Raw genomic sequence first — 144,179 nt, 5'->3', positions numbered from 1 at the left:
GATAGGGGAAGACAGGTAAAGGAAGCCTCTATAGGCTTCCGAGCAAGGAAGGAGTAAAACAAGAAACCTGAAGGGAAGTGAAGATTTTAAACAGTCACTGGGGAAAATCAATCCAAGGGAGAATAGGTGAGGAAGGGAACTTAAGGCAGTGGCCTTGAAAATGAAGAGCACACAAATTCTGAGAATTCTGAGAATGCAGACTGAGTTACCTCCAGGGCATGGATTGTGAAAGAGAGAAGACTGGGAAGTCTGACCTAAGCAACTGCGTGGCTGGAGGGAAACGGACCCTGACAGGAAGTGCAGGAACAGACTTAGGAAGTCCAGTTACATCTGGCGATGCAACTCCAAATCTCCCTTTCCAATCCAGACACCTCTCCTGAACATCAAACCCAAATTTGCGACTGCCTACTGAAGCATTAAGGGATAAATAAATAAAGTTAGGTATAAATAACTGGTTACTGGATCTCTCCTTCTGAATCTCCTAAACACACTCAAAACCCAGAACAAATCAGCCAACAGCTTAAAGAAAGACAATAAAGTCAACAGACTTTAGTGTGAGACTTCTGAGCTCTTTTCAAGGGCCCTAACCTTTTAGACAAATGGGATAGTTTTGGGTTTTTTTTTTTACTATCTAATGTCAGTTTCAAAAACTTACAGTTTGAACAAAATTGGAGGATTCACATTTCCTTGATTTCAAAACTTATTACAAAGCTACAATGTGGTACTGGCATAAAGACATACAGACCAATGAACAAAATAAAAGTCCAGAAATAAATCCTTGCCTGTATGGTCATATGATTTTTGACAAGTGTGCCAAGACCATTCAATGGAGAAAGAAAGAACAATCTTGTCGGCAAAGGGTGCTGAGAAAACTGGATATCCGTATGCAAAAAGAATGACATTGGTCCCCTACTTTATACCATACATAAAAACTAACTCAAAACGAACAAAGACCCAAACATAAGAAAACTATAAAACTCTTGGGAAAAAAACACAGCAGAAAATCCTAAAAACATGAAATTGTGAAGTGACTTCTTGAATAATGCCAAAAGCAAAGGCAATAGCAACAAAAAAATAAATAAAGCAGACAACCAAAATTAAAAACTTAGATGGATGAAAGGGCACTGTCAACATAGTAAAAAGGCAATTCACATTACAGGAGAAAATATGTGCAAATCATAGATTTTAATAAGGGATTAATATCCTGTATATATAGACAACTTCTGACACTCAACAACAAAACCTGATTTAAAAAAACAGGGCAAGGACTTAAATAGATTACTTCTCCAAAGATAACAAATGTCCAATCAGCACAAGAAGATGTGCATCATCACTAATCATTATAGAAATGCAAATCAAAACCACAACAAGATACCACTTAACACCTGTTACAGTGGCAATCATCCAAAGAAAGAAAGAAAGAAACAAGTATTGGTCAGGACACAGAAACTGCAATCCTTGTGCACTGCCAAGAATGTAAAATGGTCCAGCCACTGTGGAAGACAATGTGGTAGCTCCTCAAAACATTAAACACAGAATTACCATGTTTCCAAGTATGTATCCAAAATAACTAAAGCAGGGACTCAAACAGATATTTGTACAACAATGTTCAAAGCAGACTTACTCACAATGATTAAAAAGCAGAAACCAAAATGTTCATCAATGGATGAGTGGATAAACAAAACGCAATATACTCATATAATGGAATATTATTCAGCCTTAACCAGGAATGATATTCCGGAAACATGCTACAACATGAATTAACTTTGAAAACATGCTAAGTAAAACAGACACGAAAGGACAAATGCGGGGCACCTGGGTGGCTCAGTTGGTTAGGTGTCTGACTTCAGCTCAGGTCATGATCTCGCAGTTTGTGGGTTCTAGCCCCGTATCAGGCTCTGTGCTGACAGCTTAGAGCCTGGAGCCTGCTTCAGATTCTGTGTCTCCCTCTCTCTCTGCCCCTCTCCAGCTCATGCTCCATCTCTGTCTCTCTCTCAAAAATAAGTAAACATTGCACAGCAAAGGAAACAACCCACAAAACTAATAGGCAACCAACGGAATGGGAGAAGATAGTTGTAAATGACATTACCAGATAAAGGGTTAATATCCAGAATCTATAAGGAACTCACCAAACTCCACACCTGAAAAACAAACAACCCAGTGAAGAAATGGGCAGAAGATATGGACACTTCTCCAAAGAGGACATCCAGATGGCCAACAGACACATGAAACGATGCTCAGCATCCCTCCTCATCAGGGAAATACAAATCAAAACCACACTGAGATACCACCTCACGCCAGTCAGAGTGGCTAAAATGAGCAAATCAGAGAACTCTAGATGCTGGCGAGGATGTGGAGAAACGGGCACCCTCCTACACTGTTGGTGGGAATGTAAACTGGTACAGCCCCTCTGGAAAACAGTGTGGAGGTTCCTCAGGAAACTAACAATAGAACTCCCTTATGACCCAGCAATAGCACTGCTAGGAATTTACCCAAGGGATACAGAAATGCTGAGGCATAGGAGCACATGTACCCCAATGTTCATAGCAGCACTCTCCACAATAGCTAAAACATGGAAAGAGCCTAAGTGTCCATCAACAGATGAATGGATCAAGAAGATGTGGTTTATCTATACCATGGAATACTACATGGCAATGAGAAAGAATGAAATCTGGCCATGTGTAGCAACATGGATGGACCTTGAGGGTGTTATGCTGAGCGAAATAAGTCAGGCAGAGAAGGACAAATACCATATGTTTGCACGTATAGGAGGATTAAGAGGAACTTAACTGAGGAACAAGGGGGAGAAGAAGGGGGGAAATGGTGGGGGAAAGGGAGAGAGGCAAACCATGAGAGACTCTTGAATGCTGACAAAAACTGAGGACTGATGGATGTGGGGGGTAGGGGGGATGGGCATGGAGGAGGACACTTGTGGGGATGAGCACTGGGTGTTATGTGGAAACTAATTTGACAATAAACTATTTGTAAAATAAATAAATAAATAAATAAATAAGCAGAAAAAAATAAGTAAACATTAAAAAAAATTTTAAAAAGGACAAATGCATGATTCCACTTGTATAAGGTACGGAGGATAGTCAAATGCACAGATACAGAAAGCAGAATATAGATCTTCCTCAACCTACAATGGAGGTACATCCCAATAAACCCCACTGTAAATGGGAAAATATAATTTAAGGTAAAAATGCATTTAATGCACCTAACTCACTGAACATCAAAGCTTAGCCCAACCTACCTTAAACATGCTCAGAACACTTACATAAGCCTCTAAGCAACATCTTAACACAAATCCCATTTTATAATAAAGTACTCAGTATCTCATGTAATCTACTGAAAACACTACTGAAAGAGAAAAACAGAACGGTTGTATGGGTTGAGAACAGTTCTAAGTGGTATCAGTTGTTCACCTTTGTGATCACATGGGCTGGCAGCTGGTGCTCCCTACACCCTTGCTCAGTGTATGGGGAGAGCATCATAGGGCACATTGTTAGCCTAGGAAACAATCCAAAGCCAAGTCAAAGTACCATTTCTACTGACTATATATCCCTTTCACACCACCATAAAGTCAAAAAATTGTAAGTTAGACCACTGTAAGTTGGGGATCATCTGCAGTGGTTCCCAGAGGCTAGGGGAAGGAGGAAAGGAAGAGTTAGTGTTTAAGGGTATACTTTATTTGGAATGATGAAAAAGTTCTACAGAGACTTAGTGATGACAGCTGCAACATTCACAACAATCTGAATGTCCTTCATGTCGCTGATTTATACACTTTAAAATGGCTGAAATGGTAAATTTTACGTTACAAATATTTTACAATAAAGAAATTAAAAATAAGAAACCTACAGCTTTCCTTTTACTCTTTCAGGCCTACCAGTCTCAATTAAGACTATGGGGACTATGGAATGGAACCATCTTAATGTTTCTATCCCAGCAGTCAGGACCCTGCCCAGATCATAAAAGAGCCTCAATTATTTGAGAACGAGAGATGATGGATGGACAGATTAAGTTCAAATTTATAAGCAATAATTTTTAAACACAGCAAATATTTTAAGAAAATCACTACAACGTGCATTGAAACAATTTTCTAATTTAAAATTTTATAGCTGCATGGGGCACGCCTGGCTGAGATGCCATCTTAAAAGATTATTCATGACAATCAAATAACAGTTAATCCCAAAAACCAATTTCCAGCCAGCTTCAAATGACTTTGTGGGTAGGATCCCCTGGGAGATTCTGGTAAGCCCCAGCTCCCATCCTCTCCTAGAATAGAAAGCCCACCCCTCTGTAAGGGCGGCAATGCCCAGCTCAACGCCCCTGCTCCTGACACTCCTGGCCCACCTCAACCTAATCTGCTACTTCCTCTGAATGAAAAATGTAAAATGTACGGTATCCACTATCCAAGTGGCACTTAGAATAGTGCTACTTTACACTGTTATTTTAATGCTCACATGTCCTGTCTCTCCACCACTAGACTATAAACTTGTGAGGACTAGGGCTTTGTTACTTTTATTCCTAGACTCATTTAACAAAAAGACTTCCACAAAGTACAATTTTGCAATTTAGTGCAATTTCGGAAATTGGTGTTCCCACCTTTCTCCACTCTCAAATCCCACAAGGGCTTTGGCCTTGGTAGCCAAAGAACCTATAGTGAGGAAAAAGTAAACAGTACATTAAAAGGAAGAAAATATGAAAAAAATTTTCAACGAAATAAAAGACTGGGGGCGCCTGGGTGGCTCAGTCAGTTGAGCATCTGACTTCAGCTCAGGTCATGATCTCACTGTTCCCAAGTTCGAGCCCCAGTCGGGCTCTGCTGCTGCCAGCTCAGAGCCTGGAGCCGGTTTCAGATTCTGTGTCTCCCTCTCTCTCTGCCCCTCCCCCACTCATGCTCTGTCAGTCTCTGCCTCTCTCTTTCTCGCTCAAAACTAAACATTAAGAAAATTTTTTGAAAGAAAAGAGAGAACTGTGTGCCAATCCCTTCTCCAGAGGACCTAGCCCTACAAGAAGATCCTAGCCTTGAATTCAGGTAGCAAAGACCCCTTCCCTCCTAAAGGGGGGAGGGCATTAAAAACAGGGGGTAGGACTATGGACAGTGGGTAGAAATGGTGACCACCGGGATTGGAAGAGGAATGTTCTACTAAGCCCAGAAGATAAAGTAGAAGAGGGCCAAGAAACCAAAATAGTGAAAATAGGGGCATCTGGGTGGCTCAGTGGGTGACGTGTCTGACTTTGCCTCAGGTCATGATCTCATGGTTCGTGGGTTCAAACCCCGCATTGGGTTTCTGTGCTGACAGCTCAGAGCCTGGAGCCTGTTTCAGATTCTGTGTCTCCCTCTCTCTCTGCCCTTCCCCCACTTGTGCTCTGTCTCAAAAATAAATAAAAGCAAAAAATTTTAAAAAGATAGTGAAAATATTAAATACTTATCAATACTACTATTAACTATAAGTCACTTCTCGAGGCTGCATTACTTATTTGTTCAGTACTTTGCAGTCTTCAAAGAACCTACATATATGCCAATTCACTGGATCCGTACAATCTAGAGATTATGGGACAGCCCACAAATGTAGGCCCATTTTGCCCAGGGAAAAACTGAGGTTCTAAGAATTCAAATCATTTATCCTAGTTTTTCTCACTAGTCAAAGGCAAGGCAGGGAGGCAAGAATATGGCACAGTCCTCTGACTGCTGATCCAAGGCATCCCCAGTATGTCCATACTACACTTAACACACTACACTTAACACTTACTACCACTAAAGTCAGCAGTCTCTTTTACTGAATTCATTTACACGTGTCTTCTACATAGACTGGATGCTTCTTGAGGGTAAGAAATTTTTCTGTGAAACCCAACCATCAAGGAAAGAGATGGACATACAGAACATGTTCAATAATTAGATTGAACTGAACGTATGGACACTAAACCAACTTCCATTGTAGATAATATAGATGCAAAAATTAAATATGACGAGCTCAATTCAGTGCATGAATTGAAAGTTCAATTTTTTTTAAGTTCAATTCTAAATGTTATTTTCAGCTTACTTCATTAACATAGCATAAAACTTTAACAGTAGTGTTTAAGAAACCAAAATTGAAAATAAAACCAGAGTAAAAATAACCATCAGCAACTTATATGCAGTCCTTTAATTTCCAGCCCTTCCCAGAGGATACTGGGAGATGAAACACAAAACTTTACCTACACATCAACCAACAAGAATAACTTTTATCTTAAAATTTCACTCACAATCTCCTACAATTTAGTATGTTAAAGCTGTTCCTCCCATGACTGAACTAGAAGCCAAATTCTATTATAATAAAAACTCCAGGAGCACCTGGGTAGCTCAGTAGGTTGGATGTTTGACTTCAGCTCAGGTCATGATCTCGCAGTTTGCAAGTTCGAGCCCCACATTGGGCTCTGTGCGGACAGCTCAGAGCAGGGAGCCTGCTTTGGATTCTGTCTCCCTCTCTCTCTCTGCCTCTCCCCACCTTATGCTGTCTCCTTCTCTCTCTCTCTCTCAAAAATAAACATTAAAAATAAAAAATTTTTTAAATTCCAGAGAAAAAGGTTTCTAAACCTCAGTTAAGAGCACAAATTTAGTACTTTCATATTGATTCATTTCAGTGTTTCTCAACTTTTTTTCATTATTGTTCCCTAAAGGGGCTTTTTCAGACTTTTTCCCCCCTAACTACACCCTCTCCCCATTAAATTTAATAAAATGGGGGTGCCTGGGTCATTCTGTCAGTTAGGCATCTGACTCTTGATTTCCACTCAGGTCATGACCTCACAGTTCATGAGATGGAGCCCCAAGTCAGGCTCTGCACGGACAGCATGGGGCCTCCTTGTGATTCTCTTTCTTTCCTCTCTCTCTCTCTCTCACTCTCTCCCCACTATGCCCCTCTCCTGCTTGCGAGCCTCTAATACTAAAAAGAAAAAAAATTCTAGTAAGATGGATACACGATCTGTTTATAGGACAGATGTATATTTATGCTCGTACATAAAAGACTTTTCACCACCAACCCCAGAAACAGTTTTCACTTCCTCAGAGATGACATTACCCTCATCAAAAAAACATGATTTACTTAATAAATACTTAAGTGGTAGAATATGCCAGCAAGATATTCACTATCAAAAAATTCTAGAGGAGAGCCTGAGTGGCTCCATCCTTAAGCGTCTTGACTCGTGATTTCAGCTCAGGTCATGACCTCCTAGTAGCTTCATCCAGGTGCCTGAAAGCAGACTATTTTCTATATATTCCTGCAATACCTAAAACCTCAATATTTACTAGATTGCATTATAATACTGTACATGCTACTGAAATAGGCAGCAGACTTTCAAGCTTGGATTAGAGAAACCTAAAGCCACAGATAGCAATTCCAAAATGAAACCAGACAGCCCACTTTGGCACCGGTCACTATACTTCTTAAATGGAAGAAACACAGGACAAGCACAATCTTTGTGTTGCTTTAAAAGGAGACTCACATGAAAACAGAATGACCTAAACAAAGATTACACCATTTACTCTGATTAATAGAAGAAAAATTATGCGGATAGAAAGTAGGGAAAGTCTGCTTGGAGTGTTCGGCCAAAAATGTGACATGACATAACAGGAAAAGCATGACTTAGGTTTTTAAGACATACACATAAGCTAACACTAACAGTTTACTTCTTTAAATATCAAATATGTCAAACTTTGATCAAAATGATTTCAGACTATAATTCTAAAACATAATCTCAAATGATCCACACAGGGACATTCAAATGGTTAAAATTGAGACATTCAAATTATCAGTATGGTTTGTAAACATCAGTGAGTATGTTGGCCACACTGTGAAAGAACCCAAAGCACTGAAAATGATTTCAGTATAAACTCTTGTTTAAAAGGTACAAATGGTTTGATGGACTCCAAAAACTAATTTTTGAGGTCGTGTGTGTCTTTCACTGTGTACCTACTCTTAAATACACCTGAAAAAATAAAGATTCACTCTTTTAAAAAAATGAAGAGTATAATTTGTATTAGTAAAGGAGTCACAAAATTCCAAAGCTCGAAGCCTTTATTATACACTAAGTTACTAAAATCTTAGTACATGCCAGCGAGGTACCGCTTGCCCCTTAAAAATGACTTTCATGAAAGGATCTTTAAGACTATTACAAATTGGGGCGCCTGGGTGACTCAGTCGGTTGAGCGTCCGACTTTGGCTCAGGTCATGATCTCGCAGTCTGTGGGTTCGAGCCGCTCTGTGCTGGCAGCTCAGAGCCTGGAGCCTGCTTGGGAGTCTGTGTCTCCCTCTCTCCCCGACCTTCCCCTGCTCACGCTGTCTCTGTCTCTCAAAAATAAATTTAAAAAACTTTAAAAAAAATTACAAAATTGAAAGCACCTGGCTGGCTCAATTGGTAAAGCAAATGACTCTTGATCTTGAGGTTGTGTGTTCTACACTGGGGGTAGAGCTTACTTTAGAAAAACAAAAACAAAAAGCAGGGGTGCCTGAGTGGCCCAGTGGTTAAGTGTCAGACTCCTGATGTGGGCTCAGGTCATGATCTCACAGTTCATGGGATTGAGCCCCATGCTGAGCCCTGTGCTGAGCATGAAGCCGGCTTGGGATTCTCTCTCCCTCTCAAAATAAAAAACTTAAAAAAGAAAAAAACACTAAGGGAAATGTGCCTTAAAAACCAGGGTAGAAAAGAAAGCACCAATAGGTTAGGGAGAAAGAGCTCAAAGAGCCATGTCAGAAAACATTGTGATCCACACCCTGGCACTAATCTTGACAGGTCTCCAAAATACCACTGCCTGTTCCACTCTCAAGAGCCAAAGCCCTGCAAGCAAACACCTGATTGGACAAGGTGGTGTGACTGCATCACAAAAGGGGAGGGGTAAATGCTTCAACAGGGCCTCCAGGGATTACATACAATGGGGGTGAACCCCTATAAAAGAAGTAAAGGAGGGGTAGGGGGATAGATAGATAGGAGACAACATGGTGGAGAACAATAAATGTCCAAAACAGTCCAATCAAGAACCACTGGGAAATAATTCTCTCTCCATTTTAAAGAACGTTGAGGCCCAAGGGGCTTAAATAATCTATGTAAAACAAAAGATATGTCTCAGACAAGGACTACAATACCTCTTTCCACTTCTATTCCACAGGCACACTCTAAATTATACCTGGCCACTTCAAACAGTTAAATCTTAAAGCACTAAGATCTGCCACACACAAAAATATTTAAAAGTATCTGACAAGTGGTGCCTGCGTGGCTCAGTCGGGTTAAGCGTCTGACTTCAGCTCAGGTCATGATCTCACGGTTCGTGAGTTTGAGCCCCACATGGGGTTTGTGTGGACAGACAGGTCAGAGCCTGGAGCTGCTTCAAATTCTGTCTCCCTCTCTCTCTGCCCCTCCCTGGTTCATGCTCTGTCTCTCTCTCTCACAAATAAATATTTTTTTAAAAATTTTTTAAAGTATCTGACAATAGGAGTTCCTGGCTGGCTCAGCCGGTTAAGTGTCCAACTCCTGATTTCAGCTCAGGTCATGATCTCATAGCTCCTGAGATCAAGCCCTAAGGGTTCCCTCCACCGACAGCATGGAGCCTGCTTGGGATTCTCTTTCCCTCTCTCTGCTCATGCTCTCTCTCAAAGTAAATCAACTTAAAAAAAGTATGTGACAACAAAACAAACAACAAAAACAAAAACACTCATAAACACACAGAACAAAACGGTGGTTGCTGGAGGCAGACAGTAGAGGGATAGGTGAAATAGGGGAAAGGGACTCAGAATTACAAGCTTCCAGTTATAAAATAAATCAAGGGGATAGAAAACACAGGATATAGGGATTAGTCAATAATATGATAATAATTGTTGACAGACGGTGACTACACTTATCAAGGTGAATTTTTTGAAATGTTTAGAATTGTCAAATCACTGTTATACACCTGAAACTAATACAACTATACTTCAATTAAAATTTTTTAAAAAATATAAGTAAATACAATAATGATGTTCTGAGAGAATAAAGAAATACATAAAACGCAAAAAAAAAAAAAAAAAGACACCAGGTATTTGAGGTAATTGAGGCATCTGAAAACTCTCATTTTTGGAGGCATCAGTGGAAAAATCAAATAGTCAGGGAAAGGAAAATATCTGGCTCATTTGCTGCCCTTCCCCCTCAAACACAAGAGGGGACTATAGAAAATCTCGCTAATTTAGAAGCTGAATTCAAATTCAAGCCTTGCTGCCATCCTGACTGTGGTCTCTGAAGATTTACTTCAATACCTAAGTCACTGGTGCTCCATCCAGATGGGCACCGGAACCCCCAAAGGGCCCAAGCAGCTTAGTAACAGCCACAAAGAAAATCACTGGTAAAAAGTGTAAAATGTGTACCTAAACTTAAAAAAAGAAAAAATCCCTCATGATGACTTTAGAGTCACTCCTAATAGGTAAACCGAGGCCAGACCATCTGTTCTTGGCAAGCTGAGCCTTCTGTTCAGTTAAGGGAGGACAGGAGGAACGCTAGATTCGGAGGGAAGTCGATATAATTGTCTAGATACTGTAGATCAGAAATGTGGTAAGAGTTGATAATTCAATGAAAATGAACACATGACAACCTCACACAATACAGATAAATGTCTCAATGCAAAACAAAAGCTGCAAACGGAAGTACAAATGGACAAAGTTATTCTATGCTGAATTCTAAAGTCAAGCTAGTGGCTACTCTTAAAGACTAGGCAGTTACTGGAAAGGCGTCAAGGGGGGCTTCTGGAGGGTGGTTGTGCTGTTTCCTGATCTAGGTGCTGGTGTAACAGCTGTGTTCAGTTTGTGAAAATTCACCACACTTCACTACACTTTCCTGAATACTTCTTATTGAACAAAAATATTTTTCAAAAGCCATAATGTCTGCTTTTAAAAGTCAAAGTAAAACTGATTTCACCAAATTACAATTTCTTTACACGTTTTCTCAATTATTTGGAATTCAAATACAATAGTTCACACACATGCATAGGTAACGTATCTATCGTTAAGGACCGTAAAATGTAGGTTCACATCTTAAAAGTACCCGAACATAACAAAGGTGGATGCTAAGCTAAAGCAGTAAATTTATTAAGCTATATATTATGCCTAAAGCTTGAAACTTGTTAATATCAAACTTAAATAAATTAAAATCTAGTACTAACGAGCATAAATGCCTAGGCTCTAAGTAAGAGTAATTCTTGCCCTCGCTAAAAGAGTGATACAAGTTGAAAACCTGAAGGGAAATTCCCAAAACTTATGAATGGAGGAGGTGACAGGTCCATTATTAGTACTGTAAAGATATAAGGAGAGAAGTTATATAGATTAACATCTAAAACCTAAATCTAAAGCAGTGCCAAATCCCAACCCCACTCACCTCTACGTCAACTCCCTGGGCTTGCCTACAAAAGGCGGAATAAAAAGTTTCTCTAGGTGACTTGAAATCAGCAAGAAATGCTCAGAATCAGTTGCGTCTAGACCTCAGCATGACATGGCAAGGTACAGGGACTCTTGATATAAGCACAACATATGGTTTCAATTACCTGCCACCAAAGAAATTTAAATTGTCTACATTTTTTCTATTAAGCTTCAACAAATTCTTTAGATCACCTTCATGACAACCAAGCACAGTCAATATGCTTTAGCTTAAACTTGTTCAGTAACACATACTTTGGGGGAAAAAGGTACTTTTTTCACCATAATTTCTCACTTGGGAGTGACTCAAATCCAAAAGCTGGTTTTGGTTTTTGCTGGGGTTTTGGTTTTTGTTGAGGTTTTGGTTTTTGTTGTTTTTTTTTTAAGTTTTAGTTTCAGGCACAGGACATAGCCACACAGAAAACTATTAAAAACTATATAAACCAAAATGGTCACTCAGGAATACGGATGACTTGTTTCCCTCACACTTTTTTGTGTGTTTTCTAAAATGTTACTTTAGTTCCAGCAGAAAAAGACTTAAGGAAAACTGTTTATTACCAAAATTCTAAACTGTGTCCAGCCTAAAAAGGCAAGTTGAATCCTTTCTAAAATCACATTTCTAGAATACTGTACATCTACAGACCATCCCCAACTTAACAATTTTTCAACTTCATAACTGCACAAAAATATTTCAAATTTTGATCTTTACCGGGGTCAGTGATATACACACACATACGATTTGCTAGACACAGCCACATGACCACAAAGGTACAGAATTGATGCACTTAAAACAACTGTTTTCACTTCCAGTACAGCATTCAAGAAATTATACGAGATATTCAACACTTCATTATAAAAACTTTTTGTGATAGGGAAGTCTGCTCAACTATAGGCTAATGTAAGTGTTCTGACCATGTTTAAGGTTGGCAAGGCTAAGCAATGAGGTTTGGTAGGTCAGCGGTCTTAAATGCATTTTCAACATTCAATTCACGATGGGGCTATAACAACATAAATTGAGGGAGACCTGTAGCTTGTTCTTCCAAAGAACAAAAAAGAATTTCACCTACAGTATGCTTCCATCATAACTCAGTAACTAATAAACATACTGAGTCCCTTTCATGCCCAGAGGACCCTTTTTTCAAGTGATCATTATTAAAACCTAAAAACGGGAAATCGAGATATAGGAAATACTCTAGACATCTCTATAAAAGTAAACTTTAATTCATTAAAAACCTAAATATTAGGAGGCCACAGTCCATATAAAACTCTGGTATGTAAAATAAAATACAGAATATAAAAGATCTGTTAAGTTCTGGTGAAAGAAGACCAAATTGTTTTATAAGAGTTCTTTTGCCCACCTTTGTGAATAAGAAACACTTTATTAAAAATCAAAACAAAACTCGGATATTTCTGTATCTGACTCTCAAAATGTGCTGTTTGTAGCTTCCATGCCGTAAAAAAAAAAAAAAAAAAAAAAAGCTTCTGGAACCACCACACCAGACGTGACTTCTGGAACATCCATTCACCTGGCTGACCGGCTGCAGGTGGCTAAGATTAGTTTTTTTAAATAAATGGGCATGCGATGAAGCAAATACAGGAAAATGTTAATGATAGAACCTAGGAGGGGAGTATATAGGTGTCCACTTTAGCATTTTTCGCCCACTTCTCTTTGTGCAAAAATTCTCGGAAGATAATGGGGTGAAAATCATCTTTCACAATCACAACACACACAGACCCGCAGCAACTTTAACCCCACCTATCGCTGTGAATCACAAGCCTGGCCTTTCAAGCACACCACGAAAAAGCCCTAAGACGGCCAGGCTTTCTGGAGACGAGTCCACTGGTAAAATATAAAAAGGATACTAAAAGTCTTCTCTTACCCAAAGCAAGGTTACCTAGGAAGTCATTTTCCAGAAGGTGTCATGAGAATTTTGTTGGACTTTTAACTTTATCGGATGTAAAACAACTTTTGCCTCCATTACCATTTCACCGAAATTTTTCAAAATTCCAAACAGTACACCTTAAGTTTTGTTTTGCTTTTTAATCTCCCAACAAGCCGATCCGTGGAGCCCTCCCAGGTCCTAAAAACCTGCAAAACCCCTGAGAGTTCGGGGCGCTGGTGGTTCCGGGTGTTTCACTCTAACGTGCAGTCTCCGGGTGGGATCGTACCCTGGGGTCTACACGGGTTAAAAAGGCGGAAAAAGGGAGCAAGAAATACAGACCGCCAGGGAGTCAAGCCACAGGCGTGACTGTGTCAGGAGCAAGGGAAAATCCAAGCACTGTGCGGGGAGGGTCTGGAAGCACCGGGCCAGCGGGGCGCTCCGCTCGGGAACTCGCGGGGCAAGACGCGCGGAGCCGGAGGCCGGGCTCCCCCTGCGCCCGGGCCCCGCGCCGGCCTTCGGCCGCCCCCGCCCTGCCCGCCGCGCCCGCACCTCTCGGTCCTTGAGGCCCAGCAGGAGCACCTCCTCCATTAGGGTCAGCCGCGTTTCCTTGGAGTCGCCCTTGTCGTCGTCGTCCTGCTCGTCGCGGCGGCTCTGCGCGTCGTCCTCGCCGCCGCCGCCGCCGCCGCCGCCGCCCGCCGCCCGCTCCTTGTCGGCGGCGCTGCGGGAGGCCTCGGTGCGCCGCTGCACCAGGCCGGAGCTGCGCTGGGTCAGCGAGGTCATGGCTCCCGCCGAGACGCCGTGCTGGGCCGACAGGGACGCGGGACCTACCGGGTCTCCCTCCTCCTTCCCCCGCGGCCCCGGACCCGGGCTTCCGTGTTAAATCCCGGCGCTGGGGCGACGTCCGGCGGCAGCTGGGCCGGGGGCAGTCATGGGGAGACGGGGCGGGCCGAAGCGGGCAGGCCGGGCGTCGGCGGGGCGGGAGGGGGGGCTCTTCCTTCCTGCGTCCGCAGGGCCCGAGGAAGCCCGAGCTTCTAGGTGGAGGCGGAGGTGGCGGCGGCGGCGGCGGCTGCGCCTTCCCAATATGGCGGCGCTGACTGACGTCACCGGAGGATGTGGCACAGCCGGCGCGGGGCGGGCCCGGAGGGCGCCGGAAGCGTCGGGCGGGGACCCCGCGGCGGGGTCGAGGGCGGGGATCCGCCCACGATGACCCCTTGCTGGTCCCTGGGTCACCGCTGGCCCTCGCCCTCTGCTAGGCGTCCCTTGGCCGCCGGGCCCGCGATCCCCCTCCGGAGACCCGTGACGTGTCCCCCCCGCCCCCGTCCGCCTCCCCCTTGGCCCCTGGGGAAACCGGGCCTGGCACTGAGACTGGCGAGGTCCCCCACGAATCGGCGGAGTCGTGGCCTAGCGGGGCCGGACCCGGCTCAGCCTCAAGCTGTGCCCTTCCCACGGCAGACGCCACAGTCCTCAGAGTTTGGCCTCGGCCGGGGAGAGCGCGGAGGGGGGGGCGGGGAAGGGTCCCGGCTTGGAGTCCGGGGTCCCCAAGAGACACAGGAAGGACTTGCTCGCTGCTGATAGCGCGAAGGGAGAGCTTTTTTTCTCTCCCCACACACCCTGAGCCTTCCGAAGGAGTAACTGCATTTAAATGGCTTGAAAGTAGACTTTTAGTATTAAAGAGAAGTTAGAACAAACTGAATAGTTGTGTTTGTGGAACTTCTTCCTCGCCTCCCTACTTGTAAAGTGATCAGGACGCAGGGAGTACAGTTAGTAGTGCTGTACACGTCAGTGCACTTGACCTTAACGATCTTTTTACAGAGACAATAAACCTGTTGGGTTTCGTGCCACGTCTTTGTGCAAATTAAATCTCCCCCAATTTAATTACTAGGTGAAATCTTCTTGGGGTTCTTGACAGTTTGTGCAAGTTATGTTATAGCATGGGCGTCAAACCTGAGGGGGAGTTTGGAGGGCCAGAAGAATGGAGCTTATAAATAAAACATCCAGAAATGGCAAAGTATGTCATCCAGTATTATTTAAAATCAACAGTGACCACAGGGGCGCCTGGGTGGCTTAGTCGGTTAAGCGTCCGACTTTCGCTTAGGTCATGATCTCGCGGTTCGTGGGTTCGGGCCCCTCGTTGGGCTCTGTGCTGACTGCCAGCTCAGAGCCTGGAGCCTGTTTCAGCCTGTGACTCCCTCTCTCTCTGACCTTCCCCTGCTCACGCTGTCTCTCTCTCTCTCTCTCTCTCCTAGAAATAAATAAAACATTAAAAAAAAATTTTTAATAAAAAATAAAATCAACAGTGACCACAGACTGAGGCTACAGAATGATTTAGATGGGAGAAATCGAGTTCTCTCGCCTCTACAAACCCGTTCTCCAAAACTCCCGCTGGCTGCACACCGTCACCACCCCAAACCCGGGAAAGTGAGAATGCGAAATCTGGGGTGAGCAGAGAGTAAGGTGAACACAAAGTAGACTCTCCCTTTTACCTATCTTTCTGGGCAAAGGTCATTTTCACCTCAACCAATTTCTCTGATTCACATCCTGTTCAACTTTTTTTTCCTTTTATTTCCATAGCACTTCTTTCCCAAGTAGCTTAAAATGTTTCTTTTTAAAAGGAATTTGTTTAGTAGAGTCAAATGCATAGTTCAAGGAGTATAAAAATGAATATAGTAAAAATCTTCCTTCTAGCCCTGCCCCTATTCACCCAGCTGTTCCCCCCTTCTTCTCTCCTGGTGGTTCCAGAATACCTCAATCAAATTCTCTGTTACTCCTTTCGAAAGATGAAGCCTGAGGGGGCGCCTGGGTGGCTTAGTAGGTTAAGCGTCCGACTTTCGCTTAGGTCATGATCTCGCGGTTCGTGGGTTCGAGCCCCGCGTCGGGCTCCGTGCTGACTGCCAGCTCAGAGCCTGGAGCCTGTTTCAGTCTGTGACTCCCTCTCTCTCTGACCCTCCCCTGCTCACGCTGTCTCTCTCTCCTAGAAAAAATAAAAATATTAAAAAAAAAAAAAAAAAGATGAAGCCTGAGGCTCCTGGGCGGCTCAATCAGTCAAGCTCCTGACTTCAGCTTAGGTCATGATCTCAGTCTAGGAGTTTGAGCCCCTACTCTGCTTCTGGGCTGACAGCTCAGAGCAGGGAGCCTGCTAGGAATTGTGTCTCCCTCTCTCTCTCTCTCTGCCCCTCCCCCATTCACATTCTGTTTCTGTCTCTCAAAAATGAATAAATGTTAGAAAAAAAAAAAAGATCAAGCCTAATTCCCCTCTGTTGAGTGCAGACTAGACTCAGTGACTCTCTTCAAATGAGTAGAATGCATGGAGGTGTCTGCAGTTTCTTCTCTCGTGCTCTCTCGCTCTTTCCCAGTCTGTCTCTCAGATAATTCACCCTGAAGGAGGCCAGCTGCTGTATGGCAGACATTCAAGTAGTTTTGTTTTGTTTTAAATAGAGACTTTCCTTTTTTTTTTTCTTATAATGGATGGTGGTTCTAAACTGGTTTTTTTTTTTTTTTAAGTTTATTTATTTATTTTGAGAGAAAGAGGGAGAGAGAGAATTCCAAGCAGGCTTCACACTGTCAACGCAGAGCCCAGTATGGGGCTCAGACTCACAAACTATGAGATCATGACCCGAGCCAAAACCAAGAGTCAGGTGCTTAATGGACTGAGCCACCCAAGCGCACCTGCACCCAAGCAGTTTTATGGAAAGGTCCCGCTGGGAAGGCACTTAGACCTCCTGCTCAGAGCCACGGCAGTGACCCATCTGTGAAGGATCCCCCAGCCCCACTCAAGCCCTTAGCTCACATCTTGACTGCAATCTCATGAAAGATTCTGAGCCAATCACTACCACCCAGCTTAGCCATTCCTCAACTTCTAAACTACATAAACTGCAAGATAATAAATATCGGTTGTCTTAAGCTGCTAAATTTGGGTCATCTGTTACATAGTAATAGGTATTAAAATACTTGGGTGCTTATACAAACAAATAGGTAAAATTAATAGTATTTTTATGAAAATCAGGAGCACCTGGTTGACTCAGTTAGTAGAGCATGAGACTTTTTTTTTTTTTGAGGCGGGGAGGGGCAGAGGGTGAGAGAGAGAATCTTAAGCAGGCTCCACACCCAGCATGAAGCCATGGGGCTCCACTTCTTAACCATGAGTGAGATCATGAACTAGCTGAAATCAACAGTCAGATGCTTAACCGACAGAGCCACCCAGGCACCCCAAAGTAGAGCATGTGGCTCTTGAACTTAGGGTTGTGAGTTCAAGCCTCACCCTGGGTATAGAGATTGTATTGTTATGAAAATATGCTAGGAAACCTCACTAAAGTAGAGGTCAGAAGGCTGGAAAGGGGAGGCTAGAAGGGGGAGCCAGCCCACTCAACCTCAATGACAGGAAGAAATGTCAATTTCAGACCCCCAGCAGAAGAATCCTCAACAGGAAATTATCAGTTACAGGCCCCAACAGGGAAAGGATGTATATTGCATCTCCTACTAGAAATCAGCTACCTCTGTGCTAACTAACCTGGATGTAAATTTAAAAAATAAAAATAGGGATGCCTGGGTGGCCCGATTGGTTAAGCGTCTGACTTCGGCTCAGGTCATGATCTTACAACTCATGAGTTCAAGCCCCACATCAGGCTCTATGCTGAGAGCTCAGAGCCAGGAGCCTGCTTTGGATCTGTGTCTCCCTCTATCTCTGCCCCTCCCCCACTCACACTCTGTCTCTATCTCTCTTCTTCAAGAATAAATAAACATTAAAAAAAATTTTAGGTAAAAATAAGAAAAAGAAAAAAGAAATCAGCTACCTCTGCTTTAATTCAGCCAATGAGAAATCATCACCACGCTGACTCTTGCTTTTCTCCAATGGACTTTCACTACTTTCACTTCAAACAACCTCTCCCAACTTCCTTCTTCTCCATCAAATAACATTTTTCTCTTTTGTTTATCGGACTTGCCTGCAGTTTTGCCATAGCTTACTTACCATGTTCTGAATTGCAGGTCTCTTGTGTTCTCAAATAAACACATTTTTGCTGGTAAAATGACTGACTTTTACTAACACTTTCTTGGATATCCTTCCAGAGATTTTCTTATGTATATTCAAACAAGTATGAAAATATGTTTTCCTTCCTTTCTTATGCAAATCATAGCACATAATACACATTGTTTTGTATCTTGATTTTTTTTTCACTTAATGTTGGAAAACATTCTATATCAATACTGAAGAGTTTCTTCATACTTTGTTTCAGCTACATCATTTTCTATTGTAATACATCTTATTTTTAAGTTAATCCCCTATAGATGGACATTTAGATTGTTTCCCATTCTTTGCTATTACAAACAATGCTATAATAAATATAATGAACTGCCATGTATATTTTGTCCACAAAAATGCATGTTCATGGTCTGTCTATCCATGCACACTCTTCAAATTACAGAGACTTTCCACAGCTTCATTGTTTGTTTTTTCAGTTTTTCTAGCATTTTCCCTTTGTTTATTTTCCACAAACTAGACTTCAAAATCACCTTACCTGGAAAGAGAGAAGGATAGAAGGAAAAGACATGATATTTTGGGAACCAAAATACATATTACAAGTAACAATGACCATTTATTTATTGACCACTGAGAATGTGGCAGGTGTGTTCTCCAGGAACCCCCACCCAAATGCTGCAGACTAGGTGTGGGCTGTTCTGCATAAACTCCAATCTCCTCATGCAGCAAAGCCTGTCCGCATACCTCATGCCCATGCAGAAGAAGCTGGAAGTGTGCGGGAGTTGGCACTTCAAGCTGGTAGATAAAAGTTTCCCTTTCTCTCTTCAAACAGATCTGTGAGATCCTTTATACAATTTCTCAGTGGCACTTTAGCTGCAGCAAACTCAACAACACACTCCTGATGCGGCTCTCTCCTCTTTACCCCTCTCCCCACCTCTTCTTTGCTTCTGTTCTTGGAAGCTACACTCCCTAACAAAATAGTGGCACAAAAGCATTTGTCTCAGGCTCTGCTTTCTCAGAAGCCCAGATTAAGACAGGGGCACTGGCTGGCTCGGTCAGCTGAGTGTCCGACTTTGGCTCAGGTCATGATCTTGCGATTCAGGAGGGTTCGGGGGTTTGAACCCGGCATCTGACTCAGTGCTGTCAGTGCAGAATCTGCTTCTGAACCTCTGTCCCCTTCTCTCTCTGTCCCTCCCCCACTTGTGCTATCTCTCTCAAAAATAAAGAAAAAACATTAAAACTTTTTAAAAAGAAGACATTTGTAAAGAAACTGTGGTTCAGAGAAATTAAGTAATCTGTAACATTACACATCCGGTAAATTGCAAGCAAGTGTTAATGAAAAACACATTTTCATTAGAACCCCAGTCCTTAATCCAATCATTAAACAAATATTTGCATTTATACATATTTGCTGTATGCCAGGCACTGTGCTAAGCAATGAGGATATTACAATAAGCCAAAAGAGACACAGTCATAGCTTTCATGATTCTCTTTAGTGGAGGGCACAGATATTAAGCAAATCATCACACATTAACATATAAATTGAGAAATGCTTTGAACATATTTGAATACAGGGGGAATACAGTATTATGAGAGCATGTATTCTCAAATATGTGAGAAGTTTATATTTTATCTGGAACTCAGGAAAGTAACTCTGAGGAAGTAGTAAGCCAAAGAATGAACCAGAAATTAACTAAACCAAACCTCTCATGCCTGAAAGGAAAAAAAATAGCATGTGCAAATGCCCCGTGGCAGGCAGAGATCATGGGATAATGGAGAATGAAACAGAAGACCATTTTGGCTAGGCTAAGGGGGAGAGTGTTGTCAAAAGCAATAGTGACAGACAAGGATGAAACCATGCAGTGCTATAGGGCCATTTAAAGTTTTCGATCTTTTTCCAACCAAACACAATGAGAAGCCATCAAAGGTGCTTTTAAATGCCTCCCTTGTGGGCAGAAGGATGGAATGGGTGAGTGTGTAAAATTATCAGGTTTGCATTTTGAAAAGCTCCCCCAACACATGAATGAGACGGTCACATTGGATGCAGAAGCCAGTTAGTGCTTTAGTAATCCCATAGGGCCTGATAGTAGCTTAACTCTAACTATGGAAGAAGGGATGTTAAGAAGTGGAAGTTTCCAAAAGATACTCTGAAAGTAAAAGTAATAGAACTCAGTGGAAGATGGACTGTGGAGTGGGTGGGCCACAAGGAAGACAGGTTTTCAAGGGTGACTCCCTCAGCTCTGACTTGTGTACGATCACACAAGAAATCCACGCACTGAGAGGGGGACTCCAGGGCCCTGACCAGGTTTGCATTTGAGTTCACTTCAGTTCAGTTTTTGAGACGCCTCTGAAGCCTCCTAGAAGAGATGTTGTGTAGGTGGTTGGATGTATAGGTGCTTTTTGTTTTAATCTGAATAAAATTTCAAAACACCTAGCAAATGAAACTATAAAAGCACAAAAAGAAAACTATGAGTGAACTCTTTTATAGTCTTGGGGAGGAGACATGTTTCTTACCATGACTCAAAATTTGAAAGAAAAAAATTCTTTTTCTGAATTATAGATTGACAAGAAGTTGTAAAATTAGTACAGAAAGGACTTGTGTAGTCTTAACCCAATATTCCCCAGCAGTAACATCTTATACATCTACAGTACAATATCAAAGCCAGGGAAGGAATACTGGTATAACCCACAGACATTATGTAGGTTTCACAGGTTTTATATGTACTTATTTGCGTGTATGTGTGTGTGTATGTGTGTGTGTAGTTCTATGCAATTTTACCACATGTGCAGATTTGTGTTACCACCACCAATCAAGGTACAAAATTGTTCCCTCAGCACAGAGATCCTTCACAAAGACCCTTTATAGCCCCACCCCTCCCCCACTCCATCTCTAAGCCCTGGCAACCAACAATCTGTTCTTCCTATATAATTCTATCATTTCAGAATGTCGTATAAACTGAATCATACACTAAGTAGCCTATTGAGCTTGCCCATTGTCACTCAGCATAATTCCCTTGAAATCTACTTGTATGTATCAATAGTTTGTTCCTTTCATACTGCTGAGGAATATTGTGCGGAATGGACGTTACACAGTTGGTTTACCCATTCATCCGCGAAAAGCCTCTGGGTTCTTTCCAAGTTGTATCTATTACAAATAACGCTGCTCTGAACATTTGTGTACATGCTTTCTGTGGCCATGGTTTTCATTTCTCTGGGATAAATACCCAGGAGTGCAACTGGGGTCACATGGTGAGTATGTGTTTAGCTTTTTAAGAAACTGCCAAAATGTTTTCCAGAATGACTATTTCATTTTTCACTCCTACCTCAGCTGTTCCCTGAAGCACAGCAATATTATTGACATAACTTGCAAAACTTTTAGAGACATTCAACAGTATTATTATTTTTTAATTTGGTACGATGATTGCAAAGATTTACTGAGCATTTGTTATATTCCAGAGATGGCTCTAAGTGCCTTACACATTAATTTTAAACTAAATTGTATCTGTAGGTCATGATTTTTCACTCCCCTATATTTACACATCCACAGCCTTGCTCTCTCCTTAAAGCCTGTGGAGGATAATTCACCCCTTGCCTGTAGGCTCGCCCGGAGTCTCCACCTCTGGGTTGGCCATGTGACTGTCTTTGGCAAATAGGACGTCAGCCGATTGGATGCTGAGGCAGGAAATAGGCTTATGCAGTTGTACTTTCCTTTTGTGCTCTTGGCTACTGCCATGAGAAGAGGTTCTTTGATGGCCATGAAAACACTTCCTCTGGGTAGTCTGCTGGTCCCAGAAGAGTGAGAATGAAGCAGACAAAAGCGAATACTCAGCTTGGAGCCAAGCCTAACCCAACCCAGCTGAGATCTGCAGAGCCATTCTGGCCACCCTGCGATGGCTGAAATAAATGCTTACTGTCCTATGACACTAAGATTTTGTGTTATCGAATAGCCTACTTAGTTCTCATGACATCCTGATTATGTGCTATAATTAGCCCCATTTTTCAGAAAAGGAAATTGAGACACGAGATTAAATCTCTTGCTTAAAGTTCCACAGCCTGATTCCTAAATCCATGTTCTTAATCAGGATATCACAGTGAATATCCTGATTCCTAATGAATTTAGGGCAAAAACAACCATGTGGAGTGTTTTTTGTCATAAAAGGCATAAAACTCCAGTGAGACGAATGTAAAGTTTCAAATTTTAAAAAACATTTTTTAAGGGGTGCCTGGGTGGCTCAGTCAGTTGAGTTGTGACTTCAGTTCAGGTCACATCTCCTAGTTAATGAGTTCAAGCCCAGAATTGGGCTAGCTGCTGACAGCAGAGAGCCTGCTTCAGACCCTCTGTCCCCTTCTCTCTCTGCCCCGCCCCTCCTCACACTCTCTCAAAAATAAATAAACATAAAAAAAGATTTTTAAAAATTTTTAAAAGGAAAGCCAGAATCCAATGTTTTATTTTATTTATTTTAAGAGAGAGAGAGACAGAGACAGAGACAGAATTCCAAGCAGTCTCCATGCTGTTGGTGCAGAGCCCAATGCCATGAAATTATGACCTGAGCTGAAACTGAGTAGGTGGCTTAACCCACTGAGACATTTGGGCACCCCTCAAAGATTTAGAATTTTAGGGCGCCTGGGTGGCTTAGTCGGTTGAGCGTCCGACTTTCGCTTGGGTCATGATCTCACGGTTCGTGGGTTCGAGCCCCGCGTCGGGCTCTGTGCTGACTGCCAGCTCAGAGCCTGGAGCCTGTTTCAGAGTCTNCCGCGTCGGGCTCTGTGCTGACTGCCAGCTCAGAGCCTGGAGCCTGTTTCAGAGTCTGTGTCTCCCTCTCTCTCTGACCCTCCCCTGCTCACGCTTTCTTTCTCTCTCCTAGAAATAAATAAAAACATTTAAAAAAATTAAAAAAAAAAGATTTAGAATTTTATTTTGGAACCAGTAATAAATTCACATACTTCAAAAATAAAAATAGAGCACCTGGGTGGCTTAGTTAAGCACTGACTTTAGCTCAGGTCAGTGGTTTGTGAGTTCGAGCCCCACGTCGGGCTTTGTGCTGACAGCTCAGAGCCTGGAGCCTGCTTCGGATTCTGTATCTCCCTTTCTCTCTGCTCCTCCCCCACTCACGCTCTGTGTGTGTCTCTCTATCTCAAAAATAAATAAACATTTTAAAAAATGTTTTAATCAAAATGATAAAAGGAATATACGTAGAGAAGTCACAATTCTACCTATGTCCCCATCTGTCACAGACATAATTCTAACATCGCTCTTGTGATTCCTGCCATCCCGGTATCTACTCTGTTGTGTGATCCCCTCTCCTTGAGCGTGGGCAGAAGCTGGGACTTGCTCCTAACTACTAGAATATGGCAAAATGGGGAGACAATGTTGCAGATGTAGTTAAGGTCTGTAATTAATTCACTCTGAGTTAATCAAAAGAGAGCGAGCCCCGGGTGTGCCTGGCATGGTCACGTGGTCCCTTGAAAGCAGATCCAACACTTCCCTAACGAGAGAGACTAAGACACTTTTCTCTTAGATTCTCTATAGGGGTGGCTTCCCTTTCTTCTTTTTCAATTGAAGTATAATTAACATAGAGTGCTGTATTTGTTTCAGGTATAAAATATGATTCAATATTTCTATACATTTCTCAGTGTTCTTGATGGGTCTCAAGAAGAGCCATTTTTTTTCTCTTGATGAAAAAAATCGCTAGGTTATAAAATGCCTATGAAGAAATGTAGCTTCTAAGAGCTGATGGTCTCAGTCTTAGAAACGCAGCAACTGAGTTATGCCAACAACATGGATGAGCTTGGAAGACCCACACTCCAGAGGAGAATGTAGCCCAGCTGATCCTTTGATTACAAACTCATGAGACCCTGAGCAAAGGATCCAGTTGAGCCACATCAAATTCCTGACCAATGGAAACTGTGAGATTATAAGCACATGTTGTTTTAAGCCACTAATCTAGTAGTAATTTGTTATGCCACAGATGCAGAAACAGATAGGTTGAAAATAAAGGATAGGGGCTCCTGGATAGCTCAGTTGCAATAGTGTGCAACCATTGATCCTGGGGTCATGAATTCAAGCCCCACAGTGTGCATAGAACCTACTTTAAGAAAAAAGATAATAGGGGTACCTGGGTGGCTCAGTTGATTGAGCATCTGACTTTGGCTCAGATCATAACCTCACAATTTGTGAGTTCAAGCCCCACATCCACCTCACCGCTGTCACCCGTCAGCGCATAGCCTGCTTTAGATCCTGTCTCCCTCGCTCTCTGCCTCTCCCCAGCTTGCACTCTCTCAAAAATAAATAAAACATTTTTAAAAAGATGACCAAATATATCAAGAACCATCACACAAACAGAACCATAAAAAACCTAGCGTGGCTATAATAATATCAGACAAAATAGACTTTAAAATAAAAACAATGTTACTAGAAATACACTCTCAGATTTATGGTCAATTGATTTTCAACAAGGGCGCCAAAACAATTCATGGGGAAAGAATAGTCTTTTCAACAAATAGTACAAGGACAATGGTGTATTCACATTAAAAACAAGAAAAATGAAGAGGTGCCTGGCTGGCTCAGTTAGTGAAGCATGGGACTCTTCATCTCCGAGCTGTGAGTTCAAGCCCCATGTTGGGTGTAGAGATAACTTAAAATTAATTTTTTTAAAAAACTTCAGGGGCGCCTGGGTGGTTCAGTTGGTTAAGTGTCCGACTTCAGCTCAGGTCATGATCACACAGTTTGTGAGTTCGAGCCCCACATTGGGCTCTGTGCTGATGGCTAGCTCATATAACTAATGAAGGACTTCAATCCAAAATATATAAATAACTCAGACAACTCAATAATAGAACATAAATAACTCAATTTAAAAATAGGCAAAATATGTGACTAAATATTTTTCCAAAGATAAAGAAATGGCTAATAAGCACATGAAAAGATGTTCCACATCAAGGAAAAACAAGTCAAAACCACAAAGATATACCACTTCACACCCGCTAGAATGGCCATAATAAAAAAGACAGATATTGGGGCGCCTGGGTGGCTTAGCTGGTTAAGCGTCCGAATTTCGCTTGGGTCATGGTCTCGCGGTTCGTGGGTTCAAGCCCCGCGTCGGGCTCTGTGCTGACTGCCAGCTCAGAGCCTGGAGCCTGTTTCAGAGTCTGTGACTCCCTCTCTCTCTGACCCTCCCCTGCTCACGCTGTCTCTCTCTCTCTCTCCTAGAAATAAATAAAAACATTAAAAAAAAATTTTTAAAAAAGACAGATATTAACAAGTGTTATTGACAACAGGGAATAATTAGAGCCCTCATACAGTACTTGTGGGAATGTAAAATAGTGCACTACCTCAGGAAAAAAGTATGGCAGTTTCTCATAAGCTTTAAAAATACTGTTACCAAATGACCCAGATAAATAAAAATATGTTTACACAAACACTTATATGTGTAAATTCATAGCAGCATTATCCATAATAATGAAAAAGTAGAAACAACTCAAATATCCATCAACTGGTGAATGGATGAATAAAATGTGGTATATTCATACTATGAAATATTAATAGGTAATAAAAAAGGAAGAAGTACCCTAAAAACATTATGCTAAATAGAAGGAGCCTGTCACAAAAGACCACATATTGCACAATTCTATTTATAGGAAATGCTCAGAATAAGCAAATCCATAGCAACAGGAAGTAGATTAGTGATTGTCTAGAACTGGGGAGGTTAGGGGTGAGGTAGGGAATGGGGAATGACTACTAATGGATCCAGAGTTTCTTTTTGGGGTGCTGCGAATGTTCTAAAATCGGTTGTGGTAGTGATTGCACAATTTTGACTATACTAAAAACCATTGTGTTATATATCTTAAAGGGTGAATTGTATGGTATGTAAGTTATATTTCAATAAACCTGTTATTAATGGGAATTAGAGGCCTTTGAATTAGGTTTGGCTGGGAATATGTCCCAAGATACTTTATTACTGAGAAAAAAAAGTTTGGATTTTTTTTAATGCACTTTTTGTAATATGTGCTTTTAACTTCTGGGTTAAAATGTTTTTGTTTTTTCTAATTAATGTTTTAAAGTTTGTTTATTTATTTATTGAGAGAGAGGGGGAAGGAGAGAATGAATGGGGGAGGGGTAGAGAGAGAGAGGGAGACAGAGAATCCCAAGCAGAATCCACACTGTCAGCTCAGAGCCTGATGCATGGCTCGAATTCATGACCTGAATGAAACCGAAAGTCAGACGTTTAACCAACTAAGCCACCCAGGCACCCCTAGGTTAAAATGTTTTGAACAAAGTTTGCTCCTAGGGAAGTGATGAAAAACGAACATACTTTCAGGATAATAAAACATACTCATGTTTTTTAAACCAATAAATTTGAAGTAGGATTTAAATTTTTTCTTTTAATTTGAGAGAGAGAGAGAGCATGAGCCGGGGATAGGGGTAGAAGGGGGGGGGGAGACAGAAAGAGGGAGAGAGAGAGAGAGAGAGAGAGAAAGAGAGGGAGAGATAGAGAATCTTAAGCAGACTCCATGCTCAGCTTGGAGACTGACTCACAGGGCTCAATCCCATAACCCTGGAGCCAAAATCAAGAGTAGAACACTCAACCGACTGAGCCACTCAGGAGCCCCAGGATTTAAAATTTTAAACAAATGTAGAAAAAAATGTTTAATTACCTTCATTGAAGATTTTGTAAGAAAACAAATACTACAAACATCAAAGGAATACACAGACTAGATAAACTATAAAAATAATTTTCATTCTTTGTTTGCAATCTGTCACAAATTCTAGAATTACGTAGTTTAAGGAGCTCTCAAGATATCAAACAGTTCACAATTCTGAAACTTTTCCAGCAGACGACTCATTTTTCCTAGAAATGTAAAAAGGCAAGATTTCATGCTTTTCCCAGATAAAGTTTGGTATCTTTCCACTACGGTCTTCAGGAAATTTTTGAAACTTCTAAGTTAAATCCTTGATTATTAGTCTATATGAGGTAGGATATGGAAAGCAGTTGGTCTGGGGATAGGCACCTCCTGACTTACAAGGGGCTCTCCTGCGCCTGGAATTTTTAGGTCAAAGCTGTCCTCTTAGAATTTACTTCAGGTTTAAGTAAAATCCTCTGTCTTTTTGTTGCACTTAACACTCCTCTTTTTTTTTTTTTTAGCTTAGTGCAAACTGGCTAGTTTACTCACTGTTACCTAGAACAGACATTTTTTCCAAAGAAGACATGCAGATGGCCAACAGACACATGAAAAGATGCTCAATCATCATCAGGGAAATACAAATCAAAACCACAGTCAGATACCAGCTCACACTTGACAGAATGGCTATTAACAATACAGGACACAAAAGGTATCGGTGAGGATGTGGAGGAAGGAGAATTCTCTTACCCTCTTGGTAGGAATGCAAACTGGGGCAGCCACTCTGGAAAAGAGTATAGGTATTCCTCAAAAAGCTAAAAATAGAACTACCCTCTTTCTGTTCCTCCCCTGCTCACACTCTGTCTCACTCTCTCAAAAATAAAGATTAAAAAAAAAACAGAAATGCCCTATGACCTGGCAATTGCACCTCTAGGTATTTACCCAAAGGATACAAAAATATAGATTCGAAGAGACACATACATCCCGATATTCTTAGCAGTATTTTCAACAATAGCAACACTATGGAAAGAGCCCAAATGTCCATCAGCTGATGAATAGATAAAGAAGATATAGTATATATACGCTACGGAATATTACTCAGCCATCAGAAAGAGTGAAATCTTGTGATTTGCATGATGTGGATGTTGCTAGGGTGTATCATACTAAGAAAATAAGTCAGAGGAAAACAAATACCATATGATTTCACTCATATGTGGAATTTAAGTAACAAAACACATGAACATAAAAGAAGGAGGGAAAAAAGAGAGAGGGAAGCAAACCATAAGAGACTCTTAACTATAGACAACAAACTGGGAGTTGCTGGAGGGGAGGGGAGGGGGGAGTTAAGGGGTGCTGGGGATCAAGAAGGTCACTTGAGGAGTTGAGCCTGGGTGTCGTATGTCTGTGATGAATCACTAAATTCTACACCTGAAACCAATTTTACCATATCTGTTAACTAACTCAAATTTAAATAAAAATTTGAAATCAAAAAAGAATAAAAAATAGAATCTCTACCCAGAAAAAAAATGAGGAATTATCATAAAACATAATTTCAAGTAAAAAAGAAAAGAAGGAAACAGTCCTAGGTTTTAGCCCATACTCAAGAGGAGGGGATTACATAAATGTGTGAACACCGTAAGACAGGGATCGTTAGGTCTGCCCGCCACAGCAGTATTGAATCCTTTCTGCAGGGGGTGGAGAGGATACGAATGAACAAATTCATGAACAAAACTCAACCTGTCTTTCAATATTCTGTATTATCTTATTTCTTTATGCATAACTCCCCAGGAAAACGTGTATAGATTATTTATTGCTGTGTAATAAAACATAGCCTCAAAATAGTGGCTTAAAACAGCAAGTATTTGTTCGTTTTTTCTGTGGCTTGGCTATTGGAACTGGGCTTAGCTGGGCTGTTCTGATGGTCCCCCATGTGGTTACCCCCATGGCCGTAGTCAAACTGCAGCTTGACTTGAACTAGTTAGTTGATTTAACCTGGCCCCCCACACATGTGTAAGAATTGGTGCTGACTATAGGCCAGTACACACATCTCCCATTGGCTGGCCCAGTCCTTTCACATGGCATCTGGTTCCAAAAGTAAGAGAAGCTGCAAGCCTCCGAAGTTGTATACTATTGTTTCTGCCACATTTTATTGGCCAAAGTTCCCAAGGCTAGCCAGACGCAATGGGCAGGGAAGTATACCCCGCCTTTTATCCAGTCCAGAACTGTGCAAAGTTCAAACCCGAGAACCCTTTAAAATATACCTAATAACTGTTCCAAAATATCCATCTTTATATATGAGTATTTCTTAGCTGGTTAAAGTTTTAATGACATTTAATGTTTATTATTGTTAAAGCACAGTAGTTCATTGATCTTTGCTTATATACTAGAAGCTATCATCTCCAGATACCTTCACATGTTAGTCTTAAATATTGCTAAGTTTATTATTTTTATTATTGTTTATTCATTTTGAGAGAGAGCACATATGAGCAGGGGGAGGGGAGAGAGGGAGAGAGAGAATCCTAAGCAGACTCTGTGCTGTCAGCACAGAACCCAGCGTGAGGCTTGATCTCATGAACCATGAAATGATGACTTGAGCTGAAATCAAGAGTGGGATGCTTGGGGTGCCTGGGTGGCTCAGTCTGACTTTGGCTCAGGTCATGATGTCACAGTTAGTGAGTTTGAGCCCTGCATCGAGCTATGTGCTGACAACTCAGAGCCTGAAACCTCCTTTGGATTCTGTCTCCGTCTCTCTCTGCTCCTCTCCTGCTTGTGTTCTGTCTCTCTTTCTCTCTCAAATATAAATAAACATAAAAGAAAAAAAAAGAGTGGGACACTTATCTGACTGAGTCACCCAGGCACCCCTAGGTTTATTCTTAATAAGTGTTTGTCTTAAATATTGCTAGCTGCTTTCCTTTTTCTTTTGATATTTAACTATTTATATATAAAGAAAACTATTTATTTGATAAAGATTTCAAAGCACTTAGTAAATGAACCATAAAAGTACCAGAGAACACTATGAATGGATTCTTTTATATCCTTGGAGAGGAAAAGCCTTTCTTATCATCACCCAAAATCCAGAACCATGAAAGAAAACATTGATAAACTTGATTCTACAAAAATCAAAAACTTCCACATGGAAAAAAACACTACAAAGTCAAGACACATGGCAAATAAGAAAAAAATGGTCACAGAACATTAACAGACAATTCACAGAGAAATAAATACAGTTGGCTTTTAAATGCAGGAAAAAGGTGCTTGACTTCATTAATAATAAAAGAGAAACGTAGTAAAACTATGCTAATAATCCCATTTCATCAACTAGATAGAAAGTTTGGTGGCACAGCCTGTAGGCAAATCTAAGGGGAAAGCAGAGCTATGATACATTGCTGGTGGGAGTGCAAAATACGGGGCAATGTGGTGGTTTCTATCAAGATTGTGAATGCATTTTCTTTTTGATCGAGCAGCCTTACTTCACCTCTCAGATTTGTGTGCTAGTTATAAAATGATACATATACGTGGTTGTTCATTGTAACATTGTAGAAGTGAAATATTGGAAATAACCCAAAGGTTCATCAATACTGGCTAGAGTAGAACACCCATCCGCGCAATGGAAGACTATGTTCTTTGAACATGGATGGAGATGCTCTCTGTTTGCTAATATGGAAAGATCTCTGACATATGTTGTATAAAGAAAAATACAAAGAGCAGAACAGTTTCTACAATATGCTGCCTTTTGTGTAGGAAAGGAAAGAAGAAAAGAATATATATTCATATTTTCATATATATGCATTTTTAAAGCCCTGGAAAGATACAGAAGAAGCTAACAAAAGACATTCTATGATCCAGGAGAAAGAATAGGGACACAGGAGTGAACATGCAGTTGGTGTATTTTTTTTTTCAAATCTACACATATAGGTATTTTTATGTATATTCAATTATAGGCTTATTTTTTCAAAACATCAGCTCTACTGAAACATAATTCATATACCATAAGGTTCAACCATCACCACAATCAACTCTAGAACATTTTCATCACCCTCCCCCGCTAAAAAAATGCCTGCCCACTAGCAGTCATTCCCTTTTGCTCACCAACCTCACTCCTAGACCCTTGTGACCTGTAATCTATTTTTTGTCTCTATAGATTAGCCTATTTGCCTGTTCTTTGGGAGTGGTGATTCTTCTTTTTCCTTCCTCATGCACAAATTTAGTACATTTGTTCACTTCCAGCCACCCCAATGCCAGTCCAAACATCGCCCTCACCACTGGCCACCATACTTCATTTACTTTACTTCTATAGATGTTCCACGTCAGTCACAAACGACGTGCTGCCAACTGCCCCAGGCCACTGTCTCTAGCTGATGTGGAATTTCCTACATGGCCTCTTGCTCTGTCCCCTCTTGAAGTGGGGAGCTCTCCCCCCACCCCCGCTGCTTCTGGAAGAGCAGAGGAGCTTTGCCGAGGTGCATCCACATGAGAACAGGCTGCAGTCTTCTCCCTTCTCCTATTTGTCTTTAAAAGATAAAATTGTTATATTATTTTGCATGTATATACCCCTTTCTAGAAGCTCGCAATACTCTACAGTCCTGGGTGTCAGTTTGTACAATGCCCTTGTAAGGTTTACCCCAACATCTGCCATATTTGGTCCAACTCTCCTGCCTTCTCACCACCAAAACCCCTTCCCATCAATTCACTAACAAAATTCAGAACAAGGGTGCCTGGGTGACTCATTTGGCTAAGTGTCCAACTCTTCATTTCAGCTCAGATCATGATCTCATGGTTTGTGGGGTCAAGCTCTCTGTCCAGCTCAGCGCTGACAGCACAGAGACTGCTTGGGATTCTCTCTCTCCCTCTCAATCTCCCTCTCCCTCTGCCCCTCTTCCCTGCTCACATGCACACACATTCATGTGCTCTCTCTTTTATACACACACACAATATTCTTTTAAATCTTAAAAAAAGGAGGATGCAAGAAAATTATATTAATAGGTGACTTCACAATGTTCATAATAATCTTAATAATGACTATATCTACTTTAATTCAAAATCCTGGTAAACTTCTACCTTGCACTTAATTAATAAAAGAGTGGGATGTAATTAAGTCTCTACTTCCTTATGAAAGATAAACTTAGATAAGTCAAAAGATACATAAGTAATAAATAACCCTAAATTTGACATTGAATTGGGTTGAATTTTTTTGTTTTATTTATTTAAGTAATCTCTACTCCCAACATGGGGCTCAAACTCACCACTCTGAGATCAAGAGTTGCATGCTCTACCAACTGAATCCTCCAGGTGCCTGATGAATTTTATTTGAAGAGTTGCATCATTGGCTAGGTTTTTTACATATTGTTTTCCTTTTTGCACATGCATTTGAAGTTTAGTTTTTGTGGATTTTAGAAAATTCAGAATCAACCAAAAAAACAAGATCTGATTGAGGGAAATCTGGGAAGATCAGTTTCTCAGTCTACAAATTTGCCTCATTGCTTTTGTATTCTACTTCAGAGCCAGTAATCGACTCTGTCTATGCTCTCTCTCAAAACCAAGGTGTGGCCAATAGATGGCCTACATCTCCCCCTAATCAAGAGATAGGTTCTATACCTCCTCCTCTTGAATCTGAGTAGGCCTTGAGATGGCCTCAACCAATAGAGTATGGTAGAAGTTACTTTATGTAACTTCTAAGGGTACATCATTAAAATACCATTTGCATCTGCTTTGCTCTCTTGGGAAGAATGTTCTTGGAATCCAGCTGCCATACTGCGAGGAAGCCCCAGCATCCTGTGCAGAGACCCACCTATAAAGGAACTGAGGCTTCCGGCCCACAGCACTGGCTGAGCGCCCTGTTAGGGCAGCACCAACATGTCAGCCATGTGAGTGAGATATCTGGAAATCGAATTCTTCATCATCTAGTTGCGTTATCCCAGCTAATGACATGGGGAGCAGAGACAAGCTATTTCGGAAGAAATAGATAAACTGAAACACAGGCTAAGAAGGTTCCTTGTCTCAGACTAGAACAGAGTCAAGCATATCTTGAGACCCAAAGGTCTCCCCTCTTCTTGAGGTAAAATCATCAAGCCAGTAATCAAGAGAATTGTTCCTTGCCAATACAACTCTGAACCTTTCATCAGCTTCCTTCATCCGAACACATAATGTAGTGAATGCTGTAGGAAAGATCCTACACTCAGTTAACAGGCTGGAGACTTTATTTATTTATTTATTTTTTTAATGTTTTATTTATATCTGAGAGAGAGAGAGAGACACACAGCATGAACAGGAGAGGGTCAGAGAGAGAGAGGGAGACACAGAATCTGAAGCAGGCTCCAGGCTCTGAGCTGTCAGCACAGAGCCCGACGCGGGGCTCGAGCCCACGAACCGTGAGATCATGACCTGAGCCGAAGTCGGACGCTTAACCGACTGAGCCACCCAGGCGCCCCCAGGCTGGAGACTTTAAGTAGGCTTCACACTCAATCAGGGGCTTGAACTCACAACCCTGAGATCAAAAGTCACATGCTTTACCGATGGAGCCAGCCAGCACACCCAGGCAGGAAATTTTAAATAAGAGGAGTTAAGCCACCAGTGGACACAAGGGCTGAGAGTGCCTGACTAAGAAAAATAAAAAGGTTAATGCAGCAGTCAAGAAGGGAAGAAAGTAGATAATGCCCTTGAGAGACAGGGAGAGACCCTCGAATTGTGAGGGTAGATAAAAAAAAAAAAAAGTCAAGCCAGCTGGGGCGCCTGGGTGGCTCAGTCAGTTAAGTGTTGGACTCTTGGCTTCATCTCAGGTCATGATCTCACAGTTTTGTGAGTTTGAGCCCCACGTCAGGCTCTGTGCTGGTGGTGCGAAGCCTGCTTGGGATTCTCTCTCTCCCTCTTTCTCTGCCCCTCCCCTACTCTCACTGTCTCTGTCTCTCTCAAAATAAATAAACATACTTAAAAAAATTCTTTTAAAGACTTTAAAAAAAAAACCCTCAAGCCAGTTAAATGATCTGAGCATGAATTTGAGGAATTGTCACAGAAATCATCTCTCTTGTTTTTTAGCTCTTGAAGGGAGTTGTGGGAGGAGGTCAGGTGTCAAAGTGTTATGCACACCAGGGGTTCAACATACCATTATGAATTTAGTACTTCTTGTTTTCAGGAAAGATTGAATACATCAAAAGATCTTTTGAAAATTCCACAAGTAACATGAAAACATTCCTTGTGGGGGGGGGGGCACCTGTGTGGCTCAATTGGTTAAGCGTGCAACTTTGGCTCAGGTCATGATCTCACGGTTCGTGGGTTTGAGCCCCACATCAGACTCTGTGCTGACAGCTAGCTCAGAGCCTGGAGCCTGTTTCAGATTCTGTGTCTCCCTCTCTCTCTGACCCTCCCCTGCTCACGCTGTCTCTCTCTCTCTCTCTTTCAGAAATAAATAAAACATTTAAAAAAGTAAAAAACAAAAAGTAAAGTTTTTTTTTTTTTTAACATTTATTCATTTTTGAGACAGAGAGAGACAGAGCACGAGTGGAGGAGGTGCAGAGAGAGAGGGAGACACAGGATCCGAAGCAGGCTCCAGGCTCTGAGCTGACAGCACAGAGCCCAATGAGGGGTTTGAACCCACAGACTTCAAGACCATGACCTTAGACGAAGTTGGACGCTTAACCAACTGAGCCACTCAGGTGCCCAAAAACATTCTTATGATAGAAGATTCAAACAAGAGGAGAGCCCAGGTGGCTCAGCTGGTTAAGTGTCTGACTCTTGATTTTGGCTCAGGTCATGATCTCACAATTTGTGATCTCACAGTTTGTAAGGTCATGATCCCACAGCCCATGCAGACCTGCATGTACTGACAGAGTGGAGCCTGCTTGGGATTCTCTCTCTCCCTTTCTCTCTGCACTTCCCCTGCACTCTCTCTTAAAATAAACAAAAAAACTTAAAAAATAAAGATTCAAACAAGAATGATTTCTAGAGAGCAAAAATATAAAAGCCATCTTTCATCCTCATCCTCATTTTTATATCTCTCCTCTAAATTAGCCAGGACTGTGCTTTGGTGGCCAGCCTTCCTGTCCCCATTCTATGCATTTACATGTAGCACATGTACATACATTATACAGATTTTTAATATAAAAGGGTCACGCTATACATGTTGATTTGCAAGTTGCTTTTTCTTCTTAATACGTCTTGGGAGGTACCTGGGTGTCTCAGTCATTTCGGTGTCTGACTTTTTATTTCGGCTCAGGTCATTATCCCAGGGTTATGGGATCAAGCCCCACCTCAGGGTCCACACTGAGTGTGGAGCCTGCTTGAGATTCTCTCCCTCTCTCTCTCTCTCTCTCTCCCTCTCTCTCTACCCCTCTCCCCTGCTCGTGCTCTCTCTTTCTCTCTCTCTCTCTCTCTCTCTCTCTAAATAATAATAAGTCTTGAGAATCTCCCCATATCAGTGCATTTACCTCTGTCTCATGCTTTTTAATGGTCGCAGTGTTTCACAGTATGGGCAAACAATTCACTAGATCAGTTCTGTGATGATATTTAACTTCTTTCTAAATGTTCACTGTTTCAACAGTGCAATAAACTTACCCTTTGTACAAACCTCTGTGTGCACTTTCTTTAAGATAAATTCCATGTCTTAAGCCTATGTCCTGATTTCCTCTGATATAAAACTTACATACTCCCTAATGTCCCTTTTTCCTGTGCCTTTAAGAACTAGTTCTTTAGTGGGGTGCCTAGGTGGCTTAGTTAAGTGTCCGACTTTGGCTGAAGTCATGATCTCACAGTTCATGAGCTCGAGCCCCACATCAGGCTCTGTGCTAACAGCTTGGAGCCTGGAGCCTGCTTTAAATTCTGTGTCTCCTTATGTCTCTGCCTCTCCTCTGCTCTCTCTCTCTCTCTTACTTTCTCTCTCAAAAATAAATAAACATTAAAAAAATAAAAATTAAAAAGGGAAAGAGAAAGAACCGGCTCTTTAATGACTTCTCCCAAGGAACTCTAGAATGGCTACTCACTGAGGAAACAGAAGACTTCAGTAGCAGGAAAATTAAGCTACAGAAGCTGAGGTTAACTGAGACCTAAAATTTAACATGAGTAATGGGAAAGCACTTTCAACTTTCCCAAAGAGTTTAACAAAGATGGTCTTGAAATATGTTTACTTTTCTTGTTACCCCTACTATTTTTAGTTCTTTGGGCAAAATTAATACTTGATTATAAATACATGCTTTTAAAATAAAAGAAAGGAAGCCTTATAACATAAACCTAGGAAGTTTCAACTAAAATTAACCATCTTCTCCCACTGTAGATGCCCACCTTGGGGTGAATGACATAAATGCTTTGAAGCATCATGAACTTCTTTATTCCATTAGCCTCTTTGAACAGATACATATGCCTCATGTACTAACTACTAACTTGTACCTCATGACCTTCACACCTTACTGTTGGGTGGCTGGGTGGCTCAGTCATTAAGCATTTGACTTTGGCTCAGGTCAGTAAGTTCGAGTCCCACATCGGGTGAACAAGAGCCCTGCTTTGAGTGAGCAACAGACCTGTTTCGGGTGAGCCCCACTTCCCTCTCCCTCTGTCTTTCCCTCTTTCTCTGCCTCTTGTGGTATTTTCTCTCTCTCTCTCTCTCTCTCTCTCAGTCCCTTGTTCACTTGCACCTTCTCTCCCTAAAAAAAAAAAAACAAACCAAAAAACTTTAATGTCTTTTCCAAACCTCATCTAGCCAAGCCTAAATCATAGCAGTATCCGACCTTGTGGTCTGTCTTGCAAGTCTTCCTTTTACTTATTTGTCTCAATGAAGGTTGGGGAGTGGGATGGAAAATGAATAGGTTAGGTTTGCCTTTTACAAAGGCCAGACCAGTGCGAGGCTTCAAATGCAAAGCTAAATAGAATAAATCCTTGTTGGATGGGCCGTACATGGTTGAATTATGTTCCACCTGTCATTTGAGTAAAGCCATAGCATTTCTTACACCTGTGTCAAAGATTACCCGCCGACAGTGTGTGCAGTGGTCCCGCGGACCTGTCTCTTGCTCCAACAGTGTTTGGACAGAACAGATCCAGGATACCCCCTTCTTCCAGCCTCCAACCGCCCTCCAATCTCTTTTCCAGTTGCAACCTTCGGAACCATCTTCTTGGCCATTCACTGCCTTCAGACCAGCCAAGCCTGTACTTTGAGCTTAGCTCCTAATTGTCTGTCAACCCTGAGCTTCCAGATTTATCAGAATTATTCCACCCAGATGCGGTCTGCCATCAACCACCTGGTCAACATGCATCTGGGGGCCTCCTACACTTACCTCTCTTCGGGCTTCTGTTTCCACTGCGAGGATGTGGCCACGGAGGGAGCAGGAGAGCTCTTACACAAGTTGGCTTAGAAGCATGACGGTGCTGAGTACGTCTTGGAAGATGCACAACAGTACAGCAGGCACATTCTCCTCAAGGACTTGTAGATGCTGTCCCAAGATAAGTGGGGTAAAGCCACCATGTTCTAGAGAAGAACCTGAAGCGGGTCTTTTTGGACTGAGTTCTGCCCGAGCAGCCCCTCATCCCTGTGACTTCCTGGAGAACCACTTCTTAGATGAGGAAGTGAAGTCATCAGGAACATGGTAGCAGTCTGACTCACTTCCGCAGGCTGGCCGGCCCCCAGACTGGGCGGGGAGAGTGGATCCCCCAGCACAACTAGGAGCCTCCTGAGCCAGGGAGCTCTTGAGAAGTCCCTCCAGCAACACCCTGGTGGTGGGGCTTCTGCCTGAGCTTCTCCCAGAAGCCACGAAACCCTGGAGCCCTCTCCCACACTGTGGGCCAAATGGAAACGATCAAGTTTTCTTCAGGGAAAACAGAAGCAAAACCGGAAAAATCACCTACCATTCTAAAATGGGATTCCATCTATAACCATAACTCCCGAGGGCTGTGATGGTCCTGTTCCACTTACAACGGGCAGCTCTGCCTTGTTCCTCATGAGAAAGTCCCCTCTTCAATGGTGGTCTATTTGCGTGTGCATTGACAGACAGCTTTCAAACTGTCTAGCTTCAAAAACAGGAGTTTTGTTAGTTTGTCCACAAGAAGAAAATAAGCCTCTACAGGCTATTGAAGTTTAAACTAAAATTCAAATCTCCAACTAGGAGTCTGATTTGGAATTAAGATTGAGAAAGAAGAAATTAACGATATCGGTTTGTTGGCTGATGAGATCCAGCGACTGAAACAAAGGAGATGAAGTACCAGTGTGTGGACTGGCCTCTGCGCTTAGTGTTTCATCAGGAGAAAAAGAATTAGGACTGATAAGGTGGTGTGCTGTAAACACGTAGGTTACCTCCTCTTCCATTTCGTTGGTGTTTTGTTGTTTTACAGGGGAGACTTTTTTTTTTTTAAGAAAGTTTAAGAAGCCACTAAGATACTTGTAGGTTTTATCTTCAGTGATGCTCCTTATCTTTCTTTCAGGTGATATTCAGCCCTACAACGACCATAAATGCAGCAAATCTCCCATGTAATTCTTGTTTTAAATGTTTATTTATTTATTTTGAGAGAGCATGAGTGAGTGGGGGAGGGGCAGAGAGAGGGAGAGAGAGAATCCCAAGCAGACACCATGTTGTCACTGCAGAGCCCGATGTGGGGCTCAATCCCGCAAGCTGTGAGATCATGACCTGAAATGAAATCAGGACTTGGATGCTTCACTGACTCAGGTGACCCTAATTCTTTAAAAAATGTACCAACAAAGGAATCATTGTAAAGCCACCTGTGTATCTCCAAACTTCCTTGTGGCCCCATGGATCCCTTAGCCTTCATGTAGCCAGCTTCTCTTGGGAAGGTTCTAATGGTGCCCCTTCTGTCTTCCATCATTTACAATCCTGGGAGTTCCATTTTACTATGACCACGTTCATGTCCATGTCCATGTCCCATGTCTGACAGCAAACTGACCTCTCAGGACTCTCAATATTCAGCTATCTAGCCTGAGCCACCATTTTCCATTTCTGAGACCCATCACCATGGTCTACTCACCTTCCTGTCCTCCATTAAGCCATAACGGAGGGACATGCTTATACATTCCAAAATTAGTTCTTTTCTTATTCCCCTCCCCCAGATAAATTACTTCCATGTATCTCAGTATCTCAGTTAAGTGTGTGTGTGCGTGTGTGTGTGTTTGAGATAAAATAATTAAAACCAAGCCCATGGCTAGGACTAGGTGCATTATTAAACATTTTATTTTGAATAGTCTCAAACATAAAGAAAAGTTGCCAAAATTACAGAGAACTCCCACACCACCTTAATCCAGGATAATCATTTTGTTTCTACATTTTATCACATTTATTTTCCTTCTCTCCCTCTGTAATTATTTATTTTCTCTGAACCATTTAAGGTTGTATAGCTTATGCCTTTGTTACGCTCCTAACACTTCATTTTTAGTTTCTAAGAACAAGTATATTTTCCTACATAGCCACAGAACAGTTCAAATCAAGAAGTCTCACCTTGATACATACTTTTTTTTTCTTATTCTGCAATCCATATTCCTATTTTGTCAGTTATACCAATAAATTGTAAATAGCATCTCTCTCCTTTAGTAGAAGCCTTTACCAAAGATCGCACATACCTTAAGTTGTCATGTTTCTTTAGTATTCTTTAATCTGGAATGGTTCCTGAGTATTTCTTTGTCTTTCATGACATTGATGCATTTAAAGAATATAAGCCAGTTGTTCTGTAGAATGTTCTTCAGTCAGATTTGCTTGGTGTTTCCTCATGACTTGATTCAGGTCACAGGTCCCTGCAAGAATAGACAAAAGTGATGTTTTGGTTTTCTCTGGGTACCATATCTGGAAGCACACCATGTCAGTCTGCCCCCTGTTGGTTAATTTTGATCAACTGATCCAAATGTTGTCCAGTTTCCTCCACTGTACAGTTACTATTTTTCCCTTGCAATTAACAAGCAATTTATGGAGAGACGCTTTATTTTTTATCTATTTATTTTTTTACAAATAGTTTATTGTCAGGTGGGTTTCCATATAACACCCAGTGCTCATCCCCACACGTGCCCTCCTCCATGCCCATCACCCCCCTCCTCCCCATGAGTCGTCAGTTTGTTCTCAACATTCAAGAGTGGAGAGACGCTTTAGAATTGAGTAAATATCCTGTTCCTTATCAAACTCCCTGCTCCCTAGGTTTGGCAGTCATTGCTATTTCTTGCCCAAACCATTCTTTACTATGATGGTTGGTAAATGGTAACCTTTCAACTCTACTCTTCCTACACACTTCCTTTTCCTTTTTTTTTAAAAAAAATATTTATTTATTTTTGAGAGAGGGAGAGACAGAATGTGAGTGGGGAAGGGGCAGAGAGAGACAGAGACACAGAATCCGAAGCAGGCTCCAGGTTTCTGGCTGTTAGCACAGAGGCTGATGTGGGGCTCAAACTCACAGACCTTGAGATCATGACCTGAGCCAAAGTGGCTTAACCAACTGAGCCACCCAGGCGCCCCTCCCTTTACACTTTCAATCTGTATTTCACTGTAAGGAAGAGCCCTCTCTTGCTCAGTCCCACTTATTTAGTTATCTATCATCAGCATGAATTGATGGATTCCTATTTTATTTAGTGATTTTATTTAATTTTATTTAATAATCGTTTACTCTCCTGCTTTATCTTTAGCTAAAAAATTATCCCAGACGGGGCCACTAGCTCTCCTTGAAACTAGCTCTTGTGTCTTTTTAACTTATTCCCGTCTCTCTTTTGTGTTTGTTTTTTTCATTTCCATGTTTTCTGGTACATCACAATGTTCCTGTGTTCCTGGCATCCTGTGCTTCCCCTGCCTGATCCCTGGTCTCAGCCGTTTCTCCAAGGAGCCTGATTCTTTTTAAAGATGAAATTAGGGGCACCTGACTGGCTCAGTTGCTAGAGCATGCAACTCTTGATCTTGGGGTTGTGAGTTCAAGCCCCATACTGGGCATAGAGTTTACTTTAAAAAATAAAAGATGAAATCGTATTTATAAAGATCTGGGCACTAGGTATATCTTTTGTATTTTAAATAAAAAACTTGACTGTAAATGACATTGCTTATAATTGAATTGTGGGTATTCAGTTATTTGTGATTACATTTTTTATTTCTATCCATTACAAAATAATATAGAAATACTTTTTGCCGTATCTTCCAAAAATAAAAGAGTATATGCTCACAGTGAGAAATTTAGAAAATGTCCAAAAGTTAAGAACATATTAAATATCTCCTGTCAGGACACAACTAGAAAAGTATTAAAGTTTTGTTTAGAGATTTTTAAGAAATCACCTATTATTTTATTTCTTAGGATTAATGACCATCAGGACATTAATGATAATTATCACTAGTAACTATATTTCACAGTATAGCTACACCAAAAATGTTTCATCAAAATACTATTACTGGATAATTCCAATGTGTGTGCGTGTGTGTGCGTGCACCCGTGCACGCACGTGCTCGTGCATGAGTGTGTATTTCTTCATAATAAATCCCTAGAATTAAAATTGCTGGATTAAAAATGCATACATATTTATAAGCAAAGAAAATGTACCCAACATTTTAGTCATCAGGAAAATGTAAAATAAAACCATAGTGAGATACTTACAACTACTAAAATGTGTCAAAAAAATTTTTAACTTAGAACACTGATTGTGAGCAGGGGAGGGTCAGAGAGAGAGGGAGACACAGACTCTGAAATAGGCTCCAGGCTCTGAGCTGGCAGTCAGCACAGAGCCCGACGCAGGGCTCGAACCCACGAACCGCGAGATCATGACCTAAGCGAAAGTCGACGCTTAACCGACTAAGCCACCCAGGCGCCCCAATAATTAATTTTTATAAGCACAGGAGGACTTGATTTTGCCCTTCAAGGAGCAGCTACATTTATGGCTAATACTTTTTGTTTTATCCATGAATGCAATGCTAGTTCAAGAGAGATTGTCACAGGACATGAGATCAGTTATTGGGTGGAAATGTTTGATTAGAAATGTTGATGATATTTCAGGGAAATCTCCATAGGCATTCTGTCTAATGCCTATATTCTGTCTTGGTCTGAAAACTTAATCTTAGTTAATTTGGGCTGAACTGTCAATTCAGAATGTTCTCAGTTGATTTGGGGGTTTTCCACTTCTTCCTAGGGTTGTATCCAGGCTCTAGGGAAAGAGAATTTTAAAGTATATCAAGAGGTGGCCATGGGACAGGAGGTGGCTCTATCCTGGACTTTGCAGCTATGTGCTCTCCTTTCCACTTATGAGACCCCTCCTCAGATCCCATGACCCTCTTTCTTAGCTTGATGGTATGTGTCCTAGTCCATCCTGGCTACTCTAACAAATTTATAAACAACAGAAATTCATTTTGCAGAGTTCTGGGGGTGGGAAGTCCAAGATTAAGTCACCAGCAGATTCGATATCCAATGAGAGTCTGCTTCCTGGTCCTGGTTTCACACAGTGGTCTTGCAGGGTCCTCACATGCTGGGCAGGGCAAGGGACTTACCTGTGGTCCCTTTTATAAAGGCCCTAATCTCATTCATGAGGGCTCTGCCCTTATGATCCAATCACCTCCCAAAGACACCCACCTCTTCCTACCATCACATGGGGATTTGAATTTCACACATGAATTTGGGCAAACATTCAGTCCATAGCAGCATGAAAAGTATGTTGCTCTTGTCCCCTGCCACTCTGGGCCACCTCAGGCTTCTCTTCCCACATGGCCCACCCAGCCCTCTATTCTATCACCCCCTTGATGGTGCCTGGAGAGGTCTTTGAAACGCACTCCTTCCCAGAGCTACAAACGGGAGCGAGACACAAGTCCCCTCTACTCTGATTCCCCAAGTCAATGCTGTGGACTGTGGGGTCCTAACATTCCTCTGCACGCATCCAGGGAACTCACGCGGGGCGGGGAGGGGGGGGGGCAGGGGGCCACACGCCACTCCTTGCTCTCCACACACTCTCTTTCCAACCGAAGGATCTTTAGTGGAAAGAGGCTGGGGAGGAGGGCCTGGCAAAGGTGGCGAGAAGCAGCCCCGGGGGCGGCCCGAGAAGCAGGCCAAGGGGACTGATGAGGAAGCTGAGGCGCTCCAACGGAACAAGAAGAGGAGCAGAAGAAACTCGAGGAGCTCAAAGCGAAGGCTGCCGGGAAGGGCCCCTGGTCACAGGTGGAATTAAGAAATCTGGCAAAAAGTAAGTTGTTCTTAATAGCTAAAACATGGAAAGAGCCTAAGTGTCCATCAACGGACGAATGGATCAAGAAGATGTGGTTTATCTATACCATGGAATACTCCATGGCAATGAGAAACAATGAAATCTGGCCATGTGTAGCAACACGGATGGACCTTGAGGGTGTTATGCTGAGCGAAATAAGTCAGGCAGAGAAGGACAAATACCATATGTTTGCACGTATAGGAGGATTAGGAGGAACTTGACGGAGGACCAAGGGGGAGAAGAAGGGCGGAAATGGTGGGGGGAAGGGAGAGAGGCAACCATGAGAGACTCTTGAATGCTGACAAAAACTGAGGACTGATGGATGTGGGGGGGAGGTGGGATGGGCATGGAGGAGGTCACTTGTGGGGATGAGCACTGGGTGTTATGTGGAAACTAATTTGACAATAAACTATTTGTAAAAAAAAAACAAAAAAAAAATAAGTTGTTCTTTATGCCTGAGGCAATGGTGATCCCTAATCCCATTCCTGTTTAAACATCTGGGTTCCCTGTCACGGCATCTGTTGCCACCCATAGCTAGAATGAGGTGTTGTCTTAGATCTTGTATATTTGAGAATAACCCTTTGTAAAAAAAGTAATCATAAAAAAAGAGAAATTGGAGAGGGTGTGTGTGTGTGTGTGTGTGTGTGTGTGTGTGTGCGCGCGCGCGCGCCTTTATGATGGTGTAGGAATAAAAAGCATTGCACAGGAGAAAAACGCATCCCTTCGCTGTTTGAAATACTAGCCACTACCTTTTCTCCAACAGTTTGAATCAGACAAAGGACGGCTGACATCCTGTATCAACTGCGGGGTCCTGGTCTGCCAGCATTTGGAGGGTGCGCACTTGCTACATGAACTTTCATGTCACTGTACAGTGTTCCTAGGGTATACACCGCAAACTGGTTCACTCAACACCTCTTCCTAGCGTGCAAATGCCTATACAGCACTAACTGGACTACACACTCTTTTCATTGCTTTGTATTTATTAATGTGTGCCAGCCTCAAAAAAATCCCTGAGAAGCTGATACCACTAGTATCCCCATTCTCCAAATGGAGAAACTGAGGTAAAGAGACACTAAGTAACTTCCCAAAGTCACAGAGCTAGTAACTGGTGGAGCTGAAGTGGGATCAGTGCTATTGATCATGATACTATGCTATCAGGGATCAAAGACCATGGTGTTGGGGCACCTGGGTGGCTCACGCAGTTAAGCATCTGACTGCAGCTCAGATCATGATCTCATGGTTTGTGAGTTCAAGCTCTGCACTGACCTATGCACTGAAGCCTACTTTGGATTCTCTCTCTCTGGCCCTCCCCCTAAAACTCTCTCTCTCTCTCTCTCTCTCTCAAAATAAATAAACATTAAAAAAAAAAACCCACACAACTCTGTTAGCTGAAAATGGGGAAAATCCATTTTCCTAAATACTTAGTGATCTATACTCATAAATATTTTACTTCATTTTAGTGACCAAAAAATCGGAATTTGTAATGCACACTCCTTTGTTTAAAAAAGAACCGTGTTTTCAAAGCATGATGCAAGAATAAAAATACATGACATTTTTCATTAGGAAATCCTTGGTGATCTGCTGACATGACTATGGAAAAATTCATATAACCGGTTTTATAGTAACAGCAATTAAAAAGATGTATCAGTTCTTGCAAGATCTTTCTCCTGTTACATTTCTCTTTCAGCTTGAACATCTAGAATTTCTCCAGCTCACTAGTAAGTAGCCTTCATTTCGTAAGTTGTCTGATGAGTTCTCAACATGAGGAAGCTTCCAGCTGGGTATATTAGCCAACTATTGCTCTGTAACAAATTATCCCCAAGTTGAGTAGCTTAAAACAACAAAACATATTTATCATCTCTCAGTTCCTGTATGTAGGCCAGGACTCTGGGCATGGCTTAGCTGGATTCTCTGGCTCGGGCTCTCTTACAAGACTGCAATTAAGGTTTCTGGTGGGACTGTAGTCACTTCAATGTTCAACTGGGGGCCCATGTGTCTCCAAACTCACTCACGGTTATTGGCTGACCGTAGGTCCTTATGGCTGTTAGCAGAGACATCAGTTTCTTGCTGTGTGGACCTCTCCATTGGACAGCTAACAAAATGGCAGCTTGCTTCCCTCAAAAGAGGGAGAGAGAGAGAGAGAGAGAGAGATGAAAGACACAGTCTTTTGTGATCTAATCAACTTTTTTTACACCCTATTGGTTAGAAGAGTCACTAGGTCCAGCTCATGCTCGAGGAAAGAAGACTGATAAAGACATGACTTCTGGGAGTCATTTTAGCAGCTGACTATCATTCTGGGCCATTTTCTTCTTCTTGTCCATTACTGTTCTTACCATCCTGCGCTTATAAGATGTATTAGGCCATGTGGTATGGCCAACTGGTCACCCCAGACCTGATAGTTCATACTTTAAGCACAGCCTGCATTCTTCCACTAATACAATGGGGTGCATTAAAAAAAAAAAAACCACATAACAGGGATGCAATGGGGGAAGGCTTTTACATCAATCTTATTGACTGGATGTGTTCCGGTATTTAGACTCCCAGATCAACAACCTATAACATTAGGGGCACCAGGGTGGCTCAGTCAGTTAAGCATCTGACTTTGGCTCAGGTCATGATCTTGCAGTTCATGAGCCCCATGCTGGGCTCTTTGCTGACAGCTCTCGGAGCCTGGAGCCTGCTTCAGATTTTGTTCTCCCTCTCTCTCTGCCCCTCCCCCACTTACACAGGCTCCCCCGCTCTCCTCTCTCTCTCTCTCCCCCAAAAATAAACATTAAAAAAAATAACAATCTGTAACATTTAGAGGCATAAGGCTCCCCTCCCCCAGAATGTGCCTATCTCCTCTCCAATATATGCTTGAAAGCGCTTTGCACTACCCATGCTCCACTGAATATCAGGAAATTAGAGTAATTATGCAGGAAACACTCCAGGTTTCCAGTCCCTGTCAGGGTCTAGGAAATGCAGCTATATAGACGAACATTGCTGCGGGACTGTCAGGCTTGCTGTACTTTTAAGACTTTGTTCTGAATAGTCTTAGGGGCACAAGCTCAGATGTGGGGAGGCCTTAGGGAGGATGGTGATTTGGGCAGAGGAGAAGAAATGCAATGGAAAAGAATGGTGCTGACCATGGAGGTCTGCCAGCCCCCTGAGGGAGCTTAGCAAGTCCTGTCACCCCTCGGGGCTTGGGTGTGTCCTCTCTAAACCCACAGGATTGAAGCAGATAATCTCTACGGTTTATAGGTTAATGAGTAATAGAATGAATTTATGAGCTAGCTGGTAAAGAATGAGTTTAGCTGTCTGAAAGTGAAAGGGATAACTCAGTGCTGATTTACTAAGAAGTTAGAGAAAACAATTTAGGAGACTTAAAAACCACATAATTTTTTCTGATCTTAACAAAACGTCATGTTGTTGTGAAGACTATTGTTTTGCAAATACAGAGCTCCTTTCCTGCTGGAAACAACCCCTTACTGTTCTTCTTTTCAGTCCTTCCTCCCACCACACACACACACACACACACACACACACACACACACACACACCCCATCCATGTAACTACCACGGAAGCCACCATGTTAGTGTACCATGATTCTGTCGGTCTGTAGGTGACTGGGTCAGTGTGGTGTGCTCATCCAAGCGGGGACAATCTCAGTCCTTACCTGGAGGTTTAGCTCTGGAAACAGGTGATTTCCAGTCTTAAGAATTTCAGGACTGGGGGGCGCTTGGGTGGCTCAGTAGTTAAGCATCCAACTTTGGCTCAGGTCATGATCTTGTGGACCATGGGTTGGAGCCCTGCATTGGGCTCTGTGCTGATGGCTCAGAGCCTGGACCCTCCTTCAGATTCTGTGTCTCCCTCTCTCTCTGTTCCTCCCCTGCTCATGCTCCGTCTCGATCTCTGTCTCTCAAAAAATAAATAAATTTAATAAATAAATAAAAGAATATCAGGACTAGGGTCCCTTGGATGGCTCAGTCAGTTAAGCGTCTAACTCCTGATTTTGGCTCAGGTCATGATCTTACTCACAATTCCTGAGTTCCAGCCCCGCGTCAGACTCCATGCTGACAACGGGGAGCCTGCTTGGGATTATCTCTCCTGCTTGCTCTGCCCCTCCCTTGCTTGTACACTCACACTCTCTCTCAAAATAAATAAACTTAAAAAAGTTTTTTCAGGACTATAGGGGCGCCTAGCTGGCTCAGTCGGTAGAGCTGGCGACTCTTGGTCTTGGGGTCGTGACTTTGATCCCCAACTTGGGTGTAGAGATTACTTTAAAAAATAAAACGTTAATAAAAAGAATTTCAGGGATATACACTGTGAAGTCAGGGGCTTTCAGGAAGCACATTTTCCCTCACTTGGGCCAAAGAAAATTGGTCTGGGAGAAGGTGGAGAGAGACAAAGTAGACGCACCGAGAAAAGCCACTGGACTGGAGAAGGAGCACAGGCAGCATTTCCATTTCTGGTTCCAGTAATTGCTAAGGCCTGGCTGTTTTCTTGTCACAGAGTGTCTGAGATAGAACAGGATCCTCACAATCATTTCCCGACTTTGGTTAAAGCATATGTGATTTGCGTTTCTGTCTCTTGCAACCGAAAGGGGGAAAAACCAACTCATAAGTTTTAGAAACATTATAGGACCTTATAATAGAAACAAATGTCATTTTTTCAATATAAAGAAAACAAAAAATGACCAATAATTCTACCACTTTGAGATAACTTCTAACATTTTGGAATATTTTTCCTGTCACTTTTCTATGTGTTTATTCATGTTTTCCTAATGTTTATTCATTTTTGAGAGAGACAGAGACAGAGACAGAGCACAAGTGGCGGAGAGCGAGGGAAACACAGAATTCAAATCAGGCTTCAGGCTCTGAGCTGTCAGCACAGAGCCCAACGGGGGGCTCAAACTCATGAACCATGAGATCATGACCTGAAGCCAGATGCTCAACTGACTAGGTCACCCAGGTACCCCTCTATGCATTTATTTAAATGAAATTGGAATTTTGACAGGATTTTTAAATTCATGCTTTTTCACTTCATGATAATATTGGGAACATTCTCTTGTGTCAATATACTCTTCAAAAACATTTTTATGACTCTAGGACAATTCATGTTTATGAGATTTTAATGATTATATTCTGTGAGTGCAAATAATAACTCGGTTTGATTTGATCCATTTCTGAGAATAAGATCCATGATGTAACCAACAGGAAAGAAGAAAGCTGGTGATTTCTTAGAGAGGTGATTTACTGAGTTCTGCTACAAAGTAGAAAGAATAAGAATTAAAGGAATAAAAAAGAATAAAGTATCTGCATAAAGTCAGTTTGGAAAACTGATCAGTAAATGTCACTATTTCTTCCCTCTTCACTATTTACCCAAACACAAGGAAATAGTTCTAGAAAGAAAAGTTAATAGTCAACATTTACTGAGCACTTACAATTTGGCAGGCATTACTCTATGCACCTTAAATGGACTACTGAGTGTGTGTGTATCTGTGTGTGTGTGTGTGTGTGTGTGTGTGTGTGTGTTAAAAACACAACAGGGGTTCTCTCCTAATACATTTTTGAGTATATAATTCGGTGGTGTAGACCTAAGTACCACGTTGTATGGCAGCTCTCTAGAGCTTGTTCCTCTCACTTAACCGAAACCTTGTGCCCATTGACAGTAACGCTCTGTTTCTCCCTTCCCCCAGCCCCTGACAACCACCAGTCCACTCTCTGATTCTATGAATTTCACTATTCTAAGTACTCATATAAGAAGAGTCATGAAGTATTGGTCTTTCTGTGACTGGTGTGTTTCACTTAGCATAATGTCCTCAAGGTTGTTCCTATTGTATATTGCAGAATTGCCCTCTTCTTTATGTCTGCATAGTATTCCACTGTGTGTCTATACCACTTTTCTTCCCCACTCATTTGTCATTGGACATTTAGGTTGTTTCCACATCTTAACTATTGTGAATAATACTGTAAGGAACACGGGAATGCTAATATCGCCTCAAGATTGTGACTTCGATTCTTTTGGATAAATACCCAGAAGTAGGATTGCTGGATCATATAATAGTTCTATTTTCATTTTTTTGAGCCAACTCCATACTATTTCTCATTGTAGTTGTATCAATTTTTACTTCTACCCAAACAGTGTGCAAAGATTCCAATTCATATCCTTGCTAACACTGTCTTTATTTTTTTGTTTTTGTTTTTTTTATAATTGGTATGAGGTATGAGGTGATATCTCTTTGTGGTTTTGATTTGCATTTCCTCGATGATTTGTGATAAGCACCTTTTCATATACCTATTGGCCATTTGTGGGTCTTTGGAGAAACGTTTACTCAAATCCTTAGTCCATTTTTTAACTGAGTTATTATTTTTTGGTATTGAGGTGTCATGAATTACTTTCTAACATACTCACATATGGGGCTCCTGATTGGCTAAGTTGGTAAAACATGTGACTCATGATCTCAGGGTCATGAGTTCAAGCCCCACGTGAGGTGCAGAGATTACTTAAATAAATAAAAACTAAAAATATAGTCAAATATTTATATGTGACATCTAATTAACAAGTAGATATTTCAAATTCCTCTTTTGATATTTACTGCAAGAGAAAAGGGACATCAGTACAATCCTAGAAGATTTCAGAATAAAAGATTTATAATAAAACTGGCATTAAGTTAATATAAAAGTCACAGTGAAGTATCAAGGTGAAAGTCTAGGCCTCATTAAATTGCTTACCATGAGACTGAAACTGACTAGGGTCCTTGGGCTCTCCAAGCAATAGAGGCCAAACTGGAAGTTTCAAGCAAGATTTTTCCTGGGGATTATGCTCAAACACAAGGGAGACAGCACAAAGGAAAGAGTTCCTCATGCTGGTTTTCCCAAAAAAGGCCCAGAAAAGTTTTTACAGAGACTGAGGCAGGAAAGGAGTGATGTCTAAGCATGCAAGGGTGAGGAGAGATACAGGAAGTTGGAATGCAGGTGCAGTGGACAGAACATGCTTCTTCTTGCATTGTGTGCCTCATTAGCATGTTAAATCTCCACTCGAGGGCACAAGTAAAAAGTTGGTGAAAGGTCAGCGCTGGGGTCCACCTTGGCACAGACTGGTTTGGTTTGGTCTTCACTCGTCTTTGTAGTTGAGTCTCTCCTTTGGTGAGCATCCTGCTTCCAAGTTCCTGTGAGGTGTGCTGCTCAAGAGGCATAGGGTTGGATCTCTCAAGGAATGCTGCATTTCATGATTAGGGTTGCAGGGACCCGAGTCCAGTCCCTGCTCTGTCTCAAGACCAGCTTTACATACCTGAAAATTAAGTGCTGAACAATGTGGTCATAGCTTCTGTCCTTGGTTCCTTTCTCAAACTTCTTCTAATCATTGCTTTTATCACGTGGAGGCCGGCATGGGCCAGGTGTGGAGGGCCTTGGTTAGGGGGTTAGGATTTGCATCTTCATCCTAAGGCAATGAGAAGGTCTTAAGAGAATTATGCATAAGTAAGTGACCTGACCTGACATTTTAGAAGGACTTTAACTGCAGAGTTGGGACTGAGCTAGACAGAAACATGTGGAAAAATGAGATCAGAGACACTGACAGAAGAGTCCAGGATTCTGTTCATGCAGATTAAGGCCAGGGTGTTGACAGTGGGGGTAGAGAGAAGCAGGGCTCAGCAGACACGTAGTAGGTAGACTCAACAGGCCTTGGGGGTTAATTAGGGTCAGAGGGTAAGGGAGGAAACAAGACATCTAGAACAACTCTCAGATTTCTAGTTTGGACAACTGAATGAATGGTAATCATTTTGTGATGACAATTCTGAAAGAGAAGCAGGTTTGGAGGGAATAAAATGACTTTATTTTTGGACATGTTGAATTTTCAGTGCTTTGTAAACATTCCAATCTTGACAAATGGATCAAAGCAGAAGATAAAGTTTTGGGGATCTTTAAGCGTGCCGGGCTGGATCAGTCGGTGGAGCATTTGACTCTTAATCTCAGGGTTGTAGGTTCAAGCTCCTCACTGGGTGTAGATGTTACTTAAAAATAAAATCTTTAAAAAAACAGATTTGGAGAGCTTTGCCAATAGGCAGAAGATAAGGGTTTGGGGGTTCCATGTGTTCACAAGGTCATTAAATCCATAGAAATAAATATCACCAGGAAGAGAGTTAAGAGTGAAAAGAGACCTAAGGACAGAAGAAAGAATGTCTGTCAAGGAGACTAAGAAGGAGCAGTCAGAGGGGAAGAAAACTAGGGAAGCATAATATGGAGCCCAAGAGAAGAGAGTACTTCAAGAAGGAGGAAAGGGCCCTTGGCGTTGATCACTGAGGAAGTCAAATAATGTCATTGACAGTCGCCTTCCCAATGTCCATTCTTTCCTTATTCTTGGCTTGTCATGCTCAGTCCTCACTGATAGACAAAATGAGAAATGAAAAGTATTTGGTGGCATGGAGCTTACCGGGGCCCTGAGATAATGGACTCAGAAGTTCTGGAGTGGATTAGAAGTGACTGTAAGGTGGGACAGGGAAAACCTAAATGAAGATGACGGCCTCAAGAAGTTTGGCTAGCTGGTGGAGGGCAGGGCATGGAGATAGAGAACACAGACTAAGGGAAAAAATCAGATCAAGGCATGGTTTTGTTTTGAGATAAGCTGGGAAACTAAAATACAGGGCAGGGCCAGTAGAGACTGAAGGGCCAGGGAGACAGACACTAACAGAAAGCAAAGGCTCCTGAGCAGATAACAGGTGATGGCAGCCAGGGCACAGGTGTAGGGACTCCATACAAATAGAAGAAGGCCACATCTCCCACTGTAATAGGAGGGACAGAGGGATAAAGGCAATGGGAAACGAAGGTTGACTGGGAGTATGAACCAGGAGCCACAAGTGCCCTGAACAATGCTGAAAAAGACCCACAGAGCTAGGGAGAATTTTCTTTCCTGTCTTATCTATTAGTAAAACTGCCCACTTAATCTCACAAATATTAGAGACAATCTTTGTTCATAAATATCAGAGACAATCTTTTATAATAATATAAAAAAATCTTAGGCTTAATAGTCTAAACACATCTCCTCCTGAATTAGCTTTTTAAACAATGGGTCAAAATTAAATAGTAGGGTTACGTGCCTAGGCACATCATGTCAGTACCCTATAGAATGCCTCTAGTTAAAATAGCCTCAACTACCAGCAGCCAGAATGAAAAGAGAGGCCTCAAAAAGAAACCGGACATGGATGTCCACATGGAATAGAGTGAAGATGGACCTTTACCTCACACCATACAAAAATTAAGTCTAAAGGATGAAAGGTCTAAATTATAAGAACTAAAACAGGAAAACTCTTATAAGAAAACACAGGGGTAAATCTTTGTAACCTTGGATTTGGCAATGGAACTTGTAACTAGGATATCTAAAGAACTCAACTCAAAAAGACCATACAATTAAAAAATGAACAAAGGATCTGAATAGACATTTCTCCAGTGACAAGAAGACAGACAAATAACCAACAAGCCCATGAAAAGATGTTCAACACCATCAGTCAATCATCAGGAAGATGCAAATGAAAAATAAAATGAATACCATCTCATACCTACTGGGATGGCTAGAGTCAAAAGTCAGATAATAACCAGTGATGGCGGATTGATGGATGAATGGATAAAGATGTGGTATATATATACAATGGAGTATTACTTGGCAATCAAAAAGAATGAAATCTTGACATTTGCAACTACATGCATGGAACTAAAGGCTATTGTGCTAAGTGAAATTAGAGAAAGACAAATATCATATAACTTCACTCATATAACTTCACTTTAAGATACAAAACAGATGAACATAAAGGAAGGGAGGCAAACATAATATAAAACCAGGGAGGGGGACAAAACATAAGAGACTCTTAAATATAGAGAACAAACAGAGGGTTGCTGGAGGGGTTGTAGGAGGGTTCATGGGCTAAACAGGTAAGGAGCATTAAGGAATCTACTCCTGAAATCATATTTTTTGGAGTTTGTTTTTTTTTTTACTCCTGAAATCATTGTTGCACTATATGCTAAATAACTTGGAGGTAGATTTAAAAAATAAATAAATTACTAATACATTTTTAAAAATAACCAGTGCTAGCAAGATGTGGAGAAATCGGAACCCTCATACATTTTCCAAAATGGTGCAGCCACTTTGGAAAACAGTCTGGCAGCTCCTCAGATGCTAAACAAAGAGCTCCCATTTGACCCAGACATTCCTCTCCTAGATTCATTCTCAAGAGAAAGGAGAACACGTCCACACAAAAACTTGCACATAAATGTTTGCAATAACATTATTCCTAATAGCTAAAAGACAGAAATAATCCAATTGTCCAGACTGATAAATGGATAAGCCACATGTGGCATATCCACATAAGAGATTATTAGGCCATACAAAGGAATGAAGTTTTGATACATGCTACAATGTGAAGAAATCTTGAAAACACTATGCTAAGCGGAAGAAGTGATCACAGATTATTTATATGATTACTATATGATTTATATGATTACTTATATGATTCCATTTATATGAAATGTCCAGATTAAACAGAGACAGATTTATTAGGGGTTGCCTATGGCTGGGGGAGCAGGCGGCATTGAGGAGTGATAGCTAAAAAGTTCCTTGCTGAGGTGGTGAAAATGTTCTGTAATTGACTGTGGTAATGGCTGTGCAACCATAAATATATTAAAAACCACTTAATTGTATACCTTAAATGGATGAATTGTTATAGTATGTGAATTATATCTCCATAAAGCCATGGAAGAAGGGAAGGGGACGGGAGGGGAGGGGACTTGTAATTATAGGGCAGTTTACTTCTACCCAACCTGCTTGCTCTGCAAATCACAAATACCCTGAAGCACCTGGTCTAAGTAGAGGGATACCCCAAAATGTGGGTCACTGAGATATGGCCACAGAACTGAATCTGGGAACCGAGCAGTCACGGTGTCATGCTGGAATCCATGTGTCTAAGTTGTCTTTTGTCTTGACAATGTGGCTTCTTTCTGTCCTGAGTCAGTCCAGGTAAGTTCTCCTTGTGCCCGCAACACACTGAGCCTTTATTCCCTGGCAAGTGCGAGGTTATAGGGTGAGGAAATCCAGCAAGTTTTGAATCCACTCACACAGTAGAACTATACTTCAACCTGGACGCAAAGCATGTGCCACATTACGTTTTTCTCACCAACTGCTACAAACAGAAATTTCTCAGCTTTTAAGTCATCCTTTTTTTTTTTTTTTAAAATCACAAAACATTTATTTCTTGAATTCTTGTTGTCCTTTCCCCATGCTCTGTAGCTTGAAGGATCTGGGGGTGGTGTGCACCCTTGAGAATGTGATTGCACTTGGGCTGGCAGTGATCCTGGGAATTGGATGATGAATAAAGAGGTACTCTGTGAATTGAAACACCGTGGTTTTTATTGGATTTGTGTATTAAATAAAAATTTCAACTTTACAGTAAGGAATGAATCATATAATCATCCAGTTAATTTTGCCATTTCCTGTGAGGCAAAGGAAACGGTATGGGTCAGATCTTCAAGAATTCTGGGTTGAAATCAGGTCCTGCAACCCGAGGCTCTGAGGCAGGATGAAAGTCAACTTCCTGGGGGAAATAGGAAGGGCATTTAGAAGTGTCCACAGGCTTGAGGACACAGAAATGGTATTCCTTTATAAAGAAGGGAAGCACAGGCAGCCCCACACTCGGAATTTGGGGGAGAAATCAGGGAATTTGTCTAGAGGGAGGAGAGCTCCAGGTGTTGATGCTCTCTGAGCAGCTACTACCTAAGAACACTTTGGAATTCTACCACCTGATAGAGAGGAATTTCCACAAGATAATGCTGAGGAAGAAGACATATGGTAAAATCAAACCCCCTCCCCAAATCCATGTGGCCTCTGAGAGGGTCCTTATCAGGTTGAGCCCCAGTTGCCCCAATGATAATGTGTTCGTTCACATGCTCTGTGCTGGTTCGCTCTCCTCTCCTACTTCCCCACACTCTCGCTGTGCTGCCTGGGATCACTCGACAAATAAACCACTTGCACTCCCATCTTTGTCTCGGGGTTGCTCCCTGGGGGAAGGCAAACTAAGGCCTAGGCAAGGCGCCCCTGGGTAGCAGCCACGATGGACCAAAGGCCACAGCAGACTAAGACACGAAGACTCCCGCACATCTGTAAGGAGGGGGTCCCCTCGATTTAACCACGGTTGGTATCCAGTAAATCTAACTACATATTACAATTAAATTTTCAGTCAATCTGGTGGAATGTCATGAATTGACCTAAGTCAATTTGTTCATTCGGCCATTGTGATGTTCTTCTGGTAAGTGTCAGTAGCTTCTGGAAGTCAGAGGTAGGCAGGGGCTATTGCTCCCTGACTCTATTACCTCAACCTCCTTAGCAGATGGCATTTCACAGTGAAAGCCAGTCTGGGACCACATTACTAGATGTGTGCTCATTTATTAACAGCACAAAACAGTCGTGTTTCCCGCACTCATGTCGTGGGAGAAGTCCCTCTCTTTGTCCTCCTGGCATGAAAGTTTCACTCCCAAGACAGATGAAATGAGACGGCAGAACCAACGAACTCTGTGGCCCATTGGGTGATGTGGTCACCAGACCAGCGGGGTTTCTAGACCTCGTGCTCTGCTCCAAAGTGTGTAGGCTGCTGGGCCTGGTGGGTTTTTATGCTGTAGGTCTGAGGAGGGGCCGCTCTGATATTTCCAGCCAATCACATACCCCAAGTATCCACTCATTTCACCATGGAAAGAGGATTTTTAACATCCCAGGTGCTGCTCAACAAATCCTTTAATCTTGAAAACATTTGAAATGCTAATATGGCCACGTTTGGAACCTGGATTCCTGTTTAGGATACTTCAGACTAGCTAATCTCCTGGGCTGGAGATTAAAGTTAATTCACACACACACACACACACACACACACACACACACACACACACACACCTGTTTACATAAAGTTTTTAAATGACCACACCACAATACAATCATAGCTAACACTTAAATATTTATTGAGCATTTACTATGTGACAGACACTTAAAATGAACTCCTCTTTGGGGTGCCTCGGTGATTCAGTCAGTTAAGCATCTGTTGACTTCAGCTCATGTCATAATCTCTTGGTTTGTGGGATCGAGTCCTGTGTCAGGCTCTGCGCTGACAGTGAGGAGCCTGCTTGCGATTCTCCCTCTCCCTTTTTGCCTTCCCCTGCTCACACTCTCTTTCTCAAAATAAATAAAATTAAAAATTAAAAAAAAAAAAAGGAACTCATCTTTAACCCTCCAATCCTTCAGTGAGGAGGGCTCTGTGAAGGTCGCCATTTTGCAAGATGAGGAAGCAGAGATGGAGGGATGTTAAGTTCCTTGCCCAAGTCCTACTTCATAAGCTGCAAGTCAGAGGTTCAGATCCAGAGGAGCTGGCTCCTTGACCACGATGCCACAAACCTCTGACAGGGGCCAGTGTCAGAGTTAATTTAGAGAAATATAGAAATGTGACACGTATACGGTTACAAATGTGAGAGCCTGACAGAGAAAGAGGACCGCGTCACAATCGGTGAGCGGCGACCTGCTGTGGGATTTGGGGCTGGGAAGATAGGCATGTCACGCTCAGAGCTGGCGGGAGAGGCCACACAAAGACCCTGCCCACAGCTGGCGGTCCAGGCTCCCCTCCCCAGCATCTGGAATGAGGACAAGATTCCGGCTTCACTGGGACTGGTCTCCTGAACTCAGAGTTGCTGCGGGAGTTGCATCCCATGTCACTGACTGGAGAGGAAAAGCTGGTGTGCTGAGCAAGAGGGGTCAGCGACACTCCGAGAAGACCACAGGGGCTTCCGGTATGGAGACCCAATGGCATCTCTGGCCTTCAGACGCACACAAGTCCTTTTTTCGGCATAAGTTGTTGCAACCCAGAGTTCTAATGGATGCAGCCACTAAAACATTTCAAGTCAAAAAAAAAAAAAAATCACATGATTATTCTGGGAAGATTCATTGGCAGTGAGAGGAGGAGCTGAAAGCAGAGTTGGGAGCTGACAATAACGATCCAGGCAACAGCAAAGGACCCAGAGGGACAATGGAAATGGAAAAGGGGGCTCAAGGCAGGGGGACATGAAAATTCAAATTCCTTCCCCAAGGTCCATTACATCCTGGTGGCCAGGAAAGTTGGTAAGGATAGGGGTTCTCTTCTCCCATAAAGGTCCAGTATACTCCTACATATATTCTGTTTATAGTTACTTCCTGAAAGATTTAAATCTCCCCCCAACATTTATTATGTAAAGTTTCCGACACAGCAAAGTTTAGAGTCCTGAGAACACCCGTATTCACATGTGCCCAGCTTTAAGGTCACATCCCTGACACTGTGCTGTACCTGCTTTGCCACATGCCCAGCCGTGTCCAGCCGGCTACCCATCACTCCATCCCAGTGCTGCTGCCATTCCAATGACAGACAACAGGACACGTCTCTCCGCATAATTCAGTGGCAGTATCATTAACTAGAGTTCACCATTTGCCTAGGTTTTTTTTTCTTTCAATGCAAAATTCAAACAGCAGACGTGCTTGTGTGGAGTTCTGGCATACGCCCTCGGATCCCAAACTTATCAAGATACAGAACGCTGCGGCAACATGAGGGGACCTAGAAGGTAGGGTGCTAAGTGAAATCAGTCAGAGAAAGACAAATATTTTTGGATTTCACTTATATGTGGAATCAAAAAACACAAATGTATAAACAAAAAACAAAGACTCTAAATACAGACAAGCCATGGTTGCCAGAGGAGAGGGGGGTGGGGGAAGGCACAAAATAAAAGGGATTAGGAGGTACACACTTCTAAGTCCCAGAGATGGAAAGTACAGCATAGGAGATACAGGTGACAATATAATAACGACGCTGGATGGTAAGGGCACTGCAGCGAGCATGGAGCAACGCACAGGACTCTCAGACCAACGTGCAGTACCACAAACAGATACAGAGTTGTCTGTCAGTTATAATTCGAGGGGACAGAAAAGATCTAGAATGCTACCTTCGTTCTGGAACACCCTGTCCGGCCCCTTCCCAGCCCACCCTGCCCCCACGCCGCCACCCAGGCGATCGCTCCTGCTGCTCTCCCGCCCTGGAGGGTCTCGGGGGTAGGCTGTGCTGGACTCTCCCGGAAAATCCTGCAGGAGCATTCCAAGGGCAGCTCCTGGGGGCAGAGTCTGAGGGATAAAATGTGCTCTGGCTGCATTCCTTCCTGACCCAAGAATGGCACATGCTGTACCCTTTCGGGGCTGGGGATAAACACTACATTCACCTGGCCCCAGACTTTGGGGAAATGATAATTTGCAAAGCCCTCCACGCTGGATTTGGGAGGGGGAAAAAGCCAGACACACAGCCTTATGTAAAAGTGATACTCAAATCTAAATGTTTAAAAAAGTTCACTGCTTTACAAAAACTGGACAAGCTAGCAAAACCAGAAAGTTTTTCATAACAGAAGGCCAAAAAAGCTTACTGTGTGTATTTCCGTACGATTATATAGTTCATATCCCTTAACTGCTGGAGGCAGACAATGTAATAGATGGATTAAAAAGAAAAAAAGAACCTGGGCTTGAATCACAAAATAGGCTGGGGTGTCTGTGTTTTTATTTTTTATTTTTTATTTTTATTTTTTTATTTTTTTTAAATGTTTTTATTTATTTCTAGGAGAGAGAGAGAGACAGCGTGAGCAGGGGAGGGTCAGAGAGAGAGGGAGTCACAGACTGAAACAGGCTCCAGGCTCTGAGCTGGCAGTCAGCACAGAGCCCGACGCGGGGCTCAAACCCACGAACCGCGAGATCATGACCCAAGCGAAAGTCGGACGCTTAACCGACTAAGCCACCCAGGCGCCCCGAGGGTGTCTGTGTTTTTAAAGACACAAAAGCACCACTCCAACAAATTATTTTCCTCTTCAATCGATAAATGATATTTAAACTATTACCCATGGCTGGTTATCAACATGCACATCCCTCCTTACACTGGAATCCACAGCACAAACAGGTCTTCCCCCACCCACCTCCATCCTGATAGTCTTTAAAAAAATGTTTTAATGTCTATTTATTTTTGAAAGACAGAGAGAGACAGAGCAGGAATTGGGGAGGGGCAGCGAGAGGGAGACACAGAATCCAAAGCAGGCTCCAGGCTCTGAGCTGTCCGCACAGAGCCCAACGTGGGGCTCAAATTCATGAACCGCACAACCATGATGTGAGCTGAAGTCGGACACTTAACCAACTGAGCCACCCAGGCGCCCCTATTCTTATTTAAAAAAATTTTTGTTTAATGTTTATTCATTTTTGGAGAGAGACACACAGCACAAAGAGTGTGGGAGGCGCAGAGACAGGGAGACATAGAATCTCAAACAGGTTCCTGCCTCAGCTGCCAGCACAGAGCCTGACGCAGGGCTCGGATCCACAAGCCGTGATATTATGAACTGATCCGAAGTCAGACCGCCCAACCAAGTGAGCCACCCAGGCGCCCCTCCATCCTAATATTCTTAAGGGCAGTAAGCTGTGTTGGGGAGGCCGTGGGAACAGCATATGTGGAGGGCCATGGTCACTACAGGCCGTCCCTGCAATAGGCTGGCGGCGGGTCCTGTCAGCCCCAATCTGTCCTGCCCCAGGGCCAGCTTCTTAAATGTTCTAGAACCCCTGTGGGGCCAAAGCACAGCGCACACAGCTGAGGAGCTGACCTCTGCTGAGCAACTCTGGCCGCAACCACGGGAGGGGCTCCCTCCGCCCCAGGACCCCTCCCAGCACAGGAGCCTGGAGTCTGCTATCCACAGGAGCCCCACCCAGTCCTGTTTCATGTCAGATGGAATATGCCCCACTTTTTTTTTTTTTAAATATTTTTATTTATTTCTAGGAGAGAGAGAGAGAGAGAGAGAGAGAGAGAGAGACAGCATGAGCAGGGGAGGGTCAGAGAGAGAGGGAGATACAGACCCTGAAATAGGCTCCAGGCTCTGAGCTGGTAGTCAGCACAGAGCTCGACGCGGGGCTCGAACCCACGAACCACGAGATCATGACCTAAGCGAAAGTCGTATGTTTAACCGACTAAGCCACCCAGGCGCCCTGGAATATGCCCCACTCTTTACCCGTACCCCAAAAATGCCCCAATTCCCTCATCTGGAAATCAAGGAACAGGCAAAATCAAGGGAGAAAGAGATTGCCAAGTCCACCAGAAGTCCAAGAGCTGTTAAAGAAGTGTGGAAAACAGAACTAGACTCTGCTCATCTATAGGGTCATAACTACTACTTGGGAATTTAATTGTTTTGGCCGAACCATGAAAAGAATGTGGTGGTAATGGGGGCTTATTAAGTTCTCAGGGGTGTCTCAGAGCTGCCCTGGTGACAGACAGACAGGCCTAGCTGAACATAATAGGAGTAGGTGAGCAGAGGAGGGCGGACATCTTCTCTTGTCCCCGAGACGGGGAGGGCTGCGGCAGGAAGGGTCAAGGCAATGGAACTCTCCCAACAAACACGGGTGATAGGTCTCAATCTAGTAAGTGTTAAACTGAGCAAATGAGAAAAAATCCTACCATCACACACCATCTCATTTCTTCTCTCTGGAAGGCAAAACAAAGCTTCTTCTTATTCATGATTTAACTGGACTCAGATCTCTTTCAGCAATAAAGCTCACATGATAGATATATCCCCTCAAAAGCAAAGAGGCAGCAATATTTAATTTCACATGTTTGCAAAACCACTTTCCTTTATTCGCTGTACAGGGCTCTTGCCCCATTTTGTTTTTCTTCGTAGTATTTTATTACCACCTGAAATTTTACTTTCTTTGTTTTAGCAAACTCTATACCCAATGTGGAGTTCAAACTCATGACTCCCAAGATCAAGAGTCACATGCTCAACTGACTGAACCAACCAGGTGCCCCTAAAACTTTAAATATTTATTTGGTCATTATTTTCCCACCACCACCACCACCACCACCAACTCAACTCACCAAGCAACTCAACCCCACACACACTGAATGAAAGTAATGGTTCCATGTTATTTCAACCACATCGAAAGCAGCACTGCTTGTAAATTGTGCTTTAATTTCTGCAATCAGGTATGATGCAGTGAGATACAAGTATAAACTTTCATTGTACATCCAGAAAATTAAAAGCACATTTATACAGATATAGCCCAACAGCTTATTCCCTTAAAAAAAAAGTTTTGAATGTAATTAAAGCTAATTTATCTTCAGTGTAAAAACTTGGGAGGTATAAACAAACTCAAGATATTATATACAGTAAATTAATGTACATTTCCAAACTTGCACAGTGCAGCATTTTAAACAAAGTAAATGGTCTCGTTTCAGTTTTTACTGTTAAGCATAATCCATATCTCAATCTTGAATAAAAATGTCACAATATATAAACCCACTAAGAATTCTGTACACAAATACAAGTTTATAGAAATCTGATTTCAAATATAAATACATAAATTGTCATGACCTCACTTTACAACAGCTTATTTTTCTACTGTAATTTTTAAAAAAATCATAGAAAAATACTTCAATGCACATTCAACTGCTATGACAAGGGCCATGACCTTGTGCCTTTAAACCATACTTTGTGGAGTGTAAAGCATCACACCAGGCATTTTTGGAATGAAAATTACTAAGATTCTAAGACTGAAGAGGCTACGGTATAAATATTCATGTTATAATATGGTAACAAAAATAGTTAGCTCCATAGTGTACCTGGGGGGTGGGGGGGCAGAGATGTGGAGGTTAGTGCTAGTTTAAGAAGGCCCACTGAACGTATGCTAAGGTAGCTGACGAACTAGTGTATTTTTAAAATCCCTATCACAAGCCTACCATTGAACTCGCTAGTGAGACTTAAGGCAACCGACGCTGGTCATGTGTTTGGACCCCAACACACGACTCCTGCTCTCTCCTCAACCTCTGTCATTTTAACAGACCAACCTGGCTCGTGTGCCAACATGGAGGGGGAGAGGAGCAAAGCAAGTTCTTGCACAAACAAAAAGACTATTCAGTGCAAACTGAGAAACTTCTTTGTTTCAGAATTTCTTATTGCCCTTAAGGAACTGAAGTTTTTTTTCTAAACATGTAACATTCAAATTGGGATCTATCCTGGAGAACAAATGTGTATCAAAGGCAAAACATTCCATTTGAAACATTCTAACATTATTTCCCCTGTTCCTTTTGTGGGATTTAACAGGGTTCCACGGAGAATGAAAAAACTGCTCCTTACAAAGTGTACTTTCCTGCATTATAAAATATATACCATTTAGACAGCAGATCCAAGAAGGTCACCAGGCATAGTCAAGTTTCTTCTATGGCTTTTTAAATCATTGAGGTACTATATGATAGCCACTGCTTCTCCTATGTATGCTCAGTCGCTTCCCTATGAAAGCCACGTTCAACAGTGATCCTGCTCGTGTCTGTGAGGGCTGCTGCGGAGGTCATGAGCGTTCCCAAGCCTCAGCACACTGTTAGAAAAAGGCAAAGCAATTACTTTCAAACACTAAGAGGCTCCGAAAGAATGGAAGCTCCTTCAGGCAAACCAAAGGGATTCCCCCAGTTTAACCAACAGGTTCAGCAGCAAGATGCTGGACTACATGTCCCATGGTGGGGGGCACGGAGGGATGGCAGCGAGAGGTACCGATGGACAGAGAGACACCTGGGAGCTGTCAGCACACAAAAAAGGCGGTGTGGTTGCCTGGCTAGCCCACCAACCCCACACAAAGTGACAAAGTCTATGCACAATGGGGGATGGTCGGAAATGTCAGGATGGGTGATCTGGGTGGAATTTCCCCAGCTTTTCTCAGGCAAGAAGATAAAGAAAGGAAAAATGCTATGGTTTAAAGGAATGCCATACTCTTAACACCTCTAAGTGAGTCTTTCAATTTGCCACACACACATCACATACAGCTGTACTTTCTCCAAGCTACGACGGGTAGAGAGACACTTACTGTTCCCTATGACTGGGTAAATTATCTTGGCACAGAAAAGATCTGAAGCAAGTATCGAGTCCAAGAGTGTCTGACCAAAGCCCTTTTTAGTAGTAAACGAGCCACTGCAGGTTCTATATAATACTTACGCATCAGACAATGGCCACGGTTCTGTGACAGGTCAAGTAGTAACTCCTTCCAATTAATAATACTAGAGATACGGTTTTAATTGCATAGTCTTTCAGGAGTATGAAAAAAAACACGAGAACCAGCTCTTTTCCTGAAGGTCCAGGCTTCCTCCTATAGAGCCCTGGACTGACACCTCCCCCCACCCCTTCCCACCCCCACAGCAGTAAGTGTGAGCCACTAATCTGGAGATCAAACGTGGCGGACTCCTGTCCCAACCTTCAATGTTCCTCTTTCACAATCACTGAGTGGACGAATCACACGTCCCCTAGATCCACAAACTCGTCTTCTCGTTTGGCCAGATCTTCTTCATCACCCAGAGCTTTCCAGCCACTGGTGGGCAAGACCGGCTTAGAGGGATGTCGCTGCAGCAGAGCGAAGGGAAACAGGGACGACAGGCGGGCTGAGCTCCTCACCAACGAGGGGGCCTCTGTCGGGAGTGCCCCCCGGCTGTGGGGTCTCGCATCGATTTTCTCTTGCAAGCGCTCTACTTCCTCCATCATTTCCAAGAGTTTGTTCATGGTGGCTGCTCTGCCCCCGCCCAGGATTTGGGCTTCTGGAATCCAACGCAAGTAGCGCTGAGCCCACACTTTGATTTCTGGCCCCTCAATGTGAGGCAACAACAGACCATGGTAGTCGGTGGGCTTGCTGTGCCAGCTGTCATAGAACTCTCGGAAGTTGTCTTGCAGCTCATCAGAAGAGTTAATTAATTTGCTAATTCTCTTGCCCAGAAGGTTTTTAATTAAATGATCGGTTTCTTCCCTGAAAAATCCTCTTTTGGGAGATGATTTAGACTGGGTGAGTGGCAAAGAAAGCTGTCGTTGATGCTTTGAGAGAAAACACAAAAAAATTTCTGGTTAGCCTGAGAGTAGTTACAACCATGAGAAATCAGAACTGCCATGAGACTAGAAAGCCATTAAAAAGCAATAACACGGGGGTGGGGGAGGTGGTTCTTGTTTATTCCATGATGCAAATGTTTAGATATACATCGTGTTTATCAACAAATGGGTGAAAGCAGGCACGCAGGGAGCTGTGCAGAAAGAGGAGCTGTGACAGAGAGGGAGGCGCTCTACCCCCTTCCCCAGGTGCAGGAGCCCTAAGGCACTTCTGAAGAACAAGCTTAACTCGAGACAGGCTGCTGATTCAGGCCGGTCTGGATGTCAGTCCTATTCAGTTTTTGAAGAACGCACAGTGCTTCCTCTTTGAGATCGATATTGCACACCTGTGAGGAAGTGGTGCCAACTACCTGAAGAGCCTGTCGCTCTAATGAACTACATCTGTACATTGTCAGGCAGCCAGTGGGAGTTTAAGCCTATGTCATAAAGATTCTTTTGGACAAGGAGACAGGTGGGAGCAAAAGGAATTTGAGGAAGTGGCTGAGCTGGCCAGGTGTTCTTGCCTGACATGCTGCACGGGGTAAAAACTGTGAGAGCACGTACATCATTTCCCTCCTGAGTAACTCTACCTGCAGCCAGAGCAAGGGGACCGACCCCGAGGAGCGGTGGGAAGGGGCCGTGAAGACAGGTAAAGAGGTCAAAGGGCTACAAAGAACCGCGGAGACCCACGGAGAGGTTAGCAAGGTGGGGAGAGGCTGTTTCTCCCCAGCCCTTCTGCTCCTGGGGTGTGTGTTTGAAATACGAACAGGCCACAGCTTTCAGGGCAGGCTAGCTCTGACTCTTTAACATACTCCTGCCAGTGGGTCTTCTCTGGGAAAAAGAGTATTCCTTATTGCGGAACACAGAATAATAATGAACACGTGAGAAGAAAAGCAAACCCATCCACAATGCCACAACTCAGAGGTGACCAGGACTTCTGACTCTGCAGCTGTGGGCAGCAGAGCGGCCTGGCCTCCTCCCCAGGGATCAAGGACAGTCCGTCCACACAGGGTACTGCTGATGGCAGGAGGAAGCTCATAGCCACCGAGTGTTTCCTGCCGTCCAGGTCAGGTTCTGTGCTCGGTGCTTCACACGCATGGACTGGGCCGATCCTCACAGCCACTGTTGTCGCCCCGTTTTACACACGAGGAAACTAAGCACAGCGGTTAAGTAATCCACGAAGACCCCGGCTACAAAGCGCTAAAGGTGGCTTCACAAAACTCAGCCTGGCTCCAGAGGTGGCGGTCTAACAGAACTCCACTTGTCTCGAGACCCCTTTCTCTCAACCCCTAAGGGAACAGAGGGCTCAAGAAGGGCAAGCTGGGAGTGCGCCCGGTCAGGGCTGAGGGCCGAGGGTGACAGCGCACACTCGAGCTGGCCCCGCAGCCTCGTGTGGTGTTCACAAGCAGTGCCTTCGGGCCGGGCAGCCAAGGCCTCTCGCGTTTCTACAGAACTTCTCCAAGGTCGCCTCCCCATGCAGCTCAACAAGGGGCCCCGAGCCCAACACGTGGTGTCCTAACCCAAAAGCTTCAAAGCTCCATGTGGCCCAACCCCAGCTCCGCTTTAGCTTTGGCCCACACCTGCCGCTCCAGTCAGCTCCTAGAGCCCAGGCCGTCTGCTCCTAGCTACAAGGAGAAGGGACACTCGGACAAACCAGGTATGAGTACAGAAGTGAAATCCAGTCTTGCAAAGGGGAGCTTCGGTTTCCTCCCATGCACAGTAAGGGATCAGGCCCTGGCTGTCTCTGAGGTCCCCTGCCCCTCTGGCCCAGGCAGTTTTGTGACCCCGAACAGGTGACGAGTGTGCATGCAGCCACCAGGGGGCACAGCACACTGAGGAAAAACTGACCTCTGGCCAAGCTGTTGTGGAGCTCAGGGCAGTTCTGGTCCAGCTGGCAGGAAAGAGACTGAACCAGGAGGGGAAACGTCCACCCTGGCCCTGAGGCCCCTTGAAAGAGCAAAGCAACAGTTCTAAGTTGTCCAGCGGCTGCATCTTCTGCAAGTGCGGGCTGTGGCTCACCCGGCCCCCAAACCTCTTAGAATGGAGCACCTCCCGCACCAGGACTGGCCAGGCTCCCTGGAGAGCAGATGGGTTCAGAAGTAGGGCAGCGGAGAAGGCAGAGACACACAATGACTTGGGATTCACCACCACCACGTTCCCTTTCGTCGGGTCTGGTGGGGGGAAGCTCCAGGCCAGGAGAAAGAACTAGGAAATGCCACAGAAATCGTTTGCCATCTAGGGAACTATGGGATTTTAATAACTACAATCAGGAACACGTATCTGAAAGGATATCCATATTATTTGACACTCGTGATTTACAGCATGGGTCAGCAAACGACAGCCCACGGCCAAATCTGGGCTGGTGCCTATTTCTGTAAATCCTGGAACACAGCCATGCCTATTTGCTTATGTGCTATCTGTGGCTACTTTTGCACATCAATACAGTGGGGAGAATGGACAGCCCTTAACAGAAAAAATCATAGATACATCTCTTCGGGAAAGGTCTTGCTACTGAAGACATGAACCGGTACAGGCCGAGCAAATCCCACAATCAATGCCTCTTTTACCCTGCTAACCACACTTGGGTAGAGAGAGGGTTCACACGCTCCCATGCGGTACAACGGTCTTGGCAGGAACATCCCTGGTGACATTCAGCAAATGGTCATCTCTCATCAGAGCAAAGGCTGATTTGCTAAAAGCAAATGATTCTCATGGGCCCTGAGGTTTGCCTGCCACAGATCGTGACTCTTCAGACTTACAGGATCCATATGTAACTTTTTCCTGCCACCGGTAGGGATTCTGGGCAGATGAAGGGGGTTAGACACGTGGACATCTTACTTTGAAACGCATTCCTTTCCGCTGGCCTTTGTCCAGTTTTGGCTTTTCCACATAAAGAGGGTTTTTGAGCAACATCTGGGCTTTGGGTTCAAACTGTACAGACCAATCCCACACGGCGAGCAGGTTCAAAGGCTTGCTTTGTGCATCCTGGCTTTCCCTGCCCTGCCAAAACAAGCACAGGTCAGGACGGCTTCCAGGGAGGGTGGGGGAGCGCAGGCACATGGTGCTGAGGGGCGCCAGAAAGGGCGCCTCTGCCCTGAGACCCAACACTCACCAGTTCCTTGTTTTTAAAGGCTGCGGCCTTCAGTGGCTATTCATTTAAGACACCGGGTGGGAAGGGAGGGGGAAGGAGGTCACCTTGTTTTCCAGTGGGCCACATGCCAGCCACAGATGTGCACTTTCACACCAACCCTGTGAGGTCACTATTCCTCACGATTTATATTTGAGGAAACCAAGGCTCAGAAAGCTGAAGTGAACTGCCTGAGGGTCAGGAAGCTGGTGAGCGACCGGCTGGGATCTGAAACTGGGGCGGTGGGACTGGAAGCCCAGGTCCTGTGCCCCCAGTTCACTGAGGAATTTGCTAAACTGCTCCTGGAGGGCAGCTCAAGCAAGGCGGGGCGGAGGGAAAGCCGGCCAGAGGCACTGAGCTTGGTTAGAAAGCAAAACCCCCAGAAGCAAGGCCCCAGGAGAGATGACAAGGGTGTAAGACGGAAAGTAAAAGCCCGGCTTCCCAGCTCTGCCTCGTTTCCACTGTCGCCAGAGTAACTCCAGGCACCAGGCAAATGGACGAGAAGGGTGACCAGCTTTACAAAGGGCGGCTTTTCATTCTGCCTAATTCCTCAGCTCCAGTACTTGCTCCCAGTGTGGCCTTGGGCCAGTTCCCCATCCTCTCAGTGCCTTGGCTCCTCAGGGATGAGAACCCACACCCCACAGGCTGCTGTGACAATTGTCAATACTCAGAAGGCGCTTAAGACAGGGCCCAGTGTATAGTTAGTGGTCCATAAATATTTTTACCATCAAACCTACTGCAGTAACTCATGGATCAGGGCTGCTGTAAGACACAGGTTCCTAAGAGGGACTCTTACCACGTTATCTTTCTGATGAGGCGAATTGAAGAAGAAGGTGCTAAAAATTGGTATGTACAGGCTATCTGACAACACAGTCAGGTAAGTCTCTGTGAAATCAAACGCTGGGGGGTGCTGGTGCACCAGCTGCCACACACAATCTAGGAAAAGCAGGAACACAGGAACCTACGTGAAAACAAGATACGCGTTACTGAGCAGGCACTACAAGTCCAAGGCCAGCTGTCCCGAGTTCAGGGGACAGAGGTGTGGAAAAACCACTTCTGAGCACTGTATTCTCTGGGAAACACGTGGACTCCATCCCACTCCACGCTATGAATATGCTCCATTAAAGTCACAGGCCTATGGATTCGGGTCAGTATTTGGCAGTACTGATCTGTACGGAAGACATTTTAGGATGAAATATGTAAAATCTCATTACTGACCAAGCACTGACAGATGAGCATTTGCAACTGATTTTGATGACAGGGAACTCTCTGAACCCCAATTAAAGCAAAACTGTCTTTCCCCTCGAAAGAATTCCATTCTTCACATTAGTATACTGTATTACCAAAAAACTCTACTCCACCATGTTGAATTCTGTCAGTGTTCCCTTCTTCACCCCCACAGGCTGAGGATGCAGAAGAGAAAGAGGGTGAGAAAGACCGCAGAAGCAGTGAAGGGGAGTTTCTAACCTTTTTTTCCACATATGTACAGATTTCTTTTAACTGATAGCCTCCTTTATTAGCTACCCGGAGGCAAGCCCTTTATTGGAAGGGATAGTTTTCTAGGGCACTTCATCATTCACACAGTGTTTATCCTTCTGAGTCATTGTCAAAGCTGTCAGGTGGGTAGGACAAGTGTCTCCCTTATGGAGGCTGTCGAGACCTCACACAGCTCAGAAGAAGAGAGACAGGAGTTGAGGGGCACCTGGGTGGCTCAGTCAGTTAAGTGTCTGACTCTTGATTTCAGCTCAGGCCTTGATCTCATGGTTCGTGAAATCGAGCCCCCATCAGGCTCTTCACTGACTGCACAGAGCCTGCTTGGGATCCTCTCTCTCCCTCCTTCTCTCTCCCTCTCTGCCCCTTCCCTGCTCACTCTCTCTCTCTCTCTCTCTCATAAATAAATAAATAAACATTTTTTTTAAATGGCCACATTTTGAAGAACCCCTCCCCCCAACAACTTCAGTATGTCGTTGTGGAGATGCTAAGAAACGCTTATATAAGAACTTTATTTCACACCTCATTTTCTGCTCAGTGTGTCATTAAATAGAGTGGAAAATATCTGAACCTTACTAAACAGTCAGGAAAATGGGCTCAGAACATTTGGATGACTTCTCCAAAGGCTGTGTGAAAGCAGATCAGACTGGATCTGCTCCTGGACTCATGCTCCTACCCGACATGGTCCCTGTCAGCCCTCATCTTTGCAAGATATCCAAAACATACTCTTGCCCACGTAGTGTCTGCTCTCTCTGCCCATCACGTTATTTGAGTCCCATCAACCTCGCAAAGTTCCTCAGAAAGGCAAAGTCCATTCTGAGGCTGAAAATGGTGATTTCCATTCAGCTAGATGGGACACAGACGAGCAGACACCAGGCCTGAAAGAAACCTCACGGCCTGGCGAGAGAAGCTGGAGTCTTCCAGAAACATGCTAAGACCTTGCGGGCAGGAGCATGGCTCTCTATTCCCACAGCACACTGCGCCATGCTGCTCCCCAGCCCAGACACGCTCAGGATCTGCGGTAGGAGAACCATGAGTCACACTCCTGGCACACGGAGCTTTGAGGTGACTTCATTAAAGAAAGTTTGCCCGCCTTCATTTTCCCTTCAACAGTCATTAATGCGGCCAAAGGGGTATGCATAGCGCAGCTGAGACTAGACTACAACGTGGGGGCCAGATCAACTGCAATGCAATCCACACAGCCAGACGCAGAAGAGGTCACGTGCACAGCACGCTACTCACCATGAGGTCCTGGTGAGGGGTGGCATTAACATAACCTCATGCTTTATTCTGAAAAGACTTACGTGCAAGGGAAAATTGACTTTGTGTTATTATGGGGAATATTCTTTTGTTTTGTTTTGTTTTTTTGCAAAGAATAAGTCAGCAGAGCTGTTGGAGTCTCTCTGAGTTAATTTTTAAGTTTTATAAGTCAATGTTATTCCCGTCATGAAATACATATCCACCCTGGCACACACAATTCAGAAAGAAGGCGCTGAGCACACTTACTAATATCCCTTTCCTCTGGGAAGGGTTTCAATACTGTTTAAAGCATTCAGAGCCAACAGCGAGCTGAACTTGGCCTTCCTAACAAGCCCATCAGCGTGTACTTTGCAAGCACTGACCTGACATCTGAAGACAGGTATTAAAGACCAGGCGCTTCTCCAGTGAGGACACTCACCTCCTCTTTGTCACTCTGACGTAGATGGTTGCAGCGATCCAAGAAAGAGTGCCCACCCATGATCCACTCCTTTTGGACGAGGCTCTGGAAACCAATCCTGGTTCTACAGTGGGGGTCCATCATCACTTGCACCAGAGAGGAAAGGAGGCAGCAGAGGTCGGAAGCATTCTCCTCTAGGAGGGGGCCCAGCGGCAGTGCAAAGAGGCAGGAGAGTATGGAGTATTAGGAAGCTGCAAAGAGTGCTCACATTTGCAGTTAACACTGGGGTTCCCAAAACCAAACTGTGCTGGCTACTGACAGTCAAGGTCTACTTCCCTGAACGCGAGGGCCAATGGGGAAAACAGGCAGTGTTCAGAGGGAGACAAACTGCTTCCGGCCAGTGCCCGTACAGGGCCTGGCATATGCTGGCATTAAGCACATATCAAATTTGCTGTCTGCGTACGGGCGTCCCGGCGTGCCGCACAATGAGGGCGGAGCCATACACGTGACGGCGACCTGCTGGCGTTCACAGCCCAAGTTCAAAACTCCTCCAGCTGTCGTGTCAAAGGCTCCATCACTGGGCTCACTGTTCCAAGGCTCAGCTGCTCCTCAGAATCCCCTCCCCTCTCAGCTCCTCTCCTCAACACTCCCCTGCTTGGGAGGAAGTTTAATATTTGTGGACTCCCTTATTCCCAGCTCCATAGCTCTTCCCATCTCTGAGAGCAGAGAGGTGCCTGCTTCTCCCTGCCTCGCCTGGAGGAGAAATGCCCCTTGATCTGTGTCCACGTGCCCACCCCTGGAGCGCACCGGACAAGACCCACGCTATGACAACGCCATTCAGCGTGTTCGGCATTCATGACTCACCGCAAATAAAAGCAGACATTTGTGTCCATGCATTTGCCTTAGAGTTTTCAGATCCTAAAAGTTACGGTCTACATCCCCGTGGTTTCCCCTTTTCAAAAAGAAGTGCAACTCAAGCTGCTGTTTACAAATGCCCACAAGGAGGACGGGGCTCATATCGGTGCAGCGAGAGAAACCTATCAGTTCTAAGTAGGGGGTGTCTCCGCTGGTAAAGCCCTTTCATTCTGACCATGGAACCATGAGGCACACGGTCCAGGCTTACGCTGGTGCTTCTTCTCCTCCTCCAGGGAGACAAATCTAAACTACGAGGACACACGGCTTCAAAAGAAACAGAGTTTTGTCTTTGGAGTGCTATCAGTTTTTGAAATGAATTTCATTTTTAAGGGAATCTTCCTTCTTGCCTCTGAAGGCTGTTAATAGTACACCTGTGGGTAACAGGAAGAGGGGCTAGAAAATGAGATTTCAGGGGAAACAACCCAGTCATCCATCTGGGACCGAGTGACTTCTCACATCTCAGCCAAAGATTCAGATGTTCTGTGCAACCCTGACTAGTACAGTCTGGCCTGAGAACTTCCTCCTCTCAGATTCCCATCTTTCTCCGTCCCCCACTGCACCCCTTAGTTCCTCAGTACTCTGTCCTGCCACTGGTGGTGAGGTCTTTTTCAATAACGTGCTCAGGCCAACCCTCTCATTAGGCTGTGAACTTCTAGAAGGCAGAAGTATAGAGCTCCGCACATGGTAGGCACTCAGTCAATGTCAAAAAATCCAAGTCAGTGAGGCATCAAGTACAGAAGCCCCAGGCGGACAGATTTCCAGCCCGCCCACAGAGGCTCAACTTCAGCAGTCATGGAGTACATTGGAGCCATGGTAAAAGCTTGAGGGTATGAAAGCATGAGATGATCTACTGAACTGGAGTGCACAGCTACAAGAAGCCTGAAAGATTCTAAACAGCAAACATCGTATTTTTGCTGAGGTCTAACCAACTCCATCAACAACCTTTACATAAAAGCAGTTTGCGCCTGTTCTTATACATTCTGAATGCTTATGTCCTGTCTGCATGTACAGCAAGTTAAGCCCACTGGAAGAAAAGGAAATCGTGACCCACAAAGTTTCTATAGCAACTGCACAAGACTGTCAAACACAAAGGTATAAAAATAACAATCAAACCATTCATGGATTTCTTTATATAAAAAGGATTATCAAAAGATTTTAACTTTAACCAAGTTGAGTGAATATAAAACAAAATCCAAAGCATTAGGAAATGTGAGCTTTGCTGAAGATACCAAACAATTCCTTCTTGGGCTGCAAAGAAGTCTGCCAAGTTCAAAATGAAGGATTTATTTTTAAACTGTAACACTGAAATCAAACACAAAGTATTCCAAGGTCAGGGTAGAAAAGAATGGGAAAGATTTCTACACTAGCTCGCTCCTTTTATAAGACAATTCCAATTACATAAAGCTGTAGATGCAGAAACTGAATCACGAGTCAAGGGAAATGAAAACCACTCTTTGAACTTTAAATGTATTACCTAAAAGAAGAACGTTCACATTTTGTGCTTCTAGACATTCTGTGATCTCTATTGCTTTTTTCAGGCAACGTCTACATTGGAGAGAGACAAGAAAAAGGGGCATTAGTTTCTGAGGTTGTATCAAAACAATGAGGTATCTAAACCATGAGAAATTCAGAGATGGAAAACTAAAGACTGAGACAATCTCATTTGTTTTTTCACTTGAAATCCTCCAGAAAAGAAGTTACCATTTACACTACTCATGTACCGCAAGACACCGATTTGCCAATTAGAAACTGAAAATTTTCACAAGGGAATCCCAAAATCGATGTCAAAATGTTTCTAGGTGATTTCTAAACCACAACCTCCTATTGAGAACTCATGCCTAAGGCTGGCTGGAAAGTCCAAGTAAGACCCACAAATGCCCACATCGGAAACTGTGCTGCACGCCCACATTGTCTAATTCAAGGTCCCCTGCCCAACGTGTGGCTGAAAAGATCCAGCAGGCCCAGAAATCCCTTTTGTCTCTTTCCGTACACACTATTCCTGATCTTCAGGGTTGACCTTCCCCTGCTTGTAACGAGGAGCTTCACATACACTGCTCCCCGCCTGCAGGGGTGCCCTCCCTGGACGGCGCTTCATCTGGGGAGGGACGCCCAATCTTCTCTGCCCACCCCACATGAAGAAGGGTGCTTTTCCGGGTGACGTTTTTCACTGTGTGCAATTCAAACCACGGGATGTGTAGCAGGCTCTCCAGAACGGATGTGCTAACACGTGTTTGGAGGGCTGAGGCCTTGCCCCAAACTTCCCTGGTAGAACTGAGAGATGGGGGGCCAGGTAGAGAGAGGAGTTCTTCTCTTTCCTCCCAAGTATCCTAGGGGCGGGCTCTTCTTGCACCCTGATCATTTCTCTTCTGTGCCTCCCTTCGCCCTCTCCTCTATTAACAGCAACAGAGAAGAGCTGTTCAAAATATGAGGTAGGGAAGGGAACACAATAATTCCGTCTCTGGGAATCTCAACCTAAACCCAAATGCCTAATTGACATGAATCATGAAATTATGAAAAACTGACGTTAATCATTTTTAAATAGGTTATATACACAGGAGACACGTAATTCAAAAAGGTATTCAGTAGGGGCGCCTGGGTGGCTCAGTTGGTTGGGCTGCCGACTTCGGCTCAGGTCATGATCTTGCGGTTTGTGGGTTCGAGGCTGCGTCAGGCTCTGTGCTGACAGCTAGCTCAGAGCCTGGAGCCTGTTTCGGATTCTGTGTCTCCCTCTCTCTCTGACCCTCCCCTGCTCACACTGTCTCTCTCTCTGAGAAATAAATAAAATGTTAAAAAAAAAAAATTAAAAAAAAAAAAAAGGTATTCAGTAAAAAGTCAGCATCACCCCTCCTTCTTCCTGTTCCCTCCTTAGAGGCCCGCACTGCTGCCTCAGTTAGACTGGCGGGTTGCCACGCCCCCTACTCTGCGATTTCTCCACACCTAGTCTATATATAGTCTAGAGGGATCTCTGTGAGCAAGTAGCAGGTCTACAAATTCAGATCAAATGTGCATAGAAATAATAAATAAAAATGTAAAACCCAGCTGAGCCGTGAATAGAACATATGATCTAAGAACATCTAACAGTGACATGTAAAACAGTTCAATTATTTGTCAATTTGCTTTACTCCTTTGAATCAGAGAGCTATAAAATTCATGAGCAAAATGATGGCTTTGAAATACCTGATTATGTCAAGCCAGCTGCTACTTTCCAAAAGAGAAAACCATTTTATATCTGTGTCCCAAAATTCGGTACTATTATCTGAAAAAAGAAAAAAGAGCAAGGAAGTCAAGTTTTTGTTCTCTTACATGTCTGCCACCAAAACTCTGTGCTACTCAAATCCAAGCGCAGCTCTCCACTCAGAAAGGACACTTCCAGACTTCAGCTGGAATGATGTTTGAACCATTTGAAGCCCCTGGAAGGGGGTGGCAGTCAAAAATGGATTTCTTTTGTTCAAATAAAAAGTGCCCCACAGTATTTATATAAAGCCACGGTCCACTTTGTGACTCACTCAACAAGGAGAGTAACATGTTTTAGGCAGAAACAGTCAACACCCAGGCTACACTGTCCTAGCAATGGAAGGCGACAGGATACCTCCTGATGCCAGGGAGCCCAAAGGGGGAGATTTGGTTTCTGCTGAAATCCTAAATACACAAACACATCTTCCTTGCACACTCCTACACCATACCCCCCATCCACCTCTGATATAGAGAGCCCCGCGTTTCACGGACATCTAATACGGGTCCAAGCTGCAACCTCCAATCAACAAGGCAGACACCTCTCTGCAAGTCCTGGGTGGTGAGAAGGAAAGTGTAGAATACAGTCCTGAACCAACTAGCACAGTGAAGACTATACTTAGAAGGATCCTGTGTATTGTTTATTACTAGAGAAGTTTCTCTGAATGTGCAGAGTACCCAAAACTGAAGTTCTGCAAAAACAAAAACAAAAAAAGCCCAAAATCGAGGGCAGTGTATTCCTCTAATTCCTCGATTTTCCTCTAAATCTAGTTAGAGGCAGACATGGCTATTTACTCGTATTCATCTGTACTGCAATGCATCCACATTCGGCGCATATAATGGAAAATCAGCAAATGTCAGCTGAATGAATGAATGAATCCTAAATTAGACTTTGCTAGGCTAGAAAGTCCAAGTTAGGAAAAATCACCTGTAAGTGTGACAAATCTCAGACGGTAATTCAGACTCACTGAAGAACGAGAATTCATGAACAACTGGGCTGGTTAAATATGATTCAGGTCCTAATTGTTCCTAGTAAGCAGCCTGGGCAGACAGGTGGGGGTGGCCAGGATGGGCATATTTCATTTCCTACTTTGTACACTTCTGCTTAAGCAGAAGGAAAAAAAGATATTTCCACTTGGGGTGGTGGGGGTAGGTGGTCCATTCAATAAGCCACTAAGGAAAACAAACCAATCATCCACTTTATAAATCACCATGAGTGAGCCAGTGAACACAGGTATTGCACAATTCCACGACTTTTAAAGGGAGCAGCCCCTGTGTACACCACTGGGCAACCAGTGAGCTGGGGAAGGAGAAACGAGGTGCAGAGGAGGGGTGCGCCTGTGTCCCCAGCCATGAGAAGGGGCAGTGGGGTAAAAGCCTGGAGGAAAATGGGGGGAGGGGTGGTAAACGTGGCAATGACAGTGGCCCCTCGGCTCCCTGCCCCTCCACTCCTTGACATCAACCCTCATGGTCATGAGCCTCTGGTACATACAGAGACCAGGGGAAAGGTACCAACTGTCACCTGATCCACGTGGCATACCTTTCCCTATTTGACAGAGAGCTTTTGTTCAGCATTTTCCTCACCTATGAGAAACAGCTGCTTGAATTTAAAGTAGGCAGTCTGGATGTCCTGCAGGGACAGGAAGCTGCTCGACAAGTCTTCAGTTTTAACAATTTCATAGGGTGGCCTGTGGATGGTCTTATAAATTCTAGGTATCAAAAAGTAACAGGAGATTAGAAGAGCAGAAGTGAATTAGAAACAGCTTATTTTTCCTGAGCACTTAGCTGTGGCAAGATTTGTATATGTAGGTATCCTACCATTTAATCCTCTCCAACAAACTACCTACCACAGGACTGCTGTTCCTAGTCATCAGGGTGGACATGAGAGCATGTGGAACATGTATTAAAGGGCAGTGACATTGGCCATGACCTAGATCTGACTACTGTCAACACGACAGCCATCGTGCCCTCCTCCCAAATACCTTGATATGCAGCTCTAAAAACAATGCAGTTGACATTCTTTTTTTTTTTTTAAGTTTTATTTATTTAAGTAATTTCTACACCCAACCTGGGGCTTGGACTCATGATCCTGAGATCAAAAGTTGCAAGCTCTTCCGAGCCAGCCAGATGCCCCTGCAGTTGACATCATAACGACTGTGTTCAAAATTCTGTATTTTTAGCTTTTTTATTTTTTAGTAATCTCTATACCTAACGTGGGGCTCAAACTCATGAGCCGAAGATCAAGAGTTGTATCCTCTAGGGGCGCCTGGGTGGCTTAGTCGGTTAAGCGGCCGACTTTCGCTTAGGTCATGATCTCACGGTTCGTGGGTTCGAGCCCCACATCAGGCTCTGTGCTGACTGCCAGCTCAGAGCCTGGAGCCTGTTTCAGTCTGTGACTCCCTCTCTCTCTGACCCTCCCCTGCTCACACTGTCTCTCTCTCTCTCTCCTAGAAATAAATAAAAAACATAAAAAAAAAAAAAAAAAGAGTTGCATCCTCTACTGATCGAGCCAGCCGGGTGCCTGTCCTTTCAAACGTATTAAAAAGGACCACTTTCCACAGTGCTCCTGAGCATTAAGCTACCGGCAGGTAGACATGAGTGAACACACTCCTGAGATCTGTTCCCCTCCTTCTGGGAAAAATAAGAACCCAAGCCAACCAGTCACCAAATGCAGAACAATACTGACCCATCCAAGAAGCTCTTCTGGACTTGTGAGATGCCATCATCTTGTTCTTTTTTGGGCAGTGGTGACATTTTCAAAAGGGCACATCCATTGTGGCAGGACCAACACCATAACTGAAAAGGGGAATAAAGGTTTCTCAGTCATAACGAACACAGTCTAGCAAGAGAAGGGCAAGCTGAGCAACTGAATTCACACAGGGCCACGTGTAACTTCAGTAAGAAACGGCAGAGTATTTTCAACTCTGTTAAGCCAAAGAGGAGCTACAATGACAAACAATGATTTAGTCTTAAAACAAAACAAAAAACACCTCCAGGTCTAAACAGTCATGCTCACACTTGCTTATGGCCTAACGGAAGTCACCTTCTGACTTGGCTCTCATGCTGGGAGTCCAGACAATGGCATCACCATCACCATCACCATCATTAGGGTAGTCGCTGCGCTTAGAGCACAGCTTACTGTCATGCCCTTCCTTGTCGGTTAACTCATGTGACTCTCAGTCACACTCTGAGACAGTGGTGGTTTCTTTCTTTCTTTCTTTTTAAACAGTGAGGTTTTCTTTTTTTTTTTTTTATGTTTATTTTTGAAAGAGAGAGTGGAGGAGGAGCAGAGAGAGAGGGAGACACAGAATCTACAGCAGGCTCCATGCTGTCCACGCAGAGCCCAACATGGGGCTCAAACCCATGAACCCTGAGATCATGACCTGAGCCAAAATCAAGAGTCAGACACTTAACCAACTGAGCCACCCAGGAGCCCCGACAGGGGTGATTTCTAATTCCACTAACAGCGAGGAACTAAAGCTTGGAGAGGCCAAATAACTTCCCCAAGTTGCACGGAAAGCTGCGGCAGTGTGACTACAGGCCGTGCTCTGCCCGGATGGCAAGAGGGGGCCGCTCCTGTCACTAGAGAAAGTTCACAACAGAAAGAACGGGAAGCTGGCTGTTCAACAAAAGGTACCAGACCCGTACATGCAAGGCACTGCATTAGGGGAAGAGGACATGAAGCAGGCTCAGAGTGTCTACCTCCGAGGAGCTCATTCTCTCAAAAGGGAAGTAAACTCATAAACATAAAAAAAGGTAGGACATGGTCAATGAGAGAAGAGATTTCAAGGAACCACAAAGGGAAGGCACAAGAGGAAGAAATCACGTGAATGACCTTAAGTGACGGGTTCAGGTGCTCGGGCACTTTTCTGGCTACAGTGGGAGAGATTGTTTGTTTGCTCTGTTTTGCAGGAACAAAAGGAAAGGAGAACTGACCTTGGGGCGGGGGGTAATCTGCCAGTGGGGCCTGGAAAGGAGGACAGGGCAAGCCTCCTTAGGGCAGATGAGCACGGTCGTGGACTCTGTGCCCCACAAAGGCCTGGTCACGGGTTGAGAATGGCTAGGGCACAGCCACTGCTCTGCTGACCAAGTCATCAGCCTCAGCTCAAAGATAAAACCTAGGGGAAGATGCTTTGTATAATTCTGCTATCCAGAACTGGTACTTTTTGCTACTTATATGCAATGAATGGTACAAACTCTACACCGGACATGCTAGTGGCGGAAGCCTGGGCTGCGAGGTTCAAGATCAGCACATGAGCCAGGCGACACTGTGCACCACACACAGAAGGCCAGGGGGAACTGGCTTGCGGTTTCAGGGGAAGATGATGCAATGGGTTCCGGGTGTATCAGGTGTCTAGTGCCGACAGGACACCCAGGTGCAGACAGCCAGGAGGCACATTAGATGAGGGTGACAAGTTTAGGAAGGAGAGGAAGGACCGGGGCTCCAGACATGGGAGCTGGCAGCCAGCAGACGTGGAAGAGATGACGAGGCCGCCCAGGGAGTGAGGGCAGAGGAACGCAGGACCGCTCTAGGAAACGCCGAAAAGCAATGACTCCCCTTTCAGGGCCAGGCTGTACTTTGACTCCTTAAGATTCATAATGAGGTGGGCGTGTTAGGACACCGAGACAAATCAAAGAGCCCTCTGCCATCCTCCCCCAGTGTCATGCTCAGCAACGTACAGAAACCACCACACAGTCTCCAGCCCTCAGCCAAAGATGGCAGTAATTTGAATGCCCAGGCAATCGTGCCCCTCATTGCTGCAGCTCACTTGGATGAAAGAGGAGACACTCTCAGCCATGACTAGGTGACAGGTTCTGAGAAATTAAGGGTCCATAACCCTTTTTATCTCTTCTCCGGGGCTAGAAAGGGTTCACTCTTGGTGATATTCAACCATAACTCATTTTCTCTTGGGGGAACAACCAGACTTGTCTCACTCACCTGGGATAATTCCCTAACTGTTCTCTACTTGAAAAAATAAATAGGGGCACCTGGGTGGCTCAGTCAGTTAAGTGTCTGACTTCGGCTCAGGTCATGTCACCGTTCATGAGTTCAAGCCTCACATCAGGCTCTGTGCTGACAGCTCAGAGCCTGGAGCCTGCTTGAGATTCTGTGTCTCCCTCTCTCTCTGCCACTCACCCACTCGTACTCTGTCTCTCTCTCTCTCAAAAATAAACATTAAAAGTTTTTTTTTAATACTCTGAAAATAGATAATAAAAGCAAAAGCACTAGGTATTGTTTAAAAAATAATAGGAAACAAGCAAAATTCTTTAACTTTTAAAAATTTATTTATTTTGAGAAAGAGAGCAAAAGAGGGACAGAGAGCGAGAGAATCCCAAGCAGTCTCTTTACTGTCAATGCAGAGCCAGAGCCTGGAACCCATGAGCCATGAGATCAGGACCTGAGCCGAAAGCAAGAGTTGGGTGCTTAACTGACTGAGCTGCCCAGGCGCCCCGGAAACAAGCAAAATTCTTGGTCAAAGACATACTTCTCACAGGAATTTAGCAAAAAGCATGTCTTCTATTATAATATGTATAATTTCTGTCTGGGTTCTTAATATAAATGCCTTGACAACAGAAAAGAATCACTGCTTGTTAATCCTGTTTAACTTTTATTATTTAAAAAAATTATTATTTTTTTTTTAGAGAGGGAGAGAGTGCAAGATGGGGAGAGAGAGAGAGAGGGGAAGGGAGGGAAGGGGAGATAGAGAGAAAGTGCGTGAGAGAGCAAGAGGCAGAATCTTAAGCAGGTTCCACAGTCAGTGTGGAGCCCAATGTAGGGCTTGAATCCACGACCCTGGAATCATGACCCAAGGTGAAATCAAGACTTGGACACTCCACCGACTGAGCCACACAGGCGCCCCTCTCCTGTTACACATTTCAAAGGCAGAGGGGGAGATTATTCATTATTTGGTATATCTTAAAATATCTCTCTTAATAGAGCCAAAGACAGAGCTTCAGGGGGATCATCTACAACTGGACACTAGAAAGCAATGTAAGAAAGAAGGAACTATTAAGGAGTTCAGAGGACCAAGAAAGCATAGTGTGTCCACAGCAAGACAGAAATTTAGAAGCAAAAAAAGAGAATATAATCAGTGTCAAACTTGCAGTGATGGGGTGGGGACGTGGGCATGCACAACACAAGGCCCAGTGACTTCTGGAAGGTCCATCAGCAAAGTAGGGGGTAAAAGTCACCATGTAAGAAGAAACCAGCAGAGAGACAAGTAGGGGAAATTAGTACACAGTCTCTTATTTTTTAATGTTCATTTATTTATTCTGAGAGAGAGAGACAGAGCTAGTGCGAGTGGGGAGGGCAGAGAAGAAACAGAATCCCAAGCAGACCCCTTGCGGCACCGCAGAGTCCGATGTGGGGCTCAATCCCACGAAACTGTGAGATGATGATGTGACCCCAAATCAAGAGTCAGAACCCGAGGCGCCCAGGCCAGTAGAGTCTTTAAATATGTTTGTCAGTACAGGAAGAGAGAACAAGTCAGTAGCTTAACTCTTCAGGGGGGGCTCCTTCAGGTTAGGGGGAGCCTGACATGCCTTCAGGTAGACCAGAGCCGTGGAACGATCCACATGGAAGGCGGAAGACTGACGGAAGTAGGCTCCAGACAAAGCAAGGACAGATGAGATCAAGAGCCAGGCAGATGTTTAGTTAGGTTCAGGAAAAGGAAACAGGAACACAGAGAAAAACAACAGGAGGTAAAGGAGGAAGCTGAGGGAGGTCTTGCCGCTGATTGTCCAAGATCCCACAGAAGTAGGGGAAATGTTGTCTCTCAGTACAAAAGACTGGAATTATAGGGGGCACCTGGGCGGCTCAGTCGGTTGAACAGTCCAACTCTTGATATTGGCTCGGGTCATGGTCTCATGGTCAGGGGATCGAGCCCCACATCAGGCTCTGGACTGGGCGTGGAACCTGCTTGGGATTCTCTCTCTCTGCCCCTCTTTGGCTCATGCTTTCTCTCTCTCAAAATAAATAAACTTTAAAAAAGGAGGAAGAGGAGGAGGAGGAAGAAGAAGAAGGAAGAAGAAAGAGAGGAAGGAAAAGGAGGGAGGGGGGAAGGGAGACAGAGGGAGGGAAGAAGGGGGAAGAGGGAGGGGGAAGGAGGAGGGAGGCGGAAGAAGGAGAGAAGGGGGGAAGAAGGAGGGAGGAGGGAGAGAAGAAGGATAAGGAGGAGAAGGGAGGGAAGCAGGAGGAGGGAGGGGAGGAGGAGGGAGGGGAGGAGGAGGAGGCAGGGGAGGAGGAGGAGGAAGAATGGAATTACAGGGGTACCTGGCAGGCTCAGCTGTAAGAGCATGTGACTCTGTGACTCTTGATCTCAGGGTCCTGAGTTTGGGCCCCACACTGGGAGTAGAGATTACCAACGTAAATAAAACTTAAAAAAAAAAAAAATGGAATTACAAACCTAAAGAGAATGAAAAGATGGTTTATACCAGTCCCAGGGAATAATGATACAGGATCCAAAAGGAGTTAAATAACAGACAGCCGACCAGAACAAAGGCCCAACTGAGGCAAGGTAACATGGCTTTCACGTATCCCGTTAAGGAACACTCTGCTGTTCGGTCTGAATCATCTTTAGCAACGTTCACTAGCTCCACAGCCAAAATGGATCAATACTCAGGGGTTGGAGAACAGCAGACGGTAGACGAGGCCAAAGTCGCTACCACAGCAAGGATGGGACTGAACTTACAAATGATGCGGGTCTTCACTGAAAATAAGTGAAAGCAAGAAAAAACAGACTAGCTGAAAAGTCAGGGTAAAAAAGCATGGAGATACGCAAGCGTTCTGGTCACACAACATGGTGAATACGCTAAATGCCATTAATGGCAAATTTTACGTTCTGTGTACTGAGAGCGCTGTGTTCCCTGGGTGAATGTGTCAGTTCCCTCATGTCCACAACGTTTCCGCTGTCCGTTCATGCGAACCCCGCTAACAACTTCCAGGACATACCTATCATTAAGGCAGATCCGAAAAAGCAAGAACACCTTCTTCCTACTGTTTCTATCAAAGTTACGTTGCTGGCTCCCCATTTGGGTCCTAGTAGAACATTTTCTCCTCCTCAGCCTGAAGGCCTGGCTAGAACACGTATAGACATTTCATAAAGCACCAGATGGAAAAGCAGCCTATTTGCATGTGTGCGGACAATTCATCTCTGCTGCTTCTCACCGAGCTCACCCTCTCTCCCTAGATCCATCTCTGAAAGGCTGAAAAACGAAGACCTTCATTTTCATTCTCCTACAACAGCAATTCTTAAAATATAGTCGCGATGGGTGTGGGGGATCCCAAGACTCTTTCAGGTGTTCTGAGAATAATACTAAGAGGTAACGTGTCCTTTTCACGGGGTTGACATTTGCACCAATGGCTAAGCCCTGGTGGTCAAAAGTGCTGGTGCCTGCACACCAACGGAGGCACCACTACCAGAGGTCATCGGTCACCACTGCATTCTTCGCTGCCACACACTCACAGGAAAGAAAATTCTGTTTCACTTGAGAATGTCCTTAGTGAAGGACTAAAAATTATTAATTTTATTAATCTTGACCATTACGGACAATTTAACAGTTCTATGCTTTAGATCCCGCGTGACAGAGTGGGACGCGACCACTGATGTGGTGTTTGTCTTGAGGAAGAGCACGTACGTGCCTGAGCTGAGAGGTGAACCTGCTGCTCTTTCCATGGAATTGAAAGAATGGGTGAGGAGAAAAAAAGACAGAATGAGTGCGAGTCAAACAATGGGGGTTCAGACTTTGGTATCTGGCAGGTGCACCCTCAAAATAAGAATGAAGCGACCCTACCGCTTCAAGGCAAACAACTGACAAATTGTTGCAAACGAGAAAAAATGAACTTTCAAGCAAAAATTAGAATTGTGGAAAACCTCTGACTCCAGCTGGACAACGTCCCAAAATTAATATAGACTTTTCTGATCAGATAAGGCCGATGCTAATGAATGTGATTTATTTTTGAGAGAGAGCATGAGATGGAGAACAAACAGGGGAGGGGGGCAGGGGGAAAATCCTAAAGATTTTTCCCTCTCTCCCTCCCTCTCTGCCCCTCCCCTGGGTGCACTCTCTCTCAAAATAAATAAACTTTATGTTTGTTTATTTTTGAGACAGAGAGAAACAGAGCATGAGTGGGGGAAGGGCAGAGAGCAAGGGAGACACAGAATCTGGAGCAGGCTCCAGCACAGAGCCCGATGTAGGGCTCGAACCCACGAACTGTGAGATCATGACCTGAGCCGAAGTCGGGCGCTTAACCTACTGAGCCACCCAGGAGCCCCTAAAATAAATAAACTTAAAAAAAAAAAAGGTTGGACATTCAATGGACTAAGCCCCCAGGCACCCCTGATTTTTATATTATATAAGGAAATATGTTAATATTTGGATGATCTATGTAACTCAGTGAACCAACACTTTCCAAATGACTACTATATAATGTCATAAAATCATGCATGTTTTAAGATCTATGCCAAGTACAAGACAGACTGGTGGATTTTAATTTAGCAGAGAATGAAAAATTCATTATGTTTTCAGATTCCTTATTTCAATTAACCTTTATGAAACTACCACTCATCATTTTTCTTTTTTTTTTTTTGGTGTGCCATCAAAGAACAATATTCTCAATTATCTGAAAAGGCTAATATTCTTCCCTTCCCCACATACGGATCTGTGTGAGGCTGGATTTTCATGTACTCCAACCAAACCCTAACATCCTACAACAGACTGAATGAAAGAGGCAGATATAAGAATCTGGCAGTCTTCTATTTTTAAAAATGTGAAATACCGTTACCCTATGTTTTTTTTGTGTTATGAACAATAGCTATTTTTCACAAAAATACATTATTTACATTAAAATGCAGTAAGTTTATTGATAAAATAACCAGTAAATTTTTAGTTTTCCATATGATAAATATGAAACAATATAATCCACATAAACAAAACCTCTTTGAAAGTGTTGAGCGTTAAGACCCCAAAGTGTGAAAACATCCTCTCTCAATCAAAGATTGCAAACTGGTAGGACATGAGCCAACTCCAGCCCAAAGACCAGAGTTGTTTTTTGTTTTTTGGGGGGGTGGGGGGATCAAACCATTTTATTCAAAGGCTTCGGGGAAAGGTCGAAAGGGAAAAGGTGATCCTATGTCCTCGGCCCGGCAGGAATCTTCCCAACCTTACAGTCACCGAAAGCAAGACCAGTTTTTTAAACATCTGAATCAGTTGCATACATGTAGAAATGGGGAAAACTCACAACTCACATAAAAATCCCTATCTCTGGCTTTTCCTGAGAAATCAGGACATATTCCCACACAGCACAAACTGCCGGACACAGAGAAGCAGCCTCCCCTTCACTCAGGGGGATGGTATCTGGTTCACTGCAAGGGCCAAGCTCATTACCCGCCCTGCCTACATGGGCTTCTGGGCACGTGACCTCTGATTAAACATCTTGCCTCCCGTACAGGAGTGACCTTTTTGGTGAATGAGCCATGTGCATAGCACAGCATTTATTTGTAGTTCTCATTCCTTACTAAATTCCCTGAAGGCTTGGCAACTCCCAACCACCAATTAGAAACTGGAGTAACTGCCAAAGTCTTGCTTTCTTTGATCAGTGACACATTAAATATGGCTCCCATCCCAGTCTATTCTATGAAAACTAAGTAAGCTCTCCATGTTGTCCCTGGGAGGAAACGTGGCCACGCCCACTCAAAAATTAATAGTGGGGCCAAAAAGAACCTTAAACCTTGCTACCCTTTGTGTGGTCAGTTCAGCCTCAAAATTATTTCAGGGGTTAAAGCAGGCTGACTTTCAACACTAGACAGATACGTAATCCTCTTGTACCTCTAAGATGTTTCTGCAAAAACTCTACCGCATCTGTGAAAACTTTAGAGCTCTGTCCTAGGGAGCCTCATGTCTGAGAGAGAAACTTTTTTAGTGAATCCCTGAGGTATTTTTGGATCAGTTTTGAACAGAGGACCAAAGCCAAGGGCTTTAAATAGAATAACTTGTCAGAATGGGTTGATGAGCAACCCATGGCTATGAGAGTTTCTAGAGGTACTTACTGGTATGCCATGACCCTGGAAGCGTGACACGTCCTCTTCGGGAAGAGGGGTGGGGACAACAAAGTACGCTGGCAATCTAGAAGAAAGAAATGTCACCAGTGTTAGTACGAGAGTAATCCACTAAGTATGAAAGCTCAACTTTAATGAACTGAGGAAGCGAAAGCAGAGTGGCAGGACACGAACCTTATTTTCCTGTTAAGGAAGAGCAAATGCACATGAACTATCTCTGGCCAAATCAGTTGGGACTCTGGGTTCAAATCCTAGCTCTGCCTCTGATTCTGTGTGACCCTAAGTAAGCTACCCTACCTCTCTGGGTCTGTTTCCTCATCCATGAAATGTGGGGACTAGAATCTGTGATATCTAAAAATATATGAATTCCAAAATTGGGAGGGATCCTTCTCATATAGTGTCAATTAAGCATCCATGTTGTTTTCAGTCAGACTAATATGAAACCAGTAATTAAGATGACTGCCACCTAGGGGTGCCTGGGTGGCTCTTTCAGTCAAGCATCTGACTCTCGGTTTCGGCTGTCATGATCTCATGGTTCGTGGGTTCAACCCCCCATTGGGCTCCGCACTGACAGCACAGAGCCTGCTTGGGGTTCTGTCTCTCCCCTTCTCTCTGCCCCTCCCCTGCTTGTGGTCTCTCTCTGAAAATAAACGAACTGAAAAAAAAAAAAAGACTGTTGCCTAAACTGTAGCAAGCATTCTGACAACATCAAACATTTAAGTGTTTACTGTATGCCAGGCTCTAATTAGGTAACACAAATTACTCATTTAATCCTCCTGACAACTCTTATGAGTATACACTATACTATTATTCCATTTCACAGATAAAGAAACTGAGACAGTGCCACTAAACCCAGGTTATACAACTAAGCAGCATTAGGAGAACTAGGCCCTGAACCCAACCAGTATGACTTCAGTTTCTACATGAGAAATTTTAGGTTCTAAAAATAACCTGTTAAGTGGTAGGATGTGGGAAAGTTAGGTTTCGGAGGTGCAAAGATCAGAGCTGTAGAGGGACACCACCTCTTCCTCTAGTTAACAGATGCAGGTTTCTATTAATAAGAAACCTGCCTAAGTTGCATCACAGTTGAGCTACAAACACCTTTCAGTCAAAGAGCTTAAAATAAAGCCTCACGGGAAATAAGAAGGTAACTGTGGTGTAACTACAACAGGAAATATCAGATGGCTGCACGTTTGAGGTAAATCCCTTAAGTATTAGGTGATGGGACAGATGGACTTTCTAAGTTGAAGAGATCAGAATTTTCATGTGATCAAATCATTAGATCTAATCAACCCGCAAGGGAGTGGAGCACTATTTTAAACACCAACCAAATCCAGATTACAGAAAACCATCAAATAGGGGCGCCTGGGTGGCTTAGTTGGTTAAGCTTCCGACTTTCGCTTAGGTCATGATCTCACGATTCGCGGGTTCGGGCCCCACATCGGGCTCTGTGCTGACTGCCAGCTCAGAGCCTGGAGCCTGTTTCAGTCTGTGACTCCCTCTCTCTCTGACCCTCCCCTGCTCCCGCTGTCTCTCTCTCTCTCTCTCCTAGAAATAAATAAAACATTAAAAAAAAAAAAGAAAAGAAAAGAAAGAAAACCATCAAATAGCCTGGTTTCTTCAAACAAATTGCAAGAAAACAAACAACAGGGGGACCTGGGTGGCTCAGACGGTTGGGCATCCGATTTTGGCTCAGGTCATGATCTCATGGCTCATGAGTTTGAGCCCTGCATCAGGCCCTGTAGTGACAGCTCAGAGCCTGGAGCCTGCTTCAGATTCTGTGTCTCCCTCCCTCACTGCCCCTCCCCCACTCATTCTCATTCTCTCTCTCCCCTTCAAAAATAAATAAACATTGAAAAACAAGAAAACAACAGTGGGAAAATCTATAGGTTAAGAGACTTAAGACATCTATCATTCAATGGCAAGAAATCAATCTCATTGAGTCTTGATTAATGATAAAGCATAAAAAGATGAAAAATTGCTTTAAAAGCTTATTAAACAATGGGGACATCTTGAACACTGGCTACTGAATGCTATTGATGGTTTTAATGTTAAATTTGAAAGGTGTGACAATGGTTTTATGATTATATTTATAAAGAGTCCTTAATTGTTAAAGATGTATACCAAAATATTCACGAATTAAATGTGGTAAGGTCTGGGATTTACTTCAACACAATTCAAGGAAAGCGCAGAGAAAACAGGATTAGGCATGAGTTAAGAATTGCTGGGGCTCCTGCGTGGATCAGTCAGTTAGGCAACCAACTCTTGACTGCAGCTCAGGTCACGATCTCACAGTAAGGTGTGTTCAAGCCCTGCATTGGGCTCTGTGCTGGTGGGTGTGCCCTCCCTGACTTACACTCTGTCTCTCTTAAAATAAATAAATAAACTTAAAAAAAAAAAAAAAGACTTGCTGAAGGTGGGTGATGGTAAAAGGGAATTCATCACATTCTCTTCTCTTTTATACTGCTTGAAATTTTCCATTAAAAAAATCTTAAAGGTAATTAAAAAGAAAAAAGCACCCATTATATTATAATGTAAAACTAGGTTTTGAAACTATTGGTCAAGGACGTGATACTTCAAACCATCAAAACTGTTAAGAATTATTTGGCTTTAAGGAAAAAAAAAGAATTATTTGGCTTTTGACGTTTGCAGTGTTCGAATATTTTCTAATTAGATGTGTGCTTGAGGGGGTGGATGGTAAGGGGTCCCTTCTTCAGGTGTTATCACTGAGTAAAAGACACACATACATAAATACCTCTTCACAAATCAATGAATCAGGCTGCCCATTAAAATCACATGGAAGGATTAAAAACCTCCCTATGTCCAGGCTCCACCCCAGAACTACTAAATATCCGAAGCCTGAGGAAAATCCGAAGCTGAAAAGCCCTCCGGTATAGTAACAGGGTGATGGCTATTGATGTAGAAGACCCCGCCACTCCAAGTGTGCAGCAGCACCACCTGGGCAGCACACTCTCAAGTCCAACCTCACACCTATGGAGTCAGAATCTGCACACTAATGAGCTCCCAGGTGATTCAGCTGTGCAAACTGGGAGCCTCGCTGCCCTGGAGGGCGGCTTACACACAGTCCACCGGTTCTCAGCTTGCAGAGGGGGCCACATGTGGGGCGGGTCCAGCCATGAGTCTCAGCTCCTTCCCCAGAGGCTCATTCTACAAAGCTGAGGCCACAATACTTTTTTTATTTTTTAGTTTATTTTTATTTATTTGAGAGAGAGAGAGAGAGAGAGAGAGAGAGAGAGAGAGCAAGCATGAGCCGGTGGGTGAGGCAGAGAGAAGGAGAGAGAGAGAATCCCAAGCAGGCTCTGTGCTGGCAGCATGGAGCCTGATGCAGGGCTCAAACCCACAAACCACAAGATCACAACCTGAACCAAAATCAAGAGTCCAATGCTCAATGGACCGAGGCACCCAGGTGCTCCTGGGGCCACATTGTTTTAAAAAATTTGCATGCCTTCCCCTACTAGTGAGGTTAATATTTTACAATGTTGGTTAGCCAGTTAATTTTCTCTCATAAGTTGTCTTTCACCAAAGGGGGAAAAATATCAGAAGCAACCATATTAGCATATTTAGCATGCGGCGGCTAAAGGAAGGAGGGTGCCCAGAGATGGACAGCTGTGCACCAGCGAGGGGAGCCCGAGAGGTCCTCTCCTGCCCCAGTGAGCAGGTTCTGAGGAGTCTCCGCTGTGAGGCTCCCAATGTCCACAAACAGCTAACCTTCCCTCCTTGGAGAGCAGTCATTTTAGTCATTAGGACAAGTTTCAAGTAAACAGCCTTTCCCAATACAGGACGACTTTATTATGCAAGGAATAATCATTCAAGGAAATATTCCAAATAAATATTCAAGGAAAGCTATCCAATCCACTCGGGCCTGGCCTTCCTGAGGGTGAGGAAACCGTAGAGTGACTGCATCAGGGCCGCGATGTCCTCCTGCGGCAGCATCGGTTTATAGGTCCCGCTGTGTCACGCACCCTATGGGGTAACAGACCTTCCGATACCTTGCCAGGAGGCAGGAGGAGACAAAGGCTTTTCGGAAGGAAGACTGGTACTGGAAGAGCCAGCTCCGACCGTGGGAGATGAGGCAGACACTCCGTGTCCTATTCTTACCCAAACTGGTTGGAGCGCCCTCTAACCCCCGAAGGAAGGGCTTCCATTACTTATTCTACTTATTGAGTGCCTCTCAAAAGCAGGCACTATACGGGGCACCTGGGTGGCTCAGTCAGTTAAGCGTCTGACTTCGGCTCAGGTCACGATCTCATGGTTTGTGGGTTCGAGCCCCGCATCGGGCTCTGTGCTGACAGCTCAGAGCCTGGGGCCTGCTTCCGATTCTGTGTCTCCCTCTCTCTCTGCCCCTCCCCCGCTCACGCTCTGTTTCTTTTTGTCTCAAAAATAAACATTAAAAAAAAAAAAAAAAGCAGGCACGGTACTAGGTACTGAGGATATAATGATGAACAAAAGCAGTGTCCCTGAATCTCTCCAGAGCTGACAGGTTGCAGAAACAAACATTTCCAAACAGTGACACAGATAAAAATAAACTCACAACTGTACGAAGTACTGTGAGGAGAGGCCTACAGTAAGCGCAACGAAAGCTCTTCCAGAGACCTGGCCTGGACCTGGGAAGGCTCCACCGGGGCTAAGATCTGCCCCACAAGCTGGAAGGAAGCACGCTCCCGTGGCTGAAAGCCGAAGGTGCACCCCCCACAGAAGACCACCTGGGCAAGGTCTCTGGCAGGGGGTCCGCATGGCCAGAGGGCTACACAGAAGGGAGTCGGGCAGGAGTCAAACTACGAAGGGCCTTGTAGATACAGACAATGGACGCCGGGGGAGACCACGCAGGCGGCACCACCGTGGTCCAGGTGAGAAACAGCACAACTTGCCCTGTATCTTCCCCTTGGGGCAGAAAAGGGTAGAGGACTCTGCATGACTGGGGCAGCCCACGGGGAGGGGGCGGGGGGAGGAAGGGAAGGGGTGTTGGCACCAGGTGCTCTAAGCACTGAAATTTTGCTAAAGCTTTCTTTTCCCTGCTAACCACTCATTAAAGGCTTCTTCCCCACCTGCCTTTCCTACCAGGTATATTTTTGGTACACTGATAACTACACAGATATTAGTGAATTTAATCAGTATGTGGCAGGATTTTTTAAAACCAATCCTGGGAATGGGGATACCTTCTAACAGTGTCCACATCACGCTACACACTATCGCCTCCTCGGCGCAGGGGTTTCTAAGCTCTGTCTGAGCGAGAGCTACCTTTACCTCTCCAAGTTTTGTGACTAGGAAAGAGGGGAGCAGGAGGGCGGGAATGGGGAGGTGACACATGTCCTTGAGGTCCCTGCCCACGGTCACTCCAGGTTGTGCTGTGTCGAGAGAGCTAACTTGATAGATACCTGAAACTGATCAAAATCAAAACTGATGTGAAGAGGCCCATCAGAACCATAAATACAAAATGCTCTACAAAAATATAAATCTTATGAAATTGTTACCAGAGTGTTGGGGAATATGTTCCAAAATGATAAGATTCAAGTTTCTAAAAGAGGATTATGCAGCGTCATCCTTTAAAAATGTAGGTCAGACCACATCACGCCTCTGCTCTAACTCCTCCTCACTGCATGATAAATTCTGAAAGCCTCCTACCATAACCATCCAACCACCCCTCTCCGCCCTGACCTCACCCCTACTCCTGTCCCCTGGGCTCCCTAGCCCCTGGGCTCCTTGCTGTTCATCACAGAAGCCAGACTAGACTTCACCTCAGAGTCTGTGCCTCTCAGGTCCCCCGAGCCTGACAATCCTTCACAAGAACACATCCAGCACACCCTAGGCCATCGCTGGGTTATTTTTCTCTGTCTACTTACTACCTTTTTTTTTAACGTTTTATTCATTTCTGAGAGAGACAGCATTAGCAGGGGAGGGTCAGAGAGAGAGGGAGACACAGAATCTGGAAGAGGCTCTAGGCTCCGAGCCAGCTGTCAGCACAGAGCCTGACACGGGGCTCGAACCCACGAACCGTGAGATCATGACCTGAACTGAAGTCAGCTGTCCAACCGACTGAACCACCCAGGCGCCCCAACTTACTACCTTTTAATACACGCCAGTCACTCATTTGTTCTATCATAGTTTTCCTCCCACCAGAATGACGATTCCAGGAGGGCGGGAATTTTTAGGGTCTTTGTTTAGTGCTGTTATCTCCAGCAGCAAGGTCACTACCTGGCATAATAGTAGCCACTCAAAGATTTTTACTGAATAAATAAAGAGCCCAACTGAAATAAGGCAAATACACAATATAAATTTAGAAATGGCTCTAATCATGCTTAGACTAGAGATACAATGAAAAAAAAGACACATACACACAAAAAGACACAAATTCACTTTTGAATATTTTAAGGGACACCTTAAGGGTTTCTAACGCATGGTTTCAATGTGGAAAACATGGAACCCTTGTACCCTGCTGATGGGAGTGTGAAATGGTACAGTCACTATGGCAAACAGTCCAGCAGCTCTTCAAACAGTGAAACACAGAGTTACTACATGAGCCAGCAATTCCACCGCTAGGTGTATAGATACACACAAGAGACCCGGAAACCTCTGTGCACATAAAACCATGTACACAAATGTTCATGGCAGCATTACTCATAATGGCCAAAAAGGGAAAACAACCCATATGTCTACCAACTTATAAATAAAATGTGGTACGTCCATACCATGGAATCTTATTCAGCAGTAAAAAAGAATGAAATCCTGATCCCTGCTACACCATGGATGAGCTGTGACAACACCATGGTAAGTGAAAGCAGCATAAAGACTACTTGTTTTTATACGAGTCCATTTATATGAAATTTCCAGAATAAGCAAACTATAGAGACAGAACGTGGACCAAGAGAGTGGACCAGAGGTTGCCTCGGGCTAGGGGTGTTGAGGCACATGGGAAGCAACTACTAAGGGCTTTGAGGTTTCTTTCAGAGCTGATGAAAAGGTTCTAAAGTTGACTGTGGTGGGGCATCTGGGTGGCTCAGTCAGTTGAGCATACGACTTTAGCTCAGGTCATGATCTCACGGTTCGTGGGTTTGAGCCCCGCGTCAGGCTCTATGCTGACAGCTAGCTCAGAGCCTGGAGCCTGTTTTGGGTTCTGTGTCTTCTCCCTCTCTCTCTGATCCTCCCCTGTTCACGTTGTGTCTCTCTCTCAGGAATAAATAAAACATTAAAAAAAAAAATAAAGTTGACTGTGGTGATGGCTGCACACTCTGTGAAGAGATCTCAAACTACTGTACACTTCAAATATGTGGACTGAATGCTATGTGAACTCAATCTCAATAAAGCTGTTAAAAAAAAAAAGAGCACTGAATGCTTACCTTTCACAGACTTTATAGCCTTCATTGACACTCACTGCTTTGTACTTGACACTGCCTTTGGTCCGCTCCAATTCCCAACACCAGTCCTTAAGTGTGTCAAACATTACAGTATGGTTCCTGGGATCCGTGGCTAACAAAGCAAATTTTAAAAGACAATAAAATCTTGTTGTGAAGCACAAGTATTTTAATGATGTGAAAGTAGATCTCTAAACCCCAATTTTGCCCACTAAGCCCATTTTTACCAAACACAGTAAATTCACTGCTTAATCCTAACCTTGTTCCTTTTTTTTTTTTTTTTTTTTTGTCATGACCCCAAAATTATGACCAAGGGCCTGTCTTTTTATACTGGAGGTGTTCTTGTTCCACTCCTTGCAAAAGTAATTTATAGCTCCCTTTTCAGTCATCTGACCATGAGATAATTTATATAACATAAAAGATCCTGTGAAGCACTAGAAGACAGACTTGGCACAAATGCTAAAATAATAAAATATTTTTAGCCCTACCAATATGTGCATAAGATGGCAAACTCATTTGAATAGCATGTCAGATGCCGGAATGTAAATCTTCCCTCGGTTTGAAGATGCACCGTCAACAAGAGGATTTTCCGGTGTGACATCTGGTAACTAAAGACCATCACCAGACCAGAGGGTAAGGGCTTATAAAAGACTGCACGCTGGTGAGGAAGACTTCTGCCCCTCCCCTGCCCTGTATTCCCTGCTAGGAGGAAATGTCTAGGAGCACCACTCTTGCGGCTCAACAGATGTATCCATGGCCCTCCCCAAGCCACAGAACGCTGGGTGACATGTATCAAAACAGTCTCAGGTATTTATGCAAATCAGTTACTTCAAGCCCTTTGTAGCGCATTAAAACAAAACAAAACAAAACAAAACAAAACAAAACAAAACAAAACCCAAGACTTTCGGGAAAAACAGTGTTTGATAAAACTCCTGCATGCTTTTTTTTTTTTTAACCAACTTTGAAAGAGACAAAGGGAATGTGAGCAGGGGAGGGACAGAGAGGGAGGAAAGGGAGACAGAATCCCAAGCAGGCTCCCCAAGGTCAGGGTGCAGCCCTCAACACAGGGCTCTAACTCATGAACCGAACCATGAGAACATGACTTGAGCCAAAATCAAGAGCCAGATGCTTAACCGTCTTGAGCCACACAGACTCCCCTCCCCCCATGCTCCTTTTAATCAAATCAGATCATAGTGCAAAGGATAAAAGGAATAATGATAAAAACAGTGGTTACACTTATATAGCACTTAGTATGTGCCAGGTGCCGTTCTGAGCATATTATATTTTATTAATTCAATCTTTATAATCCTACAGCATATGCAATATTAATTCTTCCATTTTATAGATGTGGCACAGAAAGGTCAAGAAACTTGCCTGAGGTCACAGAGCTAGGCAATGGCAGAAACAGAGCTAATACCCAGGTACCTATCAAGGTTTTCCATAAAGTAATAAATGCAAAAAAAAAAAACCCCGACAAACACAAATAATAGTACCCCAGTTCAAGAGTAGATAATTTTCTTAGCAACACCAGTAAGTCCTTTCCTAAAATCCATATCTTGAGTATTCAGGACCCTCCGGCCAAATCACTCTTGTGAATTATTAAGCCAGGAAATAACTAAAGATGTTCAGATTGCAAAGCACCCACCTCTACATACACCTTCTCAACGCAAAAGCTAATTGGCCAACTAGCATCTATCAGTTATAACATTTACTTCTCAAAAAATGGGAGTAGGAAGGAGGATAAGAAAAAGATGGAATTAAAATAGAATAAAAGATGCCGCATATCCTCGGCCTTCTGGCACAAAAAAAAGGCACCACCCGGTGAAGAAACTGCCAGAGTCCATCAAGAGAAGGATTTTGGAACACAGATCAACCTAGTGTTGGTGAGCCAAGAAACTGTCTTATACAGAGTCTGGACCAAGAATCAGGATATAAGAAAAGGCGGAATTCCTAAAAGTAGAGTATGATTTTTCAAATATAAACTCAATAAATGTTTATATAAATTATAGTAACCAACAAATAAGTTATATTCTGTATATCTCATATTGCAACAAGCTATTGTAAGCCAATTACTCAGCACTTACATGTACAGCTGCAGTGAAAAGGTCTGTCATTCACAAAGATGAACTTACGAAATTAAGGAACTCATTTTATGTTCAGTGTAACAGCAGAGCTGAGCATTATCTTTTTTAAAATTTTTTTTAAAATGTTTGTTTATTTTTGAGAGAGAGACAGAGTGTGAGCAGGGGAAGAACAGAGCGAGGGAGACACAGAATCTGAAACAGGCTCCAGGCTCTGAGCTGTCAGCACAGAGCCCGATGCAGGGCTCGAACCCACAAGCTGTGAGATCATGGCCTGAGCCAAAGTTGGACACTCAACCGACTAAGCCGCCCAGGCGCCCCAAGCTGAGCAATATCTCAAGTTAGTGTGTAATTCTCTAAACATATCTGCCCCAAATAATATGCAGTTACACTTTCAATTAACCCTCTTTAACTTACTGCACCCTACATGCCACACATTTAACAATTTATAATCTTCATGACACTTCAACAGAGGCATGAACGCTGCTGTTTTGAAAATGAGAAAACAGATGCCCCAAGAGTTTAGTGTCATCCCCAGGATCACATAGCTACTGAGCAATTCAGCCAGGATTTGAATTCAGGTGGGACAGACCCAATTCACAGCTTTTCTATAAGTCACCAGAGTTCCCAAAATGCAACCTGCTCTTTTAGATGTCTACATCTCTGCACATGCTAATCCCTCTGCCTAAAACATGCTCTGCACCCACCAGACACTCCCACATCCTCCACTGTCTGCTCGGGCACCACCTGTGCCCTCCGTCGGCCTCCCTCGCAGGCCCTTCCACCAGAAGACACAGCTCTCTGCTGCCTCTGCTTGACTTGATGCTCACAGAGGACAGGGATTAGTTGTATTCACGTCCATCCCCACAGTGCTGACCCACAGCAAGTGTTCAAAACATGCTGACCAAATGAGCACTTAAACTCTGCACTCTAGCACACCACTAAGCCAGCACGCCACTTCTCTGACGAAAAGCACACAGCACACAGTCACTTAACATCAGCATGACCTTACGAGTGACAGGCAGAGCCAGTGCACCAGCCAAGGAGAGAGATGGAGGGAAGGTACAGATGGACATCTGTGGAAACACTGAACAGTGCTGGGCATTATTAATAGCTAATCTGGATGACTGAAGTTCCTTAGTAAAGGACTGCTCCCTGAACTGAAAGGCAAACACCTGGGACTTTAAGTTCTGTAAGCACACTTGTTTTCTGATGTGCTCCCTTATGCACGACTACTCCATTCCCCCAAAATATTTGCTACAGAACATGTTGGGTTGTTTAAAGACTTCCTAGAACGCAAAACATTCTCTTGAGTGCTTTGAAATGAAATCGTGTACACTAAAGTGAAAAAAAAAAGAACCCAGGAACAAACAGGGTTATTTTAAACTTATCTGAATTTTGCTTCTCTATAATCTCACATTCCCCGTTATAATATGCTGATTTTAGCTTTCATAAGAAATACTCAAACCAATAATCCCAAAAAGCAAAGAAACCTAAAACATAAATTAAAGCAACAAAGACTGCAGGAAAAAAGAAGAAAGTTTTGGTTTTTTTATTTGTTTTTTTTTTTTTTTTTAAATAAGAATCTTGAATGAATCACCCAAGCAAGAGGCAATCGATTGCTGGGAAAGAGGAAAAAGAAGCTCACGGATGGGTTTCCCCTGCTAGTGTCGGGAAGGAACCGAAACAGTCTGCCTGGCTGCAAATTACAGCCCAGAAGACACTCACCTGTGTGGTTTTGTGCAGCAGCAGCAGCATAGGAAAACAGAAACAATCGCTTAAGCAGTTTGGGAGCCTGTGTGTGATGGATTATGCCACTGACAATCTAGGAGAGAACCAAACAATGGGGACAGTCATGCTTTTGGCAGATAAACACTGAGCCTAGGTTTTCAGTCATGCCAATAGGCTCCTCTGGGCAGCACACGAACACTCTTGAGGTCTCTATGACACTATCTTTTGGAATAATGCCAAATAAGCAGAATGTTAACAATTTTGTCAGGTGTTCTAAGAGCTTTGAATTTCTAGGGAAATTTAAAGAAACAGTCTCATTTCTCAAAATCAAGGTGCTACAGAAACTTAAGTGATGCATATTCAGATATTCTAAAAATCTGACACACCAAAGACAGAAGGCTAATATCAGACAATAACCAAGACAGTTAGCTATTCTAATCCACTTGTGGCCTTTACAACCTTCTTCTAGAAGATTAGAAAAAGAAATCAGTCCATTGTGCTTTTGTCTGAAGTTGCAAACAAAAGCATGTTTGGATAGATGACTAAAATCAGGGCCGCCTCTGGGTCTCCCCTGATGTATGTACCATGACAGTGGCAAGCTTGAGACTTTGGATACCTCAGTTAGAGAAATCTTCGACGTTACAGTGACCACTGTAACCAGTGCATACGGTTATATATTTCAATGTGCTGCAGCAAAAGTTTCCTGAGGGTCCAAAATCACAGGCCTCATTTGGTAACTCAGCTTTGCCCAAACAACCCTGCCCCACTTCCTCCCTCCACATACTGCTACTACCTCCCACACGAACTCATCCATTCCCGGAGTCGGGGGCCGCTGCTCCTACTTTGCGCAAAGGCTGGCAGGTATGAGAGAAGGCTGCCTCCTGACCCTGGTTTCCCACCTCCCACTCCTTAGAGGCTCCAGAAATAAAAGCATTACGAACTGAAGGACTAAAGGTAGCGTGTGCCCACATAATACACAGGCACGCTTTCCCCAGTTCTCTCTCAGCTCTAATCAAAGCATACAGGATTATAACCAACTTCACTTTACAGACAGACATGCTTCCCCTCCACCTTCATGCAACAGAAGCCAGAAATAAGAGTTGGTGGTAAAACCTGATGGGAAAGAAAACCTAAAAATACATGCAACTAGTTACCCTTTTGACTTCCTCTTCTTTTGTGTACCTCAGACAGAAGTGGAATACTCGGAGGTCTTTGCAGTGGATGATGAGTTTCTCAGGGTATTTCTTCAGTTGTCCAAAGAGAGTTTTTTTTTTCTCATCAAACACTACACACCAACGAAGAAATCAGGAAGGGAAATCATGTTATAAGGCAAAAAGTTAATGCTAAGGAAACAAGTAAGACTATGAGGACCTCTCAAAAGTGAGAGGAAAGGTGCTGTCCTCTAAGGAATTGTCAGCAAGGGCCCCGGCTCTCTGAGGATGCGCAAGACTCTTCATTCCTCTGACAAGATCAAAATGAACTGGCCGCTATCAGCAAAATGGACTCCAAAAGCCAATATCACAAAAGATGAAAGGGAGTCACTAGGGACACGCTTTCGGAACAGTCAATTCCTGGATTTATGGCCAGGGGGCCCTCCCTGTCCCCAAGTTTGGACCAGTCAGCACCCACTTGTGTGGGGCTAAATAGCTACTGAATGATTTCTGAAAAAAACCCTGATGGAAAAAAATATAGACGTGAAGCACAGAGAAGCTTGACCCTTAGCAAAAAAGAAACAGAGTACAGTACAAGCCTTTATCAGATTAGACTTTACAGTAAAATCTAACAGCTAACACGGACAGCCACAAGTATGATCTAGCAGATAATGGCTCTGTGGGGGCGCCCAAGCGGCTCAGTCAGTTAAGCATCCAACTCCTGATTTTGGCTTAGGTCGTGATCTAATGGTTGGGAGATTGAGCCCCCCATCGGGCTCGCACTGGGCATGGAGCTTGCTTAGGAGTCTCTCTCCCTCTCTCTCTGCCCCTCTCAGCTCACACACGCATGCTCTCTCTTGCTCTCAAAATAAACAAACACTTAATGGCACGGTGGAGTCTCAGAATAGGTTCCAAGTTCAAGACCAAGCTCCCCCAGCTAAGTGGCCTCAAACAAGCCACTATACATCTCAATTTTTTCATCCACAAAACTGATTTAAACAAAATAAATACATAAAGAAATCTTAGTAAACTGTAAAGGACCATAAAAATATTGTCATTATCAGCTATACTTTCATAGGCTGGCAACACCCCAGGGGAAAAGATACTTACCTCCATAAATCTGATCAACACAGTGGAGTGTTATGTCATTTTCTCCTATAACCTTATTCTTAAACTGGGTTTCCTAAAAGATTCAAAGGGAAACAACTGTGATTCCTTTCTGTGCCCTATGAAAACTATAACAGGCAGAGCAAATCACCATTTTCCAAGTGCACATTAAGAAAACCAGAGAGAGGTTGGAAGAAATGGGGGTGAAGGTGGTCAAAAGGTACAAACTTCCAGTTACAAGATAAACAAATCATGAGTGTCACGTACAGCGTGGTGATTATACTTAATAATATTGTATTATCTATTTGAAAGTTGCTAAGAGAGTAATTTTAAAAGTTCTCCTCATAAGAAAAACAAATTTGAAACTGTAGGAAATGACAGATGTTAACCAAACTTCCTTTGGTGATCATTGTGCAATATATACATTTATTGATATACAACTATCAAATCTTTCTGTTATATTCCTTAAACTAATGCAATGTTATTATTTATATCTCAGTAAAACTGAGGAAAAATACAGTGCATACTCTAAAAAACAAACAGGGAGGTGGAGCCACATTCCCTGGGTAAGGGGTGATGAAGTGTGCAAGGAAAGCTGGTAAGCACCTTGTTTTCAAACCCAGCCACAACATGCCATTTCTGGGCTGCTCTCCAGCCAACCGGCCATGCCACATGTCATCACTTTGGCAGGTTAGACTCCTCACAAGTGCAAACAGGTGAGTGACAGAGCTACAGGAAGCCAGGTTTAGGAAGCAAACGCTGGGAGACTCGAGTTCCTGTGAATGCTGTCTTTATCTGTACGGGACAAGGAGCCGAGCCACTAGCGTGGACAGCAGCACAGAAGCCCACACTCCAACACAGCCAGGGCGGGCTGGGACAGCTGCGTTTGTATCAGTGTATAGCGCTCTCCGAGTGGTGCTGGCAGCCCTCTCCCTCACTCCACTGTCCATTCTCCAGAAGCAAGGACTCTGCTACTCAGGGCAAAGGAAACCCGAATTCAAGTGCTGCAAGCATCAGTTTCATAATCAAACTCAGTTCCTGAATGTGAGGGACAGCATAGTACAGAGAAAACATGGGGAACTAGTATCTTTGGGAAGATAAGTGATTCCAAAGAATGATACATACTGTGCTGAAATACAAAAGAAAATAAAAAGTTGATAGTGTCCACCTATGAAGTCAGATGACAGTGTGACCTGGGGCACTCAGAATGGCCCTACCACTGGAAAGAGACCCCAAAGGCCAGAGACATTCTAGTGGTAAGGACTTCTGTCCTTTGTGTTTCATGTGTGTCGTGGGGGTGGAGAATTGAGGAGCTGGGAAAAAAGACAATGGGGCCACAATTTTACTGCTCCCCGCGAACTCAGCCAAATGTAGCGCATACATACATCATTATCCAATGCAGATTCGTCATCACCCAAGAAAGCAATCTTGAAGTCCGTGCACACAAGCTTCCCATAGATCCCACGCTGACAGGAATCTTCCTGGACATACTTCAGCACCGTGCTTGCTTCACAAAGCAGCTGTTCACCTGATCGAAACCAAAACAAGTTCTCAGACTCCCCAGGGAACATACAGTATACAGACAGTAAAAGCTTTCCCGGCTCCATTCCCAGTAAAGACAAACACACCCTCCACTGCAGCCCTTCAGAACTCTACACTTTCCAGCACAGTGGGAGCTGCAAACCTGTGGTCAGAGACGAAGTAGAGTGGGAACCACTCATAAGTGAACCCAAAATGGCTGATGTACCTTCGCACAGGGCATTCCTCTATCTTTTAACTGGGAATAAGGGAAGTGTCCACTAGGCAGAAATGACCTCAGCTACACCTGCAAGCGCAGACCCCAGTGTTCCTATCACTTGGACCCGAGCAGGTGTGGCAGAGAAGTGACACCCTAAATGAGTGAAATCTGAAAGGCTCTGGAACACAGAGCTCCAGCCAATCTGTGTTGAGAGCGGGCCATCTCTCGCTCTGGAATCGCTGAAAGATGGCAGTTGCTTCCCTGGCCAAAGGGCTTGCAGGCGGCTTCCTCAGACACAGAGGTGCAGCTTGATCACATTCATTCTGGCTCCACAGACAAGGATGGGAGGAAAAGGGAGGTCAGAGGTTTGTGGGAAAAGAGTGGTTTCCTTTCTTTCTTGGTTGAGAGTACTTCCTCTCAGTATTTCCTTTCCTGCTCTATCTGCACGCGCCCTGCCTGCACGAGAAGCTGTACTTCCTACAGATAAAGGGCACTTCTCTTTACAGTCAGAAAGATTAGGACTTAGGGACAGGTAAGCATTCTCTGCTCCCTGGAAGAGAAGTTCATGAGGGCTGGACATCTGGATGAGAGCAGGAAGAGGAGGAGGATACGGAAGAAATAAAAAACCAAGTGCAAATATTTGAGAACAAAAAAGAAAAGGCATTTTTCTTCCCCTTCCACAGACAACCAGCTCCCCTCAGAATCTCCCTCTGGATATTCTCTTTGATATCTTTTAATTTACTTTTTGGCTCAAAATTCACTTGGTCTAACTTGCAACATGAAAATAAAGAGGGGTTTCTGACACTGAGACAATCAAGGGACACATATTACGGTACATTTTCCCATCTCCCAAGGGGTTATTTCCTAAGGAAATCCAAGAAGATGGCTCAGTCACTAGGTCAGCCTCCACTGAGACCACAGCGCTTGAAGGAAGCATTAAAGCTGGGGCCTCCTTACGGTTTAAAATAGTCTCAGAAAAAGTGCCTCAGCTAGTTCAAGGTGGGAGATATGTGAGCAAGGCTTCCTGTGCTTTCTCAGCTCCTAGCGTGAAACGGCTTTGGAGAGGGAGCATGTCCCCGAGACCAGGCAAGCCATGTTAGTCGGTGGTTGTGCACTGCACACGCAGCAGCTAACACCCCGCCTGGCGACATGCCTGCCCTGAGCACGGCCCATGCTGCGCCACAGCCACCAGCTTGCGCGTGCAGACAAAGTCTCGAACACGTGAGAGGCGGGCGCTGGAAAAGACCATGGTCAGTCTGGGAAATGGAGGCTGCACATCCAGGTGAGACCTCAGGTACTCCAGGGGATGGGCGGATGTGCATAACACTAAGCTAAAAATGAAAGTTAGTATCAGGATCTTTAACCCAAGGAAAGGAAGGAAAATGTGGTATATGGATTAAGGCTTAGGCCATTATTGTAAAAAAACAAACAAAAAAATACCCCAAACCTTAGAAATATTTTTTTTAAGTTTCAAGACCCCAATATATTTACAAAATAAGGTGGATCTGTCAGAAACTTATGCATATTCATATCCTCCTTCATATTCATAAACTGGAATAAGATAAAAAGTACCAGAACGATGCCTCTATTGTTTGGGGGAAAATACACTTAAAAAAAAAACAAAAAAACCTCACACACGCAAAAAAGGCTACTGGAACCTGAAAAAGGAAAATGGAAGCACTGAATGCACAGCTCCCAGGACAGCCCCACGTATGGAAGGGGAGAGACCACCAAGTAGTTTCCGTTTCTTAATTTAAGTCAATGACTAAAGCTTGACTTAAGGTAGAGTCACTCTCTTCCATCTCAAAAATACCCAACCAATCCAGACTCCTCAGTGATGACCTCAGAGCAAAGCCCAGGCAGCCCCAAGGTTAGGAAACCCCATCCCACCTGCCACTTATGCTCAGATGCACAAGACCACAGGGGAGGCTACCCAGCAACGCTGCCGGGGGAGGCCTGGGCAGCTGCACGGCAGCGTGGGCTGTAGGGCTCTGCAGAGGACCAGGACTTTCCTGACTGGGGACCAGAATCCAGGATGCGTCCAAGTACAGTGACCCGAAAAAGGCTTCATTTCCTTGTGAAGGAGGTGAATTTGCCAGGTTGATTTTCATCAGCTTGGTGGGGGGTGGGGGTGGGGATAAGAAAAATTCTTGGCAGGTGTTATAATAGTCATACTCAGACCTAATAAGTAGTGATTGAACTAAAGACCCTAATATTTTTGTCTAATTCATTCCTGTTATATGCTTTCTGGATGAAAACAAAGGAGTTTATATATAGCAATACTAGGGATGACATAATTTATCACTGGCTTTGAGTTGCACATGAGGTCTGATGCTAACATGACCGTTACCTGGCAACAAGTGAAGAGTTACTTCCTTCTCTGTTACTTCTTTCTCGTTTGTGTGAATTTCCTAAAAGAGAAGAACAAAGGGTAATATTTTTCTTTGTTTAAGGGCTCAAAGTAAGTAACATAAAGCCATGTTTTCAGAATACACACTAAAATATCACACACCCTCAGGAGTTCTTTGTTTGACAAGCTAGGTACTTTTTAAAAATGTATTTTTAATAAAAGACAGAAAATTCCAGCAAATTAGTCCAATGTACTAACCTATTTAGGATTGACAACTATTAGTTGTCCCCAGTGGAAGGACAGGGATGGGCACTCCCTACCTAAAGGAACAAACATTACACAGAAAGTAAGCAGCTGAAACACAGAGTCAGAAAGGGAATGTAAGCCATTTCACAACATGGCTCCTCTTCCTCCAGTGAGAATCAAGGATCGAAAACAAAAGATAACTATGTGTTCTTGAGAGAAAATAGATATATGTAAAAGGTCTGAAGATAAGAACATGTCAAGTCAGTACTGATCCACCTATTCCATAGCATACCAAGACCCAGTGAAGACGGATGGGAACATTCTAAATTACCTAAAACCAGGGTGCCTGGGTGGTTCAGTTGGGTAAGTGTCTGACTCTCGACTTTGGTTGTCATGATTTCAGTTTTGTGACTTCGAGCCCCATGTCAGGCTCTGCACTGACTATGCAGAGCCTTCTTGGGGTGGGATTCATATTCTCTCCCTCTTCCCTTCTTCCTCTCTCTCTCTCCCCACCACACACACCCCTCCCTGCTCACGCTCTGTCTCTCTCAAAATAAATAAACCTAAAACATATACAGATTTATAATAATCTATAAAAATAAATATTTATTAGTAAATAATAACCTAATAAAATAAATAACCTAAAACCACAAGGCATAGTCATGGGATACAATCACTTCTGATAAGGAATCAAGGCCAGGATCTATGTTACTGTTTCTCAATGAAAATATCTTCAAATGCCTTCACGTTGGGTTCACTGTTTACCGAGTACTCAAACATAATTAGCAATCCTTAATGAATTAATGGAACAAAGCAACAGTCACAAATGACTGTTAACAACCATAAGAGAGGCCTGGTGAGCCTCCTAAAGCAATCTACCACACCATCTATTAAGTATTCTTGCCAAAATATCTAACCTCTATCGGCCTAAGTTTCTGTGTCAACCTACCAATCTATGAGACACTGGGACAGGCGAAACATGGGAACCAGTCAAGTCTTAACTGGAAAATTCTATAAGACACAACGAGCTTTGTCAACAAATACAACGGGAATTTGTTTTTTAGCATAAGGCTCTGGGTGGTAGGAGCTTTCTAAAAATTTTTAAAAAAAATTTTTAATGTTTATTTCTGAGAGAGAGAGAGACAGCGTGAGCAGGGGAGGGTCAGAGAGAGAAGGAGACACAGAATCTGAAACAGGCTCCAGGATCTGAGCTAGCTGTCATCACAGAGCCCGACACGGGGCCCGAACCCAGGAACCGTGAACTCATGACCTGCGCTGAAGTCGAACACTCAACTGACTGAGCCACCCAGGTGCCCCTAAAATTGTTAATTTAGGTTGCACTACGCATTAAAAGATATTTGGGACCAGTCGAGGCAGGAAGAAGCAAGACAGCCCATCCTGAGGCTAAAGAAGTAAGTCAGAGCTGTTTCAGAAAATACATCATTCTGAGCGTGATGTATTTTAAAGATGGCTACAGTTTACACTCCAGAAGATGCCAATAAATCAAGTCCTTCTGAGGCAGTGCTTCTTAGATTTGGGGAGTGTCACATCACCTGTGGATCTTGTTGCCTTTTCAGGTGCTCGGGCCTCATCACAAGTGTAACAAATCAGAGTGGGGGGGGAGCACCTGGCCTTTGGCTTTGCAAAAAGCTCCTCCATGATTCTGATGCATTGCTCCATGTTGTGCAAGTGGGACTATATTGCATATGTAAATGCTACGAGTGTTTTGGTAATTTCGAAATTCTCATGGAGTTTTCATCATCTGCCATTGGCATGGAACTAAATTAAAGCACTATTATTTTTGACAGGTCTATCATCTTTCTCCGAGGAGAGAGCAAAACTATTCATTAAATTCAATCAGCTGTTAGAAAACTAGTGATCATCTTGACTAGTGCCTGGAATTCAGTTCAAACGCTGCAGACAGCTTGGAGAGGGCTATCCTATCCTTATGTCTGCAGAAGTAGCACGTTCCGATGATATAGAATTTATACTATTTAAAACTACCTACATCAATTCCTGAAATGGTCGGTGGAATTCTTTCTTTACATTCCAGAAATAAAACAATCAGGAGACACCTTTTAAGATTCTGTCCTACCGAAAACTCACTTTCCCGAAACAACTGTTCTCTGCTCCCCCAACTTCCTGGAGTGAACCCATCTCCTCCCGGTCAAACATCGGGAAATGGACAGTGGTCCCTTGAAGAGCTAATCATTTTATGTCCTGAATGAATCTGGCTGAAGGTCTAAGAGAAGTTAATCAAGCTGGCTGCTTAACCTCTAGGTTCGTCCACAAATGTGGCAAAGCAAACAAAGCTTCCTGCAGTGGATGACAACCGCGAAAAGGTTATGTGGAGATAGAAGCCAACTCTCCCAGACACACAATTGTGGCCTGCACTCCCATGGCTTCCCAGGCTTCATTAAGGCCCAGCCACACCTATGTCGCACAGGTCCATGAATCACACCTGTATCCTTACAATAATCCTCTTCTCCGCCTGAATTAGTTACAGCAGTTTCTGACTGTCACTGAGGCAGTTACTGACTTAGGTCAACTGCATTAACAATAGAGAAATAATAAATGACTAGAATCACATCCCACAACACGTCAATGTACAAAACATCCAGGGCTGTAGGATTAGGACCCATGTCACAGTTGCCAACTCACAAGACTGGCAGGAAAGAGCCAAATGCCAGCACTATCATCTACCCCTCAAGTGTGTGGGTTTTAGACAGAGCAAGGACAGGGCACCTGGTTGGCTCGGTCAGTTGAGCGTCTGACTTGGGCTCAGGTCATGATCTCATGGTTCATGCGTTGGGCTCTGCACTGACAGCTCAGAGCCTGGAACCTGCTTTGGATTCTGTGTCTCCCTCCCTCTCTGCCCTCCCCTGCTCATGCTCTCTCTCTCTCAAAAATAAATAAACATTAAAAAAATTAGATGGAGTGAGGACATCTGAGGCCTCCAAAGCCTAAAGCTTCATAAGGTTTTGCCATTATTCAGCTGATTAGCCTTCTCATTTCTAAACTAAGTAATCTATGTATTCATATATACATACTTATACACATATACATATTTTAAGCAGAGGATGCTGGGCTTCTAAAGGTAACTGATTTGTTTATGGAAAGAAAAATTTATAAGACACAAAGGTAACTTAAATGAATCCTACCAAACGCTAGGTAGACAGGAGCCTGCACTGGAGTCCAGGGGGAGAAGAGACAATACTAACACACTCGTACAACCACAGTACAACAGGATGGCTGCTATAAAGAAGGGTATTGATGTGGGGCTACAGGAGCACAAAAGAGGGGGCCTAACTCCCCAAAAGAGGGAGGAGAGGGGAGACTGTTCAAACATGTGCTTCCAAGCAAGTGGCTCCTGAGGAATGTGCAAAGAGTTCAAGAGATGGTCAAGCAGAGACAGGAAGTGTAAAAACACAGAGTAGTGGGGTAGTGAAGAGCAAATGCAGGATTTTAAGCAGGGCAGTGAATTAAGCACATAGGATTTATTATCTCAGAGACAGGTCTTTCAGGAAGAATCACGGGACTAAATCAGGAAACTGGTCGGGTTCTAGCCTACGAAGATATCAGAGGGATCACGGGCAAGTGTCCTGTCCTCAGTGTCCCAATCTAAAATAATGGAATTAAGAGCTAAAGTGCCTGCCTTGTGAGATAAATGTGTTAGAGACCCAGGCAAGGTCAAAATCATGACAGAGGTGAGCCTGAGTATTTGTGTGCAGAAAGGAGGCAGGGTCCTTAATGGCTTTCCCTCCCTAGAAACAGAGAGTAAAGTCTGCTGTAGACCTGCTCTCCATTCCAGAACACTGTCACACAACAAGCGACTCAATGCTCAGAGGGATGACTGTCAGTCTACTAGAACCTTTCCTGCAAGAAAAAGGGAAAAGGCTGGAGACCTTTTCCCACGCACCACCTTCTTTGTCAAATGCCCCCAAACCTTAGTACACATTTTTCATTTTCATTTTTTTTATTTTTTATTTTTTTTTAATGAGGACAGTACTAGTCTTTTTTTTTTTAATGTTTTATTTATTTCTGAAAGAGAGACAGCATGAGCAGGGGAGGTTCAGAGAGAGAGGGAGACACAGAATCTGAAACAGGCCCCAGGCTCTGTCTGAGCTAGCTATCAGCACAGAGCCCGATGCGGGGCTCAAACCCACGAACCGCGAGATCATGACCTGAGCCGAAGTCGGATGCTTAACCGACTGAGCCACCCAGGTGCCCCCACATTTTTCATTTTTAAAGTAGTGACTTGCTCCTCTTCCCTAGAATAATGTTAAATACATCTTGATGGTGGCAACAAGTTGCTGACCAAGAACTGATCTGATACAGAACTGGGAAAACACGAAACAGCTAGTGAAGTCATTGAGAAGCCACATATTTCAGGATGCGTGTGGGAATTTCAACACTGGAGGGAGATCACAGAAAAACCACCAAGACTCCTTGCAGTTTGCAACTTCCTACTAAAAATGCCCCTGCTCCTCGGACTTCCCTCAGCATGCAGACCACGAAAGTAGAGACCAGAGTAACACAGTTTACACTGCTGCTGTATGTAAGTGAAGAATCACTGAATTCTACTCCTGAAACCAATATTGCACAGTATGTTAACTAACTAGAATTTTAATAAAAATTTGAAAAGAAAAAAAAAAGATTACACTGCTGCTGAAAAGCCAGTGTCCATGAAAAATCATCAAATGCATGCACGCCCCTGCCCTAAATGCCACTACAGAATTATAACCTGAGGGCCAGGGTGTCTCCGTCAGGTGCGTGTCTGACTCTTGATTTTGGCTCAGGTCATGATCTCACAGTCATGGAATCCAGCTCCGCATCTGGCTCTGCCCTGACAGCATGGAGCCTGCTTGGGATTCTCTCTCTCCCTCTCTCTCTGCCCCTCCACTCTCATGCACACTCTCTCTCCCTCAAAAATAAACATTAAAAAAATAATAATTATAACAAGACTTTATTCATCCAAAACACAAATTGTACAGCAACGTTGCCCACTTTGAACACTGTCGAAAATCATACAGGCAAAAAGATTTCTGAGCAGTAAAAAACAGATGTGTCCAAGTATGTGTGTAGCGATCAAAGCCCTCCATGATGTGTTAGTCCTAAGCTTTCACTTCAACTGCATGCTTTGCCTATAATGATAATAACCAACATTTATGACGCTTTGATTATGTGCCAGGTAAGGGCTCTTCATCAGTATCTCATTAATCCTCACGACTCTAGCACTGGTATTATCTCCATTTTAAAAATGAAACTTCGGCTTAAAGAGGTTCAGGAAATTTCCTTTTATAGGAAGTAAGTCACTAAGCAAGGGTACAGCTCCAGCCCCAACGAGCTCCAGAGCCCACAGGCTTCGCTGCCGAGTCCTGGTTCTAACAATGATCTCCAGTGTCCACCTACAAAAGGGAGAAGAGTTCTTTTTTTAAATTTTTTTTTTTTAAGGTTTTTATTTCTAGGAGAGAGAGAGAGAGAGACAGCGTGAGCAGGGGAGGGTCAGAGAGAGAGGGAGTCACAGACTGAAACAGGCTCCAGGCTCTGAGCTGGCAGTCAGCACAGAGCCCGACGCGGGGCCTGAACCCACGAACCGCGAGATCATGACCTAAGCGAAAGTCGGACGCTCAACCGACTAAGCCACCCAGGCACCCCTAAAAGGGAGAAGAGTTCTAACAGCCGCTGCCCAGAGCAGGAATCTAGTCTCCTATTACAAAACTGATTAGGGCTAATTAGAAAATCTCCCTTGAGAGAGCTGCGCTTCACTGTACAGGATCTGCCGCACGCAGGACAAAAGCGTGTGAAGCTAAAGTCCGCTAACACACCTGAGAATCTGCTGAGAGGCTCAAAAGCAGCCTGCTTGTTTTCATTCCATTAATTCTCAAAAAGTAAATTCTCTACTTTCTTACCATGATCTTCAAGGCGCCCATCTCCTCAAAAGTGTGATGGACCCAGGGCACCTCAGGAAAGGCAGGAGATGGGTCCTGCAGAAGATGGCTGACCTTGACAAGAATATGGGTGTATGGAGGGCGATCCCACAACCAAGTTCGCAGGCCACAATGCTTACATATGCCAAAATGCTGCACATCAGCCCTCACTGTTTGCGAGGGCCTGGAGTCCAAAATTGAAGCTGTTATTCTCAGCTTAATTTCATCCAGCCAGAAGGGCAAATTCCAAGAGCCAACATCCCTAAAGGTTCCAAAACACAATTTCTCTCAATCACATTTGGCACCAAAATACTAAAAAGACAAAGCACAGACATTTTTTTCCTCAAAGTTGCTCCATGCTCTAAAATGGACATTTAATACACTTGTTTTCTCCGATAAAGTAGAAAATCTGAAGGGGAAAATGTATTTGCACCCACAGATTAGGTGGGAATGAAAGGTACCTTTTTTTTTTTTTAACAGCAGAAAGCTGTATTTTTAATACAGCATAGTACGAATACTTTTTGTTTTCCCCCATTTAACCAAACTTCTCTCAGTGCAAGCACTGCAATCAGAAAGAATACGGATTTGCAGCCATAGTTCAAACCCAGCTCTGTCACCTACAGACATGACCTTGAGCATGTCATTTCACTTAGTGTTGGTTTGCTCCAATGTAAACGGTAACAACACTAACAACATGAGGCTTGAAGAAAAATGTGTGCCCACGCCTGGCACACATGTTCAGTAAATGAGAGCTGTAGCTGTGGGACACAGCAGTATCTGTGCTTCTCGATTTCCTTTTCTTTCGTTCCCTCGTCCTTTCCTTTGAGCAGTAAAGAATTCAAATATACTACGTAAGAGGGGAAATTATTCAAGATTCTGTCACAAGTAAGAATAATTTCTATTCCATTCAGGAGACCTCTCAATTCTCTTTTCTATGGATCAGAAACTCCTGCGATTAGCAACACCCAAGTTGGTCCTAATTCCGTAAGACAGAATACACAGGAATACCTGAAGCAAAGGAAAAAGAAATGGCATTTTTCTATTAATAGGATTTGTTTTCTAAAAGCCTGCAATGACTGGGGCACCTGTATGGCTCAGTCGGTTAAGCGTCCGACTTCGGCTCAGGTCATGATCTCACGGTTTGTGGGTTCGAGCCCCGTAGGGCTCTGTGCTGACAGTGCGGAGTCTGCTTGCGATTCTCTCTCTCTCTCTCTCTCTCTTTTTCTCTAACTGTCCCTGACTCGTGTTTTCTCTCTCTCTCAAAATAAAAATGTAAAAATAAAAGAAAAAATAAAAGCCCACACTGACTTAGATCTGGTCATTTTGTGTCTTATCTTCTGCAATAGAAAGTACTTTGAACCCATTACAAGATCAAGAGTAAACTAATGGCTTCCTTAAAAGAACACTACGTCCAAGGAAGACACCGCTCAGGCACACTGGACAAAAAGAAAAACTTCTCAACTGCTGATTCTGTTGAAAGTAGACTAAACTGCTGAAAGTTGGTAACAACTTGAGAATAAAAGCCTATAGAAGCACTTGAGCAGTGGAATTTAAGGAGCCACACTGTAGGCAAACATCACTAATATCTAACCCTTCTTCGGTTAATACTTCGAAATAACTATAAATATACATTATCTAATTATTACAACTAACTCAGGAAAAAATAAGTATCATAACTACTACCATCAAATACCCATTCCCAAATCAAAATAGTCACCAGTCCTAAGAAGAGAAATACCCTACAGAACACCAATAAATCAGGGTATACAAAGAGAATCAGAGAAAGGAAGGAAGGAAAGAAGGGAGGGAGGGAGGGAGGGAGGGAGGAAGGGAGGAAGGAAGGAAGAAAACCTCCCAGGGTGCCTGGCTGGCTCAGTCCAAAGAGCATGCAACTTTTGATCTTGGGGTTGTGGGTTTAAACCCCAGGCTGGGTGTGAGATTACTAAAATAATAATAATAATAATCTTTAAAAAACTCCTCCTTTCAAAAGACTGAATTTTTCTTTTAATTTGGGTACCTATCTCTTTGGGTGGTAGGGAGGAGTCCGAAAAGACAGAATGGATTCTCATTGGCTACATCCTATAGTTCCTTCACTCCTGTACTTCACAATAGTTTTCTGAACTCCACAGAAAAAGAAAGACTGACAAACGTGGAAATTCTACCTCATTGTTTCTGAGAAAGAGAAAAGAGTTATAACATCCGTTGCTTGTTGATTCTGGGAGAATGAACACAGTCGAATGGAGGAGAGGAGAATCAGTTATCAACAAGGGTACAAGGAGCACCCATGTCTGGATGTGCTGAGTCCGGATATGGATCTTAAACTGGGTTGGTTACAGGACAGGGTGGAATTCCCATATGTACTTCCTACTTCTGGTCATGCTGCACCCTGAGTGTGTATTAGCTGCTGTCTTCATGGGAGAATTTATTAGATAAGTGGTTAAAGTCTGTCCAACTCGATCTTTACAATTGGATAAGTAACTACAATTCCTTCCCTATCAGCATTACAAATTACTACATCATGACTCAGGGGTCACTTGTGGACTGTAGAAATCATAGGGGCACCTGGGTGGCTCAGTTGGTTGAGCGTCCGACTTCGGCTCAGGTCATGATCTTGCTGTTTGTGGGTTCAAGTCTCGCATTGGGTTCTGTGCTGACAGCCTGCTTCAGATTCTGCGTCTCCCGCTCTCTCTGCCCCTTCCCCGCTCATACTCGGTCTCTCTCTCTCTCTCAAAAATAAATAATAAACATTTAAAAAAAGAGAAATCATAAATTTCCAATCTGTAATTGCCAAAGCGGATACTTCCAAGGACCAGCCCTTACTGAGGCTGAGAGGTGAATAATGACAAATATTTCTTGGGTTGTGTGTGTCAGGCATTGTTAAAGGGTTTTATGCTTATTAACTCGTAGCAAGCCCTTGAAATGGTGTTATTACACCCACTATTATCTCCATTTTGTAGATGAAGACACCCAACTAGTACATGTGGAGGTAGAAGTCACACCCAGTAGCTGGCCCAGTCTGTGTCCTTACAGGATGCCATGCCACCCTTACATGGAATGGAGGAAAACCAGAACAAAATGATCAGTGAGTGTATCTGCCAGACCAATGTGAAACCAAGTCAAACCAAGATTCATAGAGAATTCCCAGGGAAACCCTGAGAGAGTGTTGCAGAGAGGCAGAGGGAGGCTAACAGGAAAAAACGAACACCAAAAAAAACATCTGCTCTGCAGGAGTCATGGCTGGCTGCACAGGACAGAGCTTTGGGGCTTCTTCAACCCCAGCTGAGTCACCTCTTGTAACGTACCCCACTGGGTCTGCTAAGGCAGAAGTCTCTGATTATCACCCTGACAAACCCTGGAGCGTTCAATGGGAACCTTCTGATTCATGACACTCCAGCCACAATTAATACTGCTATGTACTGCCTGGACAATTCTGTGCTTCCCTTCAAGGGAACCTTCTAGAGGTCAACTTAAGAGCCCCCCATTACACCTCCTTCTCCATCACCCTCAATATCCAATCTATCACCAAATTTCATCAATATACCTGTTAAAAATGTTTCTAGAATTCATGTTCCTCTCCTATCTCCACTGGCATCACCTAATTCAAACTATCACCTCCCATATGGACCACACGCTTTCCAGCTGGTCTACCTGCAACTATCCACTTGCTGATCCATTCTCTACCCTAAAGCAGGAGTGTTCCTTCCAGCACACAGTTTGCTTTGAATTACTGGTGGGATGAAGACAATGACCTGCCACGGGCCTGTGAAGTCTGGCCCCTACCTACCTGTCCAATCTGGTTTCCTACCATCCTCTTCCTCAGTCTACACACTGGCCACACTGGCCTTTCAACCTCCCATACCTGCCATGCTCCTTCTCATGCTGAGTAGTTTCCACAGGATGCTCCTTCTATAAAATGCTTCTCCTCTCCTTCTCTGCCCTATGAATTTGGTGTATCCATTAGCTCTCACGACAAGGGCCACTTCCATTACCGGTTCTCACAGCCCCATGCATCTCTCTCTCTCCTAGCCCTGGTCACAGCTGCAATTTCACATTTGTTTCATGTAACTGTGTAAGTCTATCTTCCCAATAATCTAAACTCTTTGAGGGTAGGTTCTTATCTGTTTTTATGCTCACCATATATCCCCAGAATCCAATACAGGCCCTGCACATGGCACGTGTTCAAAAGATTTCGTTGACTAATTTCATAAGCAATGACTAAGTAGTGAGAGATTTTAAAGAGGTTTTAAAACCACTTGAGCAGGGACCAGAGAAACATACAACTTAAGATATAATATCTAGGGGCTCCTGGGTGGCTCAGTCGGTTGATCGCTGACTTCGGCTCAGGTCATGATCACATGGTTTGCAGGTTTGAGCCCCGGGTCGGGCTCTGTGCTGACAGCTAGCTCAGAGCCTGGGGCCTGCTTCAGATTCTGCATCTCCCTCTCTCTCTGACCCTCCCCTGCTCATGCTGGCTGTCTGGCTGTCTCCCTCTCTCTCAGAAATAAATAAAACATTAAAAATTTTTTAAAAAAAGATATAATATCTAGGCCTGGGCCATTACTATCGATGGCATCACCAAATACTCTAATAATATGGTAAAGTGCTGGAGAAAAGAGTATGTTCCATTGACCAGTCATGCATGTGGTATTCATCCAGAAAGACTAGAAATTGTGAAGCCTGTTCAGTAAGAGTTGCAGGAGCACAACACCCATGGATGGGGCTGGCGTCATCCCAGGATCCGACAGCCAATCCACCAGCCTCTAGTGACAGCTGCCTGTGTGTGTGCTTACTTACACTGCCATCTGGTTTCAGAGAGGGGCCTGGACTCCACCTTAACCCTTTACCTCTTCTATCCCACCATCCTTCAACTCTGACACTCCCTGCCCAGCTGCCTAAGAGCAAATGGTGACAGTCTTATTTCCAGAGCTATGAAACATGGGATAAAAGTCCTTACTGACCCCAAAGAACTATCTTGGTTCAATGTGTAGGAAAAAAAGGGAGAAAAGTATGGTTCTTTAATAATTAAGCAGAACTGGTTCTCCTAGTTACACTGACAAACTTTTCTTGAACTGCGCAACACTCCTGAAAACCAACTCATTTGAAAATGATGCAAATTTTCGGGACACCTGGGTGGCTCAGTAGGTTGAACGTCCAACCCCTGCCCAGGTCATGATCTCACAGTTCTTGAAGGTTCATGAGCTGGAGCCCCGCGCTGAGCCCTCTGCTTCGTATCCTCTGTCCCCCTCGCTCTCTGCCCTTCCCCTGGCCGTGCTCTCTCCATCAAAAATAAATAAACATTAAGTAAACAAAGAAAATGATGCAAATTTTCAACAAGCGTGGCAGTTAAAATGGACCAAATGCTCTGTGTGGCACCTCTTGCTATTCCACCTGAGTGTGGACATTTTGTGCCATTACGGCGCAGAACAATGGCAAAGCCTGCTGCCAGCAGTCACAGCATGTCCACAGTTTCAAAACTAGGGTATCCCAGTGGCCTGGATTCAGTTAGAACAGCGGCGGAACGTAATGGAGAACAGTTCTGCCACAGTGGTAGGACGGGAGTTGGGTTTGTTGTTAATTCCTTATTTCAGCATGTACCCCAATGTGTTGGCTACTTTTTTTGTTTGTTTTAATTTAAAAAAAAGGACAAGGGCACGAATAAGTCTTCCTGTTTCTGCACATTTTACCCTACACAGCAAAAGGAGCTGCAGGAGGGGTGCCTGGGTGGCTCAGTTGGTTAAGTGTCCAACTTCCACTCAGGTCACGGTCTCACCCTTCATGAGTTCAAGCCCTGCGTCAGGCTCTGTGCTGACAGCTCGGAGCCTGGAGCCTGTTTCGGATTCTGGGTCTCCCTCGCTCTCTGCCCCTCCCCCCCCTCATGGCTCTGTCTCTCTCTCTCTCTCTCTCATAAATAATAAACATTAAAAAATTTTAATAAACACAAAAGGAGCCACAGGCAAATCACCCACTCCAGGACCTGCAGCTGCCAGTGCCCCCACGCCCCCTAGAACCCCGGCCCGTGCAGAGCCAGAAGCACTCCTCTCCCAGCAACCCGGGCCAGACCACCTGTGAGAACTGCCACCCACTCTTCAGCAAGCTGATGGCCCACAGGAGACACACCTACCGGAGCCCGATCATCCGGATGGCCTGGCACTAAGATCTTGTCAATGGGATCTCTTCTCGAACTCTGTTTCTGAGGAGTGGCCCAAAGCACAGGGCTCCGAAGAGCCTGGGGAGCGACACCAGTGAGTCAGCACTGAAGCCGCATGTCTGGTTACCCAGAGCTGTGAGCCGCGCCATCTCTAATACGTACCGATTCGTTCCAACCAACAGCTGCCCGACGCCCTGCAGACCTAAGGCTGAGGACAGCAAGATAAACACGAACTGACTTCTGCTCTCCCTGAATTCAGACAAATTAAAGTCATAATTGGAACAGAGGGTGAAGAGTGTGATAAACACTGGAAGCCTACAAAAGATTATATATGAAGACAGCATCATCGCAGGTAATCCTCACAACTCTGTTAACAGCCATTATTGGTCTCACTTTACAGATGAGGAAAATGAGGCTGACCAAGGTTGAGTGAATGGGACTTGAGCCTCAGTTTACCTGACCAAAACATATTCTTCTACAATGCAACGTGCCTCTGCCTGCTGGCCACATCCTTCTCCAGGACTCCATGGCGGCCCTGCTTTCTCGCACACTCTCACTGGCTGAACCAGCGCTTCTCCCGCACCTGCTGTATCCCAGCACGGCACGCCCGGGAGAGCGCAACACACTGCCTCTGCCTCCCCAGAGCACACAGGAGCCGGCCACAGGACACGCCGTGACAAAGCCTGTGCAAAGCGCTGCGCTCGGGAAGGACAGGCCACCATGGGAACACAGCAGGAACGCTGAACCGCACTCGGACGGGGTCAGAGAAGACTGCTCCGCTCAGGAAACGTCATTTATACGGAGACCCAAAAATATGCAGAAATGAGTTCAGGCCAAGCAACCACTCTCTGGCTGCTCCTCTGCAAGGCTCCTTTCCAGGCAGGGTCCTCTTCCTTCCTCACAAGACCTGCATCCTGCACGAGCTCTCCCACGCACATCACAGCCAGCAATAAAGCAGATGACCTCCAAATGGCTCTTCACTCCAGATCTCTATTCAGAGCTCCTGGCCTAAACACCTGAACAGCCTCCTGGCCGCCTGCACTGGAATGGTCCTAACAGCCTCCAAATTCACTTTTCAAAATCAGCTCATCACTCCGCTGCCCCCCACCAAACCTGTTCATCCTCCCCTGGGCTCTGACTTGATGGTCAGCCCCGTCAGCAGACACCACGTCATTCATTCGCTCTTTTTTTTTTAATATTTATTGGTGGGCGGGGGAGTGGGGGGGCAGAAAGAGAAAGGGAAAGAGACAATCCCAAGCAAGCTCCATGCTGTCAGTGCAGACATGGGGCTCAGTCTCACAAACTGTGAGATCATGACCTGAGCCAAAATCAAGAGCTGGACGCTTAACTGACTGAGCCACCCAGGTGTCCCTCTTTTTTTTTTTTTTTTTTAAGTTTTCACTCAAGTTCCAGTTAGTTAACATATAGTATAGTATTAGTTTTAGGTGTGCAATACAGTGATTCAACACTTCCATACACCACCCAGTGCTCATCACAACAAACGCACCCCTTTCACCTCTTTAACCCATTCCCCCTACCTCCCTTGACCCAGGAGTCATTCTTAACTACTCCCTGCCCCTCATGACCTGTCTGCACTGCTTTATGAATAGCTCCAGAATCCATTCACATCTGTCCATCCCTCTGCTTCTCTTACTTTCAGCCACTATCACCTCTCACTTGCACGTTCCCGTGACCCCAGAACCACACTGCCACCACCTAGCCCCCAGTGAAGCCCCTGGGCCCACCAGTCAATTCAACTGTCCACACAATTCAAGACCTCTGCCAAGATATCTCTGATCCACCCTCCCTCCTGTATTCCAACAATCTTTTAGCTTGTCGGCCTCCCCAACAATGACACAAAATGGGGGCCGAGGCCGTATGTATATGTATTTTCTAGCCTCTGGTAGTAAACTGTCAAGAAAAGTGTACTAAAAGAAAGCATAACCAAAAACATACAAAGAGACAAGTAACTCTTGTTCCTGGTAGTATTCTTTAACTATCCTAAGCACAGTTCTTGAGAGATTTTTTTTTTAACTACTACCTAAGTATATGATTAGTACTGAAGTATATGATTAGTGCCAAGCTTACTGAACTTTTATCACACTTCTTTCTGAAATACAGTCTAGTCCCATCAATTAGGGCAGGGGCATATTCAAAGCCAGACCTTAAATCTGAAGCTCTATCAGTGAAGATACAGACTAGAAGCTAAATGAATCTTTTTACTGTCCAATTCTAAGGAGCTAGGAATCTAGATAAGATTTGTTTCCTGGAGCTGATTCCCAAACTGCTAGCTCCCTGCTCTGGGCCAGAGGGCGTCACTCCCTTAGAGCCAGCCTAGCAGGCTCATGCCCCTCCAAAAGCATGACCAGTAACAGCTTGGCTGCTAGCCACAGAGCCACTCCACTAACTATACCCTGTCTCTGGCACACAAGCAACAATTCCTCTGACAAGGAAACAGTATCTTAAGCCGGGAAAGCAGACATGCAGTAAGAGGTGAACTGACAATGTCTGTCTGGACTCAAAGTAACAGACCACAGACTAAGCTGATTCAGGTATCGGGCCTTTAAGGATGCTGCTATTTACTCACCATGCAAATCAAGTCTCAGCCTTTAATAAGTGTTCATTTCATAGGGATGGTTGGGAACTCTCAGTAACATTTCAGACTAAGCATCTGTTACCCACAAAAATATGTCTAACTTAAACGCATAAATATATAATTTGCTGGAGGTTTCACTACATCCACTTCCACATGTCCCAAGTCATTTATTTATCTTGACAATGATCCTGTAAGGTATTCTCATCCCTGCTTTACAGATAAGGCCAATGAAGCTCCAAGAGATTAAATCACGTGTTTATCACACACTAAACAGGCGATGAAGCCAGAACTTGTTCTCAGGAATTCCAACACCAGGCTTAGTACTTCTGATTTTTACTTTGGTTTTGTATAAATTGTACTCAGATACAAATTCAGGGGCATCTGGCTGGCTCAGTTGGTAGAGCATGTGACTCCTGACCTTGGGGTTGTGAGTTGAAGCCCCACATTCGGTGTAGAGTTTGCTTAAAAAAAAAAAGTCAAATTCATACACCATACAATTCACCTATTTAAAGTGCATAAGTCAATGGTAGTTAGTATATTCAGTTATCCACTATCACAACAACCAATTTTAGAATATTTTCATCACACTGAAAAGAAACACAGTACCCATTAGCATTCATCCCCCCTCATTCTCCCTGATGCCACCCTCCCCCAACACTGCTCTTAGCCCGCAGTAACTACCAATCTTAAACTTTTTTCCTATTACAAAATAATGCCATCAAGTGTCTTTTCTACCATAACAAGTGTTCAGGACAGGGAAACAGGAAACAACCTCTAACAGTGCATTACCCTAACAACTAAGCAATACTTACTCGTGTGCCCACTCTAAATCCTTTCATTCACATATAGACTGCTTTTTTTCCTTATCTCAGATTTTTTTTTTTTTTAAAGAGGAGGGTTTTTTTTTTTTATGTCTATTTAGTTTTGAAGGAGAGAGAGACAGAGTATGAGCGGGGAAGGGGCAGAGAGAGGGGGAGACACAGAATCTGAAGCAGGCTCCAGACTCTGAGCTGTCAGAAAAAAGCCCAATGCGGGGCTTGAACTCACAATTCGTGAGATCATGACCTGAGCTGAAGTCGGATGCTCAACTGACTGAGCCACCCAGGCGCCCCTCAGATTTTTTTTTCTTAAAGGAAGAAAGTAACTGCTCACCAAGACCCAAATTAAATCCCTCACTCTGGTTCAACAGCTCATCATTTATTGAATGGCAGTAAAAGCACTACTCATTCATGCTTCTTGACAGTATCATCTAACAGATGAGTGCTGGCGCATAAAGACCAAGAAGAGAGTCACGTACCACACTCAAGGCCTCCCACAGTTCTCCACCTCACCACCCAAATCACTCCCCTCCCCCCCCCCGGAGAAATAAAAAAGAGGCTCAAAATGATGTTCCCACCAGCTCCCTTCTGAGGCCACCTCTTGGGATGGACACAGTCCACTCTGAAGCTACACTGACATCCAGAAGGCCACACTGTGAGGCACTACAGGCCAAGGAGCTTACAGTTCTGCTGGAAAAAGAAGAGCTGCAAACATGGAGCAAGTATACACAAGGAGCAGAGAATAAATGCTCAGCTGTAGCAACAAAGAACCCAGCGTCACAGACAACCTGTACCAAGGACAAAAAGAGAGAATGCCAATTAGGAAGGCCCAGGGAACACAGGGTGCTGAAGGGCTCCCTGGCCAAGACCCTTTCCTACTACATTCCTCGCTCACTTTTCTTTCTCCATTTGGGTTTCTTCTAGGACTTCATTTGAAATAGCAGTTCTCAACAGGGGATGAGGGACAAAATAATAGTTACCAGGAAAAAAAAAAACGTAGATACCTACAGCAGGTGCCCACCCCACATACGCACCCTTCCCTGACCCTAAAGCACATCTGAATCTCTAAAGCAGGACTTGGAACAGTGTGTTTTGAAAAAGTTCCCCAAAGAATCACACTGTTTTAAAAAAGAGCACCTGGGTGGCTCAGTCAGTTAAGCGTCCAACTATTGGTTTCGGATCAGTCTTGATCTCACAGTTTATGAGTTTGTGCCCCACATTGGGCTCCATGCTGGCAGTGTAGAGCCTACTTCAGATTCTCTCTCCCTCCTTCTCTGCTCCTCCCCGACTCACTCTCTCTCAAAAATAAATAAATAAATAATTTGAAAAATGTTTTTAATTTCCTTGGCCAAAATAGGTTTAAAAGCACTTGCCTGGGGTGCCTGGGTGGCTTAGTCGGTTAAGCGTCCGACTGTCGCTTAGGTCATGATCTTGCAGTTCGTGGGTTCGAGCCCCGCGTCGGGCTCTGTGCTGACTGCCAGCTTAGAGCCTGGAGCCTATTTCAGAGTCTGTATCTCCCTCTCTCTCTGACCCTCCCCTGCTCATGCTGTGTCTCTCTCTCTCTCCTAGAAATAAATAAAACATTAAAAAAAATTAAAAAAAAATAAAAGCACTTGCCTAAGCCGATTCTATGAATCAGGAAATGACAGCCAAAGAGGCCAAGGGGGCGCCCTCAAAATCACACAGAAAAAAAAAAAATGGGCAGAGCTCTGGCCTCTCAAATGCAAACGCTCTCTCAACAACCCAGAAGGAAGCAGGAATCTGCAGTGAGTCTGGAAAGGGTGTTAGGGTTTGGGGAAGCGGCAGGTGCTCAAAGAACGAACACACACACACAGGTGCAGCTTCTGGGGTAAAGAGTAATAGCCACTACAGCAATTAACATTTAATAAGGGTCTGCTACATGCTGGGTACTGTGTTAACAACTTCGATGGACTGCCTCACTTAAGACTAACAAGAATCTTATGAGCTGATACGACTAATTTTATTTCCATTTCACAGATCAGGAAACCGAGGCTCAGAGAAGTTAAATACTCAGACTAAATCCACAGGGCAAGTAGCAGAGCTCTAATCTAAAGCTGTGCTCTTAACCACATTGCACTGGAAGTTAGAGAGGGCAGCGCTGGAATGTACACCAGTGCTGGAGAAAGGGAGCAGGTGGCAGTTAGCGGGCTGTCGGCCTCTCAGCATCGAAGCTCACTGATGTGACTAACAGCAGCTGCAAAACACATGGCGCTGCCTTCTGTGCACCCACCTCCCGCCCCTCCCAGGACTGCTACACAAATCCTAGGTTCGCTGAATCACTGGCGAGGACCTAAAGGACATAAAAGCCTTGGAAAGGGAGCCTTTGCATGGTCTTGGACCAAGAGGAACCAGGAGCAAACGTGCAGGTGGCTACGGGCTCACAAAGGGCCAGGAGGACTTAGTGGTAGAGCAGCACGCACAGAGAGCAGCAAGCAAGCCTTCATGTCCTAGCAGCACCCGGATTCTACTTTTCAGGACTTAGCTCACCTGCAACCCCCCACCACGCCTTATGTAAGCTATGCGACAGATGCTCCAACCACCTGGGCCCAACACGCCCACGAGCCTTTCGCGCGGTCCCCGTTGCCTGCCCACTACATCACCCCCCTCCTCCCCCCACCAGGAGCCACCGTCACGCTGCCCTTTCTGAGTCCTACGCTGCCTTCGCACGAGGCCGGATGCTGCCACAGCCCCGCAGCGGGCCTTCTGTGCTCGCTCCAAAAGCGTTCTGTGCACGCCTCCTTCATCAACAGGCAGCACCTACCTCTGTGCATTGAGCCATCTGTTGACTTGCTATCTCTCTAACAGAACATGAACGCCCGAGAGCACAGACTGTTTTTCTCCATTCCTAAGTCTAACATGGTGCAAATGGGAGGTACACGATCGGGAATTCTCCCAATTCAAGTGATGATCAATAATAACAGCATCTAGCAGTCATGTCACGTACACGTGGTTATTTCTTCTCACGTTCACAATAAACCTGCAGGGAAGATGGTCATTCATTGTTACAGTTGAGGAAAAAAATCTGAGAGGTAAAACCACACTGGGAGGTTGATCTCAAGGGATTAAAGCAAAACAGGAATTGAACTGTATGTCTACAGAAAAGGTAGGAACACAGTGAAATTTTTCATCCAAAAATCTGGGCTCGTTCCCTTCAAGATATTCTTGGGAATTTTAAAACTCTCTTAGCAAGAAAGCAACACACCCAGCAGCTCAGGACCACTGTCTCAAACAGGGGTTGGCAATCTAATATAAGGGAAGGGTAGGCTGGGGTGTCTGGCTGGCTCAGTTGGAACAGCATGTGACTCTTAGTTTCGGGGTTGTGAGTTCCAGCCCCATGTTGGGTGTGGAGATTACTTAAAAATAAAATCTTTAAAAAAAAAAAAAAAAGGAAAAGCAGACTTGAAAATACTTCACCATGGTGTCCAGGACTTCCATTTACAAGCCTCACTTTTCTTGTGGCTGAAGCCCTTCCCTTCCCCAAAAGCAAACAACTGAGGGTAAGATGCCACCTCTGAAGGGCTGCCCCAGTCAGGTCTACAGGGAATGACGGAGGACAGGGGCACAGGAGGGAAAAGTGATGATGATACTGATGATACTATTCTAGGAAAAGTATTTACCCATGAAATCAAAACAGCACAGGCTTGCAATCGCCTTTTAAATAAACAGTTATTACTTCCAGTAATCTGATTTTACTTACTCATATCTTAAGTAAACCATTGAACAGATATGATACGTGGACAAAATGTGGCCTATGACAGAGTCATTAGAAATGAGGGACAATGGGGGCACCTGGCTGGCTCAGTCGATAGAGCATCCGACTCTTGATCTCAGGGTCGTGAGTTCAAGCCTCATGTTGGGGGCAGAGATTACTTTAAAAAAACAAAAAGAAAAGAAAACAGAAAGCAGTAAATGAGGGAAGAGGGAAAACTGCGTCCCCAGCACGAAACTAGCAAAATGTCAAAGACCAAATGTTAACAATGAAAAAAGTCAACTAGTAAGTGTTCTCATTAGGTTGGAATTTTAAATATAATCAAATCATTCTCAAATATATAAAGGAACAAAGAAAAGAGGAAAAGAAACTTTTAGAGATAGTGAAAAATACTCTAAGAAAGAGTTACCACACAGTGCATTTTCCGGGCATGATACCATGGCAACAACCACAACAACTAAATACTCCACTTTCATTAATACCTTAGCTGGGAAAGATTTCTGTGTGCTAAGATTAATGATTAAGCACTTTCTGAAACCATCCAAGTGGCCCTGACCAACAACTGAGTAACAGCAACAGCAGCCCACATCTACTGAGGGCTAACCACGGGCCAAGTACTCTAAGGATCTGCAGAGTCACATTTAATGTTCATAAAGTTCACATATACCTATCAGAGAATATTATTATTATGATTTACATCTTCCAGGTAGAAATGCAACCAAGGCTTAGAGAACTGGCCTCACTCACAGCCATAGAAAGTGGCTGTTTGCCCTCCTTAGAGCTGCGACCCCAGAGGTATGCAGAGGGGACTAAGGACAGCAAGAAAAGCATCTAAGGAGGGGACTAAGACAGAGGGACTAAGGACAGAAGCAGCCCTGGGGTCCTTCTAGCTCGAGCAGCTTCACTCTGCTCCATTTTTACGTCCCCTTTTCATCCTCCCAAAGCAACGGAAGATTAGAGGTTGTAAGAATTATTCCAGCTCAGGGCATCTGGAGGGCTCAGCTGGTTAAGCATTCGACTCTTGACCTTGGCTGGGGTCAAGATCTCATGGTTCCTGAGTTCAAGTACCACGTCGGGCTCTGTGCTAACAGCATGGATCCTGCTTGGACTTCTCTCTCCCTCTCTCTCCACCCCTACCCCACTCGTGCTCGCTCGCGCTCTCTCTCTCTAAACAAACTTGGGGTGCCTGGGTGGCACAACTGGTTAAGTGTCCAACTTGGCTCAGGTCATGATCTCCTGGTTTGCGTGTCTGAGTTCCATACTGGGCTCTCTGCTGTCAGCATGGAGCCTGCTTCTAATCCTCTGTCCTCCCCATCTCTGCCCCTCTCCGACTTGTGCTCACTCTCTTTCTGTCTCTCTCTTTCAAAAATAAATAAACAATGGCGCGCCTGGGTGGCTTAGTCGGTTAAGTGTCCGACTTTCGCTTAGGTCATGATCTCGCGGTTTGTGGGTTTGAGCCCCGCGTCGGACTCTGTGCTGACTGCCCGCTCAGAGCCTGGAGCTTATTTCAGAGTCTGTGTCTCCCTCTCTCTCTGACCCTTCCCTGCTCACGCTGTCTCTCTCTCTCCTAGAATTAAATAAAAATAAAAAAAATAAAAAAATAACTTAAAAAAACAAAAATAAATAAACATTAAAAAAAATAAGATAAGCTTTAAAAATTTTTTAAAAAGAATTATTCCATAAAAAAGCTTTAAAGAAGAATTATTCCAGCTCAATCCTACCTCCCAACCTCTCTCAAGCAGTTTAAGTGATTCATTAAACTGCAAACCGACTGTTCTTGTTATCTCCCCAAAACACATCAGAAGTCACCAGCGTAACTTATGGGAAACTAAGGGTGGTTTCCTGGTGGAAGAACAACTCAAAGTGCACGCTCTACTGTCACACATCAGCAGCACCATCTTCAAACATGACAGTCACATGCAGGTTATACATTTTTACGTATATTATGATTGCGAACAATGCAAGAACATACTAACAAATGGAACTAATTGCTTTGGTTAAGATAGCATAATTAACAGTAATTTTACTTTTCTAACTTTGGAAGTCTGCAACTTTGTTACATTCTTTTTTCTTTTTTTTACATTGCCTTTACCATAAAAATAGGTATACATTTTTTAGGTGATTAAAAAAAACCAATTCTCTCTAAAGAACACTGTCATGCAGGATGGTTTATTGTGAATGTATTCCAAGAATATCAAACATCCTGTTGAAGATGTTCAGAGAGAAATCTAGAACTTTACATATCTAGTCTGGGCTGCCCTGAGCCTAAGATGTTGATGCTAGCCCTGGCTTTACCATCGCAGAGGAGCGCAGGGCGCAGAGGAGTAGCGCGCTCTGAGGTGGAGGCTAGCAGGGCGGCAGCTGTCCCACCGAGCTGCAGGAAGTGTGGCCGGACATAGCCTCATGACATCTTTTGACGCCCCATCTGCAGAAGCTGAACAGTACTGGAAAGGATCCAGGGAAATGCAGCAGGAAGCACACACAGGAGAGAAAAAGCGGAAGCTTTGGAGAGCTCATCAAGCTATAAAAGCCACAGCTAAGAAAGTGGTCATTTTAGGAAGAACTTTTGATGTCCTTTATATCACCGTCAATGACCTCTAAGCTCAAGGAGAAAATTCTGCAGCCATCAAAAAATTACTTTGGAATGAAAAAAAAGTCTTTAGAAAGAGAAAAGTGAATGGATCTAGATTTTGCTTTTAAAGGTATTTTTAAAAGCTTATTTATTTTGAGAGAGAGAGAGCACGCACAAGCCTGCAGGGGAGGGGCAGAGAGAGAAGGAGAGAGGGAATGCCAAGCAGGCTCCATGCTGTCAGCCTGACTCTGGGATTCAATCCAAGGAACCATGAGATCCTGACCTGAGCCAAAATCAAGAGTCAGATGCTTAAACAACAACCCGGGCACCCCTAAATGTACTTTTTAATGCTGGGACTGAACAAAGAAGTCTGATTTCGGAAAAGCCAATCTCTTCTAGTCATGGATCCACCCAACTCATCAAAGTCAGTAGTCTAACACAGTAGTGTTCCACCAAACATAATCTCACTCATTCCATCTGTTTGGTATCCCCAATGTCTAGAATAATGCCTGGTAGTAGCAGGTGCTTTAAGTAAATACCAGCTGAATGAATCAGCTGTTATCTCCAAAGGGTCCTGTGTCCACTCAGTCACCTAGTGGAGAAGCTAACAAAAGCCAAGAACAAAACTGCTACTAGAGAACACGAATGAGAAAGCATTTTAGCATGTAAACACTGATCATGACTACAGGCATGCTTCACTAATAATATTCTCTGCATTCATAAATTTAAGGATGGAAGAGCAGCCTTGGAGTCAGACTGCCCGAGTTTAAATCTTGGCCCCACCCTTTGTGAACTGTGACCTTAAGCAAGGTACTAACAGTCACTGGGTCTCTCTCCACATCTAAACACACAAAAGGGAGGGATCAGGATCCACTGCCTAAGATAGTTGAAAGGATGAAATGAGAAGGGCACAGTTCTTGGGACACAGAAGTGTCTAATAAATATTGGTAATTATTCACTTCATTATTCTGATATATACCCCCAGCCATTATCTCTTGGAAAAACACTAGATCATAAATAGGTTCACTTTGGGGCACCTGGGTGGCTTAGTCGGTTAAGCGTCCAACTTTCGCTTAGGTCATGATCTCGCGGTTCATGGGTTCGAGCCCCGCATCGGGCTCTGTGCTCACTGCCAGCTCAGAGCCTGGAGCCTGTTTCAGTCTGTGACTCCCTCTCTCTCTGACCCTCCCCTGCTCACGCTGTCTCTCTCTCTCTCTTAGAAATAAATAAAAATATATTTAAAAATAAATAAATAAATAAATAAATAGGTTCACTTCTCTCCATGAAAAGATATGGCCATAAGTGAAGATTAGGCAATCAAATGCATTCTTTTCCCTAAGGGATAAATGAGAAGATAAAATTGGCTCTTAAGTCTGGATTTTTTTTTTTTTGACCCTTCTTCAATCTTTCTTTTCTTGCTTTTTCTTCCCATGTCTATGTATTTCCTCAGCTCCTGGGGGCCTGGCTTAGCCATGCACACCACTGGCTCCAGGAGACAGTTCTCTCTGGTCTGAAATACTTCTGTGGTGTGGGCAGGACATTTAACCTTGCGGGGCCTCACTTCCACATCTGTGTTACAGAGGAGGAGTTCAGTGGTGGAGCAGATGATCTTTAAATTCTCTCCCAAATCTACAAATCTACAAATAGGGGGTACCTGGCTGGCTCAGTTGGGAGAGCATGTGACTCTTGATCTCAGGATTGTGAGCTACAAGTAAGTAATTGACACCTGTTACTATATTCAAGTCAAACACTAACTTAAATTCTGCTAAAAAGTACAATTAAATCATACTTAGTATACTACAAATATGGGCACAAGTACCGCAGACTCTAAAAGCTGGATTCTTCCTGGTCTTAGTTTCAGAGAACAACACAGGAGCACCCTGAAGCTTTTATTCAACTCTCTTATCACAATGAACCAGGATCTTTTCTAAATCAGAATTTTCTCTTAGGACCACCTAATGGTCCTCTATCTATAGCTTCCTGGTACAGGCAATCAGCATTTCTAATCACTATAAATCACCAAACCTGTGCTTACAATTTCAGGGTAACCAACCAGAGAACTGACAGTCCTGAAGAATCAGAAATGTCACTCAGCACCAGAGAAGGTGATGAAGTAGAAATCCATTAAAAATCGCACTGCTTTTTTTGGCTCTTTGGGCTACCTAACACCTCCCCATCACAGTGTGTGTTTCTGTTGTGGAAAATGGGTCTTTTTTTTTTTTTTTTTAAGTTTATTTCTGAAAGAGAGAGACAAAGACACTGCAAGCAGGGAAGGGGCAGAGAGAGAAGGAGACACAGAATCCAAAGCAGGCTCTAGGCTCTGAGGGTGAGCACAGAGCCTGATGCGGGGCTCGAACCTTACAAAATGCAAGATCATGACCTGAGCCAAAGTCAGACACTTAACCAACTGAGCCACTCAGGCATCCTTATCAGGTCTAATTTAAAATGACATTATAGGTTAACAACTGACATGGAAGGACACTTACAATATAGATTTCTGGTGAAAAGGCAGGTTACAAAATAATATGATCAGCAATATTAATCCTACTTTGGAAAAAACATATGCATATACCTACATACATATCAGACAGAGTACACTCCAAGTTGCTTATAACTTTCCTTTAAAAAATTCTTTATCTATCTGTATTTTATTAATTTTCTACAATGAATTACACTTTCTGTTTTATTTAGCAAGAGAAACAGATCTGGCTCCCACTCTATAACCAAATGCCTCCTTGAAGGGGAGCTCAGCACCCCAGGGTCCCCTTGCACAGAGGCACTATTTTCTTTGCACCATCCGTCTGGGACTAAGCTGGGGCAGTGATGCTGGCATGTTTCTAGCTACCAGCCATCAGGTACCACCAGAATGACCCAGCTCTCTCTCTCCTATTCACCTCAATTTCCAGAGCCATTGGCTTCCCACTTACAAGCTTTACTGATTTGTAACTGTCCAGGCAGAGTTTACAAACATGACCAAAGATCCTAAACTACAGTCCAGGATTTTAACATTCATGGTCACTGACTTAGAATCAATGACAGGAGAGCCCAAGTTAACTCTGGCAGAGGTCGACGTTGAAACTAACTACTACCCTTCATTTTAGGCTGTTCAACGTCCATCTTTCCTGAGCACAAAAAAAATACGTAGGTCATCATAAAGGCATCATCTTCAAATACTTTATCCAGTTCAGCAACTTCTGTTTTTTCCACAAAGTGCTGACTCTTGACAGACTCGAGCATACTGAAGAAAGCCGCTGTTGAACCTTCCAAGATCTAATCAGCCAAGAACAAGTTCATTACCAGGCACAGGTATCATTACATCATAAGGTGTGAAAACTGTCTGGCAGCTCAGTGACCTACCAGGAAAAAGGTGCCTGAAAAACCTGCAATTTCTCGGCTAACAAAAGCAAACCGCATACAAAGAAGCAAGTGATAGGAAGACATACACCAAGGCAGTAAAGATGAGGGCAATACGAAGGAAAGGAGTAGAAACAGAATGGCAGTCCAGAAAAGTGTTCTAAGGGACGACTCCTACTGAGTGAACCAAGAGATGGTTACCAGGCTCAGTACTCTCAGAGACACATAAGCTATGCCTCAAAGTTGCTCACATGAATTTCCAATAATATGATATCTAGCAAAAGCTATACACTTAAAAACAAATTGGTTTCACACCCCCTCATACCCTTATCTTTTAAAAAACATAAGCAATTTAGGTCAGAGCCCTTCCCTCCATTAAAAAATATTGTTAGAGACAGATCACAACAAAGAAACACAGTATCTACACAGCATTATTTTATGGCAAGAAAACAAAACTGCCAACTAGAAGGATCTGAAAAATGTGACCATTTTAGGGCTGAACCACTCCCCTTCCCTAATTATCCCTCAAAGGCAACATATCAGGCACTGTGGGCAAAGAGGGAAAACATGTCTAATTACAACATGTGCACTTGGTGGATGAAAAATCTGAACATTCTTGAACTCTGGCCACATTTCAGACTTTACATTTGTAGCTGAATCTCACTGAAGAGGAAAGGTTAAAGATCAGTTGTATTTCAACAAGGGCTCAATAAAAAAAGACACAAAGAGAAATTGACATTACTAACTCATAGAGAAATTGACATTACTAACTCATGATACAAGGGAAGCCTGTTGGAAATTCAAGATGACCCTGACTTCTTCTAACTCATGATACAAGGGAAGCCTGTTGAAAATTCAAGATGACCCTGACTCCTTTAACAAGCATCAAAGGAGGAAGTGGTTTTTATTTTCAATTAGGACTAAAAATAAGACCCAATTCAAGAGTATTCTCCGTTGGAGCGAACACACACATTGTGAATATGAAGATGCATGTGCAAACGCTTCAGGCCCCAGGTGGTTTTACAGAAGCAGTCCCTGATCAAGGCCTCTCATCCACAGCCCACCTGCCTGGCTTTACAGGGGTGGGCAGACAGCTAACGACCAGTTTGACAGTGCTTCTCCACACTGCTGATTCAAGTGCTGGGCGGAGGAGTAAGAAAAACCTTCAAAAATCTAAAATGAGAACGCCTCTCATTAGGCATTTGGAGTGGGAACCCAAGAAGTTACAGCATGGCCTACAAGCTGTAACCTCTCTAACCTGGTTTCCTAGACTCTCCCCCTCCCTCACCTTCTAGGCTTCCTCAGGGCTGACTTCCTCGATGAGCCGCCAACACTCCCGACCATTCCCTCTACCAGTACTACTCTTCCCTCAGACCCCAAACATCCTTCAAGTCTGCTCAAATGCCACTGTGGCGTGGAGGAAAATGGTGCCTTTTCTTTTTCCCATGATACTTTTCACCTTCTAATATGACCATATAATTTACTTATATGTATTCTACTTGTCGTTTACTCCGGTCTCCATCAAATACGCTCCAAGAAAGATCTTTTGTTTTGTTCACTGATGTACATCCCAAATGTTCAGAACAGTGCAAGCGCTCAAAAAATATTTTATGAATGAGCGAACTTGAGAGTAAAACTCCAGGAGGAAAGCAAGGGAGGTTAAGACGAAAGCGGGGAAGAAATGACAGAGATATTCACCAGGGAGAGAGCTGCGCTGCCTGCTGATGGGAGGCGGGAGGCAGCGCACCGTATTCCGCCGGCTGCATCAAACAGCCTTTGTAGAAGCAGGCAGCTCGGAAGACTCAACTGAGAAATTCCAAGGGCAGACCCACACAGACGGCGGGCTCTGGGTAAGTCCCCACGGGGACCCGGAGCGTCCAGACCTTCCCCTCCCGCGGTGCCCACAACCCCAGCTCCTCGCCAAGGTAGGCAGGGGGGGTCCCGGGCCGCAGCAGCCTCCGGGCTCGGGCCCCTTCACCTGGTCGCCAGCGACCGGGCCCTGCGCTCCGGCACCTGCCGGCCCGCGCCGGAGGTCCCCACCTCAGCCCGCGCGAGATCCCAGCGCGCCCCCGAGGGCCTCACCCCGCCCGGCTCTCCTCCCGCACACGCACAGGAAGCGCCCGCGGCCCTCCCCGCAGCGGGGAGGGGGCTCCCGGCGCCCCTCGCCCCGGCCGCCCCAGCCCGACACCCCGCCCGCGCGGCGCCCCCTCACCTCCGGGCGCACGTACGACACGAAGGAGGGCTTGGGCGCCTTGGTGCCGCCGCCACCGCCGACTACCCCTTTCCCCAGCATACCGCCGCCCTAGGAAGCAGCGACGCGCGGGAGCAGAGGGGGCCGCTCGGGCTCCGGCAGCGGCGGCGGCCACCAGCACTGGCGGCTGGGGCTCCGCCCATCCCCAGGGCCGCTGCGGCCCCGGCGACGCCCGCATCCGGCTCCGCCGCTGACACCGCTCGCCCCGCCCACTCCGCGCGCGAGCCCAGGGAGTCGCGAGCCCGCGGCCGGAGACCACGCCCCCTTCGTTCCCGGAGGGCGGGTCTGTCGGGCGCAGATTCGCCTTCAGAGATAGGCTCCACTCCGGCAGAGCCCACCTTATGTGTCCTGTGATTGGCCAGTAAGCGCTGCAGGCCGGAGCCCCGCGCCAAGCTACTTCTTGAATGAACCTGGAGAGATGTTTCCTCAGACCAATCCAGAGAGGGCTTTCTCCGGACTCCCCGACGATTGGATAGCAAGAATGTCGCGGTCGTCCAATGATCCTATGGTCACTAAGTTGGGAGCGATGGTTCTTTGCCGTCGTTCTCTTCTCCTTGCTAGCCGTCTTGGTGTAAAACTTCCAAAAATGTGGCGTATCGAGGGGCGCCTCGGTGGTTCAGTCGGTTAAGCGTCCGACTTCGGCTCAGCGTCCGACTTCGGCTCAGGTCATGATCTCATGGTTTGTGGGTTCGAGCCCCGCGTCGGGCTCTGTGCTGACAGCTGGCTCAGAGCCTGGAGCCTGCTTCAGATTCTGTGTCTCCCTCTCTCTCTTCCCCTCCCCTGCTCACTGTCTCTCTCTCTCTCTCTCTCAGAAGTAAATAAAGCATTAAAAAAAATTTTTTTTAAGTGTGGCGTATCGAAATCCCCCGCATGAGTTCCATTTCCACATCGATGACGTCCAGGTTTATTACTTTGAATGTAGAAAAGATGAGACAAATCAAGTGTTAACAGGCACTTAGGAATAGGTTTGAATGTTTCATCATAAAAGGCCTGTTTTATCATAAAAGGCCTGTCCACCTCATTTTTAAACTTGTTTTTGTTTGTTTCTCTCTCACTCTTTTAATGTTTATTTATTTTTGAGAGAGAGTGTGTGTGAGGGGGAGATCGGCACAGACAGAGAGAGACACAGGATCCCAAGCAGGCTCTGGGCTGACAGCAGAGAGCCCCATATGGAGGCTCAAACTCACAAACCATGAGATCAGGGCCTGGGCCCAAGTCCACCACTTAACCAACTGAGCCATCCAGGTGCCCTTGTTTCTTTGTGTTTCTAAAACTACAAAAACCCTTAAGAGACTTACTTTGTCCACTCTCCCAAGTTGTCGATAAAATCCTCATTTTTTAGTGAAAATCGCAAAGAAAATTCATTTTCATTTCACCTTTGGCACCAAGCGTTACACTAGACACAAGTGAATTAGACAGGACCCTGCTCTCAAGAAATTTAGCATAAAATCCTAATAAATATTGGCAGTTAGTTTTTTTCAGGCATGGTGACAAATGCTTTTTGCCCTCTTTGTCTCCATAAGCATCCTTCCCAAAGCCACTCCAAATAAGCCGAAAATCTAAGTGAAAATTAATGTGCTTAGTTTTACAAAGTTTGAGGACAAGTCCTGTCCTCATTTCCAGCTAGACTGCTATCATTAAGCCCAACAATTATAGCAGCGCTAGAATCACAGATGAAGAGCAATTTCCTGGTTTTCAGGTGAGAAAATAGACGCAAGTAATTTGCCCACGTCTCACAACTAGTCACTGACAGAGTTAGGATTCGAACCCAGGTTTGTATGATTCCAAAGCCCAAATGTTTAACATTATACTTACACAAATTAGGAAGAAGCACAGTAAAAACCATCAATCTATTTGAGAAGGCATAAAGACACTTTAGAGAAATGTTGAGTAATGAAGTTATTTGTCCAGACTAAAATATCACTTGATACTTCACAATAATTTTTACTTTCAAAGTGAAATGACAGTCTGAGCAAATTTTTACTGTCTTATTTTCAAAGGACTTTGGATTTCCATGATCTTCCACCGTAGTATATTTAGCTTGGGCACCTGTGGTCAGGACTGGCTTCTTGGACGTCCAACTAGTGCAGTCACACAGGGCTGGCACTCTGAAGTAGCATCTGCACCCAAGGTGGCGTTCGAACTCACAACCCTGAGATCAAGAGTCACATGCTCCACTCACTGAGCCAGCCAGGTGCCCCATAGAGAACCCACACTTTCCTACAGTTGTATCCATACTTGCACATGTGGGTGTCTGCACACATACCCACTGGTGTGAATGACCATATGCATATGTAAGTGTATAGCCACCTGCGTCTATCTGTGTGAATACAGGGAATGTGTACCATGTGTGTGTCTAGAGCTGTGAGCTACGGAGAGTGCTGGAGAATAACTCCCCTCTCTCTTCAGTTCTCTGTTCCAGTGAGAACCATTCACTTTCAACAGAGCCCAAGTTAAAACCAGCTCTAGATACAACCGTTCTGCTCTGACCTGGACCTCAGCCTTGGGGCCAGCATCTCCCATTGCCTCCAGATATCACCACTGAAGTGCCCAGAAGTTTCTGGGTTTACCACACTACCCAGTCTCCCTCCTCTCCATCATGTAGCATGTCTCCTTCCTGATGGGCCCTCTCAAGCCCTCTGCCCCACTTCACAGTGCTCCCTGCGAGCAGCCGAGGCAGATGTGAGAGCAAGGACCCACATTCCCCGCGTCAGGGAGGGTATCTCCACGATGGAGGGGCCCGAAGCCCTTGTGGGCGAATGTCCCCTGAGCCTGTCTGAAAGGCCAGCCTTTAGTGCATTCAGGCTGCCCTGGACAGGGAGGCCACCCCTGCTTTTCTGGAGGATGTGCCCTGTCCCCTCACCCTGACATTACACTCATCCCTGTCTGCCTAGCAAAGGCCTTTCTGCAGGAAAAAAAACAAAAACAAAAAAAAGAAACAAAAAGCCAAAATGCTTTCTTTAAGGAGAAGTAAGGGAACAAGGACAGAGAATAAACTAACATCTGTTTCCATCTTGCTCTTAAGGTTCTCCAGCTATGAGCATATTTTTACTTAATCTTTAGGGTGTGGGTCAGATCTCCTTGGGAGAGTCTCTACCGGCTGATTGAAAAATTCCTCTCATACTGAGGTCAAATAATTCTTTGTCTATTAATAAACACAGATGGAAGCCCTTAGACTTTGAAATATTTTAATTTACACACAATAGTTTAATAAAGTCACTCTTTTCTCCTGATGCTGCCCTAAGCTTTCTCGGAGAATTATAAATAGGAACAAATCTTAGCTCACACAGAAACAAATGCCAGACCAAAGGCAGTTTGCTTCCCACGGACAAGTGAAACTGACAGCATGTTCCAAAATGGGGAGAAAACGGTTTCCTCTGGCAGATAGTTAAGCCTGGCCGCGTTTGCATTTCCTCCTCTTGGGAGTCGCTCGAAGCAGCCTATTTGTGCGTGTTCTTCTTCTTTATCTGGTGTCAGGCAAGTAGTAGGAATTCAACCAATACTTGCACCTGAGTGTGTGAAATATTACCAGATGAAAAGCATCTCAGGCAGCAATTGATCAGTAATTGGAGGAAGCAAGAGTTTGAACTTTGGCATCCGGATTAGAGCTTGCGCTTTTAAATCACTTGGATACTAGGCCAAATTTAAACTAGGGCCTGAATTTGAAATAAATTATACATATATGTATATATATGCATGTATGTATGTATACACACATATGATATGTTATATGTGATATATTACACATGATGTGTTATATATGTAATATATGATATACATCTGATATATAATATACATGCATATTATGTATATATGTATATGTAAAATGATATGTAGTGTGTGTGTAATATGATATAGTGCATGTAACATACTATATTAATATATATGAACATATCTATTATATATATGACTAAGATGCACATGTCACTTAGTGGCCACTTGCCAAATTTCACTTCTGAAAGATCCTATAGATATACTCACACATGAGTACAAGCCTACTCAGTGTAGCAACTTTGTAACAACAGAAGCTTGGAAAAATCTAAATGTTCATCAATAGGGATTGGTTGAATAAATTATGGTTGAGCCATAGAGTGAGATAGTATGCAACTGTAATAAAGAATGAGAAAATTTTTAGGTAGAGGCTGTAAACTTTAGTAGTTAAAAAGCAAATTATCCTGGAGTGAGGCTGCTTGGGTTGAAGTCCTGGCTCCTACAATTATTATGTGTGTGACTTTAAATGAGCCATTTATCTTCTTAGTCTCAATTTCCTCACCTATGAAATGAGGATTATTGGGAGCACTGGCTGGGTCAATCAGGAGCGCCTGCAATTCTTGATCCCTGGGTCATAAGTTTGAGCCCCATGTTCGGTGTAGAGATTACCAAGTAAACAAACAAACAAATAAACAAACTTTTAAAAATATTTAAAATGCGGGTTATGAGGATTATAATGGCATCTACCTCGTAGGATTGTTGTGAGCATTAAGTAAGTTAATGAATATAAAGTGTGTAGAGTGTTGGTACATGAGGGTTGACAGCCACAGCGTAGTCAGGGATGAAAGCAGGGTGCAGAACGGCAGGCAGAGTAGGCTACCATTTGTGTAAAACAGAGTGGAAATAAAGACTAGGATCGATAGGTCCTTATATGTTTGCAGAGTACCTTTGGGTAGATACAACGGGAAATATGACATTAGTTGTTTTAGAGGGGGAATTAGGCATTTGGGAGAAAGATTGAAAGAAGAGTTTTCACTGTATATTCTTTCATACCTCTGGATTCTAAACTATCAGAATTATTACCTAGCTCAACAACAAATTAATTTAAAATTATGCACAAACAGAAACAGTTATCTCCCATAGATTTTTTCAATTGAGGTGAAAGTCAGATAACATAAAATTAGCCACTTTATTTTTCTTATGTTTATTTATTTTTGAGAGAGCGCACACAAACAGGGGAGTGGCAGAGAGAGAGACACGCAGAATCCGAAGTAGGCTCCAGGCTCTGAGCTGTCAGCACAGAGCCCAACACAGGGCTCGAACTCACGAACCATGAGACCATGGTCTAAGCTGAAGTTGGATGCTTAACTGACTGAGCCACCCAGATGCCCCAAAATTAGCCATTTAAAAGTGAATAATTAAAATACATTGGATTTTAATTCAAAAGCAAGAGACTTGGGGTGCCTGGGTGGGTCAGTCAGTTAATCATCTGATCTTGATTTCAGCTCAGGTCGTGGTCTCCTGGTTCATGAGATCGAGTCCCAAGTAGGGCTCTGCACTGACAGTGAGCCTGCTTGGGACTGTCTCTATCCCTCTCTCTCTCCCTCTCTCTGCCCCTCCCCCAGGTGCAAGCACACACCCCGTCTCTCTCAAGATAAATAAATAAACTTAGAAAAAGTAAAATAAAAGCCAGAGCCTTTTATAAGGCATTGTCATTTTCTGTCTCTGCAGTAGCTCCCAAATAAATCCATCCATCAAGGTCTACCCTCAATGTTACCACCTCTTTGACATCTTCCTTGGAGACTGGAACCGGGGTAGAGCTCTTCTGAATCCCTAAGCATCCAGAACCTGTATGCTGCATTGGTCCATGAACTTGAATATGTCTTAGAATGACCGCAAAAGTGCCTCACCTTTGTCTTCTTCCCTACAACTATGCCTAGAGCTTCTCACAGTCAGAGGAGACCCTCCCGTGCTTCTAGATAGTTCCTAAGGCACTATTCTTGGTGTTTTGAAGAGATTATCAGCTTGATGGAAAGCTTTCAGAACCAGCTGGAGCCACTGAACATTTCTGAACCCTGGAAGCCTCTGGGACAAGGAAACTGTGCCCTCTACAGGGCTATGTAAAAAGTCCTGCACTGAAGGTACAGGTTTCCCCCGCCATCCAGAAGTTCATGTTACACGACTCCGCCTTTATGAAAGACCCACATTAGTACCTGTTTTTGCAAACAGAAAAAAACCCTAAAGATGATATTTTCTTTTACAGAATGGTAATTGTTTCTTTGCTTATGCTGTTTAGGCTTAGAATAGGTTTCACAGACAAAACAGATAACACATGGTGGGTGGGGGGAGGGGAGTTGGGGGAAGAGAAGAGAGAGAAACAAACCGCAAGAGACTCTTGAAGATGGAGAACACATTCGGGCTTGCTAGAGGGAGGTGTGTGGGGATGGGCTAGATGGGTGACGGGTATTAAGGATCATTATGATGAGCACTGGGTATCATATGTAAGTGCTGAATCACTAAATTTTACACCTATTTTTTAATGTTTATTTATTTATTTTCAGAGAGAGAGAGAATTCAAGCAGGCTCCTCAATGCCAGAGCAGAGCTCCACGCAGGTTTGGAATTTACAAACCATGAGATCATGACCTGAGCTGAAATCAAGGGTGGGACGTTTAATGTACTGAGCCACCAGGCTCCCCTGGATTCCACTCCTGAAACCAATATTGCACTGTATGTTAACTAACTAGTTAAATATTAAAAATTATAATTAGAAAAAGAATAGGCTTCACAGGAATGCTTTACTTCCCAAACGCTGGGGAAACGTGTATTCGCAGCACCGGCTGGGGATCGCTCAGTGCTGCTGGAGATCAAGAAAGCTGATAAAGAGGCGCCTGGGTGGCTCAGTCGGTTGAGCGTCTGACTTTAGCTCAGGTCATGATCTCACAGTTCGTGGGTTCGAGCCCCACATCAGGCTCTCTGCTGACAGCTCAGAGCCTGGAGCCTGCTTCAGATTCTGTGTCTCCCTCTCTCTCTCTCTGACCCTCCCCTGATCGAGCTACCTCTCTCTCTCTCTCAGAAATAAATAAAAACATTTAAAAAAATTTTTTAAAAAAAGAAAGCTGATAGAGGAGGCTGGGCCCACTCCTTCTCTGTCCGCTGGGCCCACGAGCGCCCTCTCGCGTCCGCTGGGCACACACGCACAGGCACCTGCCTTAGAAACCCCGCTTGAGTCAGCGGCTGGGCCACCACCCTCTTCATTTTGAAGGGGGGTGGGGGTGGGGGTTGGGAGGTCACAAGGCGGAGAGAAGCAAAACGACTCGCCTGAGATCACGCTGATCAGGGCCACCCTGGGACTTATTTCTGAACGTGAGTTCTAAGCCAGAGGATCTAATACAGACAACTTACTCTAGTTATTTCTGAGCTTTATCGTTGTCACTTCAAGTCTTCTAAGCCATTCGCAATCCGTTTCAGAGCTCCTTCTGTTCCTTCCCCTACTCCCCGGGCTGTAGCGTGCACAGGCCTGGCCGGGGACAGGGGCAGGGGCCGGGCCAGGTTGCCGGCCGCCCTGCCTCGGTCCCATTGCGGGTGCTGTGTGTCCCTGGGCAGGGAGGCTCCGGGTCCAGAGGGTGCCGACTCGGCCTGCGGTCTCTGCGTCCTGCCCCTGCTCAGCTGGCTGACACGGCGCGTGCCTGTTTCCTTTTTATCCCCTCGGTCGCTTTCCTACTTATTTTCGAGGTCTCACTTGAGGGCCACCGAATACTGTGGATCATTTCCAAAGCCCTTGGGAGACACAGAAGAATCAAGGGGCTTTGGCAAGGTCTCCAGCACCTGGAAAGGCCACGCCACAATTTCAACCGGGCCCTGCCTGGAAGTAGGGGAGGAGAGATGGTCAACAGGGCCACCACAGGCTCAAAGTCCCCTCTGGGGCTGCCGGGCTCAGGCTCGCACCCCCAGGCTCGCTCTTCCCCTCGCTCAGCCGCCCTAAGTGATGGGGTATCAGGGTTAGCCCAGAGACACCACCTGCTTCTCACTCTGCTTTTTCTCCCCCAGGCTAGCTCTCTGCCCAGCTCGGATTCCTGGGCAGGGATGGGGGGGTGGGGGCGGGAGGAAGCAGCAGGCAGAAAAAAATCTGTTGTTCTGCTTGCCTTTCCACTTCAAATTTTCTCTTGACTAGTTCCAGGATGATAGGAGTCAAGATCTAGCATCTGATTCAGAGATGGTCTCCAGGAGAGGAATGAAAAAAGCTTGTTGATGTCTCATATTATTATTTTAAAATCTTTTTAATGTTTATTTTTGAAAGAGAGAGACAGAATCGGAGCTGGGGAGGGGCAGAGAGAGAGAGAGAGAAACAGAGTCCGAAGCAGGCTCCAGGCTCTGAGCCGTCAGCACAGAGCCCGATGTGGGGCTAGAACCACAGACTGTGAGATCATGACCTGAGCCAAAGTTGAATGCTTAACTGACCGAGTCACCAGGTGCCCCGACATCTCAGATGATTAAAATTGACACGACACGACTTCACGCTTTACATGTTGTCCAGTCATGTGGAGAATGTGTATCACAAAAATAATATATTATTCCTCCTCGAATTTGAATTGAAATCAAAACATTACGTTTATTTTCCTTTAATTTTAATTAAAAACAATTTTTTGAGAGAGAGCACGAGCTGGTGAGAAGGACAGAGGGAGACAGAGAACTCCAAGCAGGCTTGACACTCAGCATGGAGCCGGACACCGGGCTCAATCCCACAACCCCGGGGTCATGACCTGAGCCAAAATCAAGAGCAGGGTGCTCAACTGACTGAGCCACCCCGGCACCCCAAAGCATTACGTTTAGATCTTAGAATTTCTGGTACTCCAGAGGTGGCTGGGAAAATCTGAGAGACCTGACATCCAGGGTGTTTTTTCTCTAATTTGCAGGCAGACGGCGGCACTGAAATGATCTTCTCTTCCTTCCCAGTTTTGTTCAGGACTGCATCCGGTTTGAAAATCTGGAAGAAGGGTGGAGGAGGGGCACCTCTCTTCCACAGAGGAGGGCCACTGCCGTCTGGAGCCTAATCATCTGAGAAGACAGAAGGAAGCTGTTGGTGTCACAGGGGCCAGAAGAACCTTCTCAGATATGAGGGCTGCGGTCCCTCCCTGCCCAGGTATGTGATCTTTGTTGAAAGTGCAGTCAAGCCTGTTTTGAGCTTGGCTGACCCCTTCCTGCTCACTGGAAACCTGAAAGGCTCATTGTTCAGGTGGTTGTAAAAGAACATAGAGGTTGTGAAAGGCCCACTGTTTTATATCTGAAATCGTTAATCTGTCCCAAGGTGAAAATGGAATCAAAATTGTTTTTTAAATACCCTTTTTGTCCAAAGGGGAAAAAAAAAAAGAATAGAAATGGCTACAAAGAAACATCTCAATATTTTTTACAGTCATTTTTCTGCTTGAGCACCGTTAATGGTTGGCCGTTTCCCCGTTTCCCTACTTCCCTGCAGGACACTGGGGTCTATTCACCATTCATTCACCTGGTCTCTGGGACAGATTCTCGGGGCCGCCAAGCAAAGCGCCAGGCGAGACAGTCTCAGCCTTTGCAAATACCTTACACAGGTTTAAGAAGTCTGAAGCTTTGTGGCTCAGCTGAAACTGGGGGCCCAGAGAGAGGGGGTGGGGGGACTCGGTGCATTCTCCCCCACCGTGGAGACAACATCAGCTGAAGAGAAACTAGGAAGGGAAACTTAATCTGGAACCGTACAAGATTAGAGAACTAACCGATTCATTTTTTCCTTTTGTTAGTTTCTTAATTTCTTTTTAAAAATGTTTAATGTTTATTTTTTGAGAGATAGCAAGCACGAGCAGGGGAGGAGCAGAGAGAGAGGGGGACAGAGGATCTGAAGCAGGCTCCGTACTGACAGCAGAGAGCCCCGATGTGAGGCCCAAACCCATGAGTCACGAGATCATGACCTGAGCCAAAGTCGGACACTTAACTGACTGAGCCACCCAGGTGCCCCTCTTTTTTTCTTTTTTAAGTAACCTCTACGCCCAGCTTGAGGCTCGAGCTTGCAACCCCAGGATCCAGAATCCCACGCTCTACTGCCTGAGCCAGCCAGGCACACCCCTCCCCCTGGCCAAACCCTGGCACCGATCGGGATTCATTTTTAGAAAGCTTCTCTACTTTTTTCCTGCTCTCCTGTGTGCCAGGGCCACACCCTCCCCATCCCCAAAGGAAAGGCTCTGTCAGAAAAGGAGCACCCACACTGGCCTGTAAGGCCGACCTCAGAGGACCCAAGACGTGCACCACGGGCAGAGAAGCAAGAGCCGGGGCTTTGCCCTGGCATCACTCTGCCGGTTCTAGTACACGTGGCGGTGGGCGACGCGGCAAGAAGAACAGGCTGGAGCTGGAGTTTAGGGGGCCCTCTCTGCTAGGCTAAGGGTTTTGAAATTCATCCTTAGGTGTGTGGAGCTAGTGAAGACCTTTTACACCATTTTTTTTTCCCTTTTTAAAGAATGATTATATAGTAATTACTTAAGAATTATTAGCTAATCACTTATTACTTATAAAAGTTATAGAAACATAGAAACAAGAAAATCTCATAATCAAATAGAAATAAAAGTCCCAAACTGAACAAGCCATAATCACACTACACAAGGGGTAACCACTGGAAAGATTTGGGGAAAGAAGGGTCTTTATATATGCTTATCTATTAATAAATTAAAAGGGATAATACTTTGCACATGGCTTTGTGATCTGATGTTTTTCATTAGACATTATAAAGTAAATTTATTCATGTATTATTCTTCTGTGTAGTTCTTCTCTTTTTTTTTTTCCAAGTTTATTTATTTTGAGGGGGAGGGGTCGAACAGGGGAGGGGCAGAGAGAGGAGAGAGAGAATCCCAAGCAGGCTCTGCACTGTCAGCACAGAGCCCAACACATGGCTTTGGCTCATGAACCATGAGATCAGGACATGAGCCGAAATCAAGAATTGGACTCTTAACTGACTGAGCCACCCACGTGCCCCTACATAGTTTTCAACTTTCTTCCTGAACTAAAATTCCTGAGAGACCTAACACCCAGTCATGAGTAAAAGGTTGAATAAGCAGTGGTTTTTGAGGGGCACTCCTTTTTAGAATCACTGGTCTATGATATCATTTAGATGGTTGAGCTGTATTTCATTAAAATACTTAGGGCCATTGAATTGTTTGTAATCTAACACACTTGCCAAGAATGTTTCAGTAAATATATTTGAATTTACAGTTTGTAAACTTATCTGATTAGATTTAATTCTTTAAGATAAGTTCTTTAGAGGCACCTGCATGGCTCAGTTGGTTAAGCGTGCAACTTCAGCTCCGGTCATGATCTCAGAGTTTGCAGGTTCAAGCCCTGCATGGGACTCTGTGCTGACAGCATGGAGCTTCCTTCGGATCTTCTGTCTCCCTCTGTCTGCCCCTCCCTGGCTCGCATTTCTCTCTCTCTCTCTGTCTCTCTCTCTCTCTCAAAAAATAAACATTAAAAATTTTAAGATAAGTTCTTTGAAGTTCAGTTGTTTATTTGCATTAAAAAAAGAAGACAATTTAGATGTCAACTAAACAGTGACCCGTGACTTTGCCTTTGCAATTTTTGGTATTGTTAGCTTAGACGTTAGTATTTTCAATCTTTATAATCTTTGTCAATCTGGCTAACAAAAAGTCTATGACCTTTTAAAAACAATTTGTATGTATTTCCTTAGTAGTAAGATTGACATTTTGCTTTTATGTGGTTATCAGACATTTATATTTTTTTGAGAATTGTCTACTCATGTATATTGTTCATTTACACTTTCAGAGAAATTTATGTTATTATTTATTACCAAAGTATTCCATGTTCATTGTCAAATCATCTGCATCTGTTGAAAACGTCATTGAGGATCTTGGGACGCCTGGGTGGCTTAGTCGGTTAAGCATCCGACTTTCGCTTAAGTCATGATCTCGCGGTTCGTGAAAACGTCATTGAGGATCTTGTAACCCAGAGATAACCAGTGCTAATAGTGTTGAGTTGGAACTTTTTCTATGTGTGCGTGTGTGTGTGTGTGTGTGTGTGTGTGCGCGTGCGTGCATATGTAGATGCTTGTATTGCAATAGTAGACTCTTGCACAGATACTGGCTTTACATGTATTATTTGTGAACATCTTGGTATATCAGTAAACACATAGCTACATGATTATATGTAATGATTCACTATATGGATGTTATCTTTGCTCAATTCTTGACCATTTAGGTAAAAAATCTTTTTGCCTGTGTCCAATTCTTTTCTTTAGTGGAATCAGATTCAAATGATTGGAATATCTTTATTAATACTAACTCTTTGCTATATTATGGTGTAATGGCTTCCCCTGTTATTTGACTTTTTCTTTTTTTAAGCATTACTTTAAAGTGTTATTTATTTTTGAAAGTGAGAGCGCATAAGCTAGGGAGACACAGACAGAGAGGGAGACACAGAATCCAAAGCAGGCTCCAGGCTCTGCTCAAACGCAGACTGTAAGATCATGACATGAGCTGAAGTTGGACGCTCAACCAACTCATCCACCCAGGTACCCCTTGACTTTAAATTTTATTCTGGGATATGATAGGTTCATATTTTTAGTAGTAAAATTCAGATGTTGATTGATTTTCACATATTGAGCCAACTTTGCATTCCTAAGATAAACTCCACTTGGTTGTAGTATATTATTCTTTATATATATTGCTGGATATGATTTGGTAAATCTCTCATTAAGGGTTTCAGTCTAATTTCACCAGGTACATTGGTCTGAGCTTTCTCTTTTCTTTCTTGAGCTTTCTCTTTTCCTTCCTCCCTCCCTCCCTCCCTCCCTCTCCAGGTACATTGGTCTGAGCTTTCCTCCCTTCCTTCCTCCCTCCCTTCCTTCCTTCCTTCCTTCCCAGGTACATTGGTCTGAGCTTTTCTTCCTTCCTCCTTTCCTTTCCTTTCCTCTTTCCTTTCCTCTTTCCTTTCCTTTCCTCTTTCCTTTCTCCTTTCCTTTCCTTCCTTCCTTCCTTTTCTCTTTCTTTCTCTTTCTTCTTTCTTTCTCTCTCTCTTGCTCTCTCTTTCTTTTCCTTTCTTTCTCTCTCTCTCTCTTTCTCTCCAGGTACATTGGTCTGAGCTTTTCTTCCTCCCTCCCTTCCTCCCTTCCTNCCTTCCCAGGTACATTGGTCTGAGCTTTTCTTCCTTCCTCCTTTCCTTTCCTCTCCTTTCCTTTCCTCTTTCCTTTCTCCTTTCCTTTCCTTCCTTCCTTCCTTCCTTTTCTCTTTCTTTCTCTCTCTTTCTTCTTTCTTTCTCTCTCTCTTGCTCTTTCTTTTCCTTTCTTTCTCTCTTTCTCTCTCTCTCTCTTTCTCTCCAGGTACATTGGTCTGAGCTTTTCTTCCTTCCTCCTTTCCTTTCCTCTTTCCTTTCCTCTCCTTTCCTTTCCTCTTTCCTTTCCTTTCCTCTTTCCTTTCTCCTTTCCTTTCCTTCCTTCCTTTTCTCTTTCTTTCTCTCTTTCTTCTTTCTTTCTCTCTCTCTTGCTCTCTCTTTCTTTTCCTTTCTTTCTCTTTCTTTCTCTCTCTCTCTCTTTCTCTCCAGGTACATTGGTCTGAGCCTGCCTTCCTTCCTTCCTTCCTTCCTTCCTTCGTTCGTTCGTTCGTTCCTTCCTTCCTTCCTTCCTTTTCTCTCTCTCTCTTTCTTTCCTTTCTCCTTTCCTCTCCTTTCCTTCTTTCTTTCTTTCAAAGTAAGTTCTATACCCAATGTGGGGCTCGAACTCATAACCCTGAGATCCAGAGTCACACGCTCTACCAACTGAGCCAACCAGACAGCCCTGAGCTTTCTTTGAACTGTGTTTATTTGGTTTTGATATCATGGTAATGTTGGCCTCAT

General features: G+C 44.1%; 2 protein-coding genes, 1 long non-coding RNA gene and 1 other non-coding gene across 5 annotated transcripts in view; all 4 read right to left on the bottom strand.

The window, feature by feature from the left end:
• The window catches only part of GOLPH3 (golgi phosphoprotein 3), a 55,853-nt gene extending 41,500 nt beyond the window's left edge, over positions 1-14,353 (bottom strand). The window contains exon 1 of the mRNA XM_039256418.1: positions 13,847-14,353. Coding sequence (XP_039112349.1) covers positions 13,847-14,077 — 231 coding nt within the window. The 5' untranslated portion in view covers positions 14,078-14,353. The remainder of the gene's footprint in view (positions 1-13,846) is intronic.
• Positions 14,354-18,656: 4,303 nt separating this feature from the next.
• Positions 18,657-37,404, bottom strand: LOC120248180. Its single transcript, XR_005532516.1, has 2 exons — positions 37,145-37,404; positions 18,657-18,810 (listed from the first exon to the last, which is right to left on the bottom strand). It is a non-coding gene; the product is annotated as an uncharacterized LOC120248180 (long non-coding RNA).
• A 23,605-nt stretch (positions 37,405-61,009) lies between these two features.
• On the bottom strand, positions 61,010-130,754 carry MTMR12 (myotubularin related protein 12). 2 transcript variants are annotated; one of them, XM_039256407.1, is made up of 17 exons: positions 130,567-130,754; positions 102,961-103,021; positions 100,258-100,400; positions 98,876-98,948; positions 97,769-97,899; positions 96,612-96,708; positions 92,788-92,917; positions 85,424-85,499; positions 77,062-77,171; positions 75,960-76,084; positions 74,322-74,400; positions 72,619-72,689; positions 70,251-70,423; positions 67,878-68,042; positions 66,793-66,954; positions 65,803-65,901; positions 61,010-63,906 (listed from the first exon to the last, which is right to left on the bottom strand). In XM_039256407.1, the coding sequence occupies exons 1-17, from the start codon at positions 130,645-130,647 to the stop codon at positions 63,337-63,339; spliced, it is 2,346 nt and encodes a 781-aa protein (XP_039112338.1). In that variant the 5' UTR covers positions 130,648-130,754; the 3' UTR covers positions 61,010-63,336. The 2 variants fall into 2 exon arrangements, with proteins under 2 accessions (XP_039112338.1, XP_039112337.1); XM_039256406.1 differs by lacking the exon at positions 65,803-65,901.
• Positions 130,755-144,043: 13,289 nt separating this feature from the next.
• On the bottom strand, positions 144,044-144,116 carry TRNAQ-CUG. Its single transcript has one exon. It is a non-coding gene; the product is annotated as a tRNA-Gln (tRNA).
• Positions 144,117-144,179: the final 63 nt, after the last annotated feature.

This window comes from Hyaena hyaena, unplaced genomic scaffold (genome assembly GCF_003009895.1).
Source record: "Hyaena hyaena isolate Hyena2069 unplaced genomic scaffold, ASM300989v1 scaffold_577, whole genome shotgun sequence".
Taxonomy (NCBI): domain Eukaryota; kingdom Metazoa; phylum Chordata; class Mammalia; order Carnivora; family Hyaenidae; genus Hyaena; species Hyaena hyaena.
This window is presented reverse-complemented; position numbering and strand designations above follow the sequence as displayed.

Coding starts and splice junctions, on each gene's coding strand:
- MTMR12 (XM_039256407.1), bottom strand. CDS start 130,647: ATGCTGGGGAAAGGGGTAGTCGGCGGTGGCGGCGGCACCAAGGCGCCC. Junction 74,401..75,959: donor CAAGCAGCTGTTTCTCATAG/GTGAGGAAAATG, acceptor TTCTTTTTTCAG/ATAATAGTACCGAATTTTGG. Junction 72,690..74,321: donor AGCTGGCTTGACATAATCAG/GTATTTCAAAGC, acceptor TCTCCAATGTAG/ACGTTGCCTGAAAAAAGCAA.